General features: G+C 43.5%; 1 protein-coding gene across 2 annotated transcripts; it reads right to left on the reverse strand.

Annotated features, from left to right (window-relative positions):
* Window positions 1-14357: 14357 nt before the first annotated feature.
* Window positions 14358-89637, reverse strand: FGFR2 (fibroblast growth factor receptor 2; the record flags this gene model as incomplete). 2 transcript variants are annotated; one of them, XM_084290346.1, is made up of 17 exons in its annotated part: window positions 14358-14522; window positions 18179-18284; window positions 19108-19245; window positions 21082-21152; window positions 22379-22501; window positions 25954-26144; window positions 26898-27008; window positions 27591-27712; window positions 30973-31124; window positions 39503-39699; window positions 41726-41870; window positions 44404-44594; window positions 60139-60262; window positions 66773-66942; window positions 73546-73620; window positions 74299-74565; window positions 89388-89637. In XM_084290346.1, 17 exons carry the CDS (start codon window positions 89560-89562, stop codon window positions 14358-14360), a joined length of 2523 nt encoding a protein of 840 aa, XP_084146472.1. The 2 variants fall into 2 exon arrangements, with proteins under 2 accessions (XP_084146472.1, XP_084146471.1); XM_084290345.1 differs by lacking the exon at window positions 41726-41870 and adding an exon at window positions 43529-43676 and having other exon boundaries at window positions 89388-89562.
* Between the last annotated feature and the right edge of the window lie 54542 nt (window positions 89638-144179).

Genomic DNA, 144179 nt, shown 5'->3' on the forward strand with positions numbered 1-144179 from the left:
GGTGAGCAATTGGCTAACGGGCAGGGCCCAAAGGGTTATGGTAAATGGGGCTGCGTCAGGCTGGCGGGCGGTCACTAGTGGGGTCCCTCAAGGCTCCATTTTAGGGCCGGTACTTTTCAATATTTTTATAAACGATCTGGATGTAGGAATAGAGGGTATTTTGAGCAAGTTTGCTGATGACACCAAACTTGGAGGAGTTGTGGACTCAAATGAGGGCGTAAAGGCCTTACAGAGGGATCTGGACAGGTTGGAGAGCTGGGCGATCACCAACCGCATGAAGTTCAATAAGAGCAAGTGCCGGGTCCTGCACCTGGGACGGGGAAACCCTGGCTGCATGTACAGACTGGGCGATGAGACGCTGGAGAGCAGCCTGGAAGAGAGGGATCTGGGGGTCGTGGTAGACAGCAAGTTGAATATGAGCCAGCAGTGTGCCCTGGCAGCCAGGAGGGCCAACCGTGCCCTGGGGTGCATCAAGCACGGCATCGCTAGTAGGTCAAGGGAGGTGATTGTCCCGCTCTACTCTGCGCTGGTGCGGCCTCACCTCGAGTACTGTGTGCAGTTCTGGGCACCACAGTATAAAAAGGACATGAAACTGTTGAAGAGTGTCCAGAGGAGGGCTACGAAGATGGTGAAAGGCCTGGAGGGGAAGACGTACGAGGAACGGCTGAGGTCACTGGGCCTGTTCAGCCTGGAGAAGAGGAGGCTGAGGGGAGACCTCATCACAGTCTACAACTTCCTCGTAAGGGGGTGTCGAGAGGCAGGAGACCTTTTCTCCATTAACACTAGTGACAGGACCCGCGGGAACGGGGTTAAGCTGAGGCAGGGGAAATTTAGGCTGGACGTCAGGAGGGGGTTCTTCACAGAGAGGGTGGTTGCACACTGGAACAGGCTCCCCAGGGAAGTGGTCACTGCACCGAGCCTGGCTGAATTTAAGAAGAGATTGGACTGTGCACTTAGTCACATGGTCTGAACTTTTGGGTAGACCTGTGCGGTGTCAAGAGTTGGACTTGATGATCCTTAAGGGTCCCTTCCAACTCAGGATATTCTATGATTCTATGATTCTATGATCTCAGCTTTTGGCCATTTGACAGTTAACTAGCTTTGAAAAGAATGCATATTTAGGAGTAGAACAAATTCACTGATTGCCCAAATGAATGCTTCAGATAATAAAGTATTTGACAGATTTAATTTACCTGAATTTAGAGAAGCCATGGGCAGATTACAACCTGACTGGATGTTCTCATTATTAAAAACAGGACAGGATTTCTATTCTGACATTTCTCTTTTTCTCTTCTTTCACCAACTGTTCATAGAGCTGCTCAATGCTCTGTCCTAAAGCTGTTTCATCTGGCACTGACTTGTAAACACAGAGCTGCTCCCCACCCCATCTCCCCACCAATATTTTCCAGACACTGCGACCAGTTCTTCTGCCCCTCTCAGACCAATACCTCCAGGTGTTTGGGAGCAACCTTGGGAACCAGCCCTCCCCATGGCTTGAGGCCAAGCACACAAAGGTTATCTACAGTAACCTTCTCCAGTGGCAGCAAAACTGTTGTCAAGGCCCTCTTTTCCAGTCATGTGCCTGACATCTCCCACCCCTTTGATAGCACCTACTGATTTAAAAATTGACGCAACTGCTCTCTGAGTTGTTCATATTCAGCAAAAGAAAGGAGCAATTATAATTCTCTATAGTTTTCTTTTTTTTTTTTTTTTTCAAAATTAATCTTGCGTTATTATTACGAGGGAAAATTATTGACATTAATCCCTTCCTCATTATCACTTCAACACCTGTTGCAATCAGGCAGGAGTGCTGCATTCACATTTTTCTCTCTTCTTTTGAGGGAGCTGGGCAAGCATCCGCAATGCAAGCATGGCAAATGCAAAGCATAGCTTCTGCTGAAGCCACTGACTTTAAAGGTTGTTTTTCTAAATGTTCAGAGATGGTAAGAATTGAGCTCTCTTAGTGTGTGAGTGCCAAAGAGGTGGAAGCAAGGCCAAAGTGAATTCTATTCAAAATCCAAATAAATAATCCTGGAATATTTTGGCAATCAGTTGCCATGTCTAGTTCATATCTACATTTCACATTGCCAAACTGATGAGAGACTCCTGCTGTCTACAACATTGTCCAGGAAGACATCTTCATATATACTATGAAGATAGGAATATTCATATATTCCTATATATATATAATATATATTCATAGGAATTCACATATATTATGAATATATATTATGAAGATGTCTTCCTGGATAATGTTGAATTTGGAAGGTGACTTGAAATTTACCAAAAAAATAAAATAAAAATAAAAAAGGAAAAAATATCCAGAATTAATTGACAACCATTAAAATTTATTTCTCTATATTTGCTATGGAGCTTTTCCTCCTTGGGACAATTTTGGCATGAGCATCATTTGCATTGGCGTGGAGATGGGCCCAGGCAGGTAATCTAGGGCTGCAGGATGTCCTGCTTGCACTGGATTCATTCCTGTTCACAAGAAGATAACCCACTCCATGGCTATGGGTGGGTGGGGGGTTGCTTGACATAGGGCAGTCAAGATACCTAAAACCCCCTTCCCACAAGCCATCTCCTCCTCATTTACACAGAAGACACTAAAATAATACTGCTGATAAAGAATAAGCTAGATGTGTATACAGAACATACCTTATCCTCCAAAGAATGATTTATAGTACAGATAGGGTGTAGTGACTCAGAGCAAGGAGATAACCTTTCCCCTTCTACTTTAAAACATGCTAGCTCCAACTCATTCTCATAGCCATGGTTACCTTAGAATAATTAAATTGTTCTGTAATAGTTAAAATAAGGACAACTTCTTCAAGCTGGAAATCTGCTTTATATCCTTAACCACTTAGTTTTGCAACTACAGTCAGCTGGCATCACTTGTTTTACTTGTTAACACCACCTGATCTCAGTGTGTATGCCAGGTTATCAAAAAAAAATAATAAATAAAATAAATAAAAATGCAGTCATGACTAAATTGCTTTGGATGTCTATTTAAACTTGCAGAGTCCTCAGCAGAGTTACTGCATTGTTGCTGGCAGAGAGCAGGATGCCTCATCCAGGAGCTGTGCACTGGCTCCTTTTAGGCTCATGAGGTTGCTGACATTTTTGCTGCACTATGTGCCAAGTTCATATTATTATATCTGTATTTTTTTTTAAAAAAAGTCATAGGTATCCAGATATCCTGCTAGTCACTATTTGAAAGTGAACATCCCATGAGAAGAATTTATCTAAAGGCTGTTCTAATAACTTAGCAATCATTTAAGAATTTTGGAGTGTTTTTTGCATGTTCCTCTTACAACATCAGTGTTGAAACTACATTTTTTTATAAACTCATTTTCCTCTTTATCTAAAACAAAATGTTCTATGCTGATCAAATTGAAGAGCCAGTCTTTTCAGATACAAACAAAATGCTTCTATGCTGTGTGTGAAGATTACCTCCATGCAGAGAAGGCAATGCCTCCAGACAATTAATTCCATCCTTATCAATTAGCTGGTGGGGTGGAAGGAATTTTATCTGGTAGAATTGGAAAGGGAGCTGCTCTGAAAACTTGGAATATTTTGCTAATTGACCTGACAGTAGGGACACTACTGTGTGTATACAAGATCTCAAACCATTTGAATAACTCCTCTGCCCAAATGTAAATAAAGCACAACAAAAAATGTCTAACAAGTCCATGAATGTTTATATTAATTTAATTAGATCTCAGTTTTAGGATGAAGTTAAGAGCCTAACAACACAGATAAAAGTATAAGCCCTCATCCAATGAAAAAGTCATCCAAAATATTTCTTTACACCATATCTTTCAGTAAGTCTCATTAGAGAAGCTGAGAAGAAAATAACTTCTCTAATAAAGCAATTATTCAGATATGGCAGTAATGGTAATGGTGTTCTGGTAACACATCATGTTCTTGAGGACCTTGTAGAACTTAGGAAAAGATGGAGAATTTCTTGTGCTCTTTGGCTATCTGCAGATCGAAGTGACAGATGTAACAGCAGCATATGATATTGGTCAAAGAAAACTAGCCTCAAGTGGGTGCTTTTCACTGACTGCCAAAATGCAGCAGCCTTGAAATGTTCCTGTAAGAAGAGGAAGATTTAGAAGTGTCTCTCTGATTCCCACTGTTCCAGCTGCTTCTCAGACTTATGGCTTCAAACTACAATCCAGCTGCTGGTATTTTCATTCCAATTAAGTTCTGAGTGTTTTTTAAACAAAATATTTTCATAGAGTGACTATTAAGAGATTTCATCATGGTCTGATTTCAAACAGCAAACGCTTACTGAATTGCTGAGACTGAGTCTGAAAGATGAAGAAACGTATGTTTGGAGATTATAAAAATGCTAAAAGGATTTAACTTGGCAGGCAGAAGCCTGAGAGCTAAATTTGACTCAAGGGATGCCAAAGTATTGAGGGCTGTGATAAACAGTAACCCAGACCTCGTCTGTAAGCTGTCCATTAATAAGGGACCTGAGGGACACATTATGAAATTAATAATTGACAAATTTAAAACATGCATGCAGAGCCCAGGTTATATGGTCAACACAGTAGCTGTCTTTAGAAGATCATATTGCAGAGGCACTGGAAGGTGGTTATTTGTTCTAAAACAAAATTGAGATTCATTTTTAAGGAGGCCAAGTGGCAGCCAGTCTGGCCAGGAGGAAAGCTGCGTGCTCCTGCAGCCAGCAGCACTGACATGGGTCAGGTACATGTGACTTAGGGAGCTTCAACAAGAACAGGGGTCCCTTTGGGGGAAAAGAGCAAATGTGAGAGAATGCACTTCTACCCCATCAGCTGCTTCTTCCTCTGCTGCTGCTGCCGTAGGAAGAGCAGCTGTGGGTGGCTGGTGCTGCACCAGGGAACAGAGAAGGTGTTCACAGAGAAGGTGTATATTATAAACAACATTCTTCCAAAGGACTTGGTTTTGGACTTTTAGTGCCTTTTTCCAAATCCTCTCAGCAGCCTCTCTGTGGAGAGACAGCAGACATGCTTACCATATCATACCAGTTACCACAAGATTCCAGGAGAAACCAACTCTTAAATCTATTAAATCTGAGAGCCAATAACTGCTGCAGCAAGGCAGCTCCTTTCTGTAACTCCTGACTGTGATGCCCAGAGCCACGTTAGCTAGGACACAGCATGGCTGTCAGCTCTGGAGCATCTTCCACACAGCTGGGGGCATTGTGTTTCTGTAGGAGTGGCTGAATGTTTAAAAGAGGTCGTTCCTTTCATGTGAAGCTTCTCTGTAACTAATTATTATCATGAAATGGCCAAGAACATGGGTGATAAATACACAGTGATAATTTCCTGCAGATTGATGGTCTCAGTATTTAAGATGGCTCACAGCCACCTACATGCACATGGCCATTCCACCTTCAGGAGAAGTTTACTGGTATGTGATGCATGTTTTTCAAAATAGTGTGGTAAGAACCAAGCATCGCACCCTTCAAATCTTCTTTGCCTTTCAAAGAATAGCACAAAATGGGGATTTTGAGATGGAGACAACTTCCTTACTGCGTCATTCCAGCACCATAAAAAGCTTAAGCATGGAGCTACTGGCAAAAGGCCGACTTCCAGTGGCATCAAACATACTGAGATTTTGCTGAGTGAGATCCTTATTACTTTTTGAAGTTGTCTTGATTACTTGCTTCATAGCAGATTCAAAACAAGAGTTCAGATAAAGATGGGATTATAATGAATAATACATTTTCAAGCATAACTACTGATCTTTCATGACTATCAACCACAGAACTAGGTGCCAGAAACACCAAAAGATTTATTAAGTGACCTAACACACAGATCAAGAAAAAGGCAAAGGTGTTTTGTCATTGTTGTTTTCTAACTTTCCTTGTTCGTTTTGGAAGTTGAGCCTGACCTTTCATTGTCAGAAAAGCACTGGTTTATTTCCATTGGGTTTAAAACCTCTTGGGATATCCCTTTCCCAGTGTGTGCACAGATATATTCTTGATCTCCTATATAAATTCAACTCAGTATATGTAGCCAGCATAAGGTTCACAGGCACTAATATTTCAGTATCTTTCCCTTTTGTACTATATGAGGAGTACATTTTAATTTATACATGCTTCTAACTGCAACAGATATAGCAACAGCAACAACGCTATTGACACTGCATTTGTTAATGCGTCTAACCTGAAGGAATACCAAGCATTTCTCCTCAAAGGTTATATAATGGATGGAAGAATATAACCTAAAAATGCTTGGAAATCATTACATGACTATTGCAGCTAATTTGAGGAAAAATAATTGCATTCACTACTAGTAGTAGTAGTAGTGAAAGTAGTGAAAGTAGTAATTCTAATACTAATGTTACTTTCACTCTTCGGTATTTTTCTGGAAGTCTGTTGCTGGGGTATGGCTGTACACAGAAACACTGTGGAAATCAAGAAATCCAAAGCTATTTAAGAAAGTGTTTACAAATTCAGCGTGCTGCTTTGACATGTTGGGATCATATCTTTGCTATGAATTAATTAGGTAGGAATGTTCCCCCCCAAAAGGAACATGCCATTCATGCTTGCTGTTCCACTCAGAGTGAAAGCAGACATTGTGCCTGCAGAAACCATAAAAACGTAGTGACTTCCCACTTTGTCATTTGGTGTTCCTTTTACCCCCACTTTTACCCCAGGAGGGAAAGCAAACCCCTAGCTCTGAAATGGCGAAGAGATTCTTGGCCCTGTATTGCCTAAATAATACTGTTAGAACCATTTTTTTTTTATTTTTTTTTTTTCGGAGTGACTGAAACAATCTGGAAAAACTTCCATCTTTAGTTTTCACTCCATGCTTCTCGAAGCCCCTGCTCCAATGATGTTTGTCAAAGATTTCACTCGCAGTATCTGGAAACTTCAGCCGAAGCGGCTGATTGTGCTTAATTGCATTTTGGTTTCATAAACGCGGTGCCATAAATCTACCGACTGTCAAACAGAGGGGGCTGATGAACGGAGCAGCGGCTGTCTGTAGTCGAGTTACAAAGAAGTCTCAACACATACGCAAGCCTTTGAGGCCGTATGTTCCCCAACTACTGATGTGGCGTGCGCTCTGGCAAGGGCTGGGCCTGCGGGTGTGAGGGCGGCAGGAGGAGGCTCCGCAGGAGAGACAGCAGGCCCAGGGCTGCGGCCAGCAGCTAAGCACTGCTGCCGTACTTCTCATCTGCCTGCAACCGGCGAAACAAAGCACGAGGAAAACCACAGCAGATTTTCTCTTCTTGTTTATTGCCCTAGTAAAAGGGAGTTCAGCTCTGGTATCATGAAGCTGCGAAGCCAGGTTGTATACGTGGAAAAATACCAATCGCAGGCTTTTAGAGAGGCCCGGGAATCGATGGTTTCCTCAAGCCTGGATCCGAGTGGCATCCTTTGTCTTTAGGACAGTGGGGATTGAAAGGGAGACGAGGCACGAAATTCTGGGGTGATTTTAAGACTGGTTGGAACTGCCCTGTGTGTAACTGTTGTTTCCCAATTACTAAGCCAGATGAGGATCCGCAGAGTATTTGTGAACAATGATGCAAAAAGTCAAATGAGAGGAGCAAACAAAGCACTGCCAAATACTAAGGGAAAAACTGCTTTTAACTTGCATAATAAAAACATTTCTCCTTCGGAATTTCTTCTGGTTAGTTACATTTTTATTGAATCTTCCAAAACCCTGTCATGATTACATCTATTATATGACTACCGAACATTTAAATGACATTAACATCATGATTTAGCAATCTATAGGGCTGGACCCACAAAAATTCTTATACAGATCCAGTCTTTACAGATAATTAGAGATAAATAATCCATTTCTACTGGAAAATAGCCCCAAAAGGCTACAGAATATTAAAAAACAAACTAATGGATCACACTTCATTGAACAGCTGATAAATAAGTAGTACATCTCCTCTCCAGTGAGTAAAGGCTTAGATTACATCAGCTGAAGAAGTCTGCCATTTGCTATAACATCAATCAGGAAAAAAAGCCTTGGAAATTTTAAATGAGAAAAATAGAAATTTAGGAAGACAGGCATATTTTTTGAATTTACAATTCTTAGACGAATTCAATTTCTTAGCAGAAACCCTTGTTTTTCCCACAAATCTGTGATCTGAGAAATGCAAATACTTTTTCAAAAATCTTACTGAAAAATAAAGATAGCTACTAAAGCTTGAAAGAAGAACGTGGATTCATGAAAGAAAATGCTTCAGAAAAGTTGGATACAACAGGCAAGTTATATGCTTATTTTAACCCTGTTGGCAGTTCCACAGGAGATGAGCACAGAGGCACTCAAGTTGGTGGCTTCCCAGAGCTGGTGAGGAGGAAATGAGCAGTTTCACAGGGAAACACTTTGAATTAAGAGCCAGTACCAGCTGTGCAAGGTTTCTTCCCTCACCTCATAACGTATTAGCTTTTTGCTTGCTTGTTGCTGACTATCACTCTCCTTCTAGTTGAAGGCCTCCGCATGTATCTTCTGCACCACTGGTATGATGCCTGCACCAAAACCATCCCTCATCTCCCAACTAGTTTTGTGCACGTGGAAATCACACACTGTGGGCCCTGTCTTCTCCAGAAATAACAGCAGTACTTGTAATAATTTTGGTGGCAGGAGGCAGCTGCTATTGAGAAAGCTGCTACAGAAAGCTTGGGTGGAGGAAATTTATAAGAAGTCAGCGAATGCATTTTGTGCGAAGAAATTCAGTTCTCTTTCAAGGACTCCAGGTGTGATCCAGCCATTCAGAGTGAAGAATAAAGGTGTCCTCCTGCTGCTGTGCCCGTTTGCTCTCTGGGAAGCCTCATCAGACGCAGGCTGCAGGGCCACATGGCCAGCATTTCCTCAGATGCACTGGCACAAAGCCTCTGCCATGATAAACTGTTCCCAAGTGCGACTGGCACTTAGGGCTTAACACATCACGCTTGAAATCTTTAGGAATGATCGTCAGGGATGATGTAAGAAGATGCAACTCCATTTTCTCCAGTGGTGTCACGCCCTCTCCTTCCAGACGTGGATGTAGCCCTGACCATCAATCCCATCTCAGATCCCCTACCTTCTGAATTTAGTAATATAGTAAATTCGGCTTTCAGTTTGTGCATCTCTGTGGCAACAAACCTTTGGAAAGGAAAGTAATGTATGCTGCTGAATAGACCAAAAAAATAAAAATAAAAATTACAGCTGTGGCAGGGAAACATGTCTAGACAAAATACTGCACCTTGGCTACCTTTTCCTGAGATGTCCTTAAAACTGTCCTTGGCAGTATTGATTTTTTTTTCCCCATAAATTTTAATTCGCTTTGGTTCCAGTATAACAGGCCATAGATTTCTCCAGAAAGCAGTGACACCAGGGCTCTTGTTTGCTGCTCTGTGTCTCCATTCTCTCCCTATTGCCTCAGACAATTCAAAGGCACGATGCCATAGCAGAAGAGATGAGTTGCTCCACTGCCTCAGGGAAATATTAGTCCTCCTTGGAAAGCCTCTGTGTCTTTGGAAAAGCTTGTCCAGTAACACAGCTCTGCCAGGGCACATGGTGATGGTACCAGGCTCCTCACAAACCCTCCTGAGGCACTGGCTGCTGCCCTCACTTCCATCAGGGGTACTGGGTATATTGTGCCACACCTGGTGCATCAGAAATTTCCTCAAGAAATTCTGGTACTTGGAGGGGAAGGGGGAACAACAACAACAACAACAAAACCGATCTTCAGCCTGAACTGGAAAGAAAACATTTTAAAAGCAAAATTACTTGCAGGACTTGCATGTCACTTTGAGTTAGTCTTACCATTCTGTTTGGACAAAAATCAAAATACTAAATTTTTACTTTGGCTTTATATATTATCATCTCCTATTAAATAATTTCAACATAAAGTGACATCATTTCCTTCTGACAAGATAACTCTGATAGAGTCATGCCATTCTGATAAGGTCAAAATACTTTATCTTTCTCAAGACACTCATACTTTAAAGTTTTTGACAAAAACTGTGCAGTTTTCCACTGCACAGGAATTCAGTCAGAAAGTCTTTGGCCTGCTGTAATAATCAAAGGCAAGCCAGGATCTGACTCTTAAAATTCAAGTGCCTTGGTAGAGGACAATCTCAGTTTCATTAAGTGCATCACTACATTGAATGTACTGAACATCACCCTGACAAATTCAACACGAGCCATTCCAGCTTTCAAGAATTCCCCTGCAGACCTGGGTTACCTATAGCCAATAATGCAGATTTGCAGAATCAGAGAAAAGGCTAACCTGGAAGAGACCCTGGAAATCATCTTGGCCAACCTTGTGTTGAAAGCGGGGCCTTAGATGAGATTATCAAAGCCCTGTCAAGCCAAGTCTTGAAAATCTACATCGAGGCAGAATTCATCACTTCTCCAGACAGCTCATCCCAACGTTACATTGCTCTCACCATGAACCTTTTGTTTTATAGCACCAGACAGAAATTCCCTGAACCAACTGGTGCTTCTTAACCCTTGTTGTATCTCCAGGCACACCTGTAAAGGAAACACCTCAATCTTCTCTCCTTTTAGGAGTTTCACGGAAAACATGGTTAATAGGAGAGTTGTGTGGGAGGCGTGCTCTATAGAGTCTACCGCATTTAAGCTGCACGTGACATTCAGGACACACATTGGTGAACGTTCAGAAATATACAGACATGTTTACAGGCACAGAAGGGCTGACAGCCTCTCCAAGCACAAACTGTTGGAGGTAATTTATGCTTTATGTCTCATCACAGCAAATTTATTACATTTACTTTGGGGGAAAAATAAAAATCAATTAAATATTTTTATTATAATTAGATGAATTTATGCAGATAGAGAAAACCTCCTGACTACAGAATGGACAGATGACCTTCTAAAAGTACATGTTGGCTGGCTTTTTTTTTTCCTTCTGTAAAAAGCAAATTGCTTTTTTTCTGTAAAAAGTAAATTGCAGCCAGCTCACCCAATTTCTGGATTCTGCTCACTGTGGAACCACACGGGACCATGGGACAAGCTCAATGGCACCCATTGGTACACTGCTCCTACCACTAATTACTTTTGCCATCAAAGTTATGCCATCCACCTAGCCAGAAGGTGCCTTGTTCCACACTCCAGGCACTGGATCTGGAGCTTTTTATGGGAGAGTTCTTTATTATTAAAATATGTTTTACTCTAACAGCAGTTAATCTACTTTGATCAAGACAACTCAATCTTCTTTTGGATTAACTAATTACAGTGAGATCACCGAATCTTTCCCTAGAAAGATGCCCTCCAGATCTCAGAACCTTGCGGTGCTCTTTTCTGAATACCCTTTCATGGATAAATGGAAATTACTGGCTTTCTACAGTTTTACACATGTTACTTCCAGAAATAAAATGATAAACCTACTTGTCCTTTGACAACTTTGAAACACACACATTTCAACTTACTCTTGTAAAAGCTTAACATAAAACAGACACTGAATGATATCACATCAACGGATAGCATGACAGAAGTTGTCTTATCTACTGAATATAGCCCATGCTACTTGCTGTAGTACAGTAAAACAGTGAAACAAAAACAAAACAGGCAACAGGAACTTATTCATGGACTTACGCCAAAATAAACCTGGCTTCTACGTCTATATATTCTCATACAAAAACAGAGTTGATTTGAATCAATACCTAAATGAGAGACAAGACACAATTAGATGCTGCAGGAAGCAGTGATTATACACAGAACATAATCCTTACTACCCACATCAATATAAACTCATTTTCTGACATAGAACTATTCTTCATTGTTGCTCCTATGTCATCAATGGCAACTATTTTTAGATGAGACAGCAATTCAAATTCCTAACCTCTCCTTCTCATGAAAGAGCCAAATGTAGTCGTGGTAATAAAGAATGTATCTTCTTTGGATAAGCACAAATGCTGGGGTTTATTTTCTGCTGCCTAGTTTCCTCTTGCAACTCCATGTTCAATTTTCTGCTTTTCCAGCAGAAACTGAGTGCTTCTGTGCCCTACTCTCCAACCAGTGTATTCATAGAAGGAAATTAATCAGCAGGCAACAGAGAAGAAAATCTTTAGATAACAGAAAAGAATAAAAGCTTAATCCAGGGATTACACTATAAAATTGGAAAAGGCAAATGGTGTAATACACTTCAGCCAACGTTTGCAAAATTGTGGTCTATCTCCAAGGTGAAAATCTAACACTTTGAGAGCTAAAACAAATATGAACAAGGAAAAAAAAAAAAAAAAAAAAAAAAAAGCCTATAACTAAACCAGCTCAACTACACAAACTTACATTATTTAACAGCTCCTTTCCATTAGGTTTGTCTTTACATACTTTTATTTTTAAAAGATATGGAAATAGTAAGCTGCTTTAAAATTCATCTCAATATGAGCACAGCAAGATTTATGATCTCCTCATGCCCTGTAAGAGAACCTTAAAAACACCATGTCATTAAGAATACTGAGGTTTCTGTTGGACAGTAGCTACCACTGCTGCTAATAAGGCTACAGCTGACTAAATAAACAAGGGAATATATTTTGTCTACACCACGAACACTTCCAACCTTTCAAAGCATTTTCCAGCAAATGCTGCCTCACCTCACAAATGCCAGAGATTGTACATATATTTACTCAAATAAGCCATGTTATTCATGAGTCGACATTTTATAAGGCAGAAGCAGAAATATTATTCCAGAAGGAATTGCTTGGCAATGGAAGATCTACGATAAGGACAAAAGGAAGCATTTCTGGATGTGTTCCATCACTTGGTGCTCAGGAAACCACTTTGTATGACACAAACGATTAGGAAAAATAAGCTGCATGACATTTATTTTGTAATTTTAACATTAATATTTGTAGAAACATTTTATTGTCAGTACAAAAGTTAACAGATTTTAATACTTTTTACCCAATTTAAAAAAAAAAAAACATAAAACAGTGTAATTTGCATTCATATTGCATGGCCGTATCAGTGTAAGTGTTCTGAAAGTAAAAACACAAGACTTCCGTACAAAGATACAAACAACAGTGATATTTTAGCAGAGGCCAGTGCTATACCTACTGTTATGGAATGGATCAGAAGGAAATACTGGAGTCAGCATGAATTAATCCCTTAAAAAGATGCTGATATTCTATGGCAAATTGTCATTATAAACAACTTCTCTCTTTTTAACTTAAGTTACAATAGAGGGATAGTCTAAAATGCAAAAGATCCAGGCCAAAAGATCTGGAACCTATTATCCAACCCAGAGAAGAGAAATCTAGTTAATTTGATGCATGTGCAACTCAGGGTAGAAGCTCAGCTCCTTTTAGAGCAGTACGTTCTGCTATGGTTATAGACAAATTAATGACTTTCATTGCTTTAAAAACCCATTTTAAGTTTTTCTTTCTTTTTTTTTTTTTTTTTTTTGGTGAAATGATTCTTTTTTTTTTTTGTCATTGCCTAAAGAGTTAAGTTGTTAAAGTGACAGGTTTTGAGAATAAAAGACATTCTTGTTAAAGGATTTGGTTCTGATAATAATCATTTGACACTGCAGTTTCTAAACACAAATAAATCAAAAGTTTAATTTCCCCAAATTAGTTATATACTGTAAATATTTCTTTTAAAAAAAAAAAAAGATCTGAAAACTAGTAAAGTCTGAGCAATATATCTACTAGTTCTCTGTGCTGCCTGCATAGAAATGCCATTTAAATTACAAAAACACAACAACCCTATAAACGATTAATTGTTTTGTACATTACCAATTAGTTAATAAATTAATGATATACCATTTTCCCTGAAAGCAAAGTATTTTCCACCTTTGGATGGTGAAAATTAAGAAATTCTGTGTAAGAACAGCATTTAGCAAATAGCTGTTAAAAAAAGAGACTAATTTGCTAGGTGGATTGGGACATCCATTTTTAAATCAATACAAAAAATAATTCATTGTAAATATATATAATATATATTTATACATATTTTGAATATATTTACATACATCCAGCACCTATATACTGCATTTGTGCTCTGTAAGTGTGTGCCAACATATATTTTCTCCAAATATTACAAAATAAACAAGAAAGGCAGACACAGAGTTTGCCTCAAGTCCAACTTGTCCATTGTACAAAGTCTGTTGCAGCTTATGATAAGCCAGAAAATTGAGAGGGATGAGGATCTAGATATAGCTCATAAACATTCTTCTTTGTTGGGAATATTTATTAAAAGTTGCAAATTTTGAGATTCTTCTGTAGGATCTGACTGCTTTCCTCCAAGTTTTCTTTTTTCCTTTTTTTTTTTTCTTCCATATTTCATATGTACAAGCAGAAACATTAAGGTCCTGGAGAAAAGGTTTTGTTTAGTATATGGTAGGTAGCTTGATGTTCTTGTTCCTTTATTCCTCTGTATGATTCCTTTTCATGTTTTAACACTTCCGTTCATGTGTTGGTACTTGGGAAGACAAGGTTCGTAAGGCATTGGATCGGGAGAAAAAACAGAGTCATCACCTGAAGAACACGAACTCCTTGTGTCAGGGTAGCTAGGTGAATACTGCTCGAGAGGTCCACTGAGGTCCAGATACTCCTGCAACAAAATAAATTGCATTTTTAAACAGTGCATAAAACTGGCAAAAGCATGTAACTACTGCTCAGATTTGGCTTGATCACACAGTGGGTAAAAGAATAGTTTAAAAATGACAGACTTTTCCTTAAAGCAGTTGCATTCAAAACTGCCTGTTGCTCAAATATCTAATGAAACAAGGAGCTCGAACAAAGAAAGAAAACACAAACCAATAACACAGTACTTTTGTGAAGTCCAACATCACCCGCATTAGCCGCGTCAGTGGAATAAACATGCCAACCACATCAAAAGAGGACTTCTCACTTACAATGATAAAAATGAAATTTCATCCTAAATAGAACCATTTTTCTTTAGCACATGGTAATGATTTGGAGAGGGAAAGATACTTCCAACTTTATATTCCTTTGGTCAGTTTAAATATCTGTTTTATATTCTGTGATATTAGATTTGTGTTTAAACATGCAGTGGCATATGTGCAAAAAAGAATTAAAAGGAAAAGAAAATTAAATTCTCTAGATCTGCCTTCTTCTTGCTACATTTTCTTCTGTGTGTGCGCACACGCCTGCGTCCAAGAGTAGCCATCACCAAAGCAGTCATTAAAAAAGGAAATAATATCTGCTGAATCCAAGTTTTGGGTTAAGGCTCTTTTGCTAGAAACAACAGTTTTGGCAGGAGAATAAAGTTATTTTTCCCCTTGAAATGTTCCTTCTCTTTCAACTTCTAAAGGCAGCTGCATTCATTTAAATGCAATCTCTTCATTTGCTAAACCGCAAGTTATGATCATACAGACGAGACAAGTCTTCCACCTCAGTCACTGTTTTATGCTGCTGTGCTTAGGTTTGGGGTAATTTTGTTCTTTGGTTAACTTTTTTTTTTTCCCCTAAGTCAGAAATTCAATCATCACCATATTACTCCCTAAATATGACCATCATTTTAAAAGGGAGGAAAAATAGAAGTTTAAAAATGCTCACAAAAAAACAGTCAGCAGCAAGGGAAAGCAGTTCAGATCGATGATTACTTCTATCTTGCTGCCTAGACATTCAGAGATCCACAAAGCCAATCTTGGCATACATTTATGTATAAGCAGCCCAGTCTTATGTGACCAGAAACGATTGAGCACTTTCTAGACAGAAGAAAGTATTCCAGCATTTAAAGAAACAGCTTTCTCTTGGGCTTGCAGACACAGCTTGTCATATCAAAAGACTTAATATAATCCAGCCATGAGTGCAGAACTCACAATGGGACCCTTATCTCATCTCCAGCCTCTCCATCCCATGTAAATGGCCACAGTCCCATTCAGGGGCATACGAAGTCCCCAACATCAGGATGGTTCCTGGTGCTGATACAAAAACACAGCCATGAGGCTGACTCTTGGTGACTTCTGCTTATGCAGCTCTTGGAAACGGTGGGTGCTACTCTGGAAACACGGGGAAGAGGGAAAGATTCAGCAGGGTGAAGAGCAAGACTCTTAAGCAAAAATAATCACTTTCAGAAATTCAGAAGATGCTGTTGGGTGACCAGTTTCAGAGTTGATGAGAGTTTTTCAGGCTGATGCTATATCAACAGTGTCATTTGGTGGTGGGGTGGGATGCAATTGTGGAGTGGATAGGCAGTACGGTCACACCAAGGCATGAAGGAGCTGCCCTTCAGCAAAACTGCAGATTACTCAAAATCAGTGGTATCAAAACCACAAAAGCTATAGACAATGGGACACACTGGAGCTCTCATCAGACACAGTCAGAACATGACAAGGTTTCAGGAACATCAAGTGTGCTGCAAAGAAAAGTGAAGTTGTTTGCTTTCTTTATCCAGCGTAAACAGGACAAAAACAATATCTTAAGTTGAAGGCTTAGATATTAGGAAAAAGACTTCAAAAGGTAAAGCTAATGAAACAGAGCAAGGGACTGTCACGGGGTGATGCACAAACACAGCACTGGAGATCTTTAAGGACAGGTTACACAAACATGTCAGGGATGACAAACGTATAGTGCGTCCTGCTGCACTCTGATCAGATGGACTGGATATGTTCCTGAGGTTTTTCCAGTCTGTTTTCCTATGATTTGAGCCCAAAGTAATTTACATAACCTTAAAGGCCTTTTCAGGTTACCTTTGAGATCTTTCCAGGTCTACAAGCAGTGCAAGATTGGGAAGGCAAGATGGTTAAACACACAAGAGGAAGAAATATCCTCTCCCAGGCTTAGAATTGCAGCCCAGAACCTCCCTCTTGAATTCACAAACGCAGATCCAGTCCAAGCCACCAAGCACTCTGCGGTGGCAGCCAGCCCACCGCCAACTGCCCTTGTGAAATCGTGTATAAATTAGGCAGAAAAAAATTCAGCTGGTATTGGATGAAGGGAAAATAAACTGTAATGGTACACAAGCTACAGGGCTGGCTCAGCCAGGAGCATGTACTCCTGCCTCATGCCTAAGCCACTGCTGAAGGTGACACTTTTTGGAGTAAGCCTTAAAACAGAACCCAAATAAATTTATAGCTGCTACTGAAGCCAAAGAATCTTTTCAAACAGAAACATAAGCCTACTACACTAGGCTAATGATGTTCATACAAAACGGCATCTTCTTACTCAGGTTCTCCTGTCACGTCTATAGCATAAAGGCTTTCCTAAAGCCTCTTATTTTATTTTTGTTGTTGTTATTTTCTGACAATTCTGAAAAATCAGAAATTAATATTGGTGACACATATCACGTGATCCAAACCTTCTTTTCCCCTTTTTTCCCCTACATAAAGAAGTGCTATAATCACAGCAAATACAAAAAATTTGTTCTGAAATGGTCAAAGAATTTGTTGCAGTGCCTTGTCCCCCTCCTTCTCATTATCTGTCATTATCATTTGTCAGAAATCACAGGAATTTGTAACGCATTTCTGGGACACCAGGATTTTCTCTCAAAAAGTATCTACCAAAAGAATCAACATTTCCATTACTTGTGATCTTCCTCAAAGGTGCGTGTGATTTAGCGGTACGAGAGCCAATTCCTGTGTGAATACACTAATCAGCATGTTCATTGCTAAAACTAATAATATTCCAGACCTCTGTAAGAATGCCATTCAAATGAAACCTTTCTGCATTCATATATCCCAACCTGAAGCAGTGTGAGGCAGGACCTTTGGATAATTGGATGGCTGTTCACATGCTCCCTGTGGGTTCTTGTTCCCTCCGCTGAGAGCTATCTCAGTGAACCTAATTCACTCTCAGACACACAATCTGAAATCTACCATTGACGATTTCTTCTCTTCTGACCTAGATATCATGGCCAGGAATCAGACTGAGCAGATAAATGAAAAACACCATGAACAACTCTCCTCTCCGTCACATGAAACTCATGTTGAAGTATAAACATTGCCTCTCAATCTGCCACGTGTATTCCTTGGATACTGCTCCACTAAAAACATCAAAAGATGCAAAGAGAAATAAACAAAAACATTTTAAAGATGTGTTTGTTTTGTTACATAAACCAAGGCATAATGGCAAGAGACTGAGTATTTCATAGGATGCATAGTTTAGCTGCGTGTAACCTCGGAGGACAGCAACAAACAGAACAAGAAGAGAACTTGAGCAGGATTTCATAACTGAATAAATTCCATCTGTCTCCTGAACCGTTCATCCTGATCAGCAGCTTATGGAGGGAAACAATTTACCTACCTCGTTAGTTGTGAGAGTGAGAATCCGATCCAAGTCTTCTACCAACTGTTTAAAAGTTGGTCTCTGTGAAGGCACAGCATGCCAGCAATCTCTCATCATCATATAGCTGTAAGAAATGCACATTTTCTTGGGTTAATTAAAATCACACATCCTTCTCATAAGCCTTTTCATATGCAGCCAGTGTTCTTCATCACAAGTAAGGCAGTGAGCAGCCTGCAGCCCTACACATGGACCACTGTCTTTCCCAAAACCATGCAATGCTGTCACTTCCCTTGAAGGTGCATTTCTATTTCTGTTTCTCTACTTGGCTCAGTGTCTAAATTTCCTCTTTGTGGACCCGATTCCATAGTCTTCTGTGACATTTCAATGGTATTAAATTACATGTGCTTAAATATTTTGTCACATTAGGGATTGCAGCCTTTGTGAAGAAATTAAAATGAGGGGGGAAAAAATGTAAAAACAGTCAAGGGCTATACTGAAATAAGAGAAAGGGAAAGCTCTCTCACATTAGCACTGGTAAATAATGCAATGTTAATGCAGTTCCCAACTGCATTTTGTTATGTAAAAAAAACAGCCTGATGTAGCTTACACAGGATCGGCGGTGTGCGCGCCATTTCAGAATTTTCATATGTTATGAACTAAAACCAAAAATAAGGGTGTAAAACCACTGACGAAGTTTAGATGATCTCTTCTCTTCTCAAAGGGATACAGAAGGGTGTGTAAACGAGTGTCCTCTATCAGAGATTGCCTGGAGACCCTTCCACGCCGTTTCTTTATGTATTTATACACATGCACATATATCTACATGTATATGCTCATATATCCACAATTTCAGAGGCAACAATTCTGAAAATGCTAGGGGTGTGAAATGTGTGATTGCAGGACAGTTTGCACCCCTCGGTCCTTGTACAGCAAATAAGGGTCCTTACAGTTCATTGGTGCAGTTGGCAGGTTTATCCATTCGGTGCCCTTCTTTCAGCAGCTTAAAAAGTTCCTCCACTGGGATTCCTGGGTAGGGCGATCCTCCTAACGTGAAGATCTCCCACATTAACACACCAAATGACCATCTACAAACCAAAGACAAAACTGCATTAGTCCATCTGCCTTACTGCTGAAAACAGAGAGGTTTTTTGCAATGGCTGCAATGACTGTCAAGACCTCTTCAAAAAGATCTAAGCTTCTCTTCATGCATCTGCTCAGCTCTGAACATCACGGGTGGGACATCAACGTGTAAGCATATCAGGTGCATCGGCAGCACACAGGATAGAGACTGACCTGGGCACATTCTCAAACACATCCTTAGCCTCTGTCTGATGTGCTCTGGGCACTCAAGTTTCCAGGCCTACTGCAAAGAACTACATCTTCACAGCTCAGCTATTACAGAACATCCATACCGTTGAGCTGGTTTGCAAGTATAAGGCAGGATATTTTGGAAAAAGCAAGCTGTTCAAAACTAAAATATTTTGCATTATTCTGCTCTTAAAAAACAACTTATTAATTTTAGTCAGGAAACAAGGGAGGGTTAATTTCAGAAAGTTTTCCTGCCTGCTTGCCACCTCCTCCACGCCTGCCCCATCACGTCGCGCTGGCAGCCAGGGGCTCTCTGGCAGGCTGCTTTGCCAGGTGAGCACAGCACAAAGCCTGCCCTGGCTCCCGAGCTCTGCAGCTCTGCTAGCTTTGCAGCAGTATTTTAGTAAACTGTTTGCACACACTTACAATAATATTATCCTTAGCTGCCTTCAAAGCCACCATGGGGCCAAAAGCCTCCCAGCTCCAGCCCTGAAATCCTTGTGCGCGATGCCTGTTGTGTGCTTCAAGTCCTGAACCAGTGAAGCAGTTTACTTCACATACACTTAAATATTTTGTCAAGATGTTATTTTAAAGCAAAAGTTTGATCCACCCTTAACGTGTGTATATAGTTCCCTTTATAAATAACATAAAGATGGCAGGAAAAGGCTCAGTAAATGCTTTTCTTAAGGAGAGAACAGCTTGGGAAGAACATCCAAGTTAAAGGCGGAGGAGACACCTCTTATTTTCTCCTTGCTGCTCTTTTCTATTTTAACTCTGTGCTGACTTACATAAGCTTTTACACCTGTGCTGGGCTGCATCCAGCCCTTTACGGTTAACAGCTTCTCTCAGAGAAATAAAAAACGTAAGATCTTCATCTGCACTGCATAAAGAAATACACATCTTAGAGCGTAACGCGTGCAAGCAGTGAGGATGGGCCTAGGGAACTTTAATGGGAAGCAGAATAAATCTGAGCTGTTGCATCAGCCAGCTACACCGCACACTTTAAAAGATTTTGGAGCAACAGAGTCCAATGATTTCCTACTACATGTGAAGCACTGCTGGGAAGCAACGACGTCTCTAAAATCAGGGAAAACTCTTCTGGAAAGCCCAGCCTATGTGTTACTGTACCTAGTCTTAGCACAAAGTTTGACAAGAAATGTTCAGGATCTTCTTTATTTTTTTCTTTTCCTTTTTTTTCCCCTTTATTTCGTTCTTTCCTCTCTCTCCCTCCCTCTCTCTCTTTTTTTAACCTGTAGGAAGTGCAGACTATGTCAAAAGCCAAGCAAATTAGATAGACTCTTTGTAGCTGCACATCCGTAAATAAGTTCAAGGGGGGAAACTTCCGCACTGACAGAAGGAGGTTAGCATTTTCCACCTTTCATGTGCTTTGAAGCTGGGCAGATTAGTAACAGAGCACTGGTTAGCAGTCTACCATAAAATCCTCACTTTCTAAGGGCAAGTCCTGTTCCATCTATTAATATGTGAAACAGAATGAAAACACTTAAAGGTAAAGGACAGCAGGGAAATATATTTTCAAAATATCCCAAACTTTAACAAATACAAACCAGCTTCCCCTTCTGCCCCCCAAAAGGCACTCAAATAAAACCACTTACACATCACTTTGATGCGTGTAAACTCTGTCAAACAGAGCTTCTGGAGCCATCCACTTTACTGGAAGTCGTCCCTGTACATTTGGAGGGGAAGGGAAGAAAAAGTAAAATTAAAGCAATTTGCTGGATGATTTTAACACTGATTTAAAAAAATATATATATTAATCTATTCTCAGGGATTAGTTTACTGATGCAAACAGTACATAGTTTACCTTTAAAATTTCCAGGGGAAAAGGAATAAAATAAAATGGGCAAAAAAAGGGCAGATCATTAAGAAAAATGGATATGACACTGAAAATAAAATTAAAAGCACTGAAAGCTCCAAAAATGTTCCCATACTGTTTGCAAGTAGAATCATAGGATAAGCAGATCTAAGAGGAAAAATCATTCAATTCCATTCCACATTAAAGTACAACACAATAAACCTCTGAAGAACAAGAAGCTGATTATTGAACCAAAGAATTTCATTTTAATTTCCACCTTCTGTAGTGGCCCAAAGCTTGCAGCCACAGCTACCTGTTGCTTTACATAAAAAACTCTGCTCAGAACCCAGAAGTCACACCAAATTTGATATGAAGTGGGTTCAAATTTCCTCCAGCACCAACAAACCCATACCTGGTTGCTCTGCCTTTTGGAATTATGCAGGCAGATATTACCGTTAATAGCTGACTGTTAATTTTTCATAGATGAACCACATAAGATGATTAGTGTTCTATACAAATACTATATGCTATTAACGAAGTCTGAAGAACTGAAAGAGTTCTGCAAAGTTCCCATCTGAAACTTTGTCTCCTTAATTTGGTACAATAGTTAAAAGGTTAAAAATAGTGACAGAGGGGGATAGTAAAAATCCATTTTCTCAACCTCTAGCCCCAGTTTGATACTACTGCCATAAGTATTTTTACAGCAAGTACAGCATTACCACACATAAATAGGATTTTTATTACAGTTACTACTATCACTGTTTATACAGTGATTTTCAAGATCCAAGAGCTGGTGCAAAACAAGCTAGAATCAATTTTCCACTTATTTCAAGTGATTGAAGGCAGGGACACAGAAAATTAATACTTATATTCTAGCAATTATCACAAATCATAAAAAATAAAGCCTATTTGTTTATCTTTTAGCTATCCATCACTGTAGGAGAGGGACAGAAATGCTTGTCCTTGATCCCTGTTTTCTGTCTGTGATTAAAAGTGAGTCTGCCGGGCAAGAAGCCCATTAAGATTATAACCATAGTTTTAAAGTGAAACATTGAAAGAAACACTTGTTTCCAGAGATAAGAAAACCATCCACTTACATTAGTAGTCTTTTTATAATAATCTATATTGTTGATGTCTCTGGCTAAACCAAAGTCTGCTATTTTCATGACATTGTTTTCAGTTACCAAAACATTTCTCGCAGCTAGGTCTCGATGGATACACTGGAAGGAAAGAAAGACAAGACAAAAATGCGTACTGAAATAAACTGTTGTAAAAATTTAATTATTTCTACACCATAACTCTGTCTCCTTTATGGATTTTAACCCAAATCCCAAAGTGTGAATGCCACATTTACAATAAGTCCATGCAGTATGTATATTGTAGTTATTCCACTGCAACCCATCCACATCCATCCAAGTGCTTCCAGGTGGAACAACTGACCAAAAGTCTCTTTGAAAAGTCTAATTTTTAAAACCTTGTATTTTGCTAAGGCTTTTGGGTGGCAATCCAAAATTTTTCAAGCTGTTTGTGATTCACTTTTTATTACACATGCCCAGGTACAGGTACCATAGCATTTTCATTACAGTTTCTTCTTTTAAATTACATTGGATCAACAGGGTTAAAACCTGATAGTCTGGGTAGGTACAACCATTTTTAATATAAAAGGTCTTAATAAGAGATATATCTACATATATAATTTAAAGCCAGATGTCTAGGGTGTGTATATTTACTTCAACCATGAGACTACAACAATTTCATTTGGAAAAAAAAAATACAATACGGGCTGGACTGTTTGCTTTTTAAACAGCTCTGATACTGAAAGCAAAACCAGTATCTGCTCAGATTTTTTCCTTCATGTCAGCATTATCCTGAAAACTTGCAACTGATATTCCTGACACTGAAAGGAAGTTGTGACTGCTTTACATACTACTCCTATGTTTTAGCAGCTTTAATGGGGTTGATACAGGGTGGCACAGCAGGGGCATTGTGAGAAACATTGCATTTGGAGTTCTCCCAGGACATTTCACTTCTTTTTAAGTTAAATAGCCTTTTCTCTCTCTCTCTCTTTTTTTTTTTCTTTTTTTTTTTTCCCTCCTCAATTTTGGTTTATTCTTTGTGTTCTCCTCATTTCAGGATGTGCACAGACATGCTGGACTGAACCACTACAAGAAGAAAATAAAAAAACAAACAAACTAAAAAAAAAAAACACCACCACAACATTTTACAACACTCAATGTTTTTCTCACATTATACCTTGCCCCAGCAATTTTCTGAGATCTCTCAGCCTGTACAAGGGTAAAATGAGTCTACAACGTTTCTGCTCCTTGCTGGGACAGCCTAGGGCAGATGCCAGGAAAAAACTGCTTCATCAGTGCCTTCATGTACATAGGACCAGACAACAGCACGTGCTTTCAGTGCCAAATCGAGCTTCTAATTCAGCATCAACAATGCTACGGTAGCAGAAATAACACAGGCTTCCTGCTTCCCTGCCCCAGTTCGTAAACCCTACAAGAGCATCCTCCAAGATACTAGAAACTCAATGCACTTGCCCAGATACAAGAAGCTAACATCCTCTGAGATGCCAAGGCATCTTGCCAATACTGCCTGGTGTGGCAAAGGATCTAGAGCACATCTTCCTGTTCCAGAATAGCAGACAGAGCATCTCAAACACAGTGCAACATTTCTGCATGAGTCCAGCGAGGGAACCAAACACCAGTATCTCCTCTCAGGGTATCTCTGCTTTCTCACACCCCGCAATTTTGCAAGTGAGTCTCCTCCCGTCTTCAAAACGGTGCCATTATTGATTGCCATGCCTGGCAGGCTTCACAGCCAGCTTTCTGGCCCCAGTGATTTGCTGTCTTTTTTGCAGTGGTCTGGGTGAGCCCCTGCATCTTAAGTTTCCCTGTGGCTCTTGCACTCTACCAGCATGTCAGACAAGACACATCAACAGAATTTTAAAAAGCATTCATCCAACTTAGAAACAATACCCCATTTGCAACATACAACTACTTGCAAGGCAAAAACTGGAGTAGGCACCCACGTATCTTTTTCACATATTAAAATTATATTCTGAGAGGGTACGGTGTGTTTTTTGGGTTTTGTTCTTTTTTAAAAGGGTCAGTGAGCAATTTATTAGATTGAAATAACAAGAACACTGCCCTTCTCACAGTTCCTGCATGGTGGAAATACCGTGAGAAGACCAGCTCTCTTATTATTCCAGCTCAGTAAATGGATCCCTAAGGGGAAAAAAATTGAGAAATACAAACAGAAATGGTGGGATATCTGAAGAACTGGAATGCACAGTTTTTCTATGTGCTGCCTTTGTTTTCCCTCTTCCCCGTGCCTTGTGCAATGCCTTAACACTTTGTCAAGTTCAGCACAGCACCAATCAGGTGTTTTTGCAAAGGAACTGGACCACAGATGAAATGATTCTGCCATGTGCACCTGTGGGAGCACACACCTTGAAGTGTCCTTCAACAGCACTTCAAAGCTTCTCAAGTTTTGCCAAAAATATATTTTATTCCTTTCACAACAATTTTTTTTTCCTTGGGACATGGTTCATTTCCAGCCAAATGTTTCACTAACCTTTGGAAAAGATATCCTAAGGTGCTTTACCTAATACAATACTCATGCTAACTCTGTTAGAGGGTCTTGTCCTGGAGTCACACATCTCCAAGTTTACCCTACTGCGCTGAGAATTAGTTTCCAAACAAAAGAATAAAAGCAAAATTGGACTTTTCTCACCCTCAGTCTCTACAAGCGCAGAAAAACAGTAAAAACTCATGACTGGAGGCTCACAATCAGCTCTACTCTTTGGTTGAAAACAGCCCCATGTTTGGGAGTGGACTCACCTGGAAATTGGTATAAATCTCACTAACCTTGCAGGGGGTGCTTAGCATCAACATCTGATGCTCTGGTTTAGACACTGGGTCCAAACTCAACCCAGGGTGCGTGTGGTTGCCTGCCCACCAACCCACAGCATGCTTAGATGGTCATACAGGGCTAGTTAAGGTTCCATGACTGTAATTTAATCAAGGTACTCGTTGAAAAAACTGTTTGAAGAAAAGCTGAAGCAATAAGTGTCTAGGGACATGACAGGATAAATAAACTCTTTTGACAAGCTTTTTATCCTGACAAAGGCCAGCTTCAAGTACAGTGCATAATTTACAGTGACTAGTTCACTCCACTTATTTTTGCCTCTTCTGTTCACAATTTCTGCCCAGGCACCTTGTGATCTTCTGCACTCTGCCTGTTATCATTCTGTAAACCCTTTCAGTAACTGAATTAATTTATTTTACATCATTGTGTGAGCCTATTTGATAGGTCTGATTGCAAACAGAATGCAAACGATGCCTTACTGTCTCATGGGTGGAGTAATGTGACTTGTATAACCAAGTGATTACCTGTGCTTATGAACTCAAAGTGCAGATAGATATGCGATATTTACATTAAATGATTGAATCCAGACCTCATTTTAGCAATGTTGTTAAACATTTGTATAAAACTAAGCGTATGAATTTTCCCACTGATCTTCTGTATGGATTATGCAACCTGTTTGAGAAAGGTCCTTCTCCCCACGAATTCTTGACCGTAAGCAACACAAGAACAAAACCAAACTTAAAAACAAATACGCACCAAGTACTTTGCATGCTATTTACTGAGTTCTACCTACTTTTTGTGAAGCCAAGTACTCCATGCCTCTTGCCAGCTGGTAAGTGCAGGATACCAAGTCCTTGAATGTCATCTGTTCCTCTGGCACCCTGTTAATATCAAAGGAATACTCCATCCCAGGGGGGCGGCGTGCTCGCAGGTACTCACGCAGGTTTCCTTTTGAAGCATATTCCACAATCACATAGAGTGGACCTTTGGGTAAACAGAGCCATGGAAAAACCGGAGTAAGGTCAAAAGGTAAAACGATTTTCTGTAAAAAATCTTCCAGTGTTCTGTAATAAATGAATTGGATTAAGAAATGTTTAACTGCAAAACCAGTAAGCACAACTCGAATGAAAAGGAAGTCCAGTGTTTGCTAAGTGGCTGGCCAAAGCTACATAGCAGCATAGTGGTAGAGCTACAATTAGCAACTGAAGGCACCTTAATCCTGACCCACTCAGCATCTATTCCCTCCAGACCATGCCATGGAAAGCAGACATTTCCAGACGCAAAATATCACTAGATCTCAAACAAGGTGAAAGTGTTACATTAAATTTTCTAATTTCCAGATTTTTCATGCCTTTCTGCATGACTTTATTTACATTACATAATTACAGTTTAACAAAAACACTGTGGTCTACAGAGAGTAAAATTACTCATTTCAAATTCAAGGGACACAAAAGCAGAACTGACAGTTCAGAATGACAGATGTGGGTAAAGCCACTGGAAAATGCCATTTTTCCCTACAGCAAGGGATTAGAGTTTTCATATGATATAGTACCCTTTCTCATATTAAAGCTGCAAATATAATGAGACACAGAAGTTAAAATATCGCTGCTAAGCTAGGGAAATATCTAAAAATCCCATCACGGCATGACTGTTTCCTTAAAAACTCTTGGAAATGATGATTAATGAGTTTCAGAGACCTGTGTGAAAGTTCTGGCTTACTTTCTTTTCTCTACTCACCATCCTGCGTACAGGCGCCAAGAAGATTGATGATATTTTTATGCTTTCCAATCATCTTCATCATCTCCATCTCTGATACCAGGTCCGACAGATCCTTTTCTGTAGCATCATCTGCACAAGACACAGGTGCAGTTCATATTTTCTATCGTGCCAGCTTCTCTAAGGCTCACCAGCTGCTATAAAGTGTGTGCTTCAAAATGTAGAATATGCGATCTGTTTCCTGCTATACATTGTGCATTATACAAAGTCATGTGTTATGCCCTAATGAAAAATCTCTGCTTCTTTGATGGACTGACTGCCTCTTCAGTCATATGTTAAGAGTCAGTAATACAAGACATAAAAATGCTGTCTTTAACTATCAACCCTTAATAACCGTGCCTTTCCTAAAAGCTAGCTTTATAATTAAATTCAAAGCAAACAGACCCCAACCACCTACTCCAGGATCTACGCGAGGACTGCTGCTGAACTGAGCTCAGCTAAAAGCAGGGAGACCCACGCGATGCCAATACATCCAAATACTCGCGGCTAAAGATAAACAGGCTGTCAAGAGCCCAGATTTACACCGCAAACCACCGAAGGCTGAGGTCAGCTATGTGCACTCTGACCCCCCTACACTGACAGAGCTCAGATGCCGCAAAGGAAACTTTTCGTGGCTAAAAGCAGCCTCGGACCCTGCTCGGCCAATTTTCTTACCTTTCAGCATCTTCACGGCCACAGTCACCGCTTCTTTCGGCCGGTCTTTGTCAATCCCCACCGCTTCGGCCATGACCACTTGCCCAAAGCAGCCTTCCCCCAGGGGTTTACCCAGCGTCAGCCTGGAGGTGTAAACAGGAGATTAACACACAGCATCTGGGGCAGAGGCGCAGGCAGTGAAATTCCAGAGCTAAATATAAAAACCTTTCGACAACTTGCTGCGGCACGAAGCGCTTATCATATGGAACTAATGAGACGCGCGGCGCGCATCGGCTTTCACGCACGCTGCGGTCTGTTTTCTTAGGGACAGAGCAGGGAGTGTCTAATACAGGCAGATCAGTTGCTAAACCCAGCTTTTAAGCTGCCCTTGTGCTTGTAACGGGAGAGGCCGTGCTCAATGGCTGGCTGGAGGGATGCACTGCTTGCAGGGGAAGAGCTTGCAGAGAGCATCGGGCTGCAGCCGAAACTCAGGATGCGGGAACAGGCAGCAGCACCCCAGCCTCTTGTGTCGTCGTGGCCTGTTTTCTTCTTTGTACGTAGACCGCAAGGAGATGGAAGAAAGGTTTCTTTGTGCACGCTGCCATGTGTTTGCTGTCAGGCAGCTGATGGTTCGTATGGCAAAGGGTGGTATCAAAACCGGGTGGATGTTTTAGGTTTTACCAACTCCTGTGATACAACAGCAGAGAGGAAACAGTCAAACGTACTTCCAAATAGCCTAATTTTAGCTCAAACTTCACATCCTTGCTTCCTGTTTGGGCATGCAAACCACACACATTTGCTTAACAATGTCCTGTGCTGAAGGGATCACGCAGGGCAGCAAGAGCAGTGCAGCAGGCAGCAGCTGCAGGCAGTTATCACACACAGTTATCACCCCGCTCCTCTCCCCAAAACTGAGGAGGAGGTCAGGGGCCACCTTCTTGGTAGAAAGAGGAGGGAGGACGATTGTGAGCGGGGAAACGAGGCCGGGGATGGGCGTGCAGGGAGGGGTTTGTCCCTGGGGGATGCTGCCGTGAAGGCACTTGGCAGGTCTCGGCGTCCCCTACACGCTGCCGTCTCCGCATCCACCCCGTCCACAGCAAGATCGCTCTTCTTACATCTTCACGCATTTCCCCAGCACTTTGATCCTTTAAGGGGCGAGACGGGAGCCTTTATCCGCCCACAGCTGGCTCTGGTACAGTCTGTTTCTTGGCTGCAGGCTCGCTGCTGCCACGGATGTCATGGCTGAGGGCAGCAGAAGTCGCCTCCTCCCTGCAGCACCCGGGCTCTGCTCAGAGCGGGAAGCAGACTGGGGGAAAGTGGAGCCCCGTTATCATCCTGTGTTGATGTAAAGACCCTTTTAAGAGGAGCAGTCACTAACTGGGCCAGCTGCCTATGCCACTGCACTTTGTGGAGCACATCCCCGGTTGCAAAACTCAGCTCTAACAGACAGGCTTCAATCCCAACTCGAGGAGGATAAAAAGATAAAATACAAAATACAAAAAACGTCTGAGCCTCTAGGCAAGATCTATTTTTTGTTCCAGCACAATGCTCACAGATTCTGTCTCCTTTTGCCACAAAGAACATTGTTTAACTCCAGAAGCAGGGCTGAAGCAGATGTCATGGAGAATGCTGAGTGAACTTGATCCAGTTAATGTTATCCAGTGCTGGGGCCAGACTTGGACAAGCACTTTCATATCCAAGTTCTTACGGTCGTGGCTTCCCATAGTCAAAAGCAGGATTCACAGATCCAATGTAGGTAGGGGCTGGTTGCCAAAAGCACGGACTTCTGTCCTCGCCCAGAAATCCCAGGGGGTTGTCATGCCATCAGCAGAAGGCTGTTAGACCGAGGCTAAGTGGTTTGCAAACCCTCCTTGCTTATCTGCTCAGGGAAGAGAGAGGAGCGAAGGGCGATTCCTCCCCAGGGCAGCCCATGGACACTTTGTCAAGCACGGTCTCAGCCGTGGTGAGAACTCCTCAATCTGTTTTGGATTGGTTTCTAAAGCAAACGCTGGTTTAAAAAGGTGCAAAGACTGAAGGGCAGCATATGCTATGCTGAGGTCATCCTGCACTTTATCCAGAACTGAAATTGAATTTAGGATCTTGGCAGAGAACAAACATTTGCATTGGAAACTGGTTAATTTATGTGCTATTGCCCTGCTAGGACTAAAGTAACAAACCCCTCATTGTGTGCCTCTTGCCCCCCAACCTAATAAACTGCCTCTAAATAGCCTCCTTTCATTGGAAATCTGCTCCACCTACATTTGTGCTGAATGTCGGTTTTTAATGTTTAGCACTCTAAAATTTTCCGCATTTAGTGTATCCCCCAAGGGTATGGGCTGACAGAAGTATGTATACAGGCCCCCACTGTTGACTAGAATCCTGCAGGTGGCAATTACTGCTTTTTGCACTAATTTTCAGCTACATAATTAAAATAATTTCCAGAACAGTTGTCAGGAGGTTGAAAATTACGGCTCTGCTATCCAAAAGTTACAGTGCTGAGCTTTCAAAGAAAACTGTTCATGATAAAAGGTGTTAGTTTCTCAAATCCACCTAAAGACTTCTTAAAATTAGCATCAGGTTTCATATATAATCCTGGCTCTACCTGTATTACTATTATCTATTTTACATGCCAACTTTATATTAAGCAATATGATCATAGCTCTGATTATTCGGCAGCTCATTTTGTATGTTATTCAACAGACTTCAAAAAATTATTTAGCCCTGTTAATTTAAATGTATCAAAATTCAGTACATTCTGCTTGAAACCTAGTCCTTTTAAACCACAGAAATTGTACACACAAGTACATAATACGCAAAATGCCCTGCTAAATCAAAAATGATCACCGCTAATATAGGTTAATACTAAAGCACCAGAAAAACCTTTCCATAAGATCTAAGTGAAAGAAAAGTTTTCTAATACCATATTCCAGACTTTCTCGATCTCCTACTTGACATTCTATTACATATTTTATAAACATTGACCAATAATGTACCAAACTAAAAAACATGGTTTAATGTACAGAGGTAATGCTTGGGCAAATCTGCCCTTTAACTACGGTTGCACACTGATATCTCTCCCAATCTAGATCATATACATGCATATTTTAAAATAAAGTTTCAGATTCACTCCTAACTGAGGAGTTAGATTTCAGCAGAGTATCTGAAAGCCTTTAAGAAATCAGAAAATAAATCAGAGCAACAGGCAGAGAAAATTCATCTTCCATTTAAAAAAATAATAATTCAGATAATTGAATTGGATCTTGATCCTCATAGAAGGTTCAGGTAATTGAGATTTTCTTTCAGCTATAGAAACCCTGAGAGACTTTGGAAAGAAGCTCCCTCTCATACTGAGTCAAGTTGTATAGATGCACGTAGGTAGCACTAAGGGAAACGGGCAACATACTTATCTCTCGGAAACTCCCATTTCGGGTCTTCTGGCAATTCGTATTCCGAGACTCCTGCCAGCATTGGGGCATCAGCAGTAGACGAGAGGCGAGTAGTTATCCTCACCAGAGGCGTGTTGGAGTTCATGGAGGAGCTCGAGTCGGCCGACACCTGTTGTTGCAATGCAAGATACAAAAAACAAAAAGGCAGAGATGTAATCTTGGACCAAAAGCTGAAAGACAGCAGTACATGAAAACCAAGCCAGCTAAGAACAGTGGTATGAGGGACTGAACCTCCAGTCTTGTTTGGAGTGAACTCTTCTCCTACATTTACACCGCCCCGTAAGAACAAAACTGACTGCAATCGCTGCCCTGTCAGTCTGTCCCATGAGCTGTAAACCACTGAACAAAATTCTAAAATACATTCAACTCAGAAGGGAATTTCAATGTATGTTTCTTATAATTTGATGAATTATTTTTTTATTTTTAATCAAGTGAGTATTTACATCACCACCCTCAGATACGTAGTGGGCAGCTTCTACTGTGAGCAGATAAGCTCTCTCCTACTCATTTCTAGCTTCCCGCGTCATCATTTCTTTTTTCCAAATCAGTACAAAATTTAATAGCAACACCTAGAAATACTAAAGTGAAATTTTCATTTTTTAATTTAAAAATGGCATTTTTACAAAGACTCCCCTGATTTTTTCCACCAGTGCCAGTGACCAAGGTCACAGGCGTGTTACTGTGTAGGAAATGGAGGATATCCCTTCATATGTTTTCTAAATGTTTAATATTGAAAGTATCAAAAAAGCTATCTCAACAGATAGGGGTACCTCAGTTTTCAATGAACTACATTCTTAAGTGAATACTCTGTAAGCGAGGCAGAAAAGAGTTCATAAAAAAAACTTTCACGTCCAACACTTCAAAGTGTAATTCACTTTGGAGAATTACTTGTCATCGTCCTTAACAAAAATACATTTTCCTGAGAGCATCAAAGGTAATTAATGATAGCTGCTTTGAAAGCAGAGGCACGAGCTATTCCATCCACGTAACAAAAATTCTGTTGGTGAAAATGGTGCATTGTCCATAAGGTTCTTCTCTTAAACCTGCCAACAGCCCGCTGTCTGCAAAAACGCATACAAAAAATGCTTGTATTGCCACCATGTCCCCTCTTGTAAGAGTAAATCCTCCTTCTTTCTTCAGGTCAGGAGAATCTGTGCCAAGCCTGTAGCTGGTGGCCACAGTGGGATGAAGGTCACGTTGCGATGCAGTTGGTGGTACCCATCCTCACGTCAGGTGGCAGAAGATGCTTCTTGTCCAGCATTGTCAGGACCTCGCCCCCAAGCTGGAAGCCTAGACCATCATCAGTATAACCACCCCTCTTGACCTTTCTCCTTGTCATCTGGAGTCAACTTTCACACCAAGTTTGCTTATGTAAAGTGTCACCAGGTCACAATTTAGTTTCAGAGGTCGTAGAGCTAGGTAATAAAAGCTGTTATAGGCAAACAGATCCTAATAGCGTTAAAGTGCAAGTCAGCGATATACAGTGATACGAACACAAAATCCTCTTGTCTCTGTGACACCTGGTAATTTAAGGGAGCACGATGTTGCACTCACATCCAACTAACAATTACAAACCACTGAGTTACTCAAGCTTCTCAGCATGGGGCTGAAAGGCTGTTGCAACCACATCGTGCTCTTACACAATGCATTTTGACAGGACGAGGTTATGGCTCTCAGATTTCTCATCATGATTTTGACAAACGTTTGGCTTAGAGGTCTTTTTCCAGGTAGACAACTCCAAGCCCATCCCATCAAACAGGTTTGGGTTCTCGGCGCATTTTCCTTGGGCCACAGATTAAGACTGGAAAGGGGTTTCAGAAAGCACAACGTGTTAAGGACTGCTTTCAAAAGATTAACATTGGTAACCAGTTTTGCAGCTGACTGACAGACTTTCCTTGACACCAGAAACTCCACCTTCTGCTTGCATGGAGATGTATGTCTAGGAACGAGCAAGTACAACCGCACAAATAAAGCATCCATTCAAACACGAGAGCTGGACCGCCTTCCCCCTCGCCCATCCCACTGTCGTTAGCATTAGTGTTTGCTTTCTGCAAATATAAGTACCTGGCACATTCCTCTAGCATAATAAATACAGTGACCACTTGGGATACAAACAGAAAACAGCTATTAATGTAGACTGTGTAGCCATAAATAAACCAGTAAATGAATACTGAACAGAGCCCTTAGAGAGGGGCGCTGCTGTGCCCAGCCCACGGAGAAACACACCTGCAGAAGCTGAGTTGCTTGCTCAGAGCTGCACAGCAAGTCAGCAGGAGAACCAGGCCCATAGTTGCATTTTGACTTCTTTTTTTTCCCCTCATTTTCAAGATTTCAGCTTTAAAATGATGCTGAATGAAATGAACCACCAATAAATGTACAAACAGCTTTGCAACTCCTCTCTCCCTGAAGTCTTCCCCTGAAGTCCAGTTCTCCTATTTCCAAGATTTTTATTCAAGATTTATTGTTTATTATTTTAAACTTCATGTTTATGTTCTTGCCTTCCTTTGTCATCATAGACGATGTTTTTGTGGGACAATATGAAGGCATGGAATTGAAACTGCAAAATTTAGATGATACCCCTTGGGCACCAGAAACAGACCAAAATGTCCCAGGGTCTTTTTCTTCAGGGATATAATATTTTTATTAGACATTGTCCAGATCTCCGCAAAAGCTCCATCTTTCCACTAGCTCTTACACTCACAATTCAGAACCTTAGAGTAGTAAAAACTGGTAAATGTAAACATGCAATAAACCGAAATACTCCAGTGATGCATTTCAAACACAGAAGTTAAATAATAATAATGCTATAGGAAAATAAATGAAAGACTTTGCCAATTTCCCTTTCAACGCAATTGAACATGTTTACTTCACATAATAAATGGACAGTTGGCTGGAGAGGCTGCAGCTAACCGAAGTACATTAGCTTGGAGAGGAACGATGAGAAATCCAGAGGAACTACTCAATGTCTGGGAGAATTAAAATGGACTGCAGTCCCAGGGAATATTCTTCTGATTGACTAACTGGAGCAGTGCAAGTGGTTACAGGAGCTGAAGGGCTATAAAAGTCTGCTCCAGAAAAGATTAAGCCAACCCAGGCTGGACTTCAGTTGGAGGAGATTTTTCTGTTTTCAAATGGCCTTTTCCCTTTTATGCAATAGTAAAGAATTAACCTTTGAACTCATCCTTTAAGCATCTCTTTTCATTGCTTTAGAGTGCACTATAAAACAATGAGGAAAGCCCTACATATTTGAAGGTCAGTAGATGTGGTCAACTTTAATCTGCAAGTGTACACATAAGTAATAGCACGTAGAAAGCCTTTTTCCAGCCTGCAACTTTCCCCTTTCCACCTGCAGCACCACCCTCCGGACCCTTACCATGTAGGTTCAAGAAGCAGTGATGGTCCTGCGAGGAACCCCACATCCCCTACAACCCCTTTGGTTGGAGGTTGGACTCGATGACCTTGAGGTCTCTTCCAACCTAGAAAATTCTGTGATTCTGTGATTCTGTGATCTCTTTCTTCTTGCTTTCAAGTATGTGAGTGCTTTTTTTTGGTTTCAATGCAACAATTCAAGGCACGTAGGACTCAGGGGTAACAAAGGTCATACTGAGATTTTAGAGCAAGCTTTTAGTTATACAATATACAGACCCATGGCCACTTTGGGGTCTACCAGGTGCCATGAAGCAGCAGGTCAAAATTTGGTCAAAATGCACAACCTTTGTGGGCAATCTCCCAGCCCACCAAAACATGCCGCTATGCTGTTATGTTGGGATGTGACAAAGGAACAAAGCAGAACTGGGACAGAGAAGTAAAGGTTCACCTTGATGTGGGCGAATGAGCCATCCTCATGCTCTACTCACTGCATTGGTAACGCCTGTTTTAAGCAATGACGCTACACTGAGAAGACATTTTAGGAGCTTGATTAAAGCAAGGAGGGCAGAAGTCAGCTCGACAGAAGCAGAACATTGAACTATATGTCAACCTCAACAGGAGGGTAGCTCTCCAACATAAAATGTTTCTTGTGCGCTTTCTTTCCACTTCTAGGAGGTCAGAACCAAGAAGAATATCAGCCTCAGCCAGATCCTCAGCCCCATTCCTGGACTGTGGAAGGAGAAAAGCCCACTGCCTCCAAACCTCATGCACCAAGGCATTGTTACATCCCCATTTTAACTATATATTTGTTCTTCAGCCAACATGCTGTATTTAATCAGCTTTGAGATAATACTTCGCAAGCATTTCTAAGCAGTGGAGCATTTAAAACTTAAATGAATCTTTAAATGCCATGTGGCAAAATCAGCTGCAGAGCAGTGTGTAATTGTCTGTAATTGATTATGAAGGGTGTTTTCCTCCACTGATGATTTATACCATATCCTGAAGCTTAGATCTGTCAGTTCTGGCACTCATGCTGTGAGTTTTTAGCAGCCATGCAGTGATTTCCTATAATTGTCAGTCTTTTTGAAGGCTCTGCTATAAAAGTTAATTTGAAGTCATATGCATATATGTATATAAATATAGCTGGTAAGAAATGCAATTAGCTGTTGATAGAAATGCCCCATCTCAGCGACAGGATCTAGGAAAATATAAGGTAAATTCACTAGATGGAATCTAAGGATTCGTGATAGAAGTACTTGCATTTGAAACACTTGCACATGCACAATCCTTTCATGAAAAGATTGACTTTCAAAGCACTTGCATAACAGCAATAACAGCAATATAACAAAGAGTACAACTAGGCAAGTCAACAGTCTCTATATAGAGAAACCCAAGGATAAAGCAAGAAACTAAAGTAGGTACTGCAGTAAATCCCTTGAAACACCTCCTACTACAAGTTATCTATTAATCTTTGCATTTCAGAGGCTATTCCTTGAAATGAACGATACTTTTACAGCTCAACACTACATGCAATACTATGGTTCTTTACTTGTTCCAGATTACTCTTCTTTTTCTCAGGCTCCAGATGCCACCATCATTTTGAATACAGATATCTGGGTTGGTGAACCTCAGTCTTACTTTAGACCAACCAGTCCTTGCTCATCACAAACATGTTCACTGTGTGTTTATGAACAACCACAGTACGTATAAATTAACGTGAATGTATTTAAAATACTAAGCAAAAGAGATCATTCCTCCTTTCTAAGACAAACACACACACGTAGTATGAGTAGTATGTATGAGTGGGCCAAAGTTCACAAAATCATCCTATCAATGACTACGCTTTACCCTTCAGTTGGAAAAACCTCTCACACAAAGCCCATGGTGCAAACCAGCTCGCAATGCTCACTCCTGCAAATCTCTCTTCCCACCACCTCGCGAGCTGGTGCTCCCATGCAGAGCATGGCTAAACCCAACGGAGCACTGCAGCACTCTCTGCTTGCTAGATTTCCCTGTAAGCGGTTTCTGTTTCGAAAACCAAGTACCAGATCCGAGTGAGGCACAGGACTGCAGGGGGAGGGAACTGATAATTCCTGACTTCATCATGACCCTTCCTATGAATGCGGAGAGAACCACATTTTGGCAGGAAAAAACGCCTGCATGTGGGGAATGATAAAATCCTGTAGTAGCTCAGACTAAATAGTCAGTGTACGAGAATCCAGGCCTGCAAATCAAACCATATGTTACTCAGCAAGACTCTTATCCCACTTAGACGAGATGGCATCATGGCCATGCAAATGCCTCCTCTTGAACTGGTATTATTTTCATATCCAGATCCTTAGGGAACTTGACCTCGAAGTGGCGAGCTTCCAAAACAATATCACAAATACCCCAATACATGGCCTCATTTCCCTGGAATCCCAACAAATCACATCCACTGGCCCCGGCTCTCTGCCACGCTCACACCATCTACCTGTCACAAGCACTTCCCCTGCTCACTCGCACTTATCCTCCCAACAACTTGGCCACTTTTTCTGCTCTTCCTCTTTACAGCACAGCACGCAGCCAAAGGAGAGCCCTCTGCACCCACGCCTCTAAATACAGGGTCTGTGACAAAGCCCTACAAGGCTGTAAATACAGTTATCTGAAATACAAATAAACTCCAACCAAAAAGCAAGCCTGGTGGTACAACAAACCAATCTGGACTACCCAGGAGAACACACCCATTAAATAAAACGCCTCCTGGATTATTTTTTATTTTAATTCTTGATTTGTGACAATGGTTCTGAAACTGAAAGCCATCTTTTGAAAGATGCAGAAACTAAACTGCTGCAGCCTTACAGACTGGCAAGACTGGTAACTGAAAATCTACAAAATCTTCATGGTTGATGAGCAAGTTTCCAGGGATTGCTAGTCTCATCCTGCCTTTATAATCCAGAACAATCAGTGAGATGACCAGTGAAATCATAGAAACAGAAATACAGATTTCTTCTTAATATTTATAGTAGCAATTATCCTCTGTAAAAATATGACAGCAGAGAGCCCTTGAATGAGAAACTCCTGTAAATGAAAGGATAGTCAGGAGAATTAAGGGTGATGGAATTTTTGCTCCTGGGTTGAAATAGGATTCTCACTTTCAAACGTGTATTGTTTTTCAAACAAACAGTCCCACTTTTAAAAGCAAAACGCCTTTTTTCCTGCTAAGATGTTTGAGGAAAACAAAGTTAACCGATAAAAACTGACCTGACAAGCATGTTATAAGACAGAGATGTTTCCCTCTGTGAAAACAATAGCTTTGGAGAAGTTCCATATTGCATCATTTAATGATAAACAGCAAAACTGTGGGCAGTGGTTGGCACTGGAGTCACACGCACTGAAATAATACTTTCCCCTCAAGGAACCATTTTCAACGGACACAACTGAGCTCACACCAAACCCTGGGCATTTTTTAAGCCATCAACTTATCTCCGGGTTATGATGATGCTTTTATTTTCAGGCAGAAGTCTAACACATGCCTTTTATCTAAGCAGCTAATATTTATCTTTCTCTTTCTACTTAAGCATACAACATTTGAAAAGCCGCCTTTGTCCAGAAATCTACATTGAATTTTAGCCATGGAGATGTGTAAGCTGAGCTGAGGGCTTCTCACTCTTTGCAATATACTCAGAGTACCTCTCCTCTCCAGTGATTTTCAAGCAAATGCGTAAAATCACAGAATAAATTTAAAATATGGCAAAGCAAGTAAAACAAAATAAGAATTTTTTGCTAAAATATATATATATATATTATTTTTTTTTCATATTGGACAAAGCTCCTGTCCCCCACCTCAAGGCTTTGTGAGACACCACCCCTTAGAGGATGACAGCTGATGCATTACAGGAGGGATTCCTCTGCTGTATTTCTAACCAAGTAGATTCAGAAAACAAAAACACCGTTTGAAATCCCAACACCAAGCTCCACCCTAACTCTAAGCACATCCAAACTTTCATATACCCACCTCTACTGAAGAACTAGTTTTAAGGTAGGGTATTACTGCGACAGCGCTAACGTGCTGGACAGGCTACAAGAACCACCTGCAGAAATGTCGCCCCACTCATTAATGTTGCAGATGAACCAAACCCTCAGATCCACACTGCCCTGACCAGATCCAAACCCCACAAAAGATCCCTGTTGTTAATAACGAGGTGAACCAAAGCCTCAGCTGCAGACTGCCCTCAGCCTCGCAGCGCTGGCGGTCTGGGTGTGGGTCTAGCTGTCTATTCTGAAGACTCACTGCAAGACAATCAAAACATATTAAAAGAAGTCTTTAGGAGACGATAGTATGTGGGAATCAGGGCTGTTTTGGCAAGCGATGGCCTGTGACAATGCCAAAGGCCTGTTACTTGTTCAACTGGTTTGTTGTTCGTGGCGCTGCCCTCTCCAGAAATGCTTGCTGCCAGTGACAAGCGATTGCAAAATCTACTTCGTGCAATCCTGTTGTGTGCATCTTACATCTGGCATTCGCTTTTGTTTCTCACTCAGAAACGTCAGAATCTTAACCAACTGCCTGAGATCTGATTTAGTGTTTCCCCTATTTTTATTTTATTACAGTCTTTCTATTTTGAGGTGGATTCTGGATGCTGAGCTATGAAATTCTCTCTCCTCCGTTCTTAAAATTTTTTCCCGAAAAACACCTCTCCGTGTCTGGTACCTAGTTACTACAATAATAGTCACCTTAGAAACATTATAAATACACAATTAAATAGGATTCTGTTCCAAAGTCCATTTAAGTCACTAAAAAATTTTCCATTGACTTCAATAAGCTGTGGGATCAGGCCCCAAAATACTTCAAATAGATTTTTTTTTCCATCTATAGACTGCTAATACAGAATATATTCCTTTTTTTTTCACATTTCTGCTCTGACATCCCTGATTTCCTTGCCTTGAGACACACACTGCTGCACTGAGACGTGCTTTCTTCCCATGCCAGCCTCCTAGGTGCCAGCCTAAAACCATCCCTAAATGTGGTTTGGTTTAACGCTCATTTATGCCCCTTCCAAACAAAGCTCCCATCAGAAGGATGTGCTGGCTTGGTGCTTTGGTAAAAGTTCTTCAAACTCTTTATCTACTTTCTGTTACCTGTCTGCGCAGAGGGATTCGCTTTGTCAGCTTGTGGACAGCCGGCTGGCTGCTGAAGTCGGGCTTCTTGGTGGTGTTCTTCATGCGGCACAGGATGACCGTCAGCACCATGCAGGCGATCAGGAAGACCCCTATGCAGTAAATTGCTATTTCCAGGTAGTCTGGAGATGTCGGATATTCTTTCTCTTTTTCAGGAGCTGGATCGCAGGTTTTCGGGAGGGAACAATCACACCACAGAGTTAGCACACAGCACAAGTATAGTTCAGCACAGTGCTTGGAACAACATGACATGGTAAAATATCAGCAGTTCTTGCCGTGACTTCGTGACACTCAGAATACTGTGGATATTTAGGCTATTTTGCAATCTGGGAACAATGCGTCTCTCCAGATCACTGGTTTAACTTCTCATTTTGCCATCGTGTGTGCCTGTGTACCTAAGTAGGCATATATAGACACGTACATGTGTCTGCCTGCTCAGGTAGACAAACACACATCAAAATATTGAATGATCAAGTCTAATTTCAGGGGAAAAGAAGGAACTGAAGTATTCAAACTAGGTTCAGGTTCATTTTGTTGCTCAAGTCAAACTTCAAAAGCACTGTAATTATTTTTAACCACATAAAGGCACGTTTAAAGATGTAATACTGAATTTGCCAGCCTGAAAGAATGTCTCAACTCGCAAACAGAAGTTGGGGCTTGAGTCTGCATTGCTTGTCTATCCAAAATTCTCTCTGGGAGCTTATAACACAGAAGGAAGGTGGGATGGTCCCTCGCCATGTTTCTAAAATTTCGCTGAATTGCTAACAGCATGTCTTAGTGAGTGCTCCTTTGTCAGCCACGCTACGGCTGGGTATTTTAAGGAACTTCAACAGCAGTTGCTAGTCTATGAGATTAGGTTTTAGTGGGAGTGGTTCTACCTAGCTGTTACTGTGACTGAAACCATTTTGAAATCGTCTTTGAGACAGTTATATGTGCAAACACAGTCCCCTAATCCCTTATCTGGGATTTACCCCCCAGATAAACAGCATTCCACAGCAATCAGCAGTCACTCCACAAGCAATGCACGTTCAAGCTGAAATTTTCTTGTGCTTTGTTTGAGGCTTATAAAATATTCCATTCAAGAAAGTCTGTTAAAGTATGCTGTTCAAGCACTTGCAAAATGCAAACACTGCTAGCAAAGCAAGCTTTACACTGGTACTGCCTGCCTGCTTGGTGACAGACCACGCAGGCTTGGTGTTCACGTATGAGTGAAATGTAGTAATGTTGCCTCATTCAGCGTATTTTAAAAAGGGGTAAGAAATTATCTGCAGAAAGTTTCATTCATGTACAATGAATCTCAGCAATATGCACATGCAGGTTTTGTACTTCTTACTCAGGATTAACAATTAATAAATGGTAAGCACAAGATGACCCAGCAAACCTCAGGTGGTTCACATTTTTTCAAAGGAACTCTTAAGGCAGCTGCCAACAGTTATAAACAAGAACATTTGACTAGTGTCAAAACCAACTATGGTTACATCTTCTAACAGCTGATAACAATTTTCAGGCAATAAAGCACATTGATGTTTGTTTCTTTTAAGGACAGAAACATCATCAACCCCAGAACAGCAAGACATGCTTTGCAGTAAAAGCAAATGACTACTTGTTTTCTTAGTGCATGCAATGTTTAAAGATGCATGGAGCTGATTCCCAAGATATGGAAGGCACTGCTTCTGTACATAATCCATCGACATTAAAATTAGAATTTTCATTTAAAATTTGGATGATAGGTAAAAGTGAATTTCAGCATATTGAATAGCTTAGGTACTTTGACAAATTAGTACATGATTATGGCCAAATCAGTCCCAAAGCTTCTTAAGAAACTCTGAGTTTCCTCCTCTTGAAGTTTACAATGATTGATGTGGTGATTTTCAGTTATCACACTTAAGTGAGAAGGAAGCGCAGCTTCCTATTGTTTTTGATGAACATTTAACAGATGTAAAAAATAATTAAATTAAGTGCAATAGCATTTTACTTTTTTATGTTTTTGGAGTTGCAAATTACAATGTCACAAGACAATCCATTGGCTTGAGACAAGTGTCTTTAAATAAATATTCATATAAAATCATTGTAAAAACGTTGAGGAAACCTGAAGTCATTTTCTGAGACAGAAGCTGTGCTAATTCTGCAGCAATCAACAAGGGAAAAAAAGAGGAAAAACCACTGAAAGAGAGCAGTGTATACCTGGCAGAACTGTCAACCATGCAGTGTGAAAGGATATCCCAATAGAATTACCCGCCAAGCATGTATACTCCCCAGCATCCTCAAAAGTTACATTCCGTATATAGAGAACCTCAATTTCTTTGTCCGTGGTGTTAACACCGGCAGCCTAGAAAAAAAAAAGAGGGAAGCAAGAGAAAAAGCTAGACATTGAGAGAATTCTTGTGGACAGGGAGATGAAGCCACAGGGCTTTGCACTTTGGAAAGGCAGAGGTGGAGAGATGCAAAGCTCCTTCCCCATCCACAGTCCCTCATCCAAAAGGCGTTTACCAACAGGTCCCAGCTCACCTCAGAAAGTCATCAACACCCTTCACCAGACCTAGACTCACCACCTAGACATGCATGCAATCAAATGACATGGAAAAATTAACCCACAAAAGGTTTTTTTTTCTTCTTTTTCAATAAAAGAGTTGAAAGAAAAACAGAGAGAAAACACAGTAGGACAGAACGTGGCATCCTTCACATGTAGTTGCCTGTTTCAGAGGAATAAAAATATATTCTGAAAGGATGAAAGAAGGTAAATTCTGCTCCAAAGGCTACCACTTAACAAATGTCTCCAGCAATCTGTGGTACTTGCATCATCCACTGCACTAAAATGCTGTACATTTTGCAGTGTTGCCAGATCTCAGAGTTCAATCTGAAATCCAGTAATATTTGATGGTTTGCTTAGGACCACAGTGGACAGGTCACGTAGGAAGGTATCTATGCTCGTGTTCAGAGAGGATCAGTTGTGGCTCTCAGATGTAGAGAGAAACTGGATCCCAATGGTGCAAGAACCAGGGAGGAGAAATATATATTTTTCTAAATCTTAGAGAGAGAGAGAGAGAGAGAGAGAGAGACAGGAAAAAAATAGACTTTCTTTCTGCTCTTATTCTGGACTTGCTAGATCTCTGTCGTGACAGGTCATTACATGGCTAACCAGTGAGTGTATCAGCCTTTATCCAAACTTTTACAAATAGATTGAATCCAAAATCCAGAGGCTTTTAGACCTGGGACTTTCCAGCTGTCCCAGGATGTGCACAGCAGGGCATCAGTGCCAATGACTCTCTTATGGAGACTTAGGGAAATTATTTTAAAAAGAGATGCTGTTGGGTTTTGTCTCTGTTCCATTGCAAAACATCACTTTGAAGTATGTGATGAGAGAATAAGCAAATCTTTACTAAATCATTTTCAAGTAAATTTAGTTGTGAGTCGTAGACACATCATTGCCGATCTGTATTGTTCGCGAAGGATTATAATCCAAGCAATAATGGGCAAATACAACTGGGAAACACTCCCAGCCCTGCAGCATTGCAGGTGATGTAGGAGGCCACAAGTGACTCAACTGACCTGGCCTATGCTTCAGTGGCTACTTACGTGAATGTTTCATATATATATATATACATATATACACACACACACATACACGTATGTGTGTAAAATAGGTAAATACACCAATTAGACTGTAATTATATTTCCAACAAGTACCCTGTATGTGAATTGCAGAAGTATGCAGAATTAAGAACAAAACTGAACATAAATGTGTACACACAGAGAAAGCAGATACAAGACAGAATGAAGATCAACATCAGAAACCACAGCTTGTGGTGCACACAGAATATTGTGGGAATTTTTCCATGGCTGCTGGTTTAATACCAGTTGCATCACCAAAGGAGGATTACAAATATACCACAAGGCCAAGGAGTTATCCTACAAGCTGCCTGCAGTTTCCCAAATCACCATTTTTTCCAGCTTCTACATCCAGCTTTCTTTAAAAAACATTGTTACCTTGTATACTCGGCAGAACAGAGAGCCAGGCAGACTGGTTGGCCTCCCCTATATAATTGGAGACCTTACAAATATATTCTCCAGCGTCCGCCTCTGTCACATTGTACAGTGTCAGCACTTCAGCATTGGAACTATTTATCCCCGAATGCTAGAATAGACCAATAACACAGGAGAACAATGTAACTGCTGCCCAAAAAGGACACAAATCTGTCTACGGTCCCACCACCAACACATCATATGAACACGCCTTCCACTTCACGCAAGCATCAGGGTCAAAACGTTGAGGGTTTGGGTTTTGCTTGTTTTCTGCTTAGTTTTTTTGTTTGTTTGTTTTGCTTTTAAATCCAAAGCAACACCAACCAGCTCAGAAAAATCCACAGTGCAGAACAACCCGGTGCCACTGATATGCCACATCACACTGGGGAAAAACAGACATCTTTGAAGGCTCAGCATGCGGAAAACCCAACCCTCCAACAAACTTTTGGCAGCAGGTGTCACGTAACTACAGTCTTTGAAATAAATAGGCTGAGGGAACATGAAAGAAATGGAGCACATACTCCCAGTATGTTATGGATGCACTCTAACAATATATAAACGTCAATAAAGATCCTTAAGAGGGTTTTTGTTATTATTTTTTTCTCAATAAGTCATTCCTGGAATGTTTAGATACAGGACTTCAAGGAAGTTTAAAAAAATGTGTCTATAAGCTGCATAATTAGCATTTAGACTACCAAACGTTTATCTAACTTATTTTGTTTCTGACAAACACTTCCACTTTCAAAAGAGGTTCTGATCTCAGAATCCTTGGATTCACATCAACTAAATACAATGCTTTATAGAAGTTGTCACCACCGCTAGCATCTGCAATGCCTCACCTTTAAAACCTGGAGATACGGCAGTCCATCTGGTCCGTATTTACTGCCATTCTTCTCTACATGCTTTATCCACTGAATATGAGGTTGAGCATCACTGTAGACTTTGCAGACAAACTCGACGTCACCTCCGACTACTGCAGAGGCGTTTGCAGGAAGGCCAGCTTGGAGGATAGGCCTGTGCGGTGATCGCTCTGCTCGGATGGGGAGGGCGAGTGAGAGGGAGCAAGGGAGAGAAAGAGAGAGAAATAAAGATGCATAAATAAGCAGAGCTGCCAAGAAAACTGTAAGTGAACTCGAGCCAAAAAGCCCTGTAAGCCTGTTGGCTGACTCCTCCGAAATAACACTGCAGCCAAAACGTATAACAAAAACTGCAGTTCAAAGGAGATGACTTGAGCACTACACTTGTAATATAAAGAATAGCTATTTGGGGGGAGGGGAAAAACCTTGCCTAAAAGGTTTACGCGTTTTTCATAGTCCAATCAAGCAAGAAATAAGTAAAATGCCTTCTTTTCTTTTTCAAGAGTTACTGTAATAAGTACCTCAGAGTTTTGAAACATACTAACTGGACTAAATCTCCACAAGTTAGGAAGGAGGATTAACATATATATATATATTTTAAAATGAATCAATGAGGTATTGAAATAAAAAGGAATTTCTCAAAACTAGCAGAAGCCTCAGCACTGGAAGGTACCATGGAGGACACATACCAGATAGCTCAGCTTCTCAAAGCACTGATCCATAAAACAGCGACAGTAAAGCATGAGCAAAGCATGGATGGGAGGGAGCCTTGCCCTCAGCTATGATGATGAGGCAAGCTTTCCACCACCCTCACCAAGCCTGAAAGCTGCTCAGATCTCCTGGGTGGTAAGCAGGGCACCAGCCCAGCTCCCAGTTCTCCAGGGCCACCAGCAGCCTTTTTTCTGGACAAGGCAAGTGGGCAAAGCAGAAGGACTTTTCATTTGACCATCACATAAGGAAAAGCCCTCCAAATGACAGCACTAATTACCAAATCTTTTTATTATCCAGTGAGCAGTATGGACAACACCACTGGCCCCCCAAAAAAACCTTCAGAAAGATGTGGCTTTCCATCATCTAAGTGGGAACTCCCTCTTCATGAAAACTTAACTCTGCCTTTTCCTTTTACAAGAATAAAAAGTTAATAATGACCTATGTACACATTCAACCTATGAATCTAAAGTGAAGAGCCCATTGCCCATCACTGCCTGAGCTTCTCTCCTGCTCCAGGAATTCTTTCGAAGATCAGGAAAAAAAAAGAGAGTGAATCTAAATATTTATTTTTAGAGGCTGTACACTGGAAAAGCTTTGACGTTAAGAGCCAAATCAACTGAATTTCAAATCAAGCACTCCTTAAACATACTAGTTTCCAATAAACTGTTTCACAAGCAAACATTGCGAGTGTAATAGCAAATAATGATGCCCTTGGAACAATGGGATCTTTCATACAGTCCAATATATTTGGCATGCAGCAAACATCTACTGGGAATTTATTCACCGAGGCTACGCTGGCAGCATACTACAAAGCAGCAGTCTTATTTTACTTGTGGCAAAAGTGCATTTGTATTGCATTTATTAAATTATTCCATGGCTATGCATGTCATTTTCAAAAGATCTAGGAATGATTTAACCTTTTTTTTTTAATTTGTAAATTACAGTAGAACATATAAATTGCTATTTTACAGTTCTGGAGAAACCTTTTTAAAGTTTCTCACCTTATGCTAAATAAGCTCTAATTTCACCTCCCTCGCTCCTTCATTTGGGTACAAAAACAGCAAGCAAAATCTCTCTTTAATAGAAACCTTACACCATCTTCCAAAACTTATTACAGCTGCCTTCAGTATAAAATGAAACCTTAGAGAATGTTATTTAAAATGTTTTTTAGAAGTCAGTAGGCCTCATGTTTCATTTCTCCACATCAGGGTTTGATTTCCTTTGTGACCTTACTTGCTGCCCTTAAACAAACCAGAGAATGAGGCCCGAAACATCTTGGAAAAGTTCCTACTATGCCAGCATCAACACACGAAATGTGTTTAGTTTATCCCGATAGCCATCAATGATTTAATCTTTTATTGATGACTGTCAAACGTTTCCTCTACCAAAAAAAATAAAAGGTCAAGCAAAGAAGTAAAAGGAAAGTTCTTGCATTCTTGTCCCAAATTCCTTGAAGTCTAAAGAGAGTGGGTGCACATACAGGTAAAACACTTGTGAAATTTCTTCTGAGGGTAAGAATTTAAAAAAAAAAAGTTAAAAAATGAGCTTTAGTTACCCTCCAACATGTAGAGCATTGATTACTGATTGCTCAACTCCCCCACTTCAGCAGAAGGGAGTATTCCTGCATGCACACAAGCAAGCACAAAAGACCGTAACATCATGATGCAAACTCAGTGGGGTTTCATGACAAACCTGAAGTCCAAGGACCCCAAGAAAGGCCATCAGCATCAGGGAAAATAATAAAATATGGACAAACTTCCACTAATTACAAACGACCAATGATAATTCTGTACAGAACCATTTCATGGCAAGTCATTTCAGAATGTTATCCTGTCTTCGCTATTTCTCAGCAAACCATACACATTTAAGGACTCTGTTTAAGTATAGGTACTGTCACAAACCATATCCATAAATCTCACACCACTATTTCACATTTAAAATACAACCCTTACATTTGTAAGCAGCTATCACCACTCAAACAACTGGCTACACTAATATTGGATGGAAGCAGCGTTTTCCTTTTTATTACATACTAAACAAAGAGTTAACGTTGCCTAAAAATATCTTAAAAGCCAGTAACACTGATTTTATCACTTGCCTTAAATAATACAATGATCATAATTAGGATCATCATGAAACTACAGTGACTACATACGTCTCTAGTCATTTCACTCAGATAATTTTTTGATATGAAACAAGTTGACAACCAAGCTTGCAACTCTATCACTCTATTGATCTCAATATTCCCCTTCACTCATTGCTGTTGAATTGAATCCGAACCTCAAGAAATAAATATTTGCTATCTGACCGCTCAAAATTTAGCGTTCTACTTTCACTGCTAACACAACACATTTCAAAAATAAGTCAACAGCATAAGCTATAACACGGAAAATTGCCCCATAGATTAGCTGTTTTCAAGCACAATGAACACTACATCACAAAGACCATAAAAAGTAGTAGATAATAATTTTACTACCATAAATATTAGTTACTTAGTGAACTACAAACAGATTACAAGATTTTTCATAGATATGCTCTGCTTGCTTAAACAGTCTTTTCTGGTTCAACTGAAATGTTTAAAAGTGAAGTATATTTTCTGTATATTGACCTGAAAGTGAACCAAACTAATAATTATGCATACATCTCAACACATTATATTTCATTTTTGTTAGCATTCTTCCCAAAGAGTAACTTTATAAGACTTTTAGACAGAAAGCATGCTCGATTCTGGATCCCACTTTAACAAGCAGACACCAGTTTGCTTTCTCCAGTTTGCAGTTTGACGACAAAAAAAAGGACAGCTCCATTTGAGGAGTCAATTATCTACAAAAGGCAGAGTGGAACTGATTGTTCATGGGAGGAATATCATATTCAAGGCTACAAATATCTAACTAAATTTTACACCACCATAAAAGTATCCAGGACTTGAGCATTTCTGCTCAGAATTGCTTTGGTAATTCTGCTTGCTTATCTATAGGCAAACAGACTTGCTATCAGAAAAGACGACTGACAAAGAGAACTGCTCAATGACTCAGAAGAAACTGCTGTTTAGGCTGTTAATGGCAAAACTTCAGAATACCTTCCTCCAGGAAAGGAAGCTACAAAGAATCCAAGAAAGCAGGAAAATACCAAGTTTCTTAGAAACGCTCACAATGGAGGGAGCTGCAGAGGAATCTGCAAGCCCTGTAGGACACGTGGAGATGGGTGGGAAGGAGCTCATCCTGCCACCAATGGTGGAAGAAGAGGATGGAAGAGCCACCCTTGATGTGACTCCTGAAGCCCACACACTTCCCAAGGAGGTCCTGAAAATGTTTAAAGATCCATCTCTAAAGCCCCAAGAGAGGTGGTTCCTACAGAAGCTCCTCATCTTTGATGGTTGGTTTCATCTTCCCCAATTGTTTTGCTGACCAACTGCAGCCAACACAGAGGGAAATCAAGGAGGTGAGAGACAGGAACGGCACGATGCAGACGCATGAGATGAAGATGCCAGGGGAGGGAAGACAGTGAAAGGGGCCAAAAGAATTTCACAGCCAACAGCAAATGGAAGGCCAGATCCCACCACCCCAGTCCTAGGGCAGAGGGGTACAGGGATGGAAACACAGAGGGAAGAGAGGCTGCCTGTCGAGCGTGCCAGCTGAAGGAAGATGTAGGACAGGACTTGTGGCTGCCAGAGGCTGAAGGGGAGCGTATTGTGACTGAAAAATTGCCACTGCCGCTACTGGAGTGCGCTGGCAGGGAGAGGAGACAATAACCCCGGAAGGGGTGAACTCCGGGTCCTATCCAGAGGCCAAGTCTCCTTAGCAACCTGGCTGTGCCAAGGGCTGAGAAGAGCTCTGGTAATTGTCTATCCAAGCCTCCCTGTCACCCCAGGACAGACAGTTCAGGACCTTTCATGGGAGCTAAAAGCCAGAACCAAAGCCCATTGAAGTCAGGGGAATAACTCACATGGAATTCAATGGGCTTTGGAGGCTTTGGATAAGGCAATTGATTCATTTCAAAAAAATGAAAACTACTCTTATTTTCTTCTTTTGAATGTGCCTGTTTCCTCTCCTTGCAAATGTGTGATTCAAGTGCAAGCTAAGGAAATAAAAGCTGAATAGCAAATGCAAGAGTTCTGGGGACAATGGAGAGACCCTCCATTAAAATGGGAAAATAAAAGAAAAAGTAATCCGATTCTTTTCCACAATTTTTCATTGGACAGACACATTCTCCAGAGCCTTTAATATCAATTTTGAAATGTTACTGAAAGCTAAGGAGTCATGACAGCTGACACTGTCAGAGCTCCCTCCAAGGATGCCTCCAAGTGTGGCATCACTGACCACTGTGGCGTCAGTAACCACTGTGGATCAATAGCCTTTGGTAGAGGTTCTGCATATCCAGCCATCATGCAACATCTATTGCTTTGGAAAATGTCAATTATCCTTTAAATGATGCATGTCAAAAATCATCCTATAGTCTTTTATGCTAGACTGCAATCACATGCACTTGCCATGGCTTTGGCTTCCCAAACTCGCAGGACTGACTCTTCAGCCTTTTCATCACAGGCTTTTCTACCATACATTTGGACTGAAATATTTCTCCCAAGTTTCATTTTCACCCTGTAGGCAGATGTCTCCCAGTGCTCCCACTGAGCCATGTACCTAACATGGGAGGTGCCAGAAGGCAACCTTCAGCCACAGTTTGAGGGAACAATTCTCTCTACCTGCACAAGTCACTCATCCCTATGCTCATTCAATTTTTGGCATCCCTGGTGAGACTGTACACATGCAAACTGTTACTGCTGGCTCTGATGATTTTTTTTTTGGAGGTGTGGATACCTACTATCAGGTGAGGGCACATAGTAAAGCCATTGGGCTGAGCACAGTAACGCCTGTCTGTGATCACTACCAATCTGGGTTAAATAGCAACCATTAAAAAAGATAGATTCTTATGAATCTCTCACCATTCAGTGAGCAGAGACCATTCATGTTTCTGTCCTCTTCTGCCTGACAGACAAGGAACTGGTTTGGAAGGAGAGGCATGAGCATCACTGTCCTTCAGGAAAGACTCCTCCTACACAAGCTGCTAATCCGGCCTCAGTTCACCAACACTTGGAGCCTGGATTAACTATTGCTCTCTGAATTACAGAGCGCCTTTGAGGAGAGTTCCAGAAGCAGCCAAGGCCTGAGGAACTGCAAAACAAGTTTCCCTATAAATCCAGCATTATCCAAGTTCATGTGAAGGACCTGCCTTTGAACGACACTTGCTTTCCATACCTCTAGGTGGAGTGGCATAGGAGGGGTCTAACCAAACAGATGTCAGAGTCCCCACAGGAATTTCCTCCTTCGGGGTAGTTTTCTACACACAGGCCAAGCCAAACCTTCACTTCCCTTCTCCAGCAATAAGCAATTGCTTATGGGGGCCTGTGCTCTATGAAGGGCTGGAAGGAAAACACTGCTACCTCCACTATTTGCTCAGCGGTGCGGAGGAGTAAGGTTGGGCGCTGGCTGCTCTTGCAGAAGATCAGAAAAAACCGAGCAGGTGTAGGCAAAATGCCTCTACTAATGAATGTCATACACGGCGTGTATGTGAGCCAGGAGCTGAGTAGCTTCTACCAGATGCACGTCAGTTTGGTTTCCCTTCTGCATAATATGAAGCGCGGCGTGTTGTTTATAGCCAATTCAGAAGTGCTGCTGAACTGTCATGTTCCATTTATATGAACATACATACACACCCCTCAAATCACCACCCCAGCGGTAATTTATACACACCAAGGTATCATCCACAGTGTGTCAGGGACAATGCTCTCTTCACAAGCTCTCTGCAAAACCAGAAGATGCTTTAAGGCTACAAGGAGTAACAGATCACTGTCATTAAGAGATAAAGACCATCCCTGGCAAGAGCACTTGACAAAGAGCAGGAGCCCTTCAGACAGACGAGCAGAACAGCCTGTGGATCAGACCAGCATTACCAGTGCTGATGAAATCATGCCTTACAAATTTTGGCATCTTTCACCAATAGGTACTAGCCAACAAGCATTTGTGCTATCCAGCATTCCTGTGCAGCAGGAGTCTCCCTGTGTAGCATTTCCTATCAGGCCAACGCTACTCAAAGAAGCAGCCTCAGAGCCAAGAGCTCCAAGGGGTGTCACTGCAGCTGGAGCTCCTGGCCCTCACACGTCAACCCAGCTAGGCCCAGAGCAGCACAGGGACCTGGCCATGGGGCTAGTGATGGGGCTAACCCCCTCAACCACTTTCTATTCTCCCTCTCTGCTCTAATTTAGGTGCCTTTATATAAAGTTCTTTCCACAACTGTGTCACACACTTCGTCAGTGCTAATTACAGGGCCCAAACGTCCATCAGGGACCAGAATCAGAAATCAGCCTGAAGTAAGATACCTAGGGATCAGGCCCCGTATATTCCCTGCTGTCACTGAACAATATTTTCTCATTAAATTAAACATTTTAACAGTCATTATTAAACAACTTGCATCCTAAAGGCTAACATTTTGTCACAGGCACCACAAGCAGGCATCTTCCTACCGTTAGCAAAGCGTTTACCATCCCATCCAACCTCCTGTGCTACCTAAACCCTCCTTCTAACCAAGAGCAGTCGAGTAGAAGGCAGTGCCTTTTTAAATCTTTGCAGAAACAAATCATGTATTTTCAAACTCTTTGTCCTTGGCTTTACCACCTTCACCTCCAACTGGAAGTAATGGCAGTGTTTTTCCAGCAGGCAAAGCTCCCGCTGACGTTCTCCCATCTGTCTCTTTGGATAGCTCTACAGCGTAGCTTTCACTTGCTGTCCTATGTGCATTTTAGCTAAAATTCATCTCTGCATAACACCTTTACAGCATCGGTTCATCTGCACACCTTTTCTCATATGGCAGCAAGCCGGGAGGAAAAAAAAAAAAAAAGCTGCAGCAAGATTGATTTGGCTCAGCACAAAGCTTGATGTCGGTGGAAACAGTAGAAAAATCACAATCAGGACTAGCTAAAAACTATCCCTTCAGCTCACACATATATGGGGGGGAGTTAAATGAGACAGAGGAATCCCCAGCAAGACGAGGGCTAAGGCAGATGACATGAACGATCTTGTTGTAAAATATGAAACCATCAAAAGGGCTTTAGGACCAGTTTGTCCTTGTTGTCAGGCTGACACAGCATGAGTTTCACCAAAACTGTGGGACAAAAAAAGTCACAGCAGAAAACTGTACAGTGCTAATCCTGGGGCTCCCTTTCAATACCCCTCACATAGCACATGCATAAGCAAAAGCTTCATGCGTGTCTGAACAAAGAGGGGAGAGTCCTCACTTTGGTGTGAGAAAAGCATGGGAAATGGAACAACGAGGAGCTGAAATTTTCATTGAAATTCTTTCCAATGTGCCCTAAAAGAGATCACAAGAGAAAATGAAAAACTATTTGTAACTTTCTCACAGACAAGTGGTAAAATTTTATTGCTCTGGCCATTTCCAGAGATTGCATTAATTTTTATGTGTGGAGATATCCTTCGTACTGTGCACAGCTCCCCCAGCACTCAGATGGTCCACCACAACCACAGAGACAACTCTGGGGTTCAGCATGGCTGCTCTGGGCTCCCCAGCAGGCTCTGCCAAAGGTTTACCATATGCCTGGCAAATAGCATCTCTCCTACAGAGATGATGCCCTCTCCCAGCTGCAGTGGGTTTAACTCATCAGTGCACTCACTGATGCCATAAAGCATGCAGCAGGAGTGACTTTTGCTGCTGTTATTGTGACTTGACTGCATATTTTTTCATCCTCCAAATTTCCTTTCCTGCAAGCAGTTCTGCCTTTAAAGTAAAAACGAAAAAGATTATGTAAACTTTTTTTTCCCTGCAGCACACTCACTATATTGAGGTACAGATTTGAAATTATCACAAGGACATCACAAGGGATTTTACCATCACATGGACGAATGTCCCACCACAAGAATGGCAAAAATGGTAAAAATGGCAAAAAACAATTCTATTCCAACTACTATAAAGTTGTATTGAGTTCTTCATTTAGATCAAACTCTGATGGTATTAGTATTTTTTCTTCCATGAACACAAACAGTCAAATTTTTTTTAACACATTCATGCAACCTTTTAAATAGCAACCTGAAAAAATAATCATAATATTTTATATTTACAGAGCAGTTCAATATTCAAAAGTGCTTAGCAAACTATGATTTTTAATGTGGCTTTTAAATTATATTTGCATTATATTTTACTTCATTTTTACGTTTAAATGCAGCAATTGCTGTTAAAGCTGCACCATGGGAGCACGAGTAACCCAAAGATGACCTAATGACTCAAAATCCAGAAAAGCTATAAAATCCAGCCACCTCTGGATTTCAAGTGGCACAGCGGTTTGCACAGCAGCGAGAGGAGAGGACACCCGCATGCAGGCTGTCAGGACAACCTTTTCTGTAACAGCCACAGAATTCCACATTTCACTGATTTGTGCACCCTTTGGTACTCCCAGGTGTCTCACACTCTCATCTATCTCCCTCCAGTACTTTTTCTTCAAGGTCTTTTCTCTCCTGCACTGTGAAACTCTGGGAAGAGCCCCCGCACCTCGTCACTGTAGCATTTTTCCAGTCCCGTTGTCCCCAGCCTCACTGCAGCCATACACAACTCTTGATAACTATCACTTCAATCTACAGTTCAGTGCCATCTCCATCCACTTCCACCACTGCTACACCTCTTTTACCCTTAGTTTAATCCCCCAAACCCAACCTTGGGGGTGAGTGTCCCTGGAAACACTCACCCCCTAGGGCGAGCATCCCAGTTAAAATTCATCTCACCGGTGGTGAGTGGCAGTGGGATTATCTGCACGCACAGATGTGGCTTTCGACACGTGCCAACTGCACGTTGAACAACACAAGTCTGCCTAGCATCTTCAGGCAGCCCCTGCGAATTCCTACTTGTATTTCCACGAGTGTGATGCTGCATGAATTAGGAGGCATGATTAAAAATGATAATAGCAGGGCTGAAACAATATCCTGTTCATCATTCATCAAAAGGAAGAGAAATACCTGCCTTGGGGCTGCAATAAGACAGAAAGTGGGACAGGGAGACCAGTCCTCCCACAGCAGGCTCCGCAGGAAGCGCTCCAAACATGACAAATGCAGTGCTCACCCAGCAGATGAAGTAATGACACCAGTATTTGTCCATAAAATGTAATTTAGCCAGACTACTCCAATGAAATCAGAAGCTTTAGCGCTATAAAACTAGGGTTTGGGAGTATTTTTGCCTTATTAAGGAAGGCGGGCGGGGGGAGGCGCGAGCTTGCCTTTTCCCTCAGCTGAACCATCACACTGCGGCCTTTGTTTTCGGGAGCGAACCTCACAGCCTCCAGCACTGAACAATTTGCGTAATTTCGTCTCAGCTACGCGCACCTTGCCAAAAGCCTAGTGCCAGGTGTAAAGTCCACACTCAGGCTTATCAGTACATGAAACAAAATCTTCTTCCCTCTCGGCCTAACCAAACACCTAAGGGCAAGCATCGGCGTGGATGCCTTCACGCTTGCAGCCCCTGTCTCGTCATGTCCTGGGCCGCAGGCACCTGGGTGAGGATGTCAAGCCGAAGCTTGTCTGTGCTAGGATCGTCAACAACTACAGCCCCATCTGCTAGAAACACAAGCTGAGGCTTGGTAGCAATACCTGCATTTAACTCCTGACAGGCACCAAGTGATGCAACGCACAGTGCAGGTATCTAGCTGGTGTCAGTGTCTTTTCCAGATGTAACCTGAATCCTAAAAACAATCTCTGGAAATTAATGTTCTGTGGTTAAGGCAAACTAATTCTGAATTTTGACAAAACAACATCTTGGCAAAACCAAACGAATGAATTCAGGAATGACAAAGTGGAAACTTCTTTAAAAATAATATTTATATATATATATGTATCCATATCATGGTCACAGCTAGAGACTCTGAGAGCATAGGAAAACCCAGAAATAAAAACTAACTAGAAATAAATGCAAGCCAAGTTTTTCTTATGCCTATACTAAAGGAAATACAAACAGTGAATAAGTGTCAAAATCAAAAAGAAGATTCCATTTTAATGAAATCTTGTTTGTTTAATAACATGCTGTAAAAAGCATGAGTAAAATTCACCCTTAAGCCCCCTAAACCTCCAAGAGTTCAGAATACAAGTGCTTTTCTGCACACCCACCAGGAAAACCACTCATATGCAGAATTTCTAGGGCACAAGCTTTAAGCTGAGAGTCATTTAAAATGCTTCCTGGGCTAGAATTTATCCTTACCATGTTTTTATAAGAAAATACGAACTACTGCTAAGGGACAACTGCATGGTACTATTCTACCTCTGGAGCTCATTCCTGAGTGACATGAACCGAAGGCATGGCTATCAGGTGAAATAGAAACTCAATGTACAGCTAAACTGGTTGCAAAAGGACTTTATATATATATATGTATGTATGTATGTATGTATATTATATACATTGTATATCTTATATATTATCATGTATATTATATATATATATATATTATTTGTGACACTTTATGTTCGGTTTTATAGTAAACATTAGAGTCTCCTCACTCCACATTCTTGAGAGATGTGTCATGCCATGGCAGCTGCGTGCAAGACCCAGTAAATGAGGTAATGTGCAGAACTCCATCTGAAACCAAACCAATCTTTTGTTTCCCTGGATGATGACATTAAATAGGACAGAAATGGCTACCTGCACCATGCGTGTTAAAGACTAACCTTTTTTGCTGTTAAAATATAAATTCAATTAGTTACTTCCATGCTCAAACAGAACTGCCGCTGCTGAAACAGTACTCTAGCGATAATTGCAATCCAAGAGTGATCTAATTATGTACAAGTCTCAGTGGCTACATTCCCACGTTGCTTCCTACAACCCGGATTCACTACAATACGACTCATAAGTGCAAACCACATAGTTTTCAATCATTCTCCCTTAAGACTGTATGACTTTATATATGTTTAATGAGAACCGAGTTAGTCTATTAGCAAGCTTACTATAAAAATGTGAGCTTCTACCTGCCATTAAACGCACACACAAAAAAAGAAAAAGGCACTTGAGCTGCATGTAAAAACCAGCTGATGGGCTGAACTTTACAAAGGAAATAATTCTTTTAATTAAAGAGTTGGAGGAGGATCCAAATACTAGCTTTCTTTTTTGTTCTGCCACCAGCTTCCTGTGTGACCCAAGGCTAGAAATTTCAGCGCTCCACAGCTGGTTTTTCATCTATAAAATGGACAGTGACATTTCCTTCCCCCCAGTCTCTGCATTTAGGTTGTAAGTAATTACTGTGCACTGGCACAATGCCTTGGGCAACAAATATCTGATATTAATTGAAGCCTCTGGGTAGTACTCCAATGAATAGCTGGAGACCACTCCTCTTCCTTCCCAACAGCGTTTTGCATGGCCACAGTTCGCCACTGGTACCATCAGCACATCTGCAGAACCTGCAGCCTGCTCCAGTCCTTGCTTAGGGCAGGAGGGGCGAGGAGAAGGCAGCCCATGCAGGTGTCCTGAACTTTTAAAGAATAACATCGTCCAGCACAGAATATCCTGTCCAACTTCTCTGGACTGTTCCCTGCTCACGCTGTCAATGCAGACAAGTATTTGGTGTTACACAGAGGAGCTGCTTTATTCGGCAGTATTTTCTACTCCCATTGTAAAAAATTCAGTATGACTCTTTTGCCAGGTTTGTAAATTTGAATGAGACCATCTGAGCAGAGCTGACTGTTTTAAGAGAGTTCTTGCAAGTAATTACAAGGTAAAAACGAGAATACTTCACACCTAACATTAGGGCTGAAAAACTTCTCAGCCCTGCTGGCTCCAGGCTTTTAACTGTCGAAAGAGTTCAAGGTTTGGAAAGTAATTGGCATCAAGTAATACTGGATATTCCTAACTAGCATTGTGTCATTATTTGGCACGATTTTTGCTGGGATACCTCCCAAATCTGTGACATAATCAGAGGGTTCTCTACATTACACCATATAGTCAGATGCTCGTGTTCATATAATACATTACCATGTTTAATACCATTTGCTATTACTTACACTTAATCAACTCTGGAATCAGTTAAACCATGTAGGAAAAGCAATTGCAGAGGCTTTCAACTGACAGTTTTCCACACACAACCTGGCCTAAAATTAACGACCTGAAGTTTGTAAGATGCGGTCTACATATGCAATAGCCTCTAAACAAACATCCATAACTCTGCACGACCCTATGGGAATGGAAAAATCATATGAAGAAAAAAAAATAAAAAATAAAATAAAAAAGGCAGAAAATTAACTTCTGTAGAACTGTCTTAACTAGAAAAAACAGTCAGAGTTTCCCCTTCTGGCCTGTTGTAATTTACTGCTTCAGCAATTTCTTGCCCAACCTCCACAATTATTGAAAGCTTTCAGCAACAGAAGTGGACAAGCTCTCTAGCATCAATGCCCCTTTCAGGTTAAAGTCCCTGCGCAGCATCTCTTGAGAGACTCTCAGTAAATTCAATGCACGGTATTAGTTATCTTGGGGTGCACAATCCCATGTGTGTGTTTTCAAAGTAAACTAACAATTACACCCTTTCACTCAAACTAAATGCAAAAAGGGAATAAAACGATGAAGCATGCTGAGCTCCAAAACGCCAGCTGTGCTTTGCAGAAGTGACTTCTGGACATTTGCTTTCCCATCTCCGAGGGCCTAAGTATCAGAAAATGCTGAATATTCCCCCAGGGAAAATCAGGTCTCCCTTGGGTGCCATGAGTAAGACATTGGTACCCAGCACCCCAAGTCGCCAGTTGCTTTTGAAGAACTTGACCTCACTATTTACTTTTCTGCCTCTCTATAGGAAAGGAATAGACATTTAAATAAATGACATAATCCTTATTGCCATTCCATTCATTCATGCAGGTCGCTATAATTTACTGCCAGGAAAAATAAACTCCTGCATAATATTCCTCAATGTAAGGCATTCAAAAGGCTCAAAGGGAGAAGAGGTGAGAGGGCTTCTGATAAATATTTGCTCAAGTGACTGCATCATCCACGAACACATTTGCTAGAAAGAAAAACTGGGTACAGAAATTTACAGTCACCATGACTGGGACCTCAAAGGCAACAAGGAGAAGGATCAGGGGACAGAAGGAAAGGGGGATTTTTAACTGTTTTTGTTTGAGCAAGGTAAAATCCCAATATCGCAAGAGACTTCTTCATCTCATGCACCCTACTAAAAGCATCTTTTAACAAAAACAAAATTGAATCAATCTAGGATCCTCTAAAGGATTAAGCAAATAGCAAAACAAATGAGCAAAAAACCTCTACAAATCCCTCAGCTAGCCACCCCCTTACATTCTTCCCCTGTAAGTCCAGCCAGGGTGAGCAGCTCCACACTGCACCGGGACACACAGGGAGCTGTGTATTAGCAGATCTGGCAGCCACTACTGTACCATCAACAAATGGTATTGAACAAGTGTTCAAACAACAACGGCTCCGAGTCACTCGGTTTGACCTCAACAACACACATGGCTCACCCTACTGAGGGATGACAAAATATTGCTAATGCTATAAAAATCCTCAGTCTGTTTTTGGTGTTATCTACCTAACGAACAGGGATAGGAGGGTTGGGCGGTTCAGACCGTCTTTGAAGACTTCAATGTACAGGTAGGGCTGCAGTCTCACAGCATCCCCATCACAAAATTCTCTCCCTCCTGCTCTGCTGCACAAATCCCCTTTAGATTTGGGGATTTCTGGAGATTTAAGTGGTCCAGGACAAAGTAAGGTACTAGTAAAGAGCATCTAAAACAACTCGAGGGAGGCATTTTCATTCATGTAAAGAAACATTCTACAGAATGCAAAATGAAAATTTTGTCACTGCTTTGTCCAAATGCACCCAAACTTACAATAAGATTTGCTCTAGAAAACAAGTTGGGCTTCCAATCACCAGACAAAAATCATTTACAATAATCAAATTTATTTTTGTTTTCAGTACTGATTGACCAAAGTTTTATTCCCAGAGACAGTGAAGATCAGATCACCCCACAAGCGTGGGGAGACCAAAGTCCATTCAGATACACTTCAGAAACTGCAGCTCAGATCCCCAAAATTACTACAGTCCTGTTATAATAGAAATTACTACTAGTCCTGTTATAATAGCCAAACTGATTACTGTGGCTAGCAATCCCTGGAGATTCAATAAAACTACTCACACCCATCCAGGCTAATCAGCAAGACTAGGGGTGAATGGAATTAGCTCCTGAGATTTCAAGCCCTAATTTAGCTAAGCACTTTAATAAATGTGTAAGCCTTATTAAAGTCAACAGGATTTTGGTATTAAGTTAATATTACTAAGCATGTGCTTAGTAGTGCTGCTAAATCACAACACTGCTGGCTCCTAAGAACTCACACAGCTTTTTAGAATTTGTCCTCAGGTGAAACACGCCTTCCCAACTTTTGCTGTCTGTGTTTCAGGAACGGCCCATAGCCCACCTAACAGGCTGCATTCAGATCTGCTGCAAATGCCAAGTACCTTCTCTGCAACTCCAGATCTGCCTTGGCTTCCCTGAAGTCAATATCTAGCTTTCCTAAGAGGATTATTTCAGCTGTAGTAACCAGCCATCTCAAGGATCACTTGACAGTTTTCACAACTGCAGTTATTAAAATTGGTGCCAATACAATCGTACCAGTAATAATTAAGTTGTAATACTAATAATTAAAATTGCATTAGTATTTACTATTTGTTCTTCATGGTAAGCCTTTAGGTGTATCCCAGCAATGAGCAATTAACAAGAGCTTACTTGCACACACAGATATTACAGCTTTGCCTCGGTACGGGCAGATTGGTCATACAGACACAAATGAGACAAATGAATACATTAAGTTACACAGGAATTGGTATGCAATGGATTCCTACCTTCAGACTACCGTCAAATCATCTTCAAAATTGACACAAAATGTATCAGCCTAGTCCTAAATGTTTTCATGAAGAAATGCAGCCATTAATTAAAAACATCCCCACCTATTTGACAGAAGGTTACTTACCGACAACGTCAAGGTGGTACGTGTGATTGATGGAGCCGTACTGGTTTTCCACGATGCATGTATAATTTCCTTTGTCGGACGGGACTACGCTCTCCATGATGAGACTCCAGTGCTGGTTGCGGACCTGGTGGGGTTGCAGACAGAAATTGAGATCTCCCCTAGCACCGTGTCCCCATTTCACCCTCTAAAACAACAGTTTTTGCAAATAAATCCATCTTTTGTAGTCCAAGTATAAAATTAGTCTCTTTGCCGCTCGTTTTACAGTTCCAGATATTTAAATGCTTTATTTATGCCTGATCAGGTACAGCACAAGTACAGCAGTTTTCATGTACCCCATTATAAACATATCTCCTCCCTAATTTGAGCACTTCAGACTTCAGTGCACATCCAGTCCTACCAGGCTTACGACGATGGCACCAATTAGCAGCAGTCGTTGTACCAGGCTTACCTCTCAATCCACTCCAATGTGAATTCACACCCTCCAGATATTTCTCATCTGTCTCCAAACAATCATCTGGTAATATTAACTACCCACAAGCAATATGGGACGGATACGATCCCCTAACATCCCAGTCTGCTTTGTGCTCTAATAGCTCAATTACACAGCCCGCATTTTGGAGAAACCAAGTACAAAGAGGGGCAACGCCTGGGCTCCCTCCTAAAGAAACAGCGGGGCCACATCTCTTACTGCTATAGGGCTGAAAGAAATGAAGGCCTCCTGAAAAAATGCTTGAAGGAAACCCTCACTGAAACAGAATGTAAGGATATATGCTTATTTCATACAATCCTTCTCGGACACAATGTATTAAAGGTGCTGATTCCTTTCCCATTTGAACTCAAAAGGAGCGTTGGCAACGGTCTCGCAGAAAATAGGATCCGGCCCAATACTGGAAGGATATAGAGTCATCCAGTACACATATATATTCTCTGCATCATAAATTGGCTCCCAGAATGACCTCTTGCTGGCTATCCATTAATCCCTTGTTTCAGCATTACATTTTTGACAAAGTGCTCAAAAATCTTAACATCATGTAGCTGTAATGTACAGCTTTTAAACTGCGAAGTACATGTTTTAGCAAATGGAATAAAATACAGTCTGGTACAGTAATTTTAATCATCCAAATGGAAAGTAGTAATTCAGTGCCGTATACCAGAAAAAATTTATTGACCATACAGTGACACTTCCAGTAACTACATGTTCATGAAAGTTTATTACAACCACAGGTTTGAAACCCTGTTTCGTGCTCGCCTATTGTATAGGTCTTCCTCCAGCAGGAACAGGCTGCTAGGGCTGCATCCACGCTGCCAGCAGCCCTCACACCTGCTGGAGTAAAAACACCTTCAGCCCAAAGCTGAGAAGAGCCCTCTCTAAGGGTCTCCTGCTAGCTAACGATTGCCCATGGGGGCTTTGACAAACACAGAAAATGTGGGTGAGCCCCCAGCAGTAGGTAGAGGGCATGGATGGTGACCAAATGTCAAATAAATGTTTGACAACAGGACCCCAAAATCTCCAGCCCAAACTTAAGAGTCCCTCTCCCCAGCTCCCCCTTTTGGTGGTATGCATCAGACCAATACATTGGTGTTTTGTTTTTTTTTTTTTTTTTCCACAGCATCAGGAGCTCAGAGAGAAGTTTATAAAGCTAGAGTTTATCAATACTATTTTATTATCTCCTTATTCTACTAAACGACACTCAAAGACAGCATTTGGTCAGGAATAACTACTATCATAAAGCGCTGGCAAATAAGAAATACAACAGCTATATATATTGCATATTTTACTGTATGAGCTCTTTTGGCAAAGACTTGGTCAAAGTTACCTGAACTTCTAAAATTTGTAACTTGTAATGGCAAAAATTCAGAATTAGAGCATTTTTTAACATATTTGATTGCAAAACAGGAGAAACTGAAGACGGATCCAGAAAAGCTACAGTTTTTGTTGCACTTTAAGACATCAACTGACAGGAAAATGCAAGAAATTGTGTGGCATTCAATAAGAAAACATAACTTACAGCCACAAGTGGATAAACTGGATGGCAACATTAAAAACTATTTGTGTAATTTCCCTTCTCGCAACTCCAACGAGAAAGAGATAATATCTTTATAATAAAACAACAGCTTAGGCCTCTTTAGTTTTGAGCTAAACAACTGCTGCGAAGGCCCAAAGCATTTATGACACATCGTCACACAACTGGATTTATGTCACGAGTCTGGATTCAACTAGATTCAGCCTGCTGGCTTGCTGCTTTCTGGTTACAACTGCAGAGCCCAGCTGAAGGCGCCTTTTCTTCCCCTGCTGACAGCTCCCAGGCTGAGCCCCTCGGTCCAAGATCCTGCCACGTCCCTGCAGCCACCCCGTAGGTGACACCGTGACCACGCAGGCTGTGTTAATGGGGCCTGGTAGAATAAGCAGCCCTAACCACCTAGCCCCAGCAAGGGCTCTCTTCGGTGCCGTTACTGAAAAGCATCACCAAAACCACACCAGGTCACGTAAAAGCTCGTTTTAAAGCAGTGCTTCAGCAGCACCCAGACCCTGCTTTCTGCATCTGGATGAGCTGCAGCAGGGATGGTCTTTTTGGGAAAAGCAACCCAAAAGAGCCCCGTGCCTGATGTTGCAGAGGTTAGAGGTACCTGAGAGGTGCTCTCTTAGGGAAGGCAGGTTAAAGCCCTCCTGCTGATTTCCCTGGGTAATAGCAGCTGGGTCCATTTAAAAAAAGATGACATGAGCTAGTCTGGAAGGCAGAACATATTGGGGAGTTTGTGTGAACCAATCCACTAGAAAGGGGAGGAAAAAAAAAAAAAAAGACAACACACACATGAGAACAGAAACAAATCACTGAAGGTGGGAGCATCCTCACCAGGCAGATGGACTCCGGGAAAGTACAAGTGCCCACAGCCAGGGATTTGTCACTTTTAGAAAACTTCTCCAGTTCTCCAACCTGACTAAGCCAGTTATTATCCAGTTATTTCTGCTACTTTGTTTCCTGAAGCCCTGCTATTAAGTTTGTTCAAAACCCTTGAGAATACCCACACAGCCCATCACATAGCCTTCAGAGTAACCCTTCCAATTTGTCATGGCCTTTTCTTTAAATAGGGCAAAATTCGGGGAACAACTGCATTCCAAGTATCGTGAATCATAGCTTGACCCTCCAAATGCTTCGTTGCCATAGTGTATTAACTGTTTTTGCACTGTCTTAAAAAAAAAAAAAAATACCATGGTATTTGCAATACCATTTTCATGTTGCGTCCGTGCTTCACAATACTTAACCCCACTCCCCAAGAGGGCACTTTATCCACAAAAGCGTTAGGACAGTAAATATAATCTCAGTATGGGTTTTGCTTGATCAGGCGTTGACACTGCTAGCATATTACTGAGATGCTTTTTGGGGCAATTTCCTGCACAAATCTTTTTTTAACCAAACCTTCCAGACAACCTCTCCAAACAATTTAATTTTTAAACTAAATCATCAGTATCAAATCTATACAACTGTATCCTTTACACAGAGCTCGGCCGTGAGCAAATCCAAACTAGAAACAAAACGTAAAAGGGTGAGGAAAATCTCATAGAAATACTTGGCTTTTGGAGTATCATATAAAAAAATGTGGAAAGTTCTGCTTAATTTTAAGAACACAAAACATCCCTAGTAACCGCATATATGATGAAAAGTTATCATTTAGCAAAAAAAGTTATAATAATAATGGTACAAATGGATCAATTTTAAATGAATTTTTAAAAAAATCAACACAGTGTCAGAAACCAAAATCTGATACCCCACAAAAATCAGCATAGTTCAGGTAAGCTGGTACAGCTCAGGCAAAGAGTACACGTGCAGAACATCCACACAAAAGCCCCAGGTTTCTGCAGTTCCTATGGAGTCACCTTTCTTCCCTTTTCTCTGTATTTGCCTGGCTGAATTTAAACGTGTTAAAGACCACTGCAATGATGAAGCTTATCAAAACGCATATGTGAAAACACCCACCTGTTAATACTTAAACAGTAGCCACTGACACAAGTACATTTGCTTTCTGGGTGGTGTACAGAAAAGCGAAGGCTGCTGTGGTCTCACATAGATGGTGTGGAGTATTCACCCTAACAAATCTTAAAATGCCTTAAAACACACAAGCAAGAATTATCACCACTTTTGAGAAGGCATAAAAAAAATCTAAAAAGGGTTTGGAAATTCAATAACCATTCCTCTTCTCCTCGCTGGGGGAACTTCAGATATGCCTTGAAAAATCGTAAGAGGTTCGATTTTGAATTTCACCACCCAGAATTAGTCACAGCGGAGGAATTTCACTCTGGGAGCTATCTTGGCCAGCGCATACGCCCTTCTGCTAGCCTGCCTGAATGTAAATTGACTCAAGACATTCCCCAGTCAGAGGGACAAAGTGCTACAGGCCACTATCTGATTGCGATAAAGAGCATACAAGGAAGAGATTTCCTAGCAGCAGGAGAGAGGTGGCTGGAGGATTACGGGAAAACTTTGCATTTTCTTTCCCTTTCTTTGCTCTTAAAGTCATGACCATCTCTTCCGAAAGGACCGGACAGTGTTAGGTCAGCTGGTAATGGCAGCATGACTCAGGACAAGCCGGTGTACAGGAATTATCGTGGGTTGCCATTACAGCTGGCTGAACATGGGCCAAGAAGGGAAGACTCACTCCTTTCTGAGGATTCCTTCACTGCAAGTTTGTTGGTAGGCGGTTAACAAGAAAATATAATTCTCCCCATTCCACAATAATTTTGGCTAAGCCCAAAGAGACCACACACAGCCCCTCCATTAAATAGAGGACACAGCCTCTAGAAGCTCTGGAGACCTCATTCTTTAACAGACATCCATTGAAAAAAAAAAAAAAAATTCCACCTTAAAAACACAGGTATTCAAGACACCAACTGAATCTGGAACATACTTGGGTTTGGTAAGCAGAATGACAATAAGTAAATGCTTCCCGATCATTTTAAATGTGATGCATTTACAAGCAACAAAAAAGCCTAAAATCCACAGCTGTTCCCTCTCTTTTTTTCCTCTAAATAGATGTTAGAAGTTTTATGATTTAGAATTATAGGTATATACTTCACTTATCCAGCTGGCTTTAAAAATTGGCATCTGTTGTTTCTTCCCAGAGCACATACATAGCTAGGAAATTGTACACATTTCATATACAAAACCAAAATTTAATTTGTGCCACTTTGTGTGTGTCTGTAGCAGAGTCTGAATGAGCTTACCCAGGTGCCTGACACAGGCTAGCGGTGGCAGTAGGTTTACCCCACCACAAATCAGTCTCCCAAACCAGAGAGAGATCAGGTATCTCCATCCTGTCTTGCAAGACACTGATTTTCCTTCACGGTTTTCAAGAGTAATATCTGCATTTCCCCTTCATGAGACGTAAAGAGTGCAAACAATGTCTCAGTCAGTACTGAAACAGTTACTATTATTTTCCAAGACAGGATTAAGGGGTTTTTTAATTGGCCTTTTTTTAATTTTTTTAAAATAAGCACTGTGAGAAAGGTGAAAACCACTGAATTGTAGCCAATTCGTTAACACTCCATAGCATTATGAAAGGCAGAAGGTGCTGCCAGGTGTACACTCATAAGCAACAGCAATTTATGGTGTAAGCAAACAGATGGAAAAGTCTACTTAGATAATTAGTGTTCACGCGGGGAGATTTTCTGGGCTTCGTTCTCTGCTAACACAAATGTTGGAAAAATTGACACTTTCTACAGTAAATCTAGTTAGAGAGGAAAGGAGGCTATGGCTTGTCCTCCTCTGCACTGGAAAACATATTTTTTTGTACCAAGCAGGATCTGAGTCAACAGCACACGAAGCAACATCCACATTCCCTCCATCAGGGCACCAGGGGCATGAGGAGCCATGGATGGAAAGCTCCCAGAAGAAATCCAGGTAGCTCAGAAATCTGGGACAGGATGGTGAGGGGCACGTATGAACAGCAATCTGACATCCAAAGCCATGCACTGCCATTCCAGGGATAAGATGACCCAGTTCTGACTTCTGACCTGCCCTAGGCAGATACCTGGAGGTTAAAGGTCCGTGCACTAAGCCAGAGAAAGAGCTGGCCTCCCCAAACCTCTCTCTTAATCAGTAACCACCAACTTCGAATGAAGCGTCTAATCTGAAGCTATTTAAAATTCAAACAAACCCCTGTAAGTAATTGCTGTTACTTTCCCTCAAATTCTGCTTCCCATTTCAGTTTCACAGACCATAAACTCTATAGAAAATAATAACTTTTGACTTCCGACCCTTCCGTTATTAAACTGCCTATAATCACCACTGCAGATAGTCATGGTTTTAACAATGCAGCTGAAAACAAATGGAGTAAAACCTTCACATTGTACTGTGTTTTGCAGTGTCAGTCTTTAGTTTTCCAAATAAGTCTTTATAAATAATCCTTAGCTGAACTGGTATTGAATTTAAGAAAAAAACTAAGTTAAAGCTCACCAACAGCCAGAGAAACCACCCACCCTTCCCCAGAAGAAAACAATTACTTTTTTTTTTTTGCTTCTAAATTTGATCCAAGCCCATTAAAAAAGATTTTCTGTTGACTTCAGCAACTTTTTTTGATTTCTTATTCAAGCCCTGGTCAAGAACAGCAATTGCAAAATAACATAATGAGATCTTACCTTATAGCCACCAATACGATGTTCTTGTTTAAATTCTTTCCCATTTTTCAGCCATCGCATGGTTGGTGTTGGGTTTCCCATGGCTGGGCAACGAAACTTGACAGTGTTGGCCGCTGGCACTGCGTGTAACCTTTTCTCCATTTTGTCCGTATGAGTCCAATAGGGTGCCCCTGTCGGAAAGAGAAGCATCCAGAAATGTCAGTGCTCAGCACCCGAGCTCCCTTTCCAGCCCCTTCCGCAGATGGGAAGAGCTGTCCGCACTTGTTTTAGTGGGGACAGTGTGGTTTAGGAATGGAATATTTAGGAACAGGAATGGAAATCACATGCTGCAAGTGTCGACCAGAATTTTGCAAATGGCTCAGTCTGCAGCCTGGAATGGATAATTTATGACAAAATTCCAATAACTAACCACAGATATCCTTTGTTTTGTGGATGTCGAGTAAGGCAGTTTTCAGCAGACCCCACTGATCAGTGAGGCTTGAAACCTCAAGTTGAGTTACTGAGAGAACTCAGTGAACTTTGAATTCTCCGACCCCAGTTTTGAAGAGAGACAAAGGCAGAAGACCAAAACGAAGCTTCAGCCCTAATCCTCTCCCCACATGTTTGAAGGGGGATCAGCACACCAACCTGCCTAGGAGCCTGATAAAGCTTCCAGACCAACACGGCGAACCTAACTGTGATGGTGAGAAGCCATTAAAATTTATTTCCAAAAGGAATATACTCTGAAATACTCTTAACCAAAGAGGAGGAAACCAAACCAGAAAGAGCAAAACTCAGCAACTGATTTTGTCATTTTTGTCAACGCAGCGCATCAAAATACACATCTGCCCATCTCCTTTTACCCAATAAATTTTCACTCAAAATATCCAAGATCGCCCCACGCTCCGGAGCCACGCACCACTTTGGCTACATTGCATGGTGCCTTCCTGACATTGCTTTGGTTGTATCCCCATAACAGCTGAAAAAAGTTAAATATTCGAGATCCGTTTAATACTAGGAAACATTAATTCCTTCTACAATGGCATTTTCCTGAAGCAAATCAGATTAGCGTGGAATTTTTAGGACTAGAGGGGTCCAGAAAAATAACTCCATTTCTCTCAGCCTTGTTTCATTTCCTTCATTAGCAGCCTTACACTCCACTATAAATAAACTCTTCCGCTCCTCAAATATTTATTGCCGTTCTTACAATCAGCGCAAACTCAGAAATCCTGCCACCCTCCTCCCTAAATAAAAATACAGCTGGATAGAAAATACAGGAATAAATCCTTTAACAACATCTCTCTCTGTATAAAGAAAACATTCCAAAAGCAAGCCTTAAAATGATGCTAAGAACGATAAGTGATTTTTTTTTTGCCCGAAGTAGCAATTAGTGTTAAAATTAATGAAGTAGAAAAGCAAAGCAAATTTGTGCATGTAATCAAAACAGAAAATCAGGTAACTATTGGAAATTTAACTACCACGCTAAGAAATTGTTACATGGACTAAAGTGAATTAAGAGATGCAAGGAAATTCACCGTTAATGCTATTTGCTAAAACCAGGATCGCATTAAAACAACAGAAGCCTTTAAACAAAGACAACCAAAGGAATTACCAACTACACGCGAAGACCAAATTGCATTAGGTTTGTACCAGGTGAAGGCAATTACAGGTTCCTACTGATACATTACAAGGGTATTTTCCCTGGATGGCTAAAAACATATCACAGGGCCTACCCATGGTGTCCATAAAGCCAACCGAGGCAGCTCAGGTCATCAACCACCCCAAACTGGTTATACTGGAGTCTCAGAGAGCCCAGCACAAGAAAGACACGGGCCCAGCTCAGCGGGAAGCTCCCAGTAGAGCACAGCCCAGGGCCAGGGCATGCGAGTTGGTCAGGATCTGGCCACCAACAAGCAGCTCCCACAGCCAGGCCACTCCACGCAGCCAGGTTTTATACAAATAGTATAAAAGTACCAGCTTGCAGTGAATTATGCTCCAGTTGTCTGGCACGTAATCCCTTGTCCAACAACCCCCACACCCTTTGAAAACGCTCGTGTAAAGAAGTGCCCAGGTAATCCTTGTATAGAAGAAACACACGGAGAAGAAATACTTTGCTCCATAGAAGAGGAGGGAGCAGAGAAAAGGCTGGGAAGGTGCAGGCGGGGATGAAGAGAAACGGACACAGAGAAACAGGAGGGAAACTCTGGGCTGGGAGGAAGGACCGTGCTTGGAAAGCTTGCACAAGGCTCACATCAGCAGGCTCTGTAATGTTCCTGAATTACAGGGGAACTCTGAGGAAAAACATGCAGACATCACATGCCGAAACCACGGCCTGCAAGCGCGTCAGGATACCCTGCCATTTTTCACCGGGTAGCAGCAACGCGTACTGGCAGCTCACCAGGGTGGTTAAGGGAAAAAGAGAAAGGCAGCGATATCTGCAAGCCCTAACGCTCACACCCCTTTCGTGACACGTGGCATTTCTCCTCACAGATTAACTTCTCAGAGCCTAAAAGCACCTTTTCTGCTTTTATTTCTCTTGAGGGCAAAGCCACCCATATTTGCTAAAACGAAGAATAAACGTAGTTTACCAGCACACACCAACCGCTGCTGACCCCATACAGACCATCTCCATCCCCCCTTTGCCTATGGGATGGGTGAAGGGCGGCAGCACCCCTGGTAGGAGTTCCCACTAACATCGGGGCCAAGCCCGGCACAGCAGCAGCGAGCAGCAGGGGAAGGGGTGGGAATTCCTGATGGCTTTTCGAGCTCTCATTAGGGAAGAAAATATCCTGCTGACCCGCACCGCGCTCCGCTGCAAATGCATTACATCTAATCAGGCAAATCTCCTGCTTGTGAAATTGAAATTAGGCAGCCCAGGGGACCACTTCACTTCAGGATTCCCTGATTATTATTTTTTTTTTCTGCACATATCTAATACGAAGAAATACAGGAGTAGCCAAACCCCAGCCTGCCTGTGAAGCACCTTGAGCACGTCAGTGCACCTGAAATGACCACCCCAAGCCACCCCAAGGTTTTCGGTACACTTTTATTTGACCTTTAATTAAAAACCACTTCTAGGCAGCATCCAATTTTTGCTGCTCCCTTGAGTGGGTTTCCACTCTGCAGGATCTGATGAATTTGAACCTTGTTTTATCCTTTCTGAAATTCTTCAAGGCATGAAAAGCACAGCATGTGGATTACATTTAGATACTTTTTGTTCTCAGTGCCAATTTACCATTGCTTGGCCCAGAAGAAATTGTTTAAAGGGTGATAAGGAGAAAAAAAAAATCCGCCAAGCTTCCAGTCGCCTGAGCAGAGTTCAAGGCGGAATAGCAGCATCTTCAGGGCTGCTCTCTAGAAAATTCCTGTCGGTCTGGGTAGCTCAGCCTGAGCGCAGCCATCACGACAGCTGTTGCCTTGCCAACAGTGAGCACAGAGAGCCAGGACAGCAGCATCCTTAAAGTCAGGTCATGATGACGATGAGGCAACAAGTACAAACACAGCTTTCTTCACTGCCACCAGCAGGAACTGACGGCCAGGCTTTTAATAGGTCAACATCCATAGAGGTGAACCCCCAGCACCAAGCTAAAGCACCTCTTTAGGGCAATGAAGATAAAAACTGAGTTGCCAACAATGCCGTTTTGGGGAGAGAGAGGCCTGTTTTGCAGGGGAACCAACCCTGCACCTTTGCCACGAGCGCTAATCACTCCAACAAAAGCTGGAAGTAATAAAAAGCTATTCAGGATGCAGTCTGGAACACATCTAGCACGGTGTTTTTTCAGACAGCTGAAATCTCTGTCAAGCTAGGAGGACACCAAACGCAGAGTGAAGTCTTCTGTGGACGCCTTTTACTTAAAAACACACACAGGCCGAACGGGCACGTGTACGTGCGAATGCTCTCGCCTCCCTGGAGCAGGCTGCTGCTGAGCCACCTCCAGCCTCCATCCTTCGGGAGCACTTTTATTTTTGGGGCAGCCTTGAAAAGCAGCCTAGATTTCCTCCTTGGTCCCTCTGCCTGCCTTTGAAAACCTTGGCCTCGGAAAACAAAACATGTTTGTAACGGAGGCAAAGCAAATAAAAAAAAAAAGCTTAAAAGAATACTTCCACTCGTAAATAAAACAGCTCTAAAAGGTTTGCTTTGGTTTTAAATATGCAGGAATGAGAATGCCAAGGTTGAGTTTCCTGTGGAAGGCACTACAGCCATTTCCTGCCTCATCACATCATAATTAACATGCCAAGACAGCTGGACTTTATCAGAATTGTTTCATCAAAAAGCAACAACCTTTGAAGACTATGGCCTTTTGTTTCCATCACTGAAGACATAACCAGGCCAATTTCCACCGCTTATCCTTAATGAGCACAGATGTAATTTGCATGTAAATTATCAGTTAAACGGTTTTAGATCTGCGATGTTCAAACCGTGATTCAGGAAACCCTCCAAGAGCTCTCCTCTCAAAGAGTAGCAACCAGGGACTGGTGGGACTCTGAGGTCCCCAGGCTCTGCCCAGGAAGGTAGTAAAGGATATTTGACCATTTCACACCACTGCCATCCCACAGCACTCTCAGGATGGACTTAGACCACTCCTCAGCTCCACCTTCACTCTGCAACCTGTCCTGAAGTTCAGCTTCCCAAATTAGATCAGACCTTCTGGACACGGCATAAAACCTAGAAGGGGAATGGCCAGGAATACTGGTGGGAAGGCTTACAGGATATCAGGCTCACAAGCTTCAGCAGCTTGCAAAGGCACCAAACCAAGTCCCACCCCAAACTATCATGCACCTCTGATCTTGCCAAATCACAACCATCTTTCAGTAAAGTCGTATTAATCCGAGTTACAGTGATGCAAGCTTTCATGGAAAACCGACTGTTTGCAGGGCTGTGGTGCCACAACCCTTCCTCTGGCTCCCGCTCTCACCGCTGAGAGCTCAGACCCCACAAGGCCGGTGGTGCTGTGCCCTGCGTACATCTGCAGCCTGAAAGAAGAGCCAAAACCTGTGGACACCTTACTGAAGGGCACTCAGCAGGATTTGCTTCCTTAGTTCTACAATACAAGGGTTTTTTGCACGCTCACCGCCCCCCAAGATGTTTGAACACACACGTTTCTGAGGCATCTTTCATTCTGAGCAGGGAAAGTGTGCCTGAGTCCTGCTAAAGCACACAGCCCATCCCCGGCAAACAGAGGCAGTCAAAGGCTTTTCACCAACTCCTGACTACGGATGGATTAACAGTAGCTTGAAATGATGCTTGTATTACGAGAGCACAACCGGTGTTACAGCAGATACTGCAGGATAGCTCTCCCCATTCAGCAAAAGGCAAGGAAGTTACCATGATGTCACACAGCAGCTGCCTTGAAATCAGGTCCTCGTCTTTTTTCTCCCACTATATGCACTTTAAAATCTGTTTGCTCACTGTCCATCCCCATTAGCACAGCTTGGAAGCACAGCAGTATTCCCTTGCACACCAGAAATATTGTAAGCCCTTTTCTGACAAGCACCAACGAAACTCCGAAGCCACAACAGACACAGGGATGTTTCCTAAAAGGAATGAACCCATGAACCCTTTTCAGGGGAACACTAACGCTGCCTGGGCTTGGGGGTTTTGCCTATACAACTCCTTTTAAAAGCACTGTCCCTTTTCCAAACTCGCCAATTATCTCTGCCACCGCATTCCTTTGTCCGAGCAGCCTCCAGCTGCTTAATCTCAGCCACTTCAGGCTGCACCTGTGAATCGGGCTGGGTTAATCACACTAACAGATGGCGGGGCCACGCCGGCAGCTAACTACTTCTATCATTTTAAAGAGCATCTAATGTTTCACAGCTTCAGAGCAGGGGCAGTCGTATACAACAGTAACTAACTAGGGTGGCTGAAACGAGGCTCGTGCTCCATCATCCGAACAAGTGGCTCTAGTCCCAAGGATCGCCGCCGATCGCTACCTGGCTGAGGAGCAAACGCACTGCAGCCAGCTGACATCTCTAACGAAGGCTTTCTGTGTTCACGTTATCGACTTTCCAAAGCACGAGCAACAGCAAACGATCAGCCAACCAAGGGGATTTTGCAATAGCGCATGGGGGCATAAGGAACCAATATGAATTTTACTTTTCTTTCCTTAGTGACTGTTCCATTTAGAGCCTATTAATAGCTTTCTAAATTCTCCAAAGGGACTGAAGTTTAACATCCAGCTAGGTTTAAGACTCTTTTAGCCCATTTTCATCATGCGTAAGTAACACTAAGTGTATTTTTAGTGCTGGATTGCTTTATTTGTGACAAACCTTGAGGTCCTTTTTTAGACAAAAGAATCCCATTGTCTTCAAATCCATCCTCCCCAATGAGATTTCTGCTTAGGTTAAAGACTGAGGGATTTGCCTCGGTGCAACTTAATTTTTAAAGTTTCCATGCTACCTTTTAAAAAAGTGAGTTGGATCTTTGTTTCTTCTGTTAGATTTCAGTCCAGGTTCAGGGAAAGGGAAAGTCAGATTTCTCAAAGATCAGCTAAAACAGACAAAGACTGAACTTCTATTTAGGAAGATGGGAAACTTCAGAAATGCTAGCAAGAAGGGAGACAGAAAGTACAGACCAGTAAAGCATGTTTAGAAGAATATTAGTTTATTTTTTTTCTTTTCTTTTCCAAGTTATGAACCATGTGAAACAGAAAACAGGAAAGGACAAAGATACCACTACTTGACAGCACATGCAGCTAACAATCGAGAAGCTCTGAAGGCAGGAGAGCAAGCAACTGGACGTTATTTTCCACGTGGATCTTGCTAGTCACCTCCGGCAGTTTGCTGTTACTTACTCATCTGGTTGCTGTCATTCACAAAGTCTTCAGACCCATCATTGTCATCTTCATCGTCCCCAGAGGAAAGAGCATCTGCACATTAAAAATAACCAAAACTTTAAAAGAGCATATTTTACAGACAAACCAACATGCTACATCTTAGTTTATCTATCAAGGAGAACACATGTCATGTTAGTTGCACAGGTGCTATGGTAAAAGAAAATGCATAAATTGATGTTATTGTTATAAAATTCTAACCAAACTAGCTAATAATCCTTACATGCTACAAAGCTTCAAAAGAGAGCTTAATTCCAAAAAATCTTTCTACTAAAAAATCTTTCTTCTTCCTTTCAGCTGACCAAAACTGAGCGACTCTAGAGTAATTTGTCTCTAAACTTAAAGCAGTGCAAAAGGATGTAGGACACCCCTTTTCCTCTTCTGATGGAGGGAAGAAAGCTGACATTCATTTTAGTGGCTTTATCATCATCGTCACCACAGTGACCATCATTTAATCCTGTCCACAGAGGCATAGAGTCAGGGGGCTACTCAGCAGTAGCATTAGTCAGCACAGACCCCATTAAATAGAAGGGGTATATACAAATGGATGCCATTTCAGAATCAGGACAAAGGGGAAAATACCCAAAATACCACAACTACAGATCCAGCTGGGCACAGTGGGTTTAGCTGAGTTTGTTTCAAGTTATATCACAACGTGTCTTTACATCACATTTTACAGCTTCTACATGCAAAACCTACGTTTAGCTCACTCACCTGTAACATTTACAATGAAGTACAGAGTATCACTGTCTAGGGTCCTAACAGCAGTGCAAGCATAGAGGCCCGAATCTCTGGGTGAAGCATCCTTAATTTGTAAGTACTCCCCAATAATCACTGTCCTATTGTCAGGCCCCAAAGGGACCCCATCCTTAGTCCAACTGATCATGACGGCGTCTTTCAATTGACAGCGCAACTCAAGTGGTTCTCCTGGAAGTGCTGAGTGTACATCTGGCTGAGAGATTTGGTATTTGGTTGGCGGCTCTGCGAAGGTGGAAGGAAAGGAGGAAAAAAAGAAGAAAGAGGGAAAGGAGAGAATTTCCAACACAAGTCAGTGACGACCCTTTTTATCCACAGCAATCAAGTTACGTTAAATAAAAAGTTTCATCCAGATTAGCCCAGGCACCTGTCCTGTAAAACTGAACTGCATGCAGGCATAAGTAAGCTTTATTTTCAAAAGGTTAACCACACAGAAAGCTCATTCTCCTTTGAACAGTGTCTGGTAGTGTCCCTTGTCCCAAATGCCACACAAAGTCACAACTCTTCCTGCCAGCCACAGTGAGCCAGCCCCAGAGAGACGAGAGCTGCTGGGCCTGAGGGCTTCACAGGAGCTTAGAGGAGGCAGGAAGAGTTCAATAAGCAAATTCAGTTCTATATCACAGCGTTTGTGTCTGAAATTCAGTATTTATCCTCCCTCATCTGACTGTAGATATAGGGTTTTCTTAAACTTGGAAAGAGCTGTTTTAGAAGAAAAGGATAGCCAAAAAAAACACAAGGCCTCACTGAGCCCGTAAACATGAGGTCCTATACACAGCATATACGATGTCCTTTATTTTTCTCTCTGCACCTTTTCCAAAGTCTCTACACTTGCCTTCTGCACTGCCAACTCTGCTCCAAGCGACAGTAATTTTTTCCTTTATTTTTTCCCTCTTTTCTTATTTCACAGCCTCTCCTGAGCAGGCACAGCAGACGCCCAGGAACACAAATGAAGCTTTCAGAGGCATTGTGTACCAGACGTTCAGAATGAAACGGCTCATCCATCAGGTCCCCTTTGTAGCCAAGTGTCAGGAAGGATGTCAAACCACAGTCTTTTTCCAGAAAAAAAAAAAAAAAAATCCTTGGAAAATGACATCTGCCTGTAGTTACCACAGCTTCATCATCCCCATGGGGCAGTGGGATGGCTTGGTATGGGGTGGAGGGACTCCCCCAAGCCACCCCCATGAAGCAGCCAAGCTGTGCCACACATAAGGACTGTTTTTTTCACTGGTTTCTCCTCAAAACCGCAACAGCCCTCTCCCAATATCCTCCTTCCAAGGCCGGCATGAAAAGTAAATAGAGGAGAGAAGCAGGAACACACTTTGTTTGCTCCTGGGGAGGGTCACATCACCCAGCCAGCTGCTGCCCAGCTCTCACCCCCACACAAATCCTGCCACAGACACCAGCTGTGCAGCCGTGTGTGCACACAAAAATAAAACACACCGCTTTCTGTATGTTGCCCAGTCTGAGGGAACACTAAAATAGGCAACTCCTTGGTGCCCACCCTTGCTTCTAAGAATAACGAACCCGGAAAGCCACGTCCCTCCTCAGCGTGCTTGTTCCTTGCATCACACCTCCAACAGAAGACTGAAACAAATATCATGTCTGGGGTAGCCTTTAGGTGAGAGTTTGGTCATGCTGAAGTTGTCCAAACAAGCAGCAGCCACCAAATGGGACACTTGGGTACTTAAATATTTTGCTGATCTTGAAGTTCGCTGCACTTGAAACCAGGGAGCCCAATTTCTCCTCCCACTCATTTGGGAATCACATAATTTCAGGGAGCTCAGAGGTAGCTTCCCTGAAGCAAAGAGAGAACAGATCCAGGGATGTGCCCCTACAAAGCCAGCAAAGCTTCTCAAGCCTCCTTCCCTACGGCGAGTTTTGTCAGACAGACCTGGCACACATCGCACTCAGACGGTGGCCAGGAGAGTCCCTTAAGCAGAACCTGAGCAGGACCACTGGTGGAAACCGTAATGCTTCTCAGATTCAGGTTTTATAACTGGGTCTCTACGTTTTCTGGAGTGCAAAATTCCATCTCGAAGCCCAGGACAAGCTACAACACAGCTTTACACGTTTTACAAACTCATTGAGCCTCGCCGATGCAGTCAGGAATCCACGGATCTGTGGTGCAGGTGTTTTACCGAGAACCACGCTGTGCTGGTCCAAATCTCATTTCCAGCAGGAGCACGGCCCATTGCTACATATATTTCATATCAGTAAGGAGTATGCTGGAGAATATTTTTAATTCATATTCCACTGTCAGATTAAAGTTAAAAAAAAACAAAGGAGCTGAAACCAGCTTGCTAATTTACTCAGAAGTTTATAAGACTTCTTTGCAAGCACTCTGCCTGCAAAGTACATTTCTTTTACAGAGTTTACACTGTGCCAACAATGTACAGGAGTCTTTTAAAATGTCTTTGTTTAAACTTTTTAAAAGCCACCATGGGTGAAGATAGCTCAGCCCTCCTTCAGGTGCTTTAAAGGCTTTGCTGAGCAGCCCCAGGACACTTGTAGGGTGCTCACACGGGTTGCAGCGGCCTCCTGTGCAGTCTGCCCTTCTTCCCATACAATCACAAGGAAAATTATTTTGTACCTACCACACTTGACTTCATCTCTTTTTAAATTACTAACCCCAGGTTTACTCTTTCAACACAAATCCAAATCCAAACTCAAATGCAGCTTTAAAAGGAAAATTACTTGCAAACCAAAAAAAAAAAAAATTAAAAAGTCAAGCGGGTATTAGAGTTTGGTAAACATTATCCTCCTGCATTTCTTTCTCTTTGGAGGATCAGGGAAGATCCAGCGCTAAGTGTTGTCATGAAATAATGAAGTCATGTTTGGAAATAGTGAGCTCTTTCAGGTGAGCATTTGTGTTGCCAAACTCGAATGTAGTAGCACTTAAGGCTGTCACTTTTTATAATGTTTGCCTATAAACTTTTCCAGTGCGGGTTTGAAATGGTGCCCAAATGCAAACAGAGAACAGGTGGGATTCGGAGGCATTAGCCCGTCCAATAGCTTCACAAAGCAAACCAACGAGTTGAAACTGTTCACAAATTCCCTGCAGCACATAAATGCCTAACCCTGCAAGGCAGCTCCCCACAGGACCCTGCACCCGTTCACAAGCATTTGCACACTGCTCTGGGATTTAGGGTCAAGTCCTGCCTCACTTGCACCTATATAATCCCAGCATTGCTGCCCCTGAGGCTTACATGAGGATTATTCCCCCATTTCCACATCTTCTGAGCATAACCAAGAAGCTCAGCCTGCACTTGTACCCATCCTCTGGCATTTGCAGAAGCATCCCCTGAAGTCTTCCCAAACTGTAGGATCCTAAGTGCAAACAACCAGCTATGTCTGAGGAGCAGGAGATGGCCCAGCAGAGGCCAAGCAAGGCCTGACAACCCAGCACCACTTTCCTGCCTAAAGCCATCACCATAAACCTTAAGCCATCATCCAGCACGTTGGGCTCCCCACAGCCCCAGGACAGCAGGGCAGAATTCCTCAAAGGGGCTCCTGCAAATCCTATAATTGTGGCATTAGTTCCTACCGCCAAGGTGCTTTAACTCCTGCGAATAACACCTGCCTATCACCCTACGAAAACAATCAAACAACAAAGGCATGTGTAAAATTTCTGTTGATGTTCTTAAACACTGGAGGAGGGAACCTTGCTTCTGCTGCTGTTTACTCTCAGCTACATCCTTGTTTGCAATAGTGCTGCACACAATGTGAGCATATTTAAACTTTAGAGGTGGAGCTATCAAACAACACCCCATGGAAGCCCAAGCCGCTGTTAAATAAGCAGACGAACTTTTTCTTTGCCTGGTCATACGGTCTCGCAGAATGGTTTATGCCATCCAGCCATCAAACGGAGTAAATATTATTTGTATAAAAGCCATGACCACAATAAGGGACTGGGACATTCTGAAAGCTGTATTTCATGTTATTATGAGGTTCACAGTTATACTCCAAATCACGTCTCTATTCACGACTGGTCACTGAAACGAGAGATTTATACTTCCTTAGGTTTTAAATTATTATTATTTGTTTCCATTTATTAAAATGTTAACAAAGAGCTACTTATCTCAAGGCTCAAGGCATTTAGTTACTTAGTTACAGAGCCAAATAATTAAACAATCAGCTAATAGCTAACCCCAGCAAAGATTCTCACACAACTCTCCATAACACAAAAGCCTCAGACCCCATCAAGCCACTTTCACTTCAAAAGGCTTTAGTAAATAACTAAACGCTCACTACAGCATGCCCAGAAGGGTCAACAAACCTGACCTGTCAGGAATCCAAGAGGTTCATTGCACAACTGAATGTCCCCATGGGGGATGCCAGGCTGCCAACCACTCCTGCTGCTTCTCCTACCCCTTCTCCTGTACCGGTTTGTCCTGGAACTGAGGAAGATCCAGCAAGACCATACTGGATGAGCATCACAGAATGGGATGTTGAACTAGGAGAACAGCCACAGGCCCCAAACCACGCTCTCCCCAAGAGAGGACAAGGAAGCTCAGGTGTTGATCTGGTTAGCAACTTTCTCATCTGTGGTACAAGCTTCGCCATCATTAAATCGGCAGCCTAATATGAACAGTAGATTCGTGTCTTCTGGTAGGATGATGGATGGTAAACTCAACCTACAAAGGCAAAATCCACTGGTTCAAAACTGCAAAGAGTCATTCCTGGCTGCTGTGACTATCTCTTGTTAGCTAGCAGCAAACTGAAGTCACAAAGGCTGAGCACGTCTCCTTACACAAAAGGGGACAAAATAGTGTTTGCAATTCATCCATCTGTTCCTCCAAAGTCACTGGATTCCTGCTGTCTCATTTGTGTGGCGTTTCCGTCAGCTAGCTGCCAGCTATGCCCAGCTCTGCCTCGGCCAGGCACAATCAGGAAGCCTCTGTGCTCTGATAAAGTACTTTCCTTTCAAAGTTACTCTAGTTCCTTCCATAGTTTTAAAGCACAAAAATCCCTTGTCACTATGAACAACGCTCCAAAGAGTGGGAACCATTCCCCCTCTGATGCTTACAAATGTTAATTTTATGCCTGACGAAAACGATCCAGGCCTTGCAAAAAACCTTCACCAAACACACGGCACCAACAAGCAGGAGGTACTTGTGACAGCCACAGACAAAATCGTGGTGGGGTCTAAGTCTTCAGATCTTTCTCTAAAACAAGTTCCCAGCTTGCTCTATTTGAAAACACAATGACTTCTACAAAATGTTAAGCAGCGTACTCTCCAAAATAAAATGAGGTATTTTTTCCTGGCATCTTCTTTAACCCTATTACCCTCGCTCTATAAGGACCGAGTCCTCTGATGGCTGCACAAAGATGAAACCAGGAGACAGAGAGGGGAGATCTGAGAAGCAGGAGGAATCCTTTAGCCCTGGAAGTGAAAATTTGCAACCTGAAGCAAGCATTGCCACATCACATATGCGTGGTACTCTAGCAAGTGTAGAGCTTCCAGCTACCCTGACCTGCTCCAGGCCTACAGCATCATGTCAACTCCTATCAAGTGTTACATATACTAAGACCATTAAAAAAAAAGAATCTCCTCCGATTTAAACACTTGCCAATGTCATCACTGGTGAGGGAAAACATTACACCACACTAACGTGTTTTCCAAAGCTTTGAAGACTTAGAAAAATAAATAATTCTGGTGAGCAACGAGGAGTTCCATCCCTTGCGGATCCCCCGGTCATGAGAGAAGCTCTGCAGATGCACAGAAAGGAGTTATCCCCACGTGCCTACATCTATCTGCTGTGTGTCATGCCCTTTAGCAGGTCAACAATTACAGAACTGTGGCTCCTCTAGGTAACCACCCCTGGTGGGCCTACATCAGAACAAAGCAGTGGAAGCAAAAACGGGCCGCAGGCGGTGCCCTGGGGCAGGCCCCACTCTCTCGGTGTGTTGGCTGATGTGGCACGAGGTCCACGAGGCATTACAGCACAGTACCGATGGCTGCAGAGCAGCTGGGTTGATGTCTCACACCCCATTTCCATGTTTACAGAAAGTAGGCTCCTTCTCAAAAGCAAAAAAAAAAATAAAATAAAAATTGTACATGTCTAGGCTTCATGCAGAGATTAAAATTCCTACGGCTTGTTGCCTGCTTGCTCCTACCTGTCTTTATAGCTGTGATCCTTGAGTTACGGCTGCACAGCCACGCAACACACGTCAAAAATGCCAACTATCACATGCTCATGGGCTTGGCTGTGTGCTTTATGCTTGTGGAAGCCAAGCCAGGGAAGACTCGGAGCATGCCAAGTTCAAAGTAAACAGCAGAGAGACCAGCACGGCCACCTCCTGCTGCTGGGAACTGCCCTGCGATTTCTTCCTGTTTGTCCCCATTCTTCACGGTCTGCTCCTTACAGGATGAAGACTTTTTTTACACAATAGACACCGTAGGACTTGTCTCCAGATACGGGACAAAGCAAGAAGCAGGGTAGCATCAGTACATCTTCTGCATAAAGGCTTTGTAACAGGGAGGGGGAAACCACCCCCAAGTGGGAGTTGCCACATCAAAAACCCTAAAATCATTGCACTGCATTTAATACATCACTGATACAGTGAGAAGCTAGGGGCCATCTTCAGGACTTGAACCTTTGGTTCCAAACATGAAATCTTTGCAATTTCTGTTCAAGTCAGAAACTCCATTAGCTGCACAAAGCAACAGAGTGCTGGCCCCTGTGCTAAGTAACTGTACTGGGGAGTACACTATAAACCTAACACATGTAACACAATCTCAAAAATAATTAACTAATCTTCAGACTCATTACAGAAGATTCTTCATGTAATCTATTATACAATACAAGGGGGAAATGTATCACTTTTTTTTTTTTGCCAGAAATTCAAATGAAGAGCTAAGGAAAAAAAAAAAAAACACTTCTATATCTTAAAGGTAGATTCTAAGAAGAGACTGGGATCATTTCCTCACTGTTTTTACTTTCAGCAACAGCAGAATATCAAATCATCCTGCCCATGTTCTGCATATACCCAAGTAGCAGATCAATTTAACCAACTCCACTGTCCAGCTTAGTATTAGAGTCTGCTGGGAAAGGCTCTGTATAGGATAGAAAGCCTTGGGAAAGGTATGAACATGTATGCTTAGCTGCACAGGGTTTACTATTTTCCATATTTTCTTGCATCTGTTCCAAAGTATAGCTTTTTTTTTCCAGGTCCCTTATTTGCATTTCAAGAACAACATAAAAACATGACAGAACAAAGCATAAATCCAAACAGAAAAACACAACACTTTTTTTTTCCAGGTTTGCCAAAGGCTGTGCTTGGGACTATTACTACTCAACATGCAAAAGGAATAAATTACAACTGAGAGGTTAAAAATTGCACAATTTCATGTTCAAGTGCTAGTTCTGGATGCAGAGAACATCCATCCAGATTCCCTATAAGCAAGTCAGCAGTTGTTTCTTTTGTACGCGGTCCCATTTTTACTTGACTATACAAATCCTCTTAATTTTAGCAGCTTGTCTGGAAGTCTCATCTTGCTTATTCCCCCCTCTGCCTCTGAAATCCATCTTCCCCCGCTTCCTAAAGTGAGATTTGGAAAAAGAGCCACTGGAAACAATATCCCCAAAACATCCCCTCAGCGCTTGTATAACTCCTATCCTCATCACGTATAAACCGTAGGATGTTCTCCAAACACTTCAAAATGACCAAGCTTCAAGGCATACCAGGCTCCCTTTGAACTGAAAGCAGTATTTAGTCAAAAGGCATCCCGAAGCAGCTTGGGGGTCCCTTGCAGCTCGAAGGAGAAGCCAAACAAGCCCCGAAGTGAAAGGCAGGCTGGTGATGTGCGCTTCCAGGTGGCCGCAGCCATTTAGGTGACAAGGGTTATTTTTAACTTGCAGGCACCTCGGCCGCTCGTTGTTGCAGCAGTCACTCCTGGGCGCTCTGCCACGCTAATGGAAGATGGTTCGGCTCTTTCTGAATTGTTAGGAGAAGGGCTATTAGCGAGCAGTGGCACGCTGCAGATTTATTACGAAGCCTCCACGCTCAGTCCTGCCCATCTGAAACACCTGTGCTCCCCTCCGAGTAAACAGTATCAGCTAAATCTGGATACTTTCACACTAATATCTAAGCGTGATTGTTTTGCATGATTAAACAACGCTTAACGCAACCGAGCTCGAGAATTGCTCAAAATTAAACTTTTTTTTTAATTGTTATTTTTTAAAATGGCTGTGTGGCCTAAAGCAACGCTCAGAATTATAAATGTTACTTTCCTTGAAACGAATTAAACATTGCAACACAGAGACACTGCACAGGGCTCTGCGCAAACTGGCAAAGCCGGTCCCATGCAGCGCCAGCTGCTCACCACGCACCTCTCCGGGCCATCCCAAAGAATATAATGAACCTTAAGCAGTTTTTCTGCACCACATCTTTCCGTTATGTGCAAGAACTAAGTCGCAGCACGGTGCTCAGACCAACTTCTCTTCCAGCCAACCATGATTTAACCTCCTACAGACTTGTCCTGGTCAGCACAGACTGCATGAGAACGCCTGGCTCCGGCTCCAAATTCCAGCCCAACTTGGCCACGATGTGGACGAGCCCCCCGGGAGAAAGCCTGAGGTGATAACTACTACGTCTACTATGTCACAAAACTCTCTTCCAAACAAACTCATGAAAAGCTAGGAGGGGAAATAAAAAGAACAAAAAAATCCGGATTTTCTCCTGCCATCTCATCCTCCCTTTCCTCCTCTCCAGTCACCCAGCACATCGCAGTGCCCATCCTAGCAAACCCTCCAATAAATGAAGGCTGTTTCCCTCGTACAAATGGATTTTCCCCTCCTCTTGGTCCACGTGGGTTTGCGAGAAGGCTGAAAATCGGTCGATGTCCCAAACCGATGAGCCAGTTCTTTTGCGGGGGAGGAAAAGCAATAATTACACAGAACTTGCAACAACACGCGAGGCAGGGAATTAAAGTAGGTCACATCTACGAGCTCCTCAGCTTCTCTGAGGTTCACCAAATATGCTTGCACTACAGTGATTTTAAGAATACAATTAAAATAAAAATAGCATGACAGCTGAAGGAAGCCACACGGTAGAATTCAGCCAGCGCTGAGCTTGCCCTCCTGTCCCTCTCTCTGATACGGATATTGTCATTTGTGAGGAGATGAGCAGCAAAAGGACCTGAGCCAGCAGAAAGTGAAGTCCGTGGGGCACGGCTCCGTACCAGCTGCTGACTGCTCCGAGGCTCTGAAGCAGAACCAGGAAAACCAAAGCTCAAATACTCCTGAATAAAAGGGTTTCTTCTTACCAAAACAGCAGTGATACTTAAGAGATGGGACGGGACACACCGCAGATGTACGTTAATCAGTAAGTGATTTATAGCCTGTTTTTAGAAGTTTTAAAAATATATATACCTACATAAATATTTACTCCTGGTCCTTTTACCGAGCATCTCACCCAGCAGCTGGCGCTCGTCAGAGGCGCAGCCCCCAGTGCCCCGTGCCTGCACCCCCAGCCCCGCTCCCACAGCAGCTCCCCATGCACCCTTCCTCATCATAACAGGAGCCTCAGATCTGCTCTCGTTTTAGGATGTGCCTCTATTCAAAGTCGCTCCAACTTCACTGGAAATCAGCTTAAAAGCCAGCTCTGCTCAAAGGTAGCTCTGATTCTCAGGTGCACGGTGACAAATTTAAAAGAAAAAGCCACAGTCAAGGGGTACAGTGTGTGCTGAACCTCACCTCCAGCCTGTTCAGATCGCATCCCAAATTGCCGTAAGGATAATTTTACCTCGCAGGCTCCGTGCCAGGTCGAGCACTATCTGGCTCCCCACTGCCATCGCAAGCACACGTTAGGGTACTGTGACCACCTGCACCAGAACTGCTCACGCCTGACCCCAGCCAGCAGCACAGCACAGCCAACACCAATAACCAGGGATCCAGGCCCTCATTCATGTTGGCGCAGCCCCCTTCATCATTTCAGACGTGCTTTGGGTTCCTGCTGTCTTTTCCGCAGAGATTTTGCACTTAACTCCACCGATATAAGGATGTAAGTGTTCTCTTCTGGTTAAACCAGGTGCACCACCGCAAGGAGACAAGACAAAACTTGCCTAAGTGGGAGATGGCTCTTTGAAAATCCAGATTTATGCTGCTGCAGAGTGCTGCTTCCAAGAAGTCTGTTTTTGCTGCAAAGCTTCAATCTTGAGGTCTCACAAAACATTTAACAGTTTAAAATCTGACAGCTAAGGGTAGTTAATTAGTTCTCTCACATTTCCATCTGTACCTGAACTTGATAGTTACTCTAAGAAAATGCTCGTCTTTGAATTTAATTCCTGAAAGGCAAGTGAGCATTTCTACTGAAGCTGGATACAGAGACACACTCATTAAGAGCTACACCATGGTTGTTATTACAACACCAAACAGTCCATCATCGCATGCATACACAACCTTGCATAACTGGAGTTGTCAGCATTTTCATGGCTAATTCTGCTTTCGAAGGCTTGCAACTTGCCTGTAAAAAGTTACTACAGCCTGAAATTCACCACGTGCTCTCTGCCAAGGAAGAGTTATTACTAAATTAGAAAACCATGCTGCCATTGGGTCAGTCACTGGTTAGGGGTTTTATCAATACCTGTGTTTAAATAAAAAATAAAATAAAAATAAAAGAGGTAAAAACTCAGCAGGTTTGAAAATCTTCAGGCTCCAAAAATCACTCAAGGAACCCAGTTCTTCAGCCTTAGCTACCCCCTGCTGCCCTCTCCCCCAAAAAAGAAAAAGCTGTGATTTTAAAACATGGCAGATAGGCCTGAAATGTCCAGTTATTTGTGCTAGTTTACCAAACTGTTACCATGCTGACACATCATGAGCTTGCACCAACACCACTGGTAAATAACAACCCTACCCACGCCTCATTAGTCTCCAGCCTGTGGAGCTGCTGAAGGATGGTGGATTGGACCGATTTAATCTGGCTGCTTGTCCAGTTCCCCACGATCTCAGCTAGCAGTTCCTGCACTGGGCCAAATAACTTAGTGAGATGTAAGCTGTGGAGGGCATCCAACCCGAATCTGTGCGGGTGTCACATTCCTCCGTAATGGGCTGTGATAATTGCCCTTCCTTACAAAAGGAGGAAAAAAAACACCCTCTGATTTAACTAATCAGTTTGAGTTGTTACTCATAACTCGGGCAGATATCAAAGCCACTGCTCTTTAAAAAAAAAAAAAAAAAAAAAAAAAAGTAACATTGCACAAGAATCTTGGGTGGATTTTTCGCTTTATTTTCCCTACCAAAGCGGAGAAAGCACCCTGGTTCCTCCCAGCTCTGCGACCTGATGGCAGGGGCAGGGAGAGGACCTGGGGTGGGCACACCTGCTGTAGCCATGTAGGGTCCCTGGGAGCCTGAGAAACAGCTCGCAAGACCCCACAGCCTCACCCAGGTGGCTCACGATGGTTAACGAAGCATCTCCGACCAGCCTGTGCTGGGACCACGTGAGACATTAGCCTTTGAGCACTCTCCTGTGGATAAAGCAACTTTTTTTTTTTTTTAATGAAGACGTGTGTACTGCTCTGGGTATGGCACTGAACGTGTTTGTATGTTGTTCCGTGTCCACAAACGGAGGTAAAGCTTGGGTGACAGAGCATCACTCGCTTTGGAGCCCAGCATAAGCACACCACAACACTCATTACGGAAGGTCTCACTCGCTGCAGCTCCTAGGAGCCTCCCAAACACACATTTAAGGCCACTTCAAACTACCGTGTTTTTTCACAGGACGCGGAATTAGGCTGTCCCTTGTGGAAAGCTTAAATGAGTCCTTTGAAATTTGACCTAAATTAAAAGAACTGAAACACATTGTTATTGCACAAGGCGAGGGCTCCAAGCGGGTGCTCCAAGGACAGCGTCAAGGCACTGGATGGGGGAAGAGACTAAATTAGCTGCCCAGCAGAACGATAACACACAGCCTGGGCAAGGGAAGGTCAAGGGAGAGCTTGCTATTTATCAAATATATGTCTAAACTAATTATTCAGTTCACAAAGTAACCCTTCAACCTATGTGTGCGGTCAAAGCCCTTGTGAAACGTTGGCTGTCAAAGGCCTTCGCGGGCTGGGTACACAGAAAGAGAATGGCTCCTTTATACACGCCGGGGTAGACTTATTTCTAAATATTTAAAAGCAGAAAGTCTTTATGCTCCCTGGGATAAAAAACCAGTGCTGTAAACACTTGATGCGAGACAGAATTTGATAGCTGACAGTCCCCAAACCAGCTCCTGCAGGCCCTGTTTCTGCTCTGGCTGCCCACCAGCCTTGGGTTTTCCTATCACTGCATAAGAAAAGAAAGCACCACAACCACTAACAAACAGATTCAGCGCGTGTCCGCGATAGCAATATTGACATTATCATTTACAACGGCTCACGATACCATCTTCAGGGTAAATATTTTTATAGGTACCAGAGTAGTAACAGCTAATGGTCACAGTCCCGGTGCCCAACACGTCCAGCAATTTATGACAGCACCTTAGGGAAGCATGCTCCCAAAGGGATCAGATACACTGTGGGTAACCAAAGACAGCAGGATCTATCTTTTGGGGTATCTATCTATCTGTGTACACATGTGTGCATCCAGCAACGCAGCCAGTTACCCCAACAGATAGTTACTGCTTATGCTAACGAAGGTACGTAGCCTGATACTCAAGGAAATGGTTGCAAATATCCCTAAAGTTTTGTTTAGCTAAGAGCCGACAGCGTATTTTAACCCGAGGTTATTTATTGCAGGCAGCAGAACAAAAAGCCACGCTCTCAATTCCTGTTAATGGTGCATACGGCTTCTTGAATATTCTGACTCACTAAGACAATAAATAGCAACAATAAAAGCACTTAACACCAAAAAAAGACAAAATTCGGGGCATGCCCATGAAGGAACAGATCAACATATGTCACAAAAGGTCACAGCCCTGGCGACCTTCTCAGCTGGTCCGAAATGTCACTGCTCTAATGACTGCACCGTCAGCAGCCCCACCGAAAGCACACATTATTGGAGCACCTGACCCCCCTCAAATTAGCTCTGACCAAAATGTTTGGCATTTACTAAACTAAAAATAATAATAATAATAAAGCAGCTTTGTCTTTGAAGAGATTTTTAAAGTTTTTTGGGGGGTTTTCTTTTCAGCTCAGAGAGCTTGTGGGTGGCAGTGATGGAACCCAGAGAAGGTGATTTTTTTTTTTTTTAAGGAGTTTAACGAAGTACATAAAGGAGGTTTTATTTCCCAAATCTCAGATATAAGTCCTACACAATTCACTGTATTCTGCAGCATAAAAGCTCTTATTATACCATTAACTTAGAAGCTTTTTTTCCCCTTTCTGGTAATGATTCAGGTTCTCACATCTAAAATTATCTCATGTAAGTTAACATTCCTACCCAGGGAAGAAGTTTTAAATAGTTTTTAGCAATTTACACTTTGATAAAACCCAGATTCCCACCCACTGGATATTCATTGTGGAAGAAGTGTATTTTTAAAGTGTGCTTTTTAAAATAATAGAGCTATTCTTTCCCTGAAAAGTTATCAGGCATAAGTCAAAAATGTTACTCTTCTCCCTGCAAAATACTACACCAATCATGCAATCACATTCTTTCTGATTTAACCCTAAAACGAGAGGACCTCACTACAAGCAGCTAATAATTCTGAAACCAGAATTATTCCTGATTTTGTCATCCCTCTGAAAAGCCAAAAAGGCACCAGATGTGCAATTAACAAATCATACGGTAAGTGGTGATGAGAGTTGGGCTTTTTTTTTTTCTTTAATTCTCAAGTTACCCTCAGAAGGGGAGGGGAAGAAACAAAAAAGCCTCGCTATCAACAATCTCTGTCCATGACAGATGACAATATTGCTATACTGTGTTAATTTTTTCAGGAATGCTTGCTAGGGAGGAGGGCTCATCGTCTCTACATAATTCTTCCCCTGCCATCAATAAAAATGTACTTGGAACGGATTCTAAAAATGCGTTAGCTGGTGACGTCTATTTTTAGAGGCAGTGGATAGAAACAAATACGTTTTGCATGAAAATGGATTAAATAAAAACAAAGCTGTATCCCTGGACATGAGTAGCAGAACATGTAAAGGCCAAACTCTCTCCAGAACGCTCGCCTGATGAAAAATGTTTTATGGACAATTGCATTGTTTTGACAGTTGAGTTATTAGAAATGTAAGCACTCTTCCAATGAGGGATAAAAACCCTATGAAGGAAGCCTCGCTTTCCCCCAAGGTGTTCAGAGAGCAGAAAAGATCCCCCATAGCATAGTAAAATCAATCTTAAATACAATAAGACAATGAAAATAGCAGCCCTTCCTTAGCTCTGAGAAGAAAAACAACTTGGAAAGTCTGAGGAAGGGATATACCTACAGGAACGTACCAACAGGTGCAGGCTCAAAATAGGAGATTTTATCAAAACATCTCTTTTAAAGCAAAGGTTTCAACAAGTTTTCGCTTTCACAGTAATTAGCTGCTATCCTTGCCGTTCAGATCTCCACTTCCAGAGTTTGCAAACCAGACAGCGCGCCGGTTGTTCTTGGATATTGACAACAATAGGAAAACCTGTAGCAACCAGCTACAAACAATAAAGCCATGACACCTGCTTTTGCAGAGTGCCCTGCAAAATTAAACAACCACGGCACATGATTAAAAGCAACTGTGATTTTTTTTTTTTCCCCCTCTCTTAACCTTCCAGGTAGCTCAAATCACAAAAACGTCCAGCCGCGTCCTTGCCTGAGCAATCTGCTACAGGTATACAAGTGCAACAGACCGGTTTCCTTAAAGACCCATTCCTGAAAACTTTCATCTGTACACTTTGATTATACAACGTGATGACAGTCCCAAGTGAAATCACTGACACCACTTGCTTGCACAAGATTAAATAAACACATGCTTGCATGAACATAGCCCGCGCGTGAATAGGAGAAGTTGGAAAACATAACTGTTGAGGACTCGTCTGTTACTTGCCTGCTATTTACCAAAGCATAGAAAGGTGTTGACTTTAATTTCAGATGTTGAGGCATTTCGAAATAACTTCTTTTGCAGAAATAAGCACTCTAGAGTGATTTACCTTCGGGTTCCAAAGTGGCGTCTTCGACAACTAAGTTAAATGACGGTCGAGCCAGGGAAATTCCAGCCATGGTGACCACCACCAGGCATATAAGGCAACCCGAATCCCAGCCGACCATCTTTTTAGAGTAAATTCCTGGTCCATTTCCATATCTCCATGTGGACTTTAATCCCATCTGAGCACTTCTACAGAAGCATGGACAGGACGCGGTGCCTTCGGCCAGGGCAGTGCCTCCTCACCAGGAGCGGCGGCTGCTGCTGCGGGGAGGAGAGATTTAACACGGTCAGTGCAACCATCCTAAATGCAAACCAAAAAAAAAAAACCTTACAAAGCCCTAAAAAGAGCTGAGGTGAGAGGGGGAGGAGGAGGAGGATGGGAAAAATAGTTTTCCAGCTTTGAGAATATGTGAAAAGTGAGTGACTTTTCATTTTCTGTTAGCAGTTTCCATCATCACCTGAGGCGTAACCAAGTCCTCCTTGTTTTCACAAAATCACTTCTCAGCACATATTTAGAGAGCTATTTTACTGACAGAAAGATATACAGTTTACAAAAAAAATAAAGGCACACACATGTGCAGGCACATAACCTGTAATGCTACAAAATTACCACAATTATACAAATTATGTTCGTGTTATTGTTTGAAGGTTTATGTAAGTTTGCCTTGTTTTTCATTCCTTTACCTAGGCAGTTCTGCAGCCAGCTGAATTTTCACTAATTCAGTAATTTTCCACTATAAAACGGCTGAAAAAAATACTCCTTAGGCTCTGATAATCCATAAAGCTTCATTGTGCCTCAGCAGTTCCAGCTCTCCTAGGGATGCACCTTCTCCTACCTCAGCTCAGTGTCCTTGCGACATCTGAGAGCCCCACACAGGTAAAAGGGTCCAGTCCTTGCAGAGGCACTGGTTAAGACTGGTTAACTGGTTTAACTAGCAATTAAAATCCATTAAATGTTGGGTATGGGTTGCACAGGAGACCTCCCCAGCACCGTTTTCCATTCACACATGCTGAACTGCCCAGCCTGCTCACACAGGTTGCTGTTCCCCCTTGCTCAGAGATGCTTTTTAATAAATGCTTTTCAGTTGGGGGGCAAAGAGTCTAATTAATTCCCCATTAAACTAATTTAAATAGATGGAGGTGACTGCTCGGTATTGCTGCCACAGGAAGAGAGAAGAGGAACAGTGCCAAAGCAGCTTCAGGGGACCTGCTGGCACCACAGCAAGGAGCTGGGCGGGCGGTGAGAAGAGAAGAGCATCCTCAGAGGGTGACCCAGCAGCTCACCCAGACAAGCACACCTTGTTCTCCTCCCCAGGAATAAAAGATGGTACCCCCCACAAAATGGGTACGTCAAGGGACTGCAGCAGTCCTTCTGATCTGGCCAGTGATTCACCTGAGATGTAATGAAACCCAGCTGAGGCTCAGAGAGCACCGGTCTTGAGGGAAAGACCAACGTAAAACCTCTCTTCTCCCTCCTGCCCTCACCCTTTCAAAAGGAAAAACAAAAAGTAAGGAGCCTGTCATTTGGATGTGCTGCGGGTCCTCAGCATCCAGTACTCAGAAATGTGGACAAATGTTCCCCTTTGCTGAGCCAGCCTTTAAGGGGTTTATTTGGATTTCCTTAACCTTCAGCTGAGAGCTGGAACACCCAACCCCTGTCCCCAGGGCTACGGGCAGACGTGCTGTGGAGGTGTCTTGTACCTGGGGTATGCAGAAACCTACAGAACTCCTGGGGTCAGCGGGAAGGGGTTTTAGAGAATATAAACAGCTGAGGAAACAGCTCACACACAGTGCTCCAGGGGAACCCCTAACACTTTGGGGCAAGCTTGTCCCCCTCAGCCCCACGCTCCGTCCCTGCGGCAGGGGCTGAAGCAGAGCGTGGCCATGAGCTAGCACCCACCACATCTCCAACACCACCACCACCAAACCACTGCGCAGACACTCACGAGGCGCTCGCTGAGCACTTCTTGAAGCGAGGGCAGAGCAGGTGTGGAGGTGGCCCCGATGGGTCTGCCTTTGGTGAGGGACCTGAGCGAGCCCTCGCGGCCACCGCCACCTGACTGCCTGACAGCCCCCGCTCTGCAGCTCAGTTTATCCAGCTGTAAAGCGGGCATAAATCCTAATTAACAGGCTGCCTGCGATGCTCATTTCATTTCCATAAATCATCCTGAGAAGCCTGATTAAAGGCTACGTATACAAATGCAAAAACTTAATCACATTTTCGCCAAAAGACAACATACCAGAACGCTCCCATACACCCCAGACTCCTTTCCCAGCAGCATTAATTCCACCTACATCTCGGCGGAGGAAGATTTTTAGGCAGTGCTCGATGCTGCGTAAAGCACGTACAGGGCTGCAGCCCTCGCCACAAGCCGCGGACTATGGCACGAGGCCACCTGACAAGGCGGCTCCTCACCTGGAGGTTTCTGCCCGCTTCTGCACCTGAGCATCTGCCAGCAGCAAGACGGGGCTCTTCCTCCGCGGGGCGACAGAAAAGCCAAAGCCGAGGCTCGCGAAGGTGCAGCAAAGGAAAAACGGGAGCTCGGGGCCCATCCGTGGAGCCGCCAGGCTTTACCACCGCCACTGCGACCGCGGTGCGAGGGCTGCCCCTTCCCAAACCGAGCGGAGTCCAGCGAAGATGAAACGAACCCAAATTCTTTTCATAGCTCAATCGCCACAGTTGCTGGGGGACGACTCCCTGGAAAGACCTCCTGCGCCGGGTAATTATGTACCTCTATGGCAGTGTTTGGAACACAGCCCCAGCATGCTTTTTGGCCTCCACAATTCTGGCTTCCTGACTACAATACCATAATCCCTCCTGGAGTCTCAGACTCAGTGAAAGCCACACGTAGTGTTTATTTTTCCCCTTGAAAGGGAACTCTGTCTCTCTTCTCAGCCTACACTTCGGGGAGGAGTTGTCAGCCTCCCGTGATTGATGGCTCTCCTTGCCACTCGCTCATCAAGTCAATTTTCACCTCGTCACATACCTGCCCAAATTTCTTTGCCAAACTGACAAGCATGGGAAAGCAGACGGGTTTGGGAGCCCAACCAAATTCCTCCAAGCTGTACTTCAGTTTGAACGCGCTCGCACACAAACAAGTAGTACTTGTTCAGCAGTGGCATTAATTAAATTCAATGCTCAGTGTTCTTTTTAATCTACTTCCATTGTTGTTTATAAGATGTTTATCACTCCCCAGGGAGAGCACAATTTGTAGAGTATGTTAACCAAATCAATACAGGGCTCCTCTACGGCTCTTTAGCATCTTTCTCTGTTGAGCAGGGAATGGGAAAAGCTGAATGAAACGGGGCTCACACCCCACAAAGCAGCACCCAGCAGCCGAGTGGCTTCACCCCAAACACCCAGGTGGGTAGAGCTCTCAAACTAGCACTTATTTATTTCAATATTTACACCTATTTACACATCGATGCATATATATGGATGCACACACGGATATATCCGAGTAGCCTCCTCATCCCGGTTCAGCTTCCAAGCAAATCTGAGCATCACAGCTATTAAACATTAATTCTGGGGGACTAATGGGAACCGGCTGGCAGCTTCAGTACTTTTGCATTGTTTGAACTTCTTTCATTTGCTTTCCAGGACTATCCTGTTTTTCTCAAGTCTTTTGCTTGAGATGGGGGGGGGGAAGAAAAAAAAAAAAAATCTGCATTTTAATTGACATTCCAGAGAGAGAGAGAAATCCAGAGGCTGCTGATTGCTGTCTATTCAGCCCAAACAGGCTTTTCAGATGAAAATGAGTAAAGGCCAGTGGAAGATTTACAGGGATTTGGTACAAAGGAGACAATGAAGTTTTAAATGTTGATAGCGTTTCACACCAAGCGCATAATGGCTCCCTGTTTGAACGGGCCGCTTTGCATTTAAATCTCTCCATATAGCCAGATAGAGCCCAGCCAGGGCTTCTCGCCCCGGGACGGGGCTGTTCCTTGCCGCCGGCCCCTCTCCGCTCCGGGGGGCTGCTCAGCTTCATCCCATCCCGATCCCATCCCCATCCCCATCCCCATCCTCATCTTCATCCCCATCCTCCTCCTCCTCCCGTCCCGTCCCGTCCCCGCCGCCGTCCCGCTGTCAGCGCCGCGAAGCGTCCCGCGGGGTTTCGCGGCAGCGGCAGGGAACGGGAGGAAAAGAGGGGAGAAATACAGCAGAAATAAGGCAGAAAGTGGGAAGAAAAAAAAAAAAAAAAAAAAGAAAAAAAAAGAGGGAAAAGAACCGGCAAAAAGCGGGCATGGAGCAAACCCCGGCCGGCAGCGGAGCCCCGGGGGACCCCAGCCCCGCATCCCGCCCCCCGCCGCTCCCCACCGGGGACCCGCAGCGGGTCCCGTCCTGCCGAGGTCCCCCCGTTTTGCGTCCCCTCGTTTTGTCCCCTCGTTTCTTGTCCCCCCCCCCCCCGTTACCTGCAGGCGCGGAGCTCCGCGGGCGGGCTCGGCGAGCGGCGGGGGGCTGAGGGGAGGCGCCGGCCGGGGCAGGGGCGCTGCTCCTCAGCGTGCGGGCAGCCCCGGCCGCACAGCCCGCAGCCCCTTGCGGGGCTCGGGGCTGGGCAGGGAGGCGAAGCAGCGGCCGGCCCGGCGGCCCCGTGCCCTGGCTGGGCTGCAGCGGCTACCGCCTCACAGGGGCGAGCCCGCCGTGCCCGGCGCCAGCAGCCTCCTCCCCCGAGCGGGCATCGCCGAGCAGAGCAGCGCGGGGCCCGCTCCGCTCCATCCAGCCGCCCGCAGCTTTGTCAAGCCGACAACCCCCTCTTTTTTTTTTTTTTTTTCTCTCTTTTTTTTTTTTTCTTCTCTCTCCTTTTTTTTTTTTTTTTTTCCCCTCCCTCTTCTCTCTCTCTCTCTCTCTCTCCTCGCACACACACACACACACACACACACTCCTTCGGCTCCTTCCTCCCTCCCCCGGTCACTCCCCCCGCTGCAACCCGAGCCGTTTCCTGGACGGCGCTGCGAGGCTCTGCCCAATCGCGGCGGCCGCGGTGCGGAGCCCCTGCCCCTATTCCTGCCCCTATTCCTTCCCCTAGCCCTTCTCCTGCCCCTTCCCTTGCCCCTAGCCCTTCCCCTGCCCCTGTTTTTTCCCCTGCTTCTGCCCGAGCCCCTGCCCCCGGAGCTGGGACGCGCATCCCGCAGCCCCCCACGAGGGGAGAGCGCGGCCCCAAAACCGGCACGGCCCCGGGATGCTGCCCAGGAGGGGTTTGGGATCGGAGGGTTTGGGATCACAGAGCGCAGCTGGCAGCCCCACAGCCCGCTCCGACGGCCCAGACAGCCCAGCTGCCTCGCAGTGCACTGGCATTTCGGGCTGACCCCACGCTGCACCTTGCTGTGTGATGGCTTTGCAAACAGGATTTGCCCGGGCACCCAGATTTAGGACAGTCCCTAATATTACTATGTAAAATTCGGTATGACTTAGACCGATATTTTGCTTTGCAAAACGTCGACTTGAGATACCATTAGCTAAAGGGTTGCTAATACAGAGCCCGTGTTGCTGCTTGCTTTGTGGAATCAGCCTGACAACCAAATCGATAAGTGGGGGCTGCCTCAAATTAAATCACTGTTGATCAATTTAATGTTACTTTATTTAAGCATAGCTCGACTGTGCATTTTATACACTGCACGCAATATCGATCGAGGGGATTGTCGAGGGCTGTGGCTGCGCCGCACGGCGTGACCCCGTATTTACATACTTCCAGGCACCAAAAGCACGAAAACAAGTTTCCTGGGTAGTACGCACTCACCTCCCAGAAAGTACTTTCCCACTGTCACCAGCAGCAATGCGAGCTTTGTGAGGGGCAGCAGACAAATTTGTAATTGATTAAAAACACAGGTTTAATTTTTTTTAATTTTTTTCTGTTGTTCCTAAAGCAACAGACGTTTGAATGTTCTAATTGAGAAGCTGCGATGTCACCGTCAAGATCCAATTTTCCCAGCTCCAGGCATGTCCACTGCCCATTGAAAACATTGTTAACGCATTCTCACATAAATTATTGTCCGGCACAGGAAGCTGCGATACCTTGCCCCATTCATCGATATCTTTGCATGCTCTGAAAGAAAAGGAAGCATTCCACTAAAAATGACAAATCAGAACACCTATTCCCAATGTCTGGAAGCACTTGGCAGAATTTATTCTTTTTCGGGATGAAAAGATAGCAGTCTATCAATAGCACCCTATTCTCCCCAACGAGCCACATTCTCTTAAAGTGGCCCACAGCGGCCGAACTCCTCCATCGGAGAGAAAAGCAGAAGCATGTTTGGAATTAGAAGGGGGGGCGGGCGGGGGGATCAATTCTGTCATCATATTTAGGCTTCAAGAGATCTCAGTGGGCCCAGGGAGCCTTTCATAGCAGTTAGGCTGCTGAATGAGAGCATAATCTCTTTACAGTTTTTTCCTCCTCCTCTCAAAGTGGCTGGGATCTTTTTTGTGAGCCCTCCTGCACGTGAATGGTGTGGCTAATAAGCCTATTAATGAGGTTCCACAGAGGAGTGTGAATAGGTAAATAAGCCCCAATCTGTTGAGGTTCAGGAGCAAGGGCAGTAAAGCCATCATGAACTAAAGGTGACAGTTTGAACTGAAATAGGAACAACAGCTCCAGGTTTCAAGCGAAAGAAAAGACAGACAAGGCGCACATTCAGGCTCCTTCTACCCCCTACCGAGTTCTATTTTCTTTCCCATTCTTCCTCCTTTATAAAATGTCTTGAGTAGTCACCCATTTTTTCAAAAGCTCTTGAGACGTCCTTTTTCATCCTGGCAATGATACATCAATAGGGAGGAAGGAAAATGAGGACACCAATGCTCCTTTGCCCCGCCGGTTTCAAAAGCACGAACAGTGCTGTCCCCTCGCATATGGGAGCGGGGGAGGAGAAAGCAACTTAAATTGAATCTTTCAGCGCTGCCAGCCCTTTGTCACCGCTGTCAGCTGGGCCCTGGTCCCCCTGCCGCACCGCACGCAGGCAGGGATGGGGTAAAATGTACTCCAGGGGCACGGCACCAGGCAGCTGTGGGGCCACGAGGCCTGGCTAGGCCCCGTGAGCACTGGGAGGTGAGGAGGGCGAGGAGATGCGCTGGTCTTCACCAAGCATCGCCATTACCCAACAGGGTAACCCATCCTAACCCTAAACACGAACCCATCCTAATATAAAATCTGACTTCAGGCTGCCCCTGGGCTGGATCCACCAGAGCCCAAGCGAAGCGCTTTGAGGAGTGAAGGTGGAAGTTTAAGCAGAAGACAACTTGTGTCTGTTGAGATGAGGCGAGGCAGGCAACCAGTTCCCTCAGATAATGAGGGAAAGGTCACCTTAGAAACAAACACAACACGCAGCTGCTGAGCACTCCTCAGTCCCAACCCTCACAGAGTCTCTGACCCTTTGTGAAGTGCTGGTGAAGTCAGGACCCACAGAGACCTGGTCCTGCACAGGAGCTGTGCGAGGGAGAAGTCACAGCTCCCACCACACCACAAAGGTACCTGATGGAAGCACATTCTCCAGGTGCTGGACTTGCTAACACCCAACACTTCTACCAGATGAAATAGGAACACAACACAGGAAAAAAGGAAAGGAAAAACTACACATTAAAGCTTGAGAACTACTGGGAAAAAATTATCTGCATCCTAATTGAGCCATGAACATGGCTGAGGACTTCGCTTCTCCACAGACGATAATGGGAAAGCCACATTTCTTCCCTGCTATTTCTGTCCAGTCCAAACATTTTCTTGACCATGCTGGATACAATTAAATATTTGTCCTTTTTAATTATTATTTTTTTAAGTTCTTCTGAAGCTAAGTGCCCAAACACCAACAACTGTTTTCCAAAGTGTTTATGTCTCCTTTTCCTGGCAGCTTTGAACTGTGTTTTTTAGGGTGCCAAAGGAACCCACTTCTGAAAATCTGGTCTCAGTAGATTGCATCCTTTAATTTTCAGAGATAGGCAAAGTTGCTCCATGTATTTGTCTGAGTCCTGAGGGAAAATCACTTCATGCTGATATAAACATGAACCCATCCTAATATAAAAACTACTACTGAGAAACTTCCATCTCTAGTCTTCTCTATGTTACTTCAAGATGCTGCTTAACTGAAAAAATGAGATAAGAATTTCTTTCATGTCACTACATTCAGTAATTATCCATGAAAGTGTGAACCATTGTCTGCCGAGTTCTTTTGCAGCAAAATGTGCATAGGAAGGGGGACTGCCATAAAGGGATCGTTTTACTGGGTGTCTATCAACAACAAAACTCGTTTTGGTTAAACTACAGCATGTGGAAAGTTAACTTATTTTGCTTATTGATTTTTGATCTTCCTCTCCATTATGCACAGCAGAATCTTCTAAGAGAGATTAATTCAGGCAGTACTGAGAAAAGAGATTATTTTCACCATTGTAGTGATGTTTTGTAATGGCACTTAATGCCAGCACTCCCTCCAGATTTTTATGCCCTGTAGCCATGTAACTTCTCTGGTACGCCTCTCATTTTGTACGTCTTAAGGAAAAGATTCCAAAAAATACTTGTTGTTATTAATAAATGTTGTGAGATATATTTAAACAGGAAATGTGGTGTGTTATGATCAGGGTATTACACTGGGGTACAGGACATTTGAAGCCTTCTGTCCTTCTACATCAGTTTTCCTATACAGTCCTGGGAAAGTCACTTAATCTGCCTATGTCCAAACTTTCTAGCTATGAAATGAGGATAATAGATGTTTCCTGTCTCCCACCCTTTATTCATCTCATCCATTTAGATGGTAAGCTCCTCATTTCTGACCATGCTTTTATGCATGGCTTAGAACAATAAGACACTGAGCTCGGCTGGAACCTCCAGGCACTTCCATAATGCAGATATTGAGTACTAAATTATCAAAATAAAAGAAAATCCTCAATTTATTATGTATTCCTTCGTAAAAAAAAAAAAAAATTAAAAAAATGTTAGAGTGTCCTGGTAGAGCACCTCTGGCTGCTGTGGAATAGCATCTCTTCTAAGACAGGGGAAAGAAGCACGCATTGGAGAATAACTTTGAAAAGTGAATCCCCCTAAGCAGAAACCATGTGAATAAAACCCTTCTCAGCACTGAGCAGGGCACAGCAAGACAGAGGCAGACTTACAAAAATGAGAAGACAAAGGCTGCAAAGACCATTTGTCTTTCTGTTACAGATCTTGAATACATTTGGCTTGTTGGCCCGCGCACTTTCTGTTTCCAGTTGATCAATACATGCTGGTTTGTTTCACTAAAGCTCTGTTGTCTAACTAGACCAACTGGTGGTTGTGGCAGCTTCCCCTGCAACGTTACATCAGATGGGATTTTTCTCTGGTGACACCACAGGGTTCAGCGAGCGAGCAAGAGATGACTTCCAGGCACAACCTCAGAGCAGGAGGTGCTCAGCGGGGCTTGCACCAGGGCTCCTGTTACAGTTTAAGCCCTGGGAGTGGCAGAAATCTCGATGGCAGGGATCCACGGGGCAGGCAGTGTGCTCTTCCTCATGGGCAGGGTCCCAAACGCAGGGCACCATGTCCCTGCAGACCCCTCCTGCTTCTCACCTCCTTCACTGGAGAGCCACACTTCACATCTCCAGCTCTCTCACAGAGGCCCAGTCACAGCCAGGCATGGAGACTGCAGAAGTTCAAAAAATAACATAAAAGTCTTTTTTTTTTTTTTTACTTTCTACAGCCCTGGAGCATATGACAGTAATGCAGTACTAAATGCCTGCAACTATTTCCCTGCCTCATTCTCCTCACCCCTCCAATGGCTGTAAGTAAGAAGTCTCACCTCATGTTCCCTCTTCCCTTTCCGGCCTTCACACATAATTTCACTCCTCCGTCTCCTACCAGAGTTTTCGCAGGAATTTGCTTCATCCCCTGTGTGTCTCCTCCAGCGAAAGCCATGCTTTTTGCCACCCCAGTCCCCAAGGTGAGAGGAGCTCCTGGCCCCGTGTGCCAGGTGATTGAGGCACCCACCATTTCACCTGAGAAACCGGACTGCCTTGGAGAGAAGCCACTGTCCTGCCCAAGAAAGCCTCCGTGTAAACAGAGGTGCCTCGAGGTTTAACAGCCCTTGTTTGTTAACTCCGTAACCACGTTCACAAGTCCAAAAATGAGGTGAAAAGGTAATGGTCTGGCAGACAAAGCTCAGGCACGAACAGAGATTTGCTATTCGATATAGACACGTGGAATTCCTTAAACAAAGGCCGTAGGTTTTACCCCAGAAAGGTTTCCCAAGTCACTGCAGGCCCAAAGCCGCCTTCACGCAGACCCAGACACACTTTTTTCTCCTTCATATTTCTGTGTTTTAAGGGGAGGATTAGAGGACAGCTCAGTTTGCATGAAATGTAGACTTGGATCACTGAATATTCATGCCCACAGCAATGAACATTCTTATACCTTTGAACACACAGCAGCATTTCAGGCCTTGAAGAGAAGGCCTGCTTATGATTTACATGGCCAGGTTGAGGTCCCAAAGACCCTTCCCGTCTCTCAACAGGTAGCACCGTTTGTATCAGTGCTTGCTGGATGAGAAAACCCAACAACAATCACGCAGCTCTTCTGATGCCAGCTGAGCAGAGAAACAGATACTGCGGGAGGCTTCCAGGGCTGCTAAATGCAATGGATCAGGAAATGTTTTACATTGTGGATACAAGCGAGGAGGCCAGAAACTTGATTACAGGGGAGACTTAGTTAAATATTCACTGGGATTCATTATGTGAAAACCACTAGAAAGGAACATGTTTCTACAGGAAGGGTTGGGCTGCTTTATTCGAGCTTCTGTTGTAAAAGGCTGCTGATGGCTGTGTACAAGAGCTACCGTCCTCTAGTGGAAGGAATATGGCAGGTCTGGTGGATGTGCAGGAGCTCTTCTGCTCGCTCTTATTGTTAGCTAGGGTTACCGCTCCTTTAATTTGCTAAATAGAGCCTCGCAGAGCCAACGGGGCTTGATTATCTGACGGCCTTACATTTGACAAGCAGGTAACATGAGCATTTTGGGCAAAAGGAATGTTATAAACAAGATTTCTAAAGTCTTAAGTCTGCTGCTCACTCAGTCTGAAATAATTCTCGAGCGCAAAGGCTGACAGCAAGCTGCACAAAAGCTTTGAGGCTGAGAAAGCCACACAGCACCCTTGCTTCAGCCCAGCCATGGAAAAGTGGTGTCTGGGTCCCTTCATCTGGCCCCGCCAGCACCGTTTTGGACAGATGCTGGTGGACAAGCACGGTGCTTATCCCACCTCGCAGCGCCTGCTTTCCCCTTGGCCATGAAGTGCTGAGTGAAGACCGAGTGCTGAGGGACCTTGCTGTGTGCTGCCTTCCAGCTGGCTGTGTGCAGCAGGAGCAGAGCTTCCTGGCCTGCGCTGCTTGGGAAGATCAGGTCCTGAGAGCAGAAACACAGGCAGAGAGGTAAAACATCCCCGAGATCCCCCACAGTGGGGACACGAAGCAGCATTGCACCCCCAGTCACAGTAGCACTAACAACAGCTTTCCATGGCGTGCAAAGGGTGAAATGCCATGCTGGCCAACAAGGTGTCTACCCAGTTAAAAAATACAAGGCAAGTCCTCTCCTTTAAATTTTATTCCCTGAAGCCTTACATTCAGCAATCTATCTTCTGAGGGAAAAAAAAAAAAAAAAAAAAAAAAAAAAGACTCCTGGTCCCACCCTGCTCAGCATGTAGCAACAGGCTCCCAATTAAATTCTGGAAAACAGAGAGGCTGAGACATTTTAAGCAGAAACTACTGTGATCTGCAGGGTAAAATGAAGAAGGAGCTAGGGGAAAAGCAAGAAGTGAAAAATTAAACCAAAAGCAAAGGAGCTGCATTTGGAATTGTGCTCAACAGGAAAAAAAATTTAAAAAAAATAAAAAAAAATCACTTACAGATAAGAATTAACACTCTGTTTAACCCTGTCCCCACAAACAAAGAGATGCCAGTAACTACAAGCAATAGTCAGCATTAAATTCATTTGTACTTAAAACCTTGTATATAGGAATAACCTGGTGTAACAATGCTGGAGATTGCCCAGGCAAATTAATGTCCAGAAGGGTTTTAATTCCATGCAGGGCAGAAATGCAGGTTTGGGTCTTGTCTAGAAAGGAAAAAGAGCCTGTGAGAGTTGCAAGTGTTTGCTCCATGGCAGGTAAAAGGATGACAAGAAGTTCACCAGGAACGAGAAACACATCCTTCTGCTCCTCTAAAGCAGAGGGTGGTCTTTGGTTAACCCCACCTGCCACAGGCATTGACTTAAAAAAGATCCCAGTAGAAAATTATGCTGTGGTTCCATCATGTTAGAGAGATCCAGCTGCTTCGTCCTCCAGGAAAATCTGTCCAGCCCTCAGCTACATCACATCCAAGCTTCAGTACCGAGGCCTCTCCTCAACTGCTGAGAAGATCACCAAGGGGGCCCAGGAGAAAACTCCTCCTCGTGCCTTGTACCCAAAAACCTGACAGAACTGTTACCCACTTAGAGCACTTCTATTAATGGTGAAGAGAATGAAATTAAAGTGAATAGAGGGAAAAACAGTCTTCCAAGATGTCGGTGTCCATGTTCTTGCCTGCTGCGCAGAGCTCCAGCACTGGTAAACGTTCAGAGCCAGAAGCGGTGCAGGGTCCTCATGAGGTGGTTATGGCTACTGGCGGGTTTTTACTATGGGATTTGAGCAGCAAGGGAAAAGGACACTGCTGAAAAGGCCTTGGGACATCTGGTGTAGGTTAGACTTGCTCATCAATTTACACCCGCTAAGGTGCCGGCCCACCAGCCAAAGGGCCCTTCAGAGACAGCAGAAAGTGAGTGGTTGGCAGAACTTCCCCCACCTTGCTCTATGCAGTGAGGAAGCCTCAGGACGTGCTTCGTGCTCGGGAAGCACAGCACAGAGAGCCAGCAGCCTCCTGGGGAGGAGGATGATCCTCCCAGGGAGCCTGTGCTAGCTGGGGGTGCCAGGGGTGGTCTGCCGGGGTCGGGGCTGAAGGCGGTAACGGAGCCGTGAGGAGAAGCAGCTCGCAGCTGTTTGCATGATACATATCTCACGAATAAATAAACGCCATCGCCAGTGCTGCCACTCTCTAAACATCGATAGAAACATGCGTTCACTCAAAGCATTCAGAAAATAAACAGAAGGAGTGCTGCTTGGCTGAACCCTCCTCCAGCCAAGAGCCAGCGCTGTGAAGCTGTCACCTTTCAGCAGATCGGAAGGTCTCGTATCAGCCCCCCCAGACTCTCTGTTCACAAGGAGTGTTGTCTCATTTTTTTGATGCAGAGACCTCAGAAGCTACAGACCTGGGGGTTCAAAAATGATGTGCATTTTTCTACACATTCTATCAGGCAGGAGGTAAAGAATGGTTAAGTGAAACGCAAGGGAAGATTAGCTCAAAATGCCGCAAGCTGTAATTCAGATGGATTACAAAATAACCTCAGTAGTTTCAAGAATGTAACAAGAACAGCCTTAAATCAGCACAAACCGACTTGCTCAGCCTTTTTCATCTGAGGATTAACGTCAGACTTTCTTCTGCTGTGCTGTGGCAGTAAACCATCCTCTAGTCTGTTTGGGGAGGGCATCCATGGTCCCAAGGACAGGGGCCCATAGCTGTGTGGGATGCAGGGGCTCCGGATCCCCTCCGGATAGTGGGCAGGGGAAGGCTGCCACTGGGGACAGCACCCAGAGGCTTGGGGTGCTCTGGAAAGGCTCAGTGGGTGTTCAGTGCTGGCTCCCTCTTGCTTCTTCCTCATGCCCTCAGCAAAAATGGGCAGCCTTTGGATGCAGCCCTTTATTCTAGGATAAATTGTGGAGATTTCTTGATAGCCAGAAAAAATAAATAAATAAATGAAGCAAAGAGGCAGAGAGAGAGAGGGAGGCACCTGTGGCCTCTGGGGTAGATTTCTGCTTTACAGTCGCATGCAAGCTGCCCAGGAGACACACCCTGTCTCCCTGGAGTACAGATAAGCTCCCAGGGACTTCAAAGGGATTGCTGAACCAGACTGCAATGAATTTCTGCAGAAATGTAATGTGCAGCATATGTCTGAGGGACTGGAGAAGAGCTGGGGTGGTTTAGATTAGATAGTGCTGTTTGGCTTTTGAGGGGCTCGAGGAAGTGAAGGACACGTAATTGTCTTTTAAAGTGTAATATTTGACTTCAGTTCACCCACACTGCAGAGGGGCTTGCAGATAAGCAATGGAAAGTATTTCCGTGTGAGGGCTGGGTATCTAACCTCCCGAAGATCAGTTTTCCATTCAAAATATCATTGTGCTGGGGAAAGGCTTGGCTATACGCATTTGGTTTTGTCTGTCCCTATCCATTTATTACTGAGTGGACCTGCTGCCAGGGAGCACCTCAGAGCCATGATTTCCTGTACTCAGACAGCATCACCGCACGGCAGGGTATTTAGCAAAAAGGGTCTGGAGACACCACAAAGAGCTTTGAGAAGGAGTTTTCTAACAGTGTTTACATGTATCCAGCATTCCAGGCCTTCTGCATCCTACAGAAATACCAAAAAAAAAAGGTATCGGCAGCTGGCTGGCAACACCATCTACTTTGTCTACAATTAGGGCTTCTGGCCACTGCATGTGCCTCATCTACTGGAATTTTAAGGATTGTCTTTATCGTTACAAACATAAGCTACAAATATACAGATGTTTGTCACAAGCTCACCATGTACTCTTTCTCCATTTTTTTTTCTTTTTGATTAGAAGTCAACAAAATCTTTCAAGCTTTCAACATATGGATGTGCTTCTTCTTGTGACAGAAGTGGCACACAAATAAGTAAGGGCACACCCTTACTCACTTTCTCCTGAGGTGAATATTCCCTTCTTGATATAAAGGAAAAATTGTTTTCCTTGAAGAAATATGTTAGACCACATAAACGATGTGAAAAATCACAGTGAATTTGTTAGCAGAAACATTTGCTCTAGAGGTAAGTATGAATTTGAAGAACAGAGAGCCAGAGTCAAGCCTAGGACAATAAAGATTGACTGTTGGTTCCAGAAAGCATTTTTAAATAGTGTTTCTCAGGCCAACGTGAAAACATCTGCCCGGCAAAAAATATCTACACAAACTTCTCAGTTGTGTGCTTTGAAATTCATTGTATAAATCAACACACTGCTCGTCTTCAGGGTATTCTTCCCAACTTAATATGTACCCTCCTGGTGAGCTACAACCTTAAAATGCCACCCCGCCTGTCTGTGCTGATGAAAGCCATGAAGTCAGAAGAACATAAGAATTTTCCCAGCTGCCAGCCCTGAGTGCCAGCCAGGGATTACAACCCAGCAGAGCTTTGCAGGTCTGCATTTCATTGCCAGGAAAGGCAGCTTCTGCAAGGAACAATCTTCTGTCTATCTATTTATTTTCAGTAAACACTGGCAGATAAACATATACAGTTATCTCCAACATATTTATCAATATTTATCAGTAATTTTTTTTTTTTTTTAAATGACAACATGAATTATTCTGTTAGTTTAAATGAATACTGGGCAATAGTCTCTAAAAAGTCATATGAATTTGTGAAGCTGTTTTATACATAATGAAGAATAATTTAGCATTGGCAAAATGATGAATCCTGGCTTGATAACAAGTCAAATAATCATTTTCTGGTATTTCATCCCTTGAGCATTACCTGCTTTTCACAAGACCATCACATGAAGAAAATAGCTAATTCAGTTCTCCTCTAACCCTTCTCTGTTTAGAATAAAATTAAAATAATCTACAACACTTATTAGAATTATTTCTTAATGTAAAAAAGAGGGAATCTGATGGAGTTGTGACACAGTTTGAGTGCTAATCAATCAGAAAACAGAATAAATTTAATGTAAAATCATGAGATATACTGGAATCTCTACTCTGATTTCCTCAAAAAACACCTTCTTGTCTACTTTCTGATTCTAGAGTATTAACAGAAGACTCCTCATTCACACACAAGACAAACAAGTTTCCCAGTCCCCAGCTCCCATACACACGCACTCATTGCTACCACTAGTGACAGAGAAAGACAAATAGGCCGTGCAAATGGGCCTCTCTTTTCCTTTTTCTTCAGGGTTCTCATGTAGGAACAGCTGAAATAATCATGGAATATCCTGAGTTGGAAGGGACCCACAAGGATCATCGAGTCCAACTCCTGGCTCCACACAAGGCCACCCAAAAATCAGCCCCTATGTCTGAGAGCAGTTTCCAAACACTCCTTGAACTCCTGCAGCTTGGTGCTGTGATCGCTGCCCTGGGCAGCCCGTCCCAGTGCCCAACCACCTCTGGGTGCAGACCCTTTCCCTAACCCTCAACCTGACCCTCCCCTGTCCCAGCTCCATGCCGTTCCCTCGGGTCCTGTTGCTGTCCCCAGAGAGCAGAGCTCAGCGCCTGCCCCTCCGCTCCCTGTGAGGGAGCTGCAGGCTGCCATGAGGCCTCCCCTCAGCCTGCTCTGCTCTGGGCCGGACAAACCAAGGCACCTCAGCCAGTCCTCATATGTTTTCCCCTCTAGGCCCTTAACCATTCTTCATAGCCCTCCTTTGGACACTCTCCAACAGTTTTATGTCATTTCTATACTGTGATGCCCCAACCTGCACACAGACCTCGAGGTGAGGCTGCACCATTGCAGAGCAGAGCAGAACAATCCCTCCCTCAGCTGGCCAGCAGGGCCGTGCTTGATGCACCCCAGCACACTGCTGGTTCACGTTCAACTTGTCATTGACCAGAACCCCCAGACCTCTTTCTGTGGGGCTGCTCTCCAGCCTCTTGTCCCCCATCTGTACATCCAGCCAGGGCTGCCCTGTCGCAGGTGCAGAATCCAGCATTTGCTCTTGTTCAACTCGATAGAGTTGGTGACCGCCCAGCTCTCTAACTTGTCAAGATCTTTCTGCAAGGCCTCTCTACCTTCAGGGGAGTCAACAGCTCCTCCTAATTTAGTGTCATCTGCAATAAACACAAGGGTTCATCTAGGTCATCTAGATCAAACTATTTTAGCAGATCTTTACATTGCCAAAAGAGTATGTAGGGTACTCCTGAATTGCAGGTGATGCCTCTATGTGGTTGTAACAAAGACCATCTTCTTCCTCCCTTCTTTCTTCTCATCATAAACCTGCTAACTGTTCACCAGAGCTGTGAGAGCACTGCTTGCTCCTGTTCCCCACAGCATTTCCAGTAATATCTCCAGTTGGGCCCATACTGGTCCCAGCTAAGCTGCAGGGGACCGTGGATGCATGGGGACAGCTCGGGCAGGTAGCAATGCTTTGAATGCAGGTACAACTACTCTGCGGGGCACTGGCTGAAGAAAAGGCAGCAATCCTGTCCTGAGGAGGCAGCCCTGGGGCCGGGGAGCTCTCCGCCATGCCAGACACAGGGGCTTTTGTGAAACTCACTTCTACCCAGCAGTATGCTAGGGGAAGAGTAGAAAAAATATACTTCTTAATGGCTCAAAGTCATTACCATTACTTTATTTTGCATTCCTGAAATACTTAAACACATGGATTGTTTTTGCAGGAAAATGAGTAGAAAGAAGGCTGCTGTACTGTGCAGTTCATTGCTTGGCCTGGGGTATTTCCTGGTAAATTATCCCTCTGCTCCAGCATTCTACCAGGTAGGCTCTGTACTGTTTCCCAGGACAAGGAAAGAGATTAAGAAGCTCTTCTAAAGGTGATACAAAGCCTTTCAGGTCAAACACATTTAATGTCAGTTCAAAGTTACTGAGAAGCAGACACAAAAAAGAAAAAAATGCAGCCCAGGAAAAAAAAATAATCTGAAAATATAATTTGTTCTCACTTTTTTTGTTCCCCATTCCTACAGGTAGGGGAGGTTGAGTTAGCTAAGATCCAAAACATTTAGGTAAGCAATGCTTTCATATAGTATTCTAACACTTCACCCAAGTGGAGGCTTGCAGGATCTAGTCTGAACTCTCACATTGCCTGGGTCATATGTTCGATCCCAGAAGCTCCAGCACCAAGACCATAACTTCTGGTTGAACCAGATTGTTTAGAAAAAATAACCCCATCTTAATTTAAGTTTTCAAAGAGAGAATTCATCATGTCCCTAGGCAAATTGTTTCAGATATTAAATTCTTCAGTGGCCAAGAATGCACACCTAATTATTGTCCTGTATTCTTCAGCTTCAGCTTTTAGCTGCAGAACCTCATTATAACTTGGCTTATTAAAGAGCCCTTTCTCCACGCAAGCAGCCTTAAACTAATGTTGTGTCCACACAGAGAAGAGTGGGGTAATGCACAAGCAGTTATAGAGGGTTTGCACAGAATAAGATACAGTGTAAGTTTACTATGCAGTAAATTCCTGAGCGACCAAAATTAGAGTCGGTCCTTTTCTTTAGACACAGTTACCATTTGCAAGAAAATAAAGCATGGTCATTGTGGCAGGGCATGCTCCTAGCACACCCCAGCTATGCCACCTGTCCGATGAAGGTGCAACACATCTCCTGTTCTGATGGCTCCAGGCTCACGGGTAGAAGCAGCCTTGTGGCCCCAAGCCCTCAGCCCACACAGGGTGGTGGTGATGGGGTTTGTTCCCACCACCGAGCCTTTGTTCTTAGAGGTTATCCCCGTATGCCACGATCTCATCCATCTCCCACAGCAAAACCTAGAGTTACACCACTATATCACTACTGCAGCAACTTTCTTTTTCAATTAAATAGCCCAGTGGGCTTAGGAGAGAGAGAGAGGTGATTTGCAGCAAATGGGTTATAGAAGCAGTCACACAGCAGTGCCAACAGCACCCAGCAAGTCCAGTTGGAGCAAAGTTGTGTTTCAGCAGCCCCCTGGCCCCGCAACATGGTAGGAACATTGGCAGCTGGTGGCACAAGCCCCCGCAAGAGCCCCCATCCCTCCTACCAGTAGGGCACACGGAATCAAACATTATTAAACCACAAGATGCACACAACACCAAAGCCCCGCAGCACAGCACACAGGCAAGGAGCTGTTGCCTTCACCACAAGCCCAAAGCGCACAGATGTGGCCGTGCATAGTCACAGATCAGCAGGAAAACACGCTGCACGTAGGCTCTTTCTGTGACCATCTAGGCTTGACAGCACGGGGAATGTTTATTGTGTTTGGCACAGAAAATCTGAAAATAAACAATACACGGTACCTGATCGTTATTTTCCATTCAATATTTGAGCGCTAAAGCAATGAAAGGCGAGAGAAGGCAAAGCACAGCTCCAAGAGGTGTGTCTCGGTGCCTCCTGCGTGTTGCAGCTTGACACTGGGTAGCAGTCAGGCAAAGAGGCTGCCTTGCAACTCCGAGTGATAGCACACCACAAAGTTAACTCACTGCATGCCTCGTGACACACTGCACGGGGTGAAGTAATGACAGGCACAACAACATCACTGCACTCTCATTCCTTTACGCTGCGACACTCAACCGCGTTGCAATGCTCTGTGATTCACTACCACTTCAGAGCCATGCGTGTTGCTGGGTGAAGGACAGAGGTGAAAAAGTAGACACGTAGCTTTGGGCACGGCAAGTCACTGGTTTTCTGTGTAGAAAAAGTGAGTTTGGAGGCCATAGTTCCAAGAAAAGCTCTGCTCCAAGGCAGGATGAGCTTCTCTGCGTCAATGCCACATTTTTAGGAGGGATGTGTGGGGGAAGCTGCATTGGTAACAAGCAGCTGGTTGATGACATCCCAAATCTACACGATCACGGACAGAGAGTCTGCATTTTAATCAACGCAAGGTACTTGAGGTGCTGGAGGGATCCCAATGATAAGTATCCATTTACCTATAATTCTCATAATCTCAACATCATTGTGAAAGAAGCAATTTATTTCCACACACGACTCATTATTAAGGCTGACAACAAGCAAATGTGTTTTGCCTCTGAGACAGATCCAGATCCAAGAGTTCTGCACTTTCTGATCATTTTTATATTAAAAAGATGTACTTCTTGGCCTCGTATTACAGAGGCTGCTTCTTGCATGTCTAAACGGTGGAAGAGGCTTACAACTTATTTCAGCCACCTCAGGGGACTATAAAACACAGCAGCCTTACAGAAGTTGGTTACGGGCTGGTGCCTTACCTAAGTCACCTCCTGATTCACTCCCTCCTTCACCGGGTTCCAGATGACCTTCCACTATTTTTAGGCAGTCAACAGCTGCTTATTTTATTCATTTCTATAATAAAAGGGTACTCCATGATTTGGAAATTGGGTCTTTTTAAGGCTTCTTAAATTCTTTCAGTACTGCATAGAACAAATTAATTGAAATGACTCAATTCTTTGAACTTCCTTTCGGTAGGCTGAGCAGTAACAAGGGATGGAGGGGACATTGCACTTGAACAAGCCAGCAGTCTCACCCCAGGTCACGGGCAGCTTTTGGGCAGAGGAACAGATAACCCTTCCACCAGGGAGGCAGAGGTTTTTAGGGATGCTGTAGATACCATCGGAAATTGGAAGGGGGTTGTCAGTATGGAGAGAGTCAAGAGGAGATCTCCCAGAAGAGTCTTGGGGCTGGATATATCTGATATTTCATTAATATTCACAGGAAATTAAAGCATGTTGATGAAATTTATTGATAGCATGAGATTAGAAAGGACTGTCAAATAGAGAAAGATGGGAATACGCATCCTGGGAGAATGAGATTAGAACAGACTAGAGAAAAATAGCCAATTTAGTGCTGGGATGAATGCAGTTGTGCGGCTCAGGATTAACAATGACACTTTGTGCTAGGCTCATCAGCTGGCAATGACATGGAAATGTAAAAGACGTGGAAGTTAGATAGAAGTCAGAAAGTTTCTGTTGATGGAGATTCTGAAAAAGCTTTCCAGGTGTTGTAGTGAGGGCACATTCCTACCCAACCACAGTCTGGAGCTCCACACATCAGTGGGTGCTCTTGCTAATTAAACCCTTTCCATGATGACCATTACTATTTTGTAGGGTTGTTTTGTTGTTGTTGTTTTGTTTCTTCTTTTTTTTTTTTCTTTTTTTTTTCTTTTTAGGATCACTACTGTAGTTAAGCCGAACATCACGTCTCCATAAATACACATTTCTTTGCAAAATATTTATACCTAACTGTTCAAAGCAGACCTTCCTCCAGACTGCAGCATCTTCTTTCCCAGCAGCAGAAATTTGCGTCGTCCTCAGCAGCTGCCTGAGTAAACTTTCCTCTACAAACAACCCAACTGCCGAGACACCAGCATTTGTGTATATGAAACACTCTTACACTAAACACACCACGTACTTCAGAGGGAAAAGGCAAGGTACGCGAGGGCACCAGCTTCTGAAGTTTCTGCAGTATGGTGAGATGAAAGGAAAAGACATCTGTAAGAAGATGGTGTGATAGGCACCGAGCAAACCCGAGGAGGGACAATGGGAGTAAAGCTGGGGTGTGAGTGAAAACAGGACTATGCTGCAGTACGCACTCCCTCCTAAGCAAGTTATTACTCTCGGTACATGAAGGCTCCGTTTCTCCTCCTAGTAAGATGTTTCCAGCAAAACCTGGGGTAGAAATAGAGATATTTGCAATGCTTTTATTACCATTATAGTTCATCCAAGATGATGTGTCTGGTTTGAAAGTCACAAAAAACATATTCTTGTTAAAAATGCTGCCAGAAAGCTAAATGAAAACAGCCCGCTGCCGAATCCTGTGTTTGCAGCATTACCAGTGCGTTTTTTCAAGGGTGTTTATATAGACTGAGTTTCATTTAACAAGGCAAAAGCCGGAGCTCTCACATACTCCATTATTTCTCTGCAGGTCCTTCTCACCAGGGTTAAGTCTTTACACTACTTCCAAGCAAAGCAGCCAAGAAAAAGAAGAAACAAATGCTACTACTACCGAGCACAGAGGCCTCCTTTGCAAGAAATGTGATTTACGGAATGAAGTTCCTGGCATGTCTGCCGCGGGCTGTCACAACGTGTGCCTAAAAGCCGAGGCTGAAATCTGATCCCCGCTCCTTCCAAGGCACACTGGGGCTTCTAGCAAGTTCTGCTGAAAGCACAAGCAACCCTTTAGTCGGGAGCTGGGCTCTTTCTGCCCGTTGCCCCCTCCTGATAAGCAGTCGTTGCCTCTCTGAGAGAGGTTTGGGGTGGGGTCCCTCCTCTTTTCCTACTCCACTGGTGTTAGCGAGCATTGCTTTATTGAAGTTTCGGGAAACTGGAAAATATTTCATATAGTTTGGGGAACTGACGCGCTTGGAGAGACAGAGAGCAAAGCTCGCCCTGGTACCTGAGGTTCTCTCTCTGTTTGTGGTCTGTAGCTCTCACTGCCCACAAATTGTACACCTGATTGCCAGGAACCGAACCACCATGGGGCTGTTTCTCCATAAGCTGCCAAAACGGCAAGCAGGGAATAGCGCCCTGAAGGCTCCCTGGCATTTGCTAGCCCTGAGCAGCTGATGCAGAAGATGTTTTCAACTCCTTTCTGCAGCCCTCTAGGAGTTCCTTGTCTCCTATACGAAGCAAACACTTTTCCAGCACGGAGCTTTTCCTCAGCCATATTTCAAACCCAGAAAATACTTGACCTTCGATGAACATTCCTCCTGATTTTGCTGCTGTCTCTAAAGCCAGTGGGACGTCAGCATGGGCACATCCTCACAGTCCCCCTCGTGGTGACAGAGACCCCACCACCGCAAGACCTGGGTGTCCCCAGGCCACGAGGTGGCCCAGCCCTCACCACAATTTTGTCTAAAATCCCATGTATCAGCTGCAAAAAGCATAAGAAAGGAGAAATGCTGCTGCTATTACCTGCATGATGAACAGGCTTTTTCTAGCAGTAGCTGCCGGCGAACTGACAACCCTTTCCTCAAGACAGAGGCAGACAGAAATGAGTCAAACGAAGTCAGCCTGACCATGGACTTTGCATTCGCTTCAGCAGGTTTTGGCGCTGACCCTGCTTGAGCCACAAAGTTTTGAAACTCGTGCGTTTCTTCATTCTCATCTTTCAGTTTTACAGTAGACTTTTCTTCCCACAGATGTCTCCGAGGCCTTGTGGGACGTGGTCCAGCTCCCATTAAGGTCAATGGGACTGCTGCCACTGGCTTCCCTGTGGGTCTCAGCCCTCTCCCATTGTATTACATTTCCAACTGCAATTGGAGACAGCTTATTTCCATTTTTCCCCTCTCCTAGTGCCCACAATGGGCAAAGTATTTTCCAAACAGAAAAGAAGGTCCCACTGAATGTCCCTGAATTCTCTGGAGATACTGGAAAAATCCTTATAATTAAATACATTTGACATGCAAGATCACAACTGTTCTTTCATAATGTCTTTTTTTTTTTTTTTTAAAAAAAAAAAAAAAAAAAGGCTTCTCTCCCAAGTAGTTTTACTGTAAAATAGCAGGGATTAAATCCTGATTCTGCTGAAGCTTATGGGAGTTTTTCCAGTTTGCTTCACTGGGGCCATGTTATCCTTCTCTGTCTCAACCCTTAACGCTACGGGAGCACTACAGAGAACACCCTGGCAGGAACCAACGGTGGCATAAGGGTCACTTTGTCACTGCCCATCACACACGTGTTCGACAAGTAATCAAAATACATCAGAAAGATCTGCAAAAGGAATGGAAATGCACAAAAACCGTGCCTGTCTTCAGAAAAAAATGAAGTTTTGTAGAGTTCATCTTGAAGAGCTTGAGGAGTGACATGCGCAGCCTGACAGCAGGAATGGCAGGGTGTGAAACACCCCAAAGCCACGAGCTATTTGGGACCCCACAGGGAAGGTTTGAGAGATGCAGCAGTGCTGAGAAGCGCTTGGGAGTGGAAATGTTAAACAGAGTTGTGTTTACAGAAGGCCTCATCCTCGTATTAACATCTGTTTGGATGACCTGTTCATCTTCGGAAAAAAATTAGTAAAGCTTCCCCCAGACAGCAAACTAATAAAGAGCAAAATGTTAGTTACTCCGTCTGATGTGGAGTTTTAAGAAAAACTGCTACGGGCAGGTGTTAACCTTGAAGCTCTCTCTTAAAAAAAGATACTTTAAAGACATCACAGACATCCCAACGTGGGGATTTTGTGAAGGAAAAATGAATTTACAGCGATGAAAAAAAAAAGTCATCTGTATGCATGAAGTGCTTGGTCTCTTTTCCATAACGAATTGATTAAGGGCTTGTATTTGGGACTCAAACTAGTTATCTAGGAAGATCCAGGCAATGGCTGCCAGCCACCAGGCAAACAACCAAGAGGGACCGAGCCCCGGTCCTCTGCCTGTGCTCCAGGGATCTGCAACATCTTGCTCTCATTCCTGAAGCGAAAGCAGCTCGGTTGCAAGCTGCATTCACAATCCAGGCTTTAATGCAGAAATGGCTTTATGGATGCTCCTAGCTACCCAACTTCTTCCACAGTTTGGGGAAAACATGGGGATTCCTTGTTATTTTACATACACTACAACGCCACAGATGAATTGCATCATCTACCAGTGCCACCACCACTGCCATACTCTACCTCACCTGTAGTTTTTATTGATTACCCGTATTATTTCATATATCAGGACTTAACATTCAGCAGCCTGGCAGGGCTCTGTGCCCCTCCAGGCTGTCCTTTCACAGAAGATCCCGCTCATAGTGCTGCTCCATCACCCTTAATGGCATCAATACTGCTTTTTTTTTTTTTTTGCTTACAAAACCCTAAGACCAGGCTGTGGTTGCTGGTAGCTCCCTGGCTTCCAGACCAGCCTCTCCAAGCCATGAACTCTGCGTTAGCGTCAGGCTTACACATACACCCCCACTGTGTTTACCAAGGTAAAGTAAACTGCACGCATTCTTTATTTACCAGAAAAATATCCCCGTTTCGGTGGCACAGACCCAAAGTAGGATCTTTGAAACCACTTCCTGCTGCTGCTGGAAAGCGGCAGAGCCAGGATGTCTCCAGCCACATCGGTCCTGGCTGAACTTGTAGCTGCTGTGTGGGACTTGGAGCATCCTCAGGACTTTGAGGCACCTTGTTGGAGGGAACCTCCGCAGAGCCAGCAGTAAAGGAGAGAGATAGGTGGTCATCCACAAAGATTCAGTGAATGGAATTATTTCTGTAAGAAATACACGAACGACGCCTGGGCTATCAGGCTTGTACAGGAACATGGTAACTGCCTTTTCTCTCCTGTGCATTTTGGTGGGTGGGGAATAAAGAAACATGCAGCATATCAAAAGTGCAAATGCCCCAGGAGGAAGCTGCTTCTTTTCCTCTGCCCCAACAGCCACCTGCCAGGTGGACTAGAGTTTGAGTCCTGGAAACGCACCATCCTTGGTGTGCAGATCTCCCAGCTCAAACGAAAAGGCAGGTGGGAGATGTTTTAAGGAGCACCATGCTTTAAGCTGATACACTCAGAAGCACCAGCAATGGTGGCAGATCATCAGCCACATGAGTCAGGCATCTCCAGGGAATCCAAGAGGGAGAAATACCCTCTGGCTATTTCTGTCACATATTTAAGCATGGCTAATGCTACTTGGAAGACAGAGAGTATTTTTATATGTAACTATCAAGACAAGCTGGACAAATACCATTATCCATAATTTAAAAACAAAAGCTGGAGCCCCAGCTTAGCCAAATGTTTATTATACATTGTTACTGAAAATGTGTAAGCCCCGTTGAACCTAATAAAACTGAAATATATGCCCACATTATTTGTTCAGTGCGGATCATCTCAGGGATGTAAAGTACTTCCAGTGTTCATGGAACTGAGCTAAAGTCACTGTTCCTGCTCTCTCTCCTGTTCTCATTACTTACTCATTAGGCAACTTCTTCACTTTTTCCTCCATCCTCTGTTAATGGCTCTCAGCTACAGCTGTAAACAAGATTCCCCTCCCATACGAGGGTACATCATGCTCAATGTGGGCAACATAAACAGAACCAGTTGTGTAAAACAAATAGGGATTTTGCTAGTACTTTTTCCATATCTAAGAAAACCTACACTTTTTTTTTTTAATACTCAAAAAGTAGAAAAATCGAGCATATGTGGCCAAAAGTAATTATACGCCTTCTAAGTTTATTAAAAGTTGGTGTTGTTGCTCGTGAACATACTGAATGAATTTTACTAGTTTCCCATAGCAGACCCTGGGCTGGCATTGCTTTAGAGAGTTTACTGCAGAAATGTCAAGCATGCACTCATCCCCCCGACTGCAATTTAAATCAGACAAACTAGACTAGACATCTAATAACAAGCTTTGTTCACTCGAGAATGGCAGCTATGGAAATATGCCTAGTTTTATGTGTTATTACATGCACAATCCGAGAAGGACACTGAAAAAAGCAACAAGCGCTGTTCTTCCTTTGTTTGTTTGTGTTTTTCTGTTCCGTTTTATTTTTAAATGACCGGTTTCATGCTACTTATTTGACCAAGAAAGCAAACAAACAAAACACAACACATCAGACTCTCAGTAAAAATGTCTTCATAATTCAGTTTTTCCTCTCATAAACTACAGTTTGCACAACTAGACTTTTCCTACTAATAGAAGCTGGGGACACGTATGGAAACTAGAGTTACCAACATTTGAAAGTAAATTACAGCTAATTGTTTTGGATTAATTTACGAAGGCAATATGACATGGTCTATATGCAGTCCCAGTGCCAAAATAAAGACCAAGCACAAGTTACAGTTTGTTTCTTATGTAAAAAGTAATATTTAAACTTTTTTTTTTTTTTTTTTCCAGCTATGTTTAAAAGATGGTCTGAAGACATAGGAACACTTTGTAAGGTCTGCTGCTGCTCTTTCTTCAGGGTGGTTCGCTATTCCCTCTTTTGGAAACCAAAAGCCCCTTTTCTGACATCTGACAGCCTGACACTTTCCACAGAGAAGATGGGGGAGAGGCACACACCCCTCATCTGGGACCCTCTGCTCCTTGGGAAATCAGCTCACAGTAGTCCTGGCATGGCTGGAGATGCCTCCAAAACTGAGTCCTCAAAATGAGCGATACAGCACCTTCCATAACTATATACATTCGTCTGTTTGTACTCCTGAATTCCTATGCCTAATTTCTAAATATTTACCCTAGCAAACATTATCCAGCCTGTGGAGTCCAGCTGCGAGCGGCACCGTGCCTCCCTCCGAGTAGCTGGGCCGAAGGCTTTTCCAAAGGCCCCTGGGTGTCCAAAGCGCTAGGCCTGCCTTCCTCCAGAAGAGCTCCTTATCGTAGTAATGCGAACAAAGGTCACAGCAACAAAAGGAATAAATGTGCAAACAAAGCCATTAGCAGTTTCCAAAATAAACTCCTACTCTCGGTGGCCAGGACTGCAGCGTGCCACATCGGCGCTGCGCAGAAATGCCTGCTCACATGTCAGCCGAGCAGCTGCACAGAGCTGTGAGCCAAAGGAGCACTCATCTCACCACAGAAATGCCACCTTAATTAATTATTTTGATACCAGTAAGCTTAAAAGCATTAAAGATAAGCACAGGGAGATCAAGAGAAGGGTTTTCACCTGTCAGCCCACTTCTTTATTGCTCTCTCTAATTAATACCCACATCACACAGGTGTCGCTGAGAGAAAAGCTCTCCTGGAGGAACATATTTCTGAAAGGATGTGCACGCAAATTACCAGGGAACCATCTGTGCCACAAAAATTTCAGCAGAGGTGCAGCAGCCAGAAAGAAATCATCAGCGGTGAAAGCAAACATTCTGATTTAAGATAGGGCAAAAACGTTTGAGTCAGCTCTAACGAAGATTTTCCCCGATTGTTGTTTTCCTTATGGAGCTGGTGGGGACACCTCACCCCTCTTGTGCTTGCCCAGGACAGGAACTCTCCCCTGACCTCCCAGCCCAGCTCCTGCCCACTTGTAGTCCTCGTGATTGTCCCCTTTTTTTGCCTTCTCTCCCCTTAGCACAGGGAGTTTGTTTTCCTGCTGCTATGGTTTTCCCTCTCCTTCAGACAGCAGCAGACATCTCCTGCCTGGCTCGGGCTCCATACTGCTCTGATTCACCCAAGTGAGACCTGAATCAGGTCCTCAAAACACAAACCCTTTCAAACACAGGCTTGTCCTCATGCTAGAAATCTCCCAAACACCTTGTATCATCAAACCAAAGATGTGTTAGCACACTGCCCTGACTGTCTTTCTCAAGTATCTCTCTTACTCTCTTACCTTCACGTTACAGCCTGGGGAGCAGGAAGCATGTCTCCTTCTTGCTGGAAATGGCCCTAATGCATTCTGGCAGTACCAGAAACAAATTAACAAATCCCTGTAAAGCCTAACCTGAAACAAGCCTTCAAACAGCTGAGAAGGAATTAAATAATTTATAGTGAATGGTATCAGTGGGGCAAGCAAATTTACTGGGGCTGCAGGTTGTATTTCACTGATACGTTAAGTGTCTGATGAGAATTAACACCCTGCTAATTAGCTTTGAAAAGTAATCCCCATGTGCCACCACCTTCATTTACTAACAAAAGGGGAGCAGAGTAGCTGGCAGCTGCTGTGGTCATCAGTCCAGGAGCAGGAGATAATTTCTGTTTCATCCTCATCGTTACCCAGATGTGTGGACCATCCTAGAGCAACTGTCTGCTCTTCCTCACTCTCCTTGCTCCCCAGCCTCCACATATCAGATACCACACACTTCAGGCCACACAGGTGACTGTCTCCAAGTATTCTCTCCCCTTCGTCCACCCAGCAGGAAAGGTAGCCAGGTTATCCATCTGGCCTGGGCACCTGCCTTCCTTGGGCATGTTGTGACCTCCAAGGCCCCAGGAGGAGCTTTCCACTGCTGGACTTAGTTCTGCAAACCAACTGCCTCTCCTGGAGCTGAACGTGTCCGGTCCTCTTCAAAAATATTCCTCTGGCTCTTCTCAGCTCATGCCTTTTACCTCCTGGAGCACTTCCAATGCATCTCTTATTTTTATGCCTCTAAATCTTGATCTCTCCATTTGGAGCTTCCTCTCGGCCTACCCTCACCCTCACACTGAGTTCAGACGTTTCCCCTGGGATAAGCAAAGCAAACACCCGTTGTTGTCCCCAAACATGATTCCTGGCTGACCTCTCTGGCCCACAAGGCCTTGGTCTGTCCCTGGGACCCCTCTCCATGCCCCAGGCCCCCTCCTGCCCCTTGCCAGGTGGGTGCTCAGGTGGCACCTCCAGCCTGTCCTCTGTCCTGCCCTCTTCACCCTCACAGGTCCCCATGCTCTTCAAGAAGCTATGGTTAAACTCAGTAAAAGAGTCTGATCTGGCTAAGGTCAAAAGTATTACAAAAAAATCCTTGAAAGATGTGAAATATAAATGACTAATACAACCAAGCAGAGAGTGTGCAACAAACCTGCAGGCTCTGGTCAGAGGCCCATGGAGAGCTGTAACACCTGAGAGGTGAAAATGTGCAAAGATCCATGCCAGGAAGCAAAACTGGAGAGAGTAATCCACGAACATTCAAAGTTCAGTTTATTTCAGGGAGAGGTGAGGAGAATAAATGAAAACCATTGTTGGAGCCTTGCATGAAACGGTTTGCAGATTTTATTTATTTAACTTTAGTGGGTCCTTGGACTACTTTTTCCACAAGGCATGTGTCTTTTCATTAAAAAGGTGGCAAGGCACAGCTTTAAAGAATATTCTTCAATACTCAAGTAATTTTACCTGCATAGCAAGGAGCAGTCAGGCTTTCTTCAAGCCTGCAGAAAGAAACAAAGAACGAGCTCACACCTGTGTCCCATGCCAAAGTAAGTAAATAAATGCGCCGTGAGTTATGGGACATTCATCCTCTCAGCTGCATTTGCTTGTTTGCTTGCCTAGCTCTTTTTCTTCATGGCAATTGGCCATTTAAAAAACCCTTTATCTGCCACTGTTTACATTAAGATTTCTGTTTTACAAAGAATGTCACCGAGAGTACAAACCAACCTCTTCAAGCCCAGCTGCCCGATGCTGGGTTTCTCTGTGCATACCCTCGCTCCTAGGCAGTGATCCGATTTGTTGGAGTACAGAACCCCATCGGAGCGTTTTTTCTCAGATGTTGTCATTACCTTTCCTCCACTGTGAGTGCCCCGGGCCAGCCACCCACTTTTTGGTGTGTTCAAAGGCTGCCCAAGCTGCTCGAAGCCACCCAGGGGATTTCTGGCTGTATCGATCCTGCTGGCTCTGCTATGCCAGGAATCCTGTGGTCGCGTTGCTGCCTGATAACCGGGAACACAACCAGATGAAACGAGATGAGGAGTGACTCAGGGGATGGGGAAAGAGGCAGAAAATACCAGAAAATAACCTCACCAGCATCCTACGCTAGCTTAGCTGACTAAAAGCCCTTTCTGTCCACATTCTTCACCCAGCATCAACTGACAGGGCCAATAACGTTGTCATGTGCCAGCCTGCACAAGCCCAGCTTTGCTCATCTCCCCTCATTCATCCTTTTTGCCGTTGAATCGCCCTGTTGTTTTTTCAGGTACCCTTGCAAGCCCTGGTACAAACCCATCCCTCCTCCTCAGAGCCCCCATTGTCCCCGTGGCTGTTTACTGCCGGCCCCCTCGCGCCGCACAGCACCAGGCCGTCTGGTGACTGGCAGCACTCAGCGTGGTGGAGACGCTGCCCTCCTCAGCAGGGCCCTGAAACAAACAGCCCGTCAGTGTCTCTTTGTGAACAAGCTTCTCGAAGGAGAACGGGCCGGATAAATGTGCTTGCTGCAGCAGGGGCTTCTCTCTGCTTCCCATTCCCTCACAGTGTTGTAGGCCCGGAGAGGAAAGAGCGCGGCCTCAGCTGACTGCAGCCTGCAGGATCACGCAGTGACGCCACGGCGCCGTATAAGCGACCGACAGCCCCGGCTCTGTGTTCTGTTTGCAATATATGTTCTCATGCCACGTTGTGTAACGCAGTGATCCCCGGCCAAAACCCTAATTCAAAACAACTAGTGGGTGGGAGGTTTTCAAAGCGCAAGAGCCTCATGGAAAGAGCTGTCAAGCACTCAGCACTGGCCGCACTCCTTTGTGAACCAGGGTTTCACCAGCAGCTTCTGTGACAAGGGACCAAGCCAGGACCAAGCTCTTAGCAAAGGGCAGACCAATTTGCCAGCTTGATAGAAAGCCTCTGTGTGGCACTTACTGTCCTCTGGTCAGAGGAGGAGGCGAAGGAGCACGGAGAGTCATTGTTTGTGCAGATATCAAGGAGCAGAAGAAAGTAAGAGTGGATTAATAGAGCTTGGATGAATAAAGCTTGGATGAATAAAGCTACTGTGCTTTTATTTTTAGTTGCATGAGACAACCTTACATAGTCATATCCCTGAAGTGCATGCAAACAAAACTTCTCCCAGCAGAGCAGGAGAAATACAACACTAGGCAGAAAAGGAGGGAACCAAGAGATGAAAAAGTGAAAGAACTGGGTCACTCCATCCGTAAGACAAAGCCTTACCTTAAATTAACTGCATTCAGACTGTTCGTAGTGTTGAGCGATGACAGTTTGCAATTGTTTTACTCCTAATGAGTGGCAGAATTGGATGGGTGCTCTGAGCCACCCGCTTCCTGCGGGACCGACAGTGAGGCCGGCTGCCCTCACAGCTCCAACCAGCTTTCTGGTGGCTTTCTCAGCAGCGTGGTTCGTCTGAGTCACTGAGTTTACCAACAAGTGATGAATCCAGCCTTCATTCATTTACTTAGTTCCTTTTTTAAATCGTTTCTATTCCTGTCCTTCTCAACATCCTGTGGCAATGAGTCCCACAGTTGATTTTGTGGGGGGCAGAAATTCTTCTACTTATGTTACATGTTGCTTGGTCTTGTCACTACCTGTGCCCAGTTTGGTTTATCGGAAGAAGTCAACTCTGCTTTTGTGGTTGTTGTGCAGACTGGATCAGGTTTCCCTCCCTTGCCAGATCAGTGGGGGAATTGTTCAGCAAGCAGCCTTGGGAAGAGCGTATTTCCTCAAAGCGTAGGCAGAAAGGAAGGAGGCAAAAAAGAGACATGAGGCCTAACGTGATGGGAAGAGCAAGGCTGGGGGAATCAAAAAGGTGTGAGGCACGGCTTGGGGTTGAGTGATTGATGTGAGGTCTTACAGCAAAGACCAGAACGCGATGAGTTTCATTTTCATAAAAAACACTGCCGTCATTATGTGGTGGCCAGGAGGCTGCACGGCACTAAATATTGCTGATGTTTAAGAGCCTCTTTTTAAGAGCTCACATCTTAAAATATCATGTGTGGGCACCAGCAGAGCAGTTATTTGTGGTGAGTGGTTACCAACGGACAGAGAGCCCGGCTGCCATAAACATCGCAACTTTATTTTCTGCCTTTGTACTGCCATTCCCCAAACGTGCCAAATAAAACACATTCTTCCAAACAGACCCGCTATTATTTTACGGCCTCGCCATGCTGGGTTAGAAATTGCAGTGTCATGAAAACATCCCTTAAATAAATAATAAAACCCGATATTGCTAGGACAGGGTCTTTCATCTGGAAGGAGCCTGCACAGCCTCAAAAAATCTCTCAGCCCCCACTGTTCCAGCCAGCGCCTCGCACACCACTGGGACAGGTAAAGGCGCTCAGCCATGCTGCTCGGTATTGAAAGCCAGCAAACATGGAGTAAATCCTGCACTGGAGATGCTAGCAGAAAAAGAAATCCAATTATCCCTGCTGGGAAGTTGGCCAAGAGGCTGGGACAAACATCCCTCTGTGGGAACTGCGGTGGGCTGCAAGGGAGCAGGGTCCTACTGTGACTTTGCCTCACGGTGGTTGCCCCCAGCTCTTGATGGTTCCTAGGAAAGTGTTCGACATTGGGGTTATCATTATGAATGCCCAGGTCCCAAGGGGTGTGAGTGGCCTTCCACCCAGCCACCACCTACGTGGTACCCGGCATTGTCTGAGCCTTGGTGCTCCATGTGGTCTGAATGTGACAAAAAGCACAAATTAATCAGTCTCCGGGAATGGAGCTACAAATTCCACCTGATTCCCATACTGTTTGCCCATCTGCAAAAAAGAAAAAAAAAAAAAGAAAAAAAAAAAGAAAAAAAAAAAAAAAGCTTTTGCTGAAAACACACCAACAGCCCATGAAAATACACAATACGCCTCCTGCATTGTTATTTGCATACCTCTGTGGGTGTGTTTTGTACACACAGGTGAAATTACATATTCCTGCCCGATTGATTTTACAATCTAAGTTGCAACAAAGCAAAGTCGCTTTTGCAGCAAATCTAAATTGCAGCAAAGCAAACGAAGGGTGGAAAAAATAACATGAATCTCAAGGCATACAGAGTAGTGTCTGCTCATGACAAAAATACACATGCTACAAGTTCCAGAGTGAAAGGCAGGAGGGAGAGGAAAATCAGAATCTTTCCACAAAGAAAGCATGATAAGAGATTTACAAAGCTTTTCCAGGGGAGGAAAAAGGCTTTGCTGGACATGGTTTCAAACGAGTCAGCAAACAGATAAAATAAATTCAATGCCCAACTCTACAAATTCGAAGTGTGCAACCTGCACACAGCATTAATCGTGATCCAGAGTGAGAAACACAGCCGAGACCACCGCCTCAGAACAAAATGCAGCTCCCCTCCAGTGGCTTCAGTGTAGCCTCCCTGGGCTCAGCCACCTTCCCCAGAGCAGTCTGCAGCAAGATGGGTGCAGGGCAGCTGAGCACCATGATCACAGCCACTGGCATCCATCCTGGCTGGAGATCAGTCTCAGCTCACCAAGACCATGGTCCTGCTGGGGAGGTGAGCAGACACCTAAACCCTGACGAAGCATCGGTTCTTTCTGTGCAGTCTCTCATTTTTCTTAAAAAATTGATGCAATACTCATGAGAATTACCCATTTCAAAGTCAATCCAACCATTTTGCTCCATTCGACTTCACGGTATGAATGAAGTTAGTCAGACGTGACCCCACCCAGCAGTAAACTCAAATTTCATTGATTACTTCGGTTACTCTCCCAGCAAAAAGTACACCTTCCCCTTCATACGTCTTGCATACACTTGGGCAAGAAATGAAAAAGTGTGTTTCTTCTTTTCATTTTGCTCTCCATACTTTTTCTTTCAGGTGGGGAGTGGTATTTCAGGTGAGGATACAAACCAAAGGACCAGTTTCTCGTCACTGTCAGAGAACAGAGGCTGCAGGGATTTTTCACCAGTTGTGTTCAGCAGAGACAAGAAGAAAAGCAGGGCAGCGCCATAAACCCTTCCATGCCCCCCTCCAAGTTCTGCTGCAGTTTCAAAAAGGCCAAGTTTCGGCTGGGCTGAGCAGAGCAGCCCCTGGCAGCAATGCAGAGGCTCTGGCTGCCTGCAGGCACAGCCCCAAGCCATGGATGTGGCATCTGCTGCACTTGAAATGTTTCTGAAGCTTGGAGTTGGAAAAAGAAGGAAAATACATACTTTTTAAAGAACTCCCCTCTAAACTAAGTCTCATTTTAGGAAGTGTGTGGGTTTGGGGTTTTGTTTTTAATCATTAAACAAACAATTCTGTAGGGAGTAGCATGTCACAGGGCTCTTTTTAGGAAAGCAGCCTGGGACAGAGTGGGAAAGCTGCAGGGAGCACTTACAGACAGAGCGAGTGACCCGGAGATACAGGCTAGAGGAATCTGCTTACCCGGCTTGTGTGCAGAGGACCCAGTGCCTTTTAATTCTCTGTTTGTAATTAGAGGTGGAAAAATAAAAGTAAAGGCATTTAGACATTTAATTATCTAACTGTTCCTCTGGATTAGGCAGGCAACGTGCTCCGTGATGTCCTCAGTGCTCCTGCAGATGGGAGCTGCAAATCCACGCTCGCATCTGATTACGGGTTCAAATCTGTGGGTGCAGAATTAAAGGCTGGATTCCAACCAATTTTTAAAAGCTGCCTTTCAAGTGGGGAAAGAAGGGCCGCCACCCGTTCCCCAGCTGCCCCTGATTTATCTGGGCTGTAAGCTTGCCCAGCATCATTGGCAGGTAAAGAGGACCTCAAGCCTGGTATTTGGGGCTAGGGAGAGAGAGTCAAGGGTACTTTTCCATGTAAAGTGTGTTGGGGAAAGGAATGCCTTGAATTTTGATGATATTGGCCTGGTTCTCAGCTCCTCGGTGGTACGGCAGAGCAGCGCTACTGCATTCCACTTGCCGTGCTGAGGAGCAAGTACGAGCCACGAGTGAGCAGTAAAGGCAAGCGATTAAACAGCAGGGCTGCATTCCTCGTCCCTCCCGCAGAAGGATGGAGAGCGATGCAGCAAATAACAGGAGGGTTGCAGCAGTCCTAGGCAGAAGCTGAAATGTTTAAAAAATCTCTTTTTGTTTCTCCTTTGGCAGCCCCACACAAAAGCTGTTTGCATCACGCTAGGTGACCTCTGCAGGCCCATCACCACAGTGGATATGTTCAGTGGTGTGCCTCTTCCAAAGCGGGACCGTGACAATACCCAACAAGTCTCTCACCATTTCAGCCACACGTCCTAATCCTTGTTTTGAGCTCCGTGCGGTTAGGAGCAGAAAGTGGGGCTGGTTTTGCACAACTTTCTGGGAAAGCCGGGCAGAGCTGAGAGCTGGCACAGGAGACACAGCTTCTGGGCAGAAAGCTGCAAGGAGCCTCGCTCAGGGGTGTGCAGAGCTCAGTCTTTCCATTCAGAGCTCCAGGCCTGAACGCAAGTCTCGAATGTTGTCTTGCCATGCACTGAGCCACATGTTTGTTATCCTGGGGGGAAACGGCAACAGAGGCACTGGGATGAGAAAAGTGCCTCCAACCCAGCCGTGTAGACACTGTCTCATCCACATAGATGGAGCCGGAGGAAGGTAGGAGCTCTCTGATCAGCCCTGAGACTGCATTCCAGGTTTTTAAGCGTGGGGAAGACCCAGAGGGAAAGTCTGTCCCAGCGCCACATAATTTCCTCATGACTCTCAGCTGCTCCGCTCCCGCTCTTCCCCGCTGGCACTCACCCTAGACAAACGCCGTCAGCTCACCTGCCTCCTTCACCACTGCTGGCACGCCAGGGAGACACGAGCAGAGAGCCAAACAGATAGGATTATCCGTGACGCCAAAAGGAGAGACATGTCTCTCATCCCTCTTCCAGCAGCCAGCCGTTCAGATACAGATGATTGCTCCCTTTGGCAACCTTCCGACGAAGGCCTTGCTGCTGCGGCCATACACAGCACTGCAGCAAACCCTGCTTCGTCCCTGCACCCTGGCTCCACTCCGTGGGAGTCTGGCTTTTGCCCTGTTTACTATCCCAAGCAGGAGACGAGCACGTGGCAGCTGAGCTGGGGATGCTGTTCTTCATAAGGTCCATCCCGTTTGGTAACATCCACCTCTTCCCTGAGGTCTGAGATGCTGCTGAGGATCCCAAGGTAGCATTTGGCTGCACAAATCAGCAGCAGAAGAGAAATGGACCCACACAACAGCCAACAAAGGCGCTTTGCCTGGGGAGCAAATGAGGACTTTCCCAGGACACAGATGTTTCCCATTTCTCTTTCTCCTGTTAGCTCACTTCAGGCAGAGGGGATGGTGTTTTAGGAGCTAGCTCTTTTAAGTTTGGCCCCGTTTTTCAGTCCTCAGTAGCTCTGGACAGCCCTTGGAAAGCCTCACCCTGATATCCAGTATTTGGATAACATTATTCTCTTACAACAATCCTCCTTCAGCGTCCCAGGCAGACACCTCTCGGGGTGCCAGTGGAACTCGGCTTGTGAGCATGGCACCGGCCATTTCCTTGGTAGCAATTATGGCTCTGGTCACACCACCGATTTCAAATCCTCCTTTGACATATGTTGGAATGGGATGTTTCTCTCTTCTCCCCATTTTCTGATTACTCAAGTTGAACTGAAGAGCCAAGCTTCAGAATTAGTCCCAGTTTCCAAATTACCTTTCAGGCTTGCTGTTCCTACCGCTGGTATTTCACGTTATTCCCATAGATACCGCACCAGGCAAACATACACAGCTCCTGCCCTGAAGAAATCGTGGCACAGACCTGAGGTGTGACAACGAGCAAGCCCTAACAGAGTGGGGCTTGGAAGGAATGAGGTAATGAGCAGCTGGTTGGTCATGTCAGGCACGTGCACTGCTCAGTGGTTTTCTGCTGAGAGATTAAATACTTTTTGTTTATTTGATTATTAAACTCAAAAGGATTTCTAGCAACCCTTACGGGACCGGGAAGCACAGGTTTGGTTCAGGTCTATTCCTAGCGTCTAAATTAAAAATGAAAAAGAGCTGGTGGGTTATTCTGTGGCTGTAACAGGAGCCGACAGCCTGTCCTGTCCCCGTGCATAGTGGAGAGCGGCGGGAAGGGAATGGCACAGACCGAGGGCTTCATTCCTACCTGTGTGCAGCAGGGGCTGAGCCGGTGTCTGCGCATAACTGAGGCAGCCAGGCCCACGTGCTCTGGCTGGGACTCCCCATCTGCAGCCCTGCTTCTGAAGGTTACTCACAAAGGAAGAGGGAGAAGATTAAAGGGTACTGGTAATGTGCATCCCTGAGCTTCACCAAGGTCAAAAACCCAACATTAATGAAAGAAGACAGAACCTGCGTGGTCTGTAGAAGAGGCAGGGTGGAGCTTAAGAAACCAATGTGTTATCAAGCCCTGTTTTGTTGTAAATGTGTTATCAACAGAACCAAAGAAAATGCTGGTGATAAAAGAAATGGTCTGAATGCAGAAATGAGGGCTTCACATAACAAAAAATAAATCAGGTTACCGCACAGGGAAAGAGCAGCATTGGGCTTTTGAGAGGAAAAGGATACAAGGTGAATACGCTCATGCAATGAAGGATGAGGAAAGGCTGATCTACAGGGTGGCCATATAGCTGGCAATTGTTTAGGAACCCTTTGGAAACCTCACCCCACCTGGCAGCAGCATTTTCTGGGCCAAGCAGAAGTGGCTGCATTGCCACCCCAGGATGATCTCCGTTGTGACTTATGTAGCAGAAACCCTTGTAACAGGGAAAGGGATTGTGATGCAGATCAGGGTCTCAGGGGACCAAATTTTGAAATTCGAAATTCCCCTCAAAACAATGCATGAGCCACTTAACTCTCCTTTTTAGGTCTTTTTTTAAATGGGAGCATCATTTCTCTCTCCCACATGGCTTATGCAACAGAAGGAAGATCACTGACTGGTAGATGCTGCACAAATGGAGATGGCAGTTACTGCAGGGAAGTGCTTTAAGCTGTAAAGTGCAATGCCTACAAGCTGAAGCCCTTTAAAGCTTTACAGAAATTTTCTTCATTCACTCGTGGCTGGCCCGCCATGTGAGGCAGGTGGAGCTCTGCCCTTGGGGGTTACTCTGCTGCTGGATGTTGATGCACGATGCACCGACTTGAGTGCTCACAGATGATTTTTCCTTAGCAGATAAAGGATGAAACAATCTGAAGACTTGGGCAGATTTCATGAAGTATTTTCTAGAGCTGCCTATAGGGGAACATAGGACAATGTCTCCCTTGTTGCCTTCGCCAGGGTGATGCCTGGTACACAGAGGTTTTAAGTCTCTTGACAGAAAGACGCTGCACAGTAATTAAAGCTGCACATCCCTCTTCTCTGCAGTGTGGAGTGAACAGACATTTCTTGCAGGTAGGGAATCATGAACTTCAGCAGGCACTCCTTTCAATCCCAGCCCATTGAATACCTGCCAGAAAAGAAACCCATCATGTCTGTAACAGCATGCATCTTTTGTTTGCTGTGATGTTTTTGAGGGGGAACATTAAACCTGCCTGAAAAACAACAACAAAAAAATTAACATCTGGAGAGTCTCAGTTTTAAAATAGCAGGTAACGTGTTTGGCAAAGGACAAATCCATGTCAAAGAATTCAATAAAAGTGGGAGATGGGATAGCTCATGGGACCAGTACCTTAAACTTCCAACAGAGCTATGAAATGGTGCTTACAAATGGTAAATTGAAGAGTATTGCTAAAAATTAATAACGACCACGTCACGCCACCATCCTCCTATTTACATATATATTAAAATGACCTTGACTTTCCCGATTGTGTTTTCTCTCTGGATACATCCTGGGAATCAATATGGAAGACTCATAAAAATCAAGGATTACATGAAAATATTGGAGAACATTTTTTAAACCGGAAACTTGTGATTTGTGACCATTCACATTTTCTCAGGAAGTCTTCTTCCAAGAGTTGTCCTTGCGACCAGTGCTGGGCATTCACACAAATGCATGCACTGCAGCCACAGAGATGTTGAGGTGATGGCTGGTGTGCCGGCAGATGGTCTCATGCTGGGCAGTGTTTCTCACCTCCTCCCAGAAAATGGCAGGGGGCCAGAATCTGTGGTGCTCTGCAGTGTGTAATTATCAGGGGTGATGCGTATGTCCAGCGCTTGGGAGCACTTCGTCTTGCTATTTGCAGGTTAATTTGTGTGGATTGTATTGTGACACAAACGCATATGCTTCCAGTGACACCTATTATATTTAATAAAAGCAGAAGTTGCCTTGGTATGCCAAAAAAATCCAGTATTTTTTCCCCACAATGTGTTCTTGCAGTTCTTAACAAACTCATGACCTATGGATACCACGCCCAGCAAATGGAAGTTTAATTCCCAGATTTCCGTTTTATAATTTCTCAGGACAGCTACCTTGGCCTTTTTAGCCATAGATTTTCTGGGATATCCCAAGAAGAAAACAGGTCAGGCTCTTCCATCCAGAAGATGAGCAATTCCCCATTAACTACTATGCAGTGGGAGTACTTTTACCAGTAATTTGGCAATTACTTGCTGCTTTCAAATGTCAGCTAAATTGGCACAGAGCTTGTGTATTTACGAGCCCTGAAAATGCCAGGGAGCTTAGGACATGCAATAAATGTTGATGAAGATCTATGGACCGAGTTCACCTTGCTAGAAATTGAGAGATTAACTTGATGGATCCATTTGGCTCCAGGTGCCTACAGCCATCACCACATGCTGAAGTGTCAGATCTCACCAGCGCTCACCACGTTGCCCATGCAGTCATCCAACAAGAAACTGATCCGCTGTGCCCTGAGCAAACAAGCTCTGAGCTTCCAGAGGCCATCACCTCGCTCGCTGGGTGAAGGACAGCTCAAATTGAAGAAGTCACGCTCGAGACTGGCTCCTGACTTGCCAAAGGAAAAGGTGAAAGCTGCATTTTTCACTCTCCCCTTTCACTGGTAAAAGAGAAAAACAAATTAAATTGGGCTACAAAAGTATTCCTAAGCTTTGAGAACCATAGGGAAGAGAAGGAACATGTTTTGTCATCTGAAAAATCAAATTAAGTGAAATGCAGAAACCACAAGATTTGTTTACTACAGGAAGCACTTATATTTCCAGACTTGAGAGCAGTTTCTCCTCAATCCTGATTAAAATTACTCATCAAAACATTACACAGAATTAACTTCATTTCATATGGCGAACAATTATGCAGTTTGGGTAGAGTGGAAAGGATCCAGAATGTTATTAGTGTTCAGCAGAGGCATGTGGTAAAATTTCTTCTTTTTTCCTGTCAGAGCTCTATGCCAGTACAGATTTTTACCAAGAAAAGCAAAGGTGAGTGTAGATGAATAGGAGCTGGAAAGACTCAGACTTTAAAACAGCAGTGCAGGAATGAACAGCGGTGAAACCCAGTTTTGCAAAGAAAAGTTTCACATCTTGCTCTTCTATAAATCAGCTGCAGAACAAAACAACTAGAGGAAATTGGTTGTGTGCTGCGTGACACAAATAGCTTTCAAACAGCTTTTTTTTTTTTTTTTTTTTTTTTTTTTTTTTCCAGTAGCTATCTCAGTTGTTACAGAGCTAGGATTCAATCATGCAAAGATTCACACCCTTTCTTGACTTGAAGAATTAATAGAGGTAGGATACACAACGCCTTAGACATATGTGATGATCAAATTTGGAAAAAAAAAATATATATATCTTCCAATTTTGATTAAGCTGATCAGTGTGTTCTCCTCTATCACCTTTTCTGTGCTTAGGGAAATTACAGGATTAGACTCCTCATGATGCCTTTTAGCATTTCTGTGTTAAAGAGAGCTCGACGAGCAGCTTACAAAAGAGAGACATAGAAAATAGATCCACTGCAAACTCAGTCGTGGCTGGGACCTAAGTTCTGGTGCAGTTTGTTTTAGTAACACAGCTTGGACTAGTGCAGTACTTAATAAGCAATGCTAATCCACAGTGGATTAACATTTCACCTAAAGTATAATGTTTATTGTCATAAATCCATCACAAAATTACAGCAATTATAAATTAAAATAATGGTCTTCAAGAAAATAAACTTACTGCAGAAGGAAAAAAAATATTTTTCCCTTCTGCTTGGGCACACGGCTGGAAAAGCCTCATGCTGACAAAGCATGTTAAAGATTTCACATAGAACTCTTATCATAGCCAGCCCATGTTTGCACAGCCTTTCAGTCAAAAGGGTTTTACTAAAGGATATTTGAACAAGAAAAGAACCCTTGAATCAGGCAGACACCGTGGATGAAAGATAATTTTGACAAAGCTCATACATGCAAGCTTAAAACAAAAGCATGAAACTCCTCCAGATTTATAGCCAACTTTATTCCTTTCACAGTGCTGGCTTTCACATACTTTGTGAAAAAATGTTGTCATAACAATAAGGCGTGAATAGGCAAATCCGTGTATTCCCAGTTGTTGTCCCAAGCAAACAAGAAAAACATTTCACACTTCACAATTAATACAATGTCCCTTTGTCCTGACACATGAAAGAGCTATTTGAAACAAATAAATGAAGGGATAACTACATTTTTATTAAATTCTGGATTTAAAAAAAATATTCAATGTATTTTCACATTTTCTTTTTGAAATTGAAACTTTTCTACCAGTTCCAACTACATAACGCCATCAGAAAAGATATCAAAGGGCAATATATTGTATGCTCCAGTCTCCCCTCATCAACAGAAAATGTATTAAGGTAATTAAAAGCCCTGCTTGTAAACCCTGGGGCCTCCTCCCCAGAGTGCTCCAGATGAGTGCTGATGCATTGACCGAAACATTTAAAGACCAGAATCCGTCGCAAGGTGTCAATCTATAAGTAGTTGTTGATACGTAGCTCTGTTGACATACTAGTCCCACCAGCCACAGCTTTGGTCTCCTCCTGATGGGCATTCCTGCTGTACCTACCACCCCAACATCACTCTGAGAGCCACCTAGAAAGGTGACTTAGGACTCCACAAGAAGGCATGGCCACGAGAAGCCAGACAAGGCCAAGAAGCAGATCACTTTGAGTGAGTTGGGGCTGATGATGATGGTGGTGGTGGTGGTGGCCAGTGCCATGGAAAGACAGTTCCTTTGTCCTTGAGGCCTGCTGGATAGCAACTGGATGGAGCTGAAGATCCCAGAGCCCACAAGGAGACACAGGACTTGACTAGTGTCATACGTCTATGGTTTTGTTATTTCTATGGACGTTTATATACAAGTTGTAGCAATCAGTTAACCAATATACACTGTTCCTTTTTAAATACTTTCACCATAGATAAGCCAAACATTGGAAGGCAGATTAAAAGAAAAGGATTCTGCATTTTTCTGCATTTTCCTTACTTTTACTCTTTGCTGTCATGCATTATGCTCTGCAAGCTAGCCAAAACTTGCGTTTACAAAACTACACAAGCAGGCAAAATCATTATTGGTAAAAGTTTGGCCTGCCCGTATCAGTTCCAAATTTTTCGCCCATTGTTGCTTGCTCAATGCAACCACTTTCTTCCTGGTTTACCACTGCTTCTCTCCTGGTTAATGTCACCCTGAGCCCACCAGGAGCCCAGCCTTCCCCCATGCCCAGGCTCCCCAGGAGCAGCACGTAGCTCCAGGACACGCTCCATGCACACTTCTCCTCCAGAAGCCAGCAGGAGCTGCAGGGTTGCTAGAGCTTTGGGGGCTGTAAGACTTTGTTGTGATTCACCACACATTTACCCTCCCGATTCCCAATACCATTCCACTTTTGCATGGCGTTCAGCTTCCCAGAGCTGGCTTAGGAGGCTGACATTTGCACAGAGAAAAGCATAAACTTGCAGTCTTGAGCCTTGAGCCCATGGTCTGAGCCAAAGGCCTTTGCGGGAGGGCTTTGTTTCTGTAAATTGAGCGGGTGCTTGTGAAAGTGTAGGTGTGTCGAGCTGCTTGAGTTCAGTGCTAGCATCCCTGTAGCTGTTACAATTTGACACTTTCAGCCCTGAATGTTTTATGTCTGATGGCTTTGCCACTTCTCCCCACCGAGAGAGAAAGAGCAGGGCATTCCCAGTTCCCTCCTCGTGCTCCTCACTGCTCAACCCATGGGCTAACAGGGCTTCCTCCACCACGATCACCACAGCCCCTTGTCCACGCTGAGGCGAGAGGTGAGGACAGGGCAGCAGCCGCCGTACCTCGACGTGTTAATTAAGCAAAATGTGGCGATGGCAGCGCAGGCCTCAGGCCTCGCCGCGCAGCAGCCCGGGCCTCTCCGACAGCGGGGCGAGCGCGCTCAATGAAGACGCTGGGAGTTCTTAAGACATCTTTTGAAAGGGATTAAACAGACCCCACATTGGATTAGAAAGATGATGCCTGACACATTTAGTTTCCGTTACCTTTTGTGTACCCGCTCAGTGCACAGACCTGTACCAAACAGTGCATTGTAATGCAGATTTCCTTGAACCGCTCTGGGATTTCACAGCATCCATAAGACCCTCACAGCAGGAAACCCTATTATTAAGCTATCTGCACATATCATGCGGTAAGCTATGCCTAAGGGCCATCTAGAGGATGCTGAGTTACAAGAAAGCGGAGGGGTCAGGGGTTTGTTGTGAGAAAAAGAAGAACTTTAATCTCAGGGTGCTGGTAGCGGGGTGTGGGGAAGTGCTTCTGCATTCCTGTTTTCCCCGTCCCTCCACCTACCCAAGTGTATTGTGGAGTAAATTAGAGAAATTCCCACACTGTGATGTCTGATCAGAAAAAAAATGGTTTGTTCCCAGAGGAATCACTTCAACTATAAATGACAAAGAATTGATAAGGCTGAGCAGAGCAACCCAATAAAACAGTACAACTAAGTACCATTTGGTGAAGATATTTTAATACAGTTCTTTCCTCCACTGCAGGAAAAAGAAGGCTCATGTGAAGTTTCCAAGAGAAATGTGTGTTTAATAGCTCTCTTGCACTCTCTTGTAGGAAACTGCTCAAAAATCTGAACCCCCTTTTTAAGAGAGGGGCACAGGAAAGAAAGAATCACGCAAATCATTTATCTCATGCATGCTAAGGAGAAGGAACAATTTCTGCCCTCAACTCATGACCACAGAGTTATTTTGAGGGAGGTCTGCTATTTAAGCCATGCCGTTTTTCTTATTTTTACTGGCACTGAAGAGGCAAAAGGTTGTGTGCGGAAGGGAAAGGTTTTGCTGCCTCTGTGAGAAATGCCAGCACTCAGCTCCACTGGGGAGAGCCGCGACGACCTGCCACGCAGGCTGCCTCCCTGAACCCAGCCAGCAAGCTGACCAAGCTCGGTCTTCTGCGATAAATAAATCAGTAAATGTGACCATTTCAAATCCCTGAAATCCAAGTCCGCCCACCAGCCCTTTCAAATGTTCTTCCCCAAGCCCCCTGTTCAGAGGAAGCACAGACCTCATGGCAGATGCTCAAGTGCTTTGCTGCTGCACGTGCCAATGCAAACAAGCCAAGGGGAACTTTCAAAGCCCTCCCTAAAAGTTTCACTTAACACAAACAGGTCCTTCTACACACCTAAAATGTCAAAAAAAAGACTCTATCCTATTCTTTCTTGCCCTCAATTCAATTTCAAAATCCAAGACAAGCTGGCAGGCAGCAATGTTAGTTTAGCTGTCATACACTTAAAAAAAAATAAGGAGAAAAAATTAAAAACAAAATCAGAAGGGCTCGTTTTCTCCACTCAAGCTGCAAAGAGACTTTGCCATAGACAAAGCTTTAAATATAAAAGAGTGGAGAATGCTTTATTCATTTATTCACAGGTATTCATTGCCATCAATTGAATTCAATGAGAAGTTCTTTGTTTGGAATATACCCATCAAAACATCTAGGCAAAATCTGACAAGACAAAAAATCACAAATCTCAGTAGGTTTGTAAGGGACTTTTGTTACATCTTCATTGCAGTTTATTGATCCAACTCCTTTGGAAAACCTTCATATGACCATACTATATGCCTTCATAGAGGCAGATATGGCTACTTGGCTTTGGAGGCTCTTATTCTACTAAAATCTCAAATTAAAATTAACAAAAAGAGGTGCAGTCTACTAGATAAATATAAATCTCTGAAATAAGCTGCATTTTGTGTGATAAGAAGAAAAGCATGTTGTTTCTGATACTTCTTTTGTTCTCCTTAGTAGGTTGCTAATGAAAAATATAAAGGTGGAAGGTACAGAAGGAAAAGAAACTAATTTCTCCTGAGCCAAAGGGTAAGCAGAGAACAGCAGACAGGTATTACTGTATCTAAAACTGCATGATCTAGACCATTACTGGAAGGGGATTTAGCCACTACAGTTAAGTTATGTTGCCTTACTATACCATAATAAAGTTTATGAAGTTTCCTTGATAGTAAACTACCATGCATTCATTTTATAATTGTTAGTAACATAGATCCCATTTAAAGATTTTCCTTTGATGTGTGTTTTTCTTTTCTTTCTTTTTTTTTTTTTTTTTTTCTTTCTGGGTGACTGATCTTTATGAATTACCCTCCAGTAACATTGTCCTCAAAATGTGGATTTTGTTTTTTAGACCATAGTACGTTGCAAATTAGCCCAGTGGAATTCACAAGGGGCTTATAGGAGGTGTCAGAAAAGAGAGCTATTGTATCTCAGATGATTTATGATCATCTTTAAGACTCCACCTTGCTTGGACTTTGCTCAGGGTAACCAGTTATTTTCAGCTGTAGCAGTGAATCAGACAGGGATGTTAGCAGAAACCAAAAAACTAGGGTTGAAATCTAACCTCACGTGGTATATTTTTCTGCCCACGAAATTGGATCATGTAATGTGCATATGTGAAGGTTAATTTTACTTGTAATTGATTTGCATGTATAGCAACACCATCTGGGACTGACAATAAGTAGATAGTTTTTAAAGATAACAAACCTTGTCCAAAGCAGACACTGCCAAGAGGTACTGGTGGTAGCATTTCATTCCATTGAAAGGCTCAGTAGGATGGACAAATTAACCATGCAATAATACTGTCTGAACCCTAAGCCACGTCTTCCACCAGTACCCACAAGATCTTTCCCAAATGCAATAATAATATTCCACCTGCAACTTGCCTGAAAGACCATTTGGGAGCCTAAAGGCAAAGGTAGGTCGAGGACTCGGCAAGTGGATCCTAACTCCCAGAGGAAGTCAGTGACACCACATTTCCCTTCCCGTATTTAGATGAATGGGGGGATTCAGCTAAATCTCCTCTATAAGAAGTTTCTTCAACATCTCTGTAAGAGGTTTCCTCTGACAAACTTGCTATCGGGGAGCCCTTTGTTTTGCAGACCCTGGAGTTGTGCTGGCAGTCCACGCTCCACGGAGCCGTGGAGCCGTGCCATGAGAAAGCCGGGGAGAGAGGTAAAATGAACAATGTCTGCCTGGGAGAAAGTCCAAGATTTATTTCTGACACTGGCCAAAAGGCAGGAAGAAAACTGTTGCTGTTGCCCAACTGGGCAGCGCTGTGGTGAGGCTGAGGACTTTTGCCTTCGGAGTGTACCAAAATAAGGAAACCACAACGTGCAACACAAACTCCAGTTTACTTCTTCAGTGATACGCACAAGTACTGGTCAGATCATAAAGTTTATTCTGTTTTCTCAAAAACACACTGACTTCCACCTGAACCCTATTCTTTTTCAAATCCAAGCAGTACAGTGGGAGAACCAAGGGTGTCTAAATGGACTGAGTCCTAGGCAAGCTCTCTCAGACAAATGGTTCAACGGAGAATGTTATTCTTTTTCTCTAACTCCAGCCTCACAGAATACACAGAACATAAACATTCAAATTAGAGAAAAAATTTAAACGCTCCATGCATGAGAAAGGTAAGTAAGGAAAGTTTGCTTATTGCCACGCTTTTCCTTTTAGGCACCTTGGGTGGAAGAAATACAAAGAAAGCTTTAGCCCAAATGGACTCTCAAGTTCACAGAATATGTCATATTCATGTTACTATTTTAGGGCTTTTTTTTCCCTTTTTTTTTTTTTTTTTCCTTTTTCTTTTTTTAATAAATTGCCCTGTGGGAAAAGCTGGCTGCAAGTCAACACCACAGAAACCTAATTTTAACTCCAATGAATACAACTATTTACAAGGCCCCCTTTCTGCAAAGGAAAAACCCTGCCATTCCTGGCAGTTTTGATGTGATACGGACACATATTTCTAAGACATTCAAATGGACTGGCTTAAAAAATACTGTTTTTTTACTCATGCATCTTTAATGCTCAAACTGTTCTTGGCAGTTCCCAGTCAGAAGTACTGTCATTCAAAATAAGAGAATGACAGACATTAATATGGAAACATTCAAGCTTTTAACTGAGCCGGAACAATAATTATGCCATCCGATTTTATTTTGAAGAGTATTGACCTCGGTCTCCGCTAGCACACAAGAACCAAAAGACAAAGATATAAAAAGGTGTTAAAGGAAAGAAACACAGAAGTTTTTTGACCACAGCACATTGCACAGCATCGTAACCCGCGTTTGAAACTAAAAATATCACTGGGCGGGTATCGGGGGGATTCATGTTATGACACAACAGTGAATCAAGTCTTTACTACAGGAAACACTAATGCTCTGAAAACACTGTGCTAACACATCAAGGAAACAGCCATCCAAAGGGGAATTTAACATTGTACAACCTACACCACACTTTCCCTAAATATAAATAAATGACACGAACATATGCTGTGTATGCTGCTCCCAGATGCTAGAAGTGCAAAGACCAATAATGAAAACCAACGCCGGCAGTGAAAGTCTGTCATTAAACACAACACTCGGGGAGAGTGGGGGGGAACAGCTTTTAATGAAACAGGTCACGACAGTCTGAAGGAAGCTGACAGCAACAGGGAACACTGGGGCTGACGTCTCCAAGTCTTCTCAGCACAAAACCATGGATAAAAATAACAGCCATAACCCCTCAGACAATGAAGTTGTGTTTTATTACACCTATAAAAACACGCGTTCTTTTTTTTCTGAGATAGTAAACAGATGGTTGTATTATGCTCAGAAGCAAATGGGAACGGACTATTTAGTACTGACATTAGATATTAAAAATTAATAGTAAGCGTGGATGTTTGTATGGACATTTGGCCAGTGCTGTCCCAGCAAAGGATGCACAGCCCTGCCTGCTCCTTTCTTCCAAACAGGAGGAGGGAAAGAAGGGGAGAGGGGAGCTCAACCTGCAAAAGCAGAAGAGGAAAAGTACCCCCAAAACCAGAAGGCTGATTTAAATTTGACTTTGATTATCCTATTTATGGAGATGATCTCCAGCTACACTTGCCTGTTCATGCAGTCCATGAGGTGATGTCTCTGCTTACCACCTGCTTGTCTGCAGTCCAAGCCTGAATGACAGCTAGTGTTTTTTTAGCTAGTGCCAAGGGAGAAAAGAGGCTTTCCACCAGCCTGAATTAGGCATTTGCAAACATCCTGCAATGTTTGTGGTCCTAGTGACTGATAGTCACCTTACAAACCACAGGGATAAACCTGCGAGGTAAACCAAATGGAATTTTTTCCTCTGTGTACGCATCTGCATGTGAGTACACATTTACCAATGCAACAGAAATCTCTGTGAAAATCTTTATTATGTTTCCAAGTTGCAGCACACACTAATTTGTCAGGATTTGGAACCTGATTCAGGCACTAGTCTTGTCTAGACGAGACTATCGTAATTCTCTGACAAATGGCATTTTTTTTTTCCAGCTGCTTAAACAGCCTTCATGGAAGTCCTGTCTCCCCATGCTTGCCTGCATCCAGGACAAACTTGAAAACACTTCTGTCCCTCTCCCTTTTCTTCACTGTGTAATCTCCTCATTTATAGACAGACACTTGAAATTGCCACACAGCATAGATCCACAAGTAAATCATCAGGAGCCCTAGTACTGAAATCCTTGTGCCCCTGCTTAGCCTCAAGGAAATAAGCAGTGTCGTTTCCCTTCGGGATGCTATTCACATGCTTCAGAACATGATGAAGCATTTGCAGAGTCAGGACCAGGATGGATACCTCATGCATACTCTTCTATACACACACACAAAAGAAATTTCTGACCTGTTACTAAACGTGGTTATATTCCAGGCAGCAGCATCATAGCACAGCCACTGCCAGGTTTTCACAGATTGTCCTATCTAGGCAGCTTCTCAGGAGTCTGATTCATGTTCTCACCACTTAGCAATTCAAAGGCATTCTTCAATTTCATATCCAGCTCCAGTTAAACCTTCTCTAAATTTGTGATTTTCTTTGAAGAAGTATCTATATAATTGGCCTAGAAGGAGCTTCCTGACTACTGTATGAGATAGCAAACTTTTAAAGCCGACATTTCTGGCTGAAATCTACATTGCAGCAAAGCTGGAAGGGAAAACCTCTACAGATACCCAACACAGTTCCTATACACTAGAAATTGTCTTTATGTATTTATTAAATATCATTAAGGCGAGGGCAACTGGCCCCTTGCAAAAACACTGCTCTGGTCCCATTGCAGTTGTAATTAATTTGGCCCATCTTCACTTGGGAAGTAAGGGCATAAGCCCTGAAAGTGGTCAGAAGGCGGTCGTGTACGTCCTTTTTGTGCTGCTAAAAGGAGGTGCCCAGAAAAAAAAGGAGAGTTTTAACATCTGCTGGCCTGTGCCAGCTTCTTTTTCTTTCTGCCCCTCTGGCCCATGTTTGGACACTTCCATTCTGCTCTCGGTGCCTGGATATCTTGGCAAATTTCCTGAGATACGCAGTTAACTATTTTCTGGGAAGGAGGATGGTAATTGGGGGGATATTCTGCTTTTGATGTGCAGGGCAATTAAATCCTCAATGAATGGAGGAGAAAATGAAGCATTCGGTGTCACTTGAAAGAAAAGATGTGTAGTGCCATTCCTACACACCAGTGTGAAATACAGAGGGGCACAAGGGCAGAACAGAGCTCTTTATGTTACAGCCGGAGCTGCCTGCAGATGTAACAGCACAACAGCCCATTCAGAAAGGAGACTATACAATAGGTCATGAGAAAAACCTGTTGCTCCTGATTAAGTTTGCAAATACTGTATCTGTAGGGATTCGGGGACGTGGCTGTGCCAGATGAAAGGTCCCAACTGGAATTAGAGCGAGCAGCAGTGCTACGTCGCCATCCAGTCTGATTAACCGGGTATTCACCAAATCACTCTGTTATTGCCTTGTACAAATTACCTAGATACCAATTATTAGATACCAGTTATCTTGCCTAACTTTAAAGTAGTTATAACTACTAGTAGTTAATAACACACTCTGAAGCAATTAGTTCCATTAATTACAAGAACATACTCTAATATTCACTTCTTTCATCCAATCATAAATATTTTCAAGAAGAAAGCAAACTGCCTCTGGGATTCATTCCACCTTCAAAAGCTCTAATATAAAGAATTAGAGGAATGTCAGCAGATCATGATTCTTTCTTAAATGTCACAGAGGTTTACTAAATAGAGTTTAAGTACTACACAGAGGCAACTTCCTTACTAAACAGAGAGAAAATTGGGAAAAATCACAGCATTATTGGTCAGTTTTTGCAATGTGGGCTTTAAATTGCTTCTCAAGCCACGTATGTATGGCATTGCAGGATAGATGAAGGCCTTTGTAGAATGGCTAAAGTATAAAAATCAGCATTATTCTACCTGCAAAGCCAAGAGGACAAATTCAGGCATAGGTTAGGCAGAGTCTTTGGTAGAAAAAGTATGAGTGGTGAGGAGACCTGGCTTTTCTGATCTGAGCTCAGTGAAAAAGAAGAAATTAAAAAAAAAAAAAAAGTGAGAAAAAAAAAATAATTGTCTGATTCAGGGGGGCAAATCCCATTAATTCCCAGACACTCCATGCTTACACAAATCTGGCTCTTAGCCATTGAGACTGCACAAGTATGCCCATAACTCAGTATAAGATCAGGCTGAAATTCAGGTATACATTGTCCCAGGTACCCACACATAAAATGCTACCTGAACTTGCCTGTGTAATAGGGGTGTCACAAAACGCATGATATTGTAGCTATTCTTCCTAAAATGCTTCTCTGTCTCTAACAAAGATGGCATTTCCCACTGAACAACTTGCACTGCGTCTAGATGACTTGCACTTTTTAAACTGCCTCCATCTTCAGTTGTTGGATTTAAAAGGCCTCTGAACCTATTTACAAGCCACATCAGAAAACAGGCTGCGACTGCCATGTCACCACACTGAAACCAGAGGATGGTCAGCTGCTGCACAGAGACAGAAGGAAGTCAGCTACATACAAAATACCTCCGGGAATCAGCTTCATAACACAGTAACTGTGAAGAAACCGGGATATGATAGCTGTGGAGGATAACGAGAGCTGAGCCATAACGTGAGAGATGCAAGGCACGCACAGGAAATACCACAGCTACGGCAGTTTCTGCTCTTGCTGCAGAATGCTTTTCATTTGGGGCCTGATGCTCGGCCTGTCGAAACCAGTGGGAGATCTGTCACTGGCTGGAGTGGCAGCAAGGGGAGAGTCAAGAGCACCAGACGCAAGAAGTGGCTTTGTGTCAACATGAAGCAAAACTGCTAATACAGAAAGAGGCAATTTACTTACCAAAAGAAAAAAAAAAATGTTATTTGTTCAATTCTATATGGATTTCAGAACTTAGGCTTTTAAATGTACATTAGCACTCTTATACCACCAAGTATTTACTTTTCCTGTCTAACTCATTTTCTTCATTATTGAAGATCCCCAGAGTCTTACCTAGATCCAAGTGGGTTTATACTTTAACTCTCAACATACCATTTTAAAACAGTTTTAAAAAGCCTCTCCTGCTCTCCACTGCTTATATATCAGACCCAGGGTCATGACTACATGTCTGTCCATAATGACATGAAAAAGATTGCTTCAGAAAGACAACTTTATTACTGTTTTCTATATACGAATTAGAATAAAATCCCTCGCTTTATTTTGCTACAATGAATCACAAATCTTTAAGAATGTCTTGGGAAAAGGACCATTTGCTTTGTTGTTTTTCTTATGTAGCTGAGGTGTTTTCAGATGAAAGCAATCAAGTGCTATTTTCCAAAGCAGTTGCATTGAAACTCTTTGTAGTGACTGCCTTTCTGGAGGAATTACATTATAAATTAAAGCCAATGCAATTTGGCTACTTTTATGCCTATGCTATTGCATAACAGAAATGCAACATTCAAAGATCTCATATACGAACCATGTATTTATGGAAAACATACTGTCTATGATAACTGTGCCCAGAAAAATCACTGCAAACCAACTATTTTGTAATGTATTCTCCTCATATTTCCTTCCTTCCCTTAAGTTGATCAGAAGTGGCTCAATATTTGATGAACAGAAAACACAGATTACACAATCAACTTGCTATTCTGGATAATATTTTATCCATCAATCTGTTTAAAAACAGCAGAAAAGAAATTATAATGACCTCATTTTCTACATCCAAAGTGACAAGCTTTTTGGCCTATGCCCTGCAGCCTACCTAACTTTTTCCTCTCAAGTATTGCCAAGGAGGTATTCATACTTTTCCAAAAAGCACATCTTGGGCTTCTGGTTATACGGTTTCACACACTGGTTAAATAAAATTAGAAATCCAGCCTAAAAGAAATTAAACATGTCACAGACATCTAGACATGCTATTCCATTACAGAGATTATTTGGAAGTGCTACAATTTGATGCTATGGTTTCCTTCATTTAATTTAAAATTACCTCAAGAATGTTAATCATCTCCCAGCAGTAAATCCCCCGTGTGCCAAGCGTACTTCATAGTACCTACAACTCTTTGTCCATGCTGATTGGGATCTCCAGGGGATTAGGTGGTCTACCTACAGAAAGGCCAAAGAGAGAGGATTAATCAAAACAGCCTTTGAAAATCAGACTGCCTCATAATCCATCATAACCACTAGTCTTCAGTGGGAATCGATAGCAAAGATCTGTCAAGTATATATTTGGCATAATTTGCTAGTTTACTAGAATATAGGTATTACAGTTATTGGCTCAGAGTATCGTCTGAGGGCTACAACTGAGCCTGCACTCCCAAAGTGCTGCACGAACCTCTGGTAAATGATAGTCCCTGGCCTTCAGGAAGCTGGATCACCTCCTGCTACAGATACAGACTGGTACCAGCAAGGTACCCTACACCACTCTGAAGCAGCCATCCTCCTAAACTGCTGCTGAAGGTCACAGCTTTCTGAAGTAGGACACTTCACAGGGCCTGGTCATACAGTTACTGCACTTCAGCTGAGGCATCACAACTCCCTCCGTGCATGCTTTTAGCCTGGTGCAAAGGCAAGTAATGACAATTAGCAAAACACAGTGTCACTGTGGATTATGCGAAGATGAATTGCATCACTTTTGCAGAAGGTTAAGAGCACACACAAGGTCTGTTCCAAATCTCTGTTGACACAGGGAAATCTGATTGTGTGTCTGAGCTCCAATTCCCCCGTTGGCCAACACGTAAGGTTTATGAACATGGAGTTCTCTCCTACACATCTGTCATGCATCTGAGGTGTGACAAACAGAAATACAATGATAGTAAAAGCTCTAACCATGGAATCTCACATAAGGTTAACAAGAAAATAAGTTTGGGCTTGGCTGCATGGACTCAGGCTGCCAAGCAACTTGAATTTTCAGAGTAAAAACACTTGTACAAGCAATGGGTGCAAGCACTGAGTCTGACTTCAGAGGTTACCATGAGGGAAATGAGGAGGAGAAAATGAAAGTCAAATTTCTTGCTCTTTCACCAGGGAAAAGAGGCCAGGAGTGGACGGCGTGGCGTGCCTTTGCCAACAGCAATGAACTCCAGAACTCCCAATAGAAGTGTTCGGTGAGTCCTATGATCTCAAACAGAAAGAGGCAGTAGAGGGATAGTGTTCTTTTCACACATATCCCACAGAAAAAAAAAAAAAATGTGAAGGAAAAGAAGGGAAGCATGCTTGCACTGCAGAGCAAAGCGCTCTGGTGCTCTGTGTTTAATTTGGAAGACAAAATGGTGTGCCAAATAGGGGTGGGATCATTTGTAGAACATGGGAATAAGTTGTTTCTCCAGCAGAAGGGATTTTTAAGAGGAACCATTCTGGGCTTGGAGAAATGCCTCCATGCTTCCGTGGCAGCTGAACAGTCCAGAAGGAGGAGCGGATAATGGCAGTCGCTAGTGCAGAGCGAAGTGCGGGGCTGGAGACAAAGCTTACTGGCTTGGATACTGAGCACGAATGTCATACTCCAGTAGCAAAAGCAGCATTAAAGTCAGAGAAAAGGCAATCCAGCTTACAAATGTTTGGTGAAGGAATGTCAGAAAGAGAACTATTTAATGGAAAAAGCAGCTCGGAGTTAGATAATCCCGCTGAACAGGAGGATGTTGACAGCGTGGTTTGAATGGGCACAAGGGCCCTTCCCTGAGGAAGCTGGCTGACAGCTAACTCACTGACATGACCGGGACAAGAAGTGGTTCAGATCCAGCCGAATACCACGGAACAGCAGGAATATGGTGGAGACACCACAGCCACAGAGCTGTGCTGGGGGGCAGGCAGCCATGAGCCAAGACAGGCTGATCACAGGGACTTGGAGCACCATGAATTAAACAGGTGGGATGTGGACAAAGGAAACAGGAGGCATCCCTGAGACTGCCACAGCCTTGTAGGAAGACGTGGTTCTGCTTGAGAAAAGGGTCTTCATCACAGCTACAGGCTGAGGAGAGCAGCACAAACCACCCTGCCACACACAGGCCTCATGGTGTTGTTCCTACATGTCTCAGAGGGTGGTTCCGGGCCTCACGCTGAACAAACAAAACAGTAAAACCATTCAGTTTTTGGAATCGGCCAAAATCCATCAAATGCCACGAGAGGCAAGGTGAGAGAGCAGCTGTACATACAGGCCCAGCTTTTATTTGGAGGAACGCTGCAGTAATCTCGGCAGCTCAAGGAGCTGAGATCATGATGCGGATACAGCTCCCAGGCCTGAGGTGAGGCAGGGGACTGACCGGCTGGTCAAGCAGAAGGGGAGC

Source organism: Netta rufina (assembly GCF_964035555.1).
Source record: "Netta rufina genome assembly, chromosome: 7".
Taxonomy (NCBI): Eukaryota; Metazoa; Chordata; class Aves; order Anseriformes; family Anatidae; genus Netta; species Netta rufina.